The 144,179-nt window shown below is 40.2% G+C and overlaps 1 protein-coding gene and 1 pseudogene across 10 annotated transcripts; both read right to left on the reverse strand.

The window, feature by feature from the left end:
- Positions 1-14,288: 14,288 nt before the first annotated feature.
- On the reverse strand, positions 14,289-61,848 carry ZNF43 (zinc finger protein 43). Of its 10 annotated transcripts, XM_063658849.1 has the most exons (7): positions 61,609-61,758; positions 60,648-60,733; positions 55,142-55,256; positions 52,838-53,019; positions 27,630-27,756; positions 26,413-26,511; positions 14,289-18,306 (listed from the first exon to the last, which is right to left on the reverse strand). In XM_063658849.1, exons 5-7 carry the CDS (start codon positions 27,739-27,741, stop codon positions 16,160-16,162), a joined length of 2,358 nt encoding a protein of 785 aa, XP_063514919.1. In that variant the 5' UTR covers positions 27,742-27,756; positions 52,838-53,019; positions 55,142-55,256; positions 60,648-60,733; positions 61,609-61,758; the 3' UTR covers positions 14,289-16,159. The 10 variants fall into 10 exon arrangements, with proteins under 10 accessions (XP_063514919.1, XP_063514921.1, XP_063514922.1 ...); XM_063658851.1 differs by lacking the exon at positions 52,838-53,019; XM_063658852.1 differs by lacking the exon at positions 60,648-60,733 and having other exon boundaries at positions 55,180-55,256; positions 61,609-61,754.
- Positions 61,849-139,491: 77,643 nt separating this feature from the next.
- The window catches only part of LOC129020597 (zinc finger protein 273-like), a 19,503-nt pseudogene continuing 14,815 nt past the window's right edge, over positions 139,492-144,179 (reverse strand).

Genomic DNA, 144,179 nt, shown 5'->3' on the forward strand with positions numbered 1-144,179 from the left:
CTAGAATATTGGAATTGCAATAGAAATGGGTGGGACAAGAGCCAAAAAGCAGCATTTCTGGATATTTTGGTTTTTCATCCACTGATCTACAAGGTAAGCTCAATAAACTCCTTGAAATAATTTTTTTTTTTTTTTTTGAGACAGAGTCTCGCTCTGTCGCCCAGGCTGGAGTGCAGTAGTGTGATCTCTGCTCACTGCAAGCTCCGCCTCCTGGGCTCAGGCCATTCTCCTGCCTCAGCCTCCTGAGTAGCTGGGACTACAGTTGCCCACCACCACACCCAGCTAATTTTTTGTATTTTTACTAGAGACAGGGTTTCACCGTGTTAGCCAGGATGGTCTTGATCTCCTGATGTTTGATCTGCCTGCCTCAGCCTCCTGAAGTGCTGGGATTACAAATGTGAGCCACCGCACCCAGCCTTGAAATAATTCTTGATGTATGGAACAAAGTGTTCCAGCTATGAGATAAGTTATTGGCTCCTGGTTTAGAGGATTCACCACATCTTCTGTGATAGAAACCTAAGCTCTTAGGGTATGGTCTCACAGGTGGCAACATAACTGATTCCTTTAAGGGTATGTTTTGGATGATGCGGGCAATCACAAAACCAATAAATCTTACAGGCTGCAGCCTATTGTGACACTTCTTTTTTTTGTAAAATAAGGTCTGTCATCAGTGGCAATAATATGTACAAAATCAGGACAGAGAATAAAGACTCAGCAAATGCAACTAATTTGATGCAAGGAGAAGCATAATAGAGGAATATCAGTATTCAAATGTGTGTCAATTCTAGTGATAAAAATTTTTTTACCACCTCTAGGAAAAAGTGGAAAGAATATTACTACAATTCTACCAGGAATTTGATGGGTCTAATCAAGGTAGCTCACCTTTCCAGGATTTCAGCATTGGTAATTATTGGCAATCTTGGTGCTCATTTGCATCAGTGGCCAGTATCAGTAAAGGAAAGTCCATGTTCTTGAACTCATGCAAAATCTTCTCCCTCCTACCATGTCCACATTGTCTTCCATGGACCCATTAAGCAAACATTGTGAAAGGTATGGAAAAAGCCTCATATCCAAAGCCCAGTCAGCCATTTGGCCATATAGATGTATATGTATGTATATATATACATATATACGTATATGTATATATATGTGTATATATATACATACATATACATATATATGTATATATGTATATATACACATATATTTTATACATGTATATATACATATATACATATATGTATATATACATGTATATATGTGTATATATGTATATATATGTGTATACACATATATACGTATATATACACGTATATATATATATGTGTGTGTATATATATATTTTATTTTTTGAGATGGAGTCTTGCTCTGTCACCAGGCTGGAGTGCAGTGGTGCCATCTTGGCTCACTACAACCTCCGACTCCCTGATTCAAGCAATTCTCCTGCCTCAACCTCCCAAGTAGCTGAGATTACAGGCACGCACCACCACGCCCAGATAAATTTTCTATTTTTAGTAGAGATAGAGTCTCAACATGTTGGCCAGGATTGTCTCTATCTCCTGAACTCATGATCCACCTGCTTCAGCCTCCCAAAGTGCTGGGATTACAGGCGTGAGTGACTGCACCTGGCCCTGTTAGTCCTATTATTGGTAGCTTCTCATACTCACAAAAAGCATTCATATAGGAAATAAATATTCCCATGTTCATTCCAACCGGTCAGTCATATAACTCATTGCAGACTCATTATTGCTGAATCTTTTGTTTATATCAAAGTCTTTCCAGTTCCAGACTTACGGCCATTAGCAATAAATACATGCAGATGCCTATCTTTAAATGATGTAAACAAAAACATATACGTTGTTCAAATTTCTGCCATTTGGAAGGCTATCTCTTCCCCAGGTTTTTTTTTTTTCAGGGCCAAATAACTACCAGCTTAAATTATACTGGAAATAGCATTTGTACAGAATCATCTGTGGATAGGTAAACTATTTCCCCCATTGGTTACCTGTTAATAAGAAACACCAATAGGGCTTCAGTTGTGGGTTGAGAGAAAGGTGGCAATGCATGGAGGTAGGTGCCATGGAGGTCTGAGTCACCTCTACATGCAACTTTTTTATGCCTATAGCATGTGCTTCAGCTTGATGGCCTATAGACCAGTGTTTCTTACTTGTATACAGCACCTGTGTATACCATGCTATTTTCCAGTAGATCTCATAACATGCAATTCATAATGGGTATTTCAGGTCTTGTTACATCATATCCCATGATCAGTTGTTCAATCTCTAAAGAAGTGCAGTGGCAAGCCAAGACCTATTTCCAATACATGTTTGTTGAAAATAGATTTTTTTTTTACATCCCTGGAATTCTGCACTGTGGTTGTCAGCTGGGCTTGCCAACTGTCAGTTCTGCAGCAGGTCACAGCACCGTGACCTACTGCAGATGCTCCAGCTCCATCCTGTGTCCTTTACTGCAGAGCTGCCTTCCCTCCAGCCACACCAGCTGCAGAGCTGCCTCTTGCTCTGGGCTTCAGTAAAGATAGGCAGCTTTCTGAGTCACTCTGTACATGTGTTGAAGCAGCATTCTCTAATGTGGCATATTTTGTCTCCAAAATGTAAAAAGATTAACAACGGTTGTGCCCCTTTTGCAGAAATAGGTGATTTCAGGTCCATGAGCTTTTCTTACACGTTGAATAGGCTGTCTTGACAATCTGCAGACCAGAGCCCCTAGAGATTGACCTGGTGCATTCATCTCTGCAGTGGCAAACCAAGTGAATTCAGTTGAGATATAACAGAAATTCAGATCTTTAGTCTAATGTCAGAGCAGCAGAAGTGATGTGTTCTTCACTCTGTCTGGAATGCTCTCATCTGAAATACAGACATGGCTCTTTTATTTATTTTGGGTCACTGTTCAGATTTTCTGAGCCTGAGACTTTCATTTAGAAAATGACACACCACTATCACTCTCCAAGTCTTTTACCTTGATTTTTGCTTTTCTTATATAATCATATGGGTGGATGGTGTATATGTAGATATTTATTGTGTGTATATATATTTATATATAAATTTATATATAAATATCTACATATACACACACACATATCAATTTGCTGTGGTTATTTATTTATATTCTTGTCACCCCAAAATAAAAATTCTTTTTACATAGAAACCCAAGTTTATTTTAATTTTGTTCTACCTATTCTGAAATCCTCAGCTCCCAAAATAATGCATGGTACACAATAGGAGCTCAATAGACAAAAAAATCCAGTTTTGAATAAAATTATCATAATCATTACAGAAGGTGAAGAGGCAGCAGGCATGCTTCACTTGGCTAGAGCAGGAGGAAGAGAGTTGGGGGAGGAGGGAGGTGCCACACACTTTCTAACAACTAGATCTTGAGATAACTCTATCTTGAGAACCGCACCAGAAGGAGAAATTCACCTCCATGGTTCATTTACCTCCTACCAGGCCCCACCTTAAACATTGGGGATTACAATTTGGCAAGAGATTTTGGCAGGGACACATATCCAAACCATATTACCATCAAATATAAAAGCTAGAATACACTTATTTTTAGACATCCAAGGTCTTTAAAAATGTACCTAACATGCACACTCTCTGGATACCAGGATGCAAACTGTCTGTGGAATCAGCAAGCAAAACAAGAGCAGAACCAAACAGAAGGAGACTCAGAGACAGGGAAGCCATTTGAGGGAGTAAGGAGGGGAGGCTTAGGTCACAGCTTTACACTCTTAAGAGAGAAATCAAATCAGAGGAGGAAGAAGTCAGGCTGCAGGACAGATGTCCGCAGGGAAAGAAAAAATGTAACCCAGAGATAATTTAAAGTGCTATAAACAAAAGAAAAACAATTTTGGGGCAAGTGTAAGCTAAGTGGTAGTATTTTAGCAAAACTTAGCAATAGGCAAAAAGAAAATCAAACTAATATAAAGTGAAATAACTATTTAATTCAAGAAATAAATTTGTATTAAAAATGTAATAAAAGGCTGGGTGCGGTGGCTCATTCCTATAATCCCAGCACTTTAGGAGGCCGAGGTAGGCAGATCATTTGAGGTCAGGAGTTCGAGACCAGCCTGACCAACATGGTGAAACCCCATCTTTACTAAAAATACAAAAGAATTAGCCAGGAATGGTGGCCCGCACCTGTAATCCCAGCTACTTGGGAAGCTGAGGTAGGAGAATCACTTGAATTTGGGAAGCAGAGGTTGCAGCAAGCCCAGATCGCACCTCTGTACTCTAGCCTGGGTGACAGAGCAAAACTCTGTCTCAAAAAGGAAAAAAAAAGTAATAAAATCATAGTATACTGCTTGGGTGTTTGTTAAATAATAATTAATTAATCACCTTACAGCATTCGCTGACTACAAGTATAGGTAAAAATAATGCTATTAGTATTCTGAATTGCTAGAATGGTGGGGAAGGGCAGTTAACACAAAAGTGGTTTCCAAGTATCTTTCAGTATTAAAGGGCAGTTTTTAGAGTTTATATGGTTTAAGGTCAAATAGATGAGGAAAAAATTAACTGAAAGGAGAAAAACTAAACTTTACAAAAAAAAACTCTTCATATTTATTACGTTCATTAAAATAATAATTTTCTCAAGAATAAATCTCAAGAATTAGCAAATTGAGGGTCCTAAAAGTAACAGATGCTGTGAAACTGGATGCTCTAAAACCAAGTATACAAAATCTCAGGAAACTAAGCTTCTCAATGAAAAACTTGATTTCACATGCAAGCCAACTAGAAAAAAAGAAAATACAGCTTTTACCATCAACTGAAGGTACTAATAAGGAGGGGAACAAAGAAAAACTGCTTTATATGTCTGCTAGTTTACGTACCTAAAAAGTAGAGATTAGGGATTAATTTCATCACATTGTTTACAAAAATTTGTAATTTGGCCGGGTGCAGTGGCTCGCGTCTGTAATCCCAGTACTTTGGGAGGCTGAGGTGGGCAGATCACCTGAAGTCAGGAGTTCGAGACCAGCCTGGCCAACATCATGAAACCCCATCTCTACTAAAAATACAAAAATTAGCTGGGCGTGGGGGCATATGCCTGTAATCTCAGCCACCCAGGAGGCTGAGGCAGAAGAATTGCTTGAACCCGGGAGGCAGAGGCTGTAGTGAGCTGAGATCACACCACTGGATGCCAGCCTGGGCAGCAGAGCAAGACTCCATCTCGAAAAAAATATATATAATTCATTTAACCTGATTATACCTGCTTAGCATAATACCAATATTTACTACATAATACATTTAGGCCTATTTCCACAAATATTATTTGGGACATCTCTTATTATAAAGTCTATGAACACAGTAGAAGACAATGAAAATGTTTATTCACTGAGTTTTACAGTATTTCAGGTATCTTTACCTAGAGTATTAAACCTAATATTTCTAAACCAAAATCTAACCTATAAAAAATCAACTTAAATTTTTTTTTAGATTTTGATGAAAATATAATCCTGGAATATATTGCTAGGAACATTATGCAGATGTAGCAAATATTTGTTAAGCTGAATTAAAGTCTCCAAGCCTATAATTTTAAATTTTTCTTGATGCAATTTCAAAAATTTCCTTAGGCTATAAGAACTTAGTCACACACACACAAACACACAGAAAATATTGATTTCAATAGGTAAGGTGTGGCCTCAGGCAGGCAAAGCTCAAATTATTTTTGAAAACTTTTCTAATTCTTTTTAACATTTTAATATTATTTTAAATGTTCTACTTTTTGTAATTTGTTTTTTGATTCCTTCTTTGCTACATAAATGAAAAGTAACACACAACCCATTTTTAAAGTCTTCAAAAAAGCTTTGGATAGAAAATCTGGAGATTATTCTGGCTTTTTTAGTGTAGACATCTTTGAAAGTTTTCAAATTGAAGAAATATACAAGTAGAAATATTCTATTAAATAGGATACATAATACTGTCTATAGAATAATTACCTTTGCTTTGGTTTTTGTAGTTAATAATTTTTAAGATTACTTCCCCTATATTTTATTACTTAAGCTAGAAATCTTGTTTATTTAAGTTATTGTTAGCTTAGTCAAATTTCAAACTGTAATATTGGAATTAATGGAGCATTATTAGAATTCTGCAAAAAGTCATCTGTATATTCACAAGTTTTTATATCATAGAAAGGCCTTTGCCAGGTGTGGTGGCTCACGCCTGTAATTTCAGCACTTTGGGAGGCCGAGATGGGCAGATCATGAGGTCAGGCGATCAAGACCATCCTGGCCAACATGGTGAAACCCAGTTTCTACTAAAAATACAAAAATTAGCTGGGTGTGGTGGCACATGCTTGTAATCCCAGCTACTCGGGAGGCTGAGGCAGGAGAATAGTGTGAACCACGGAGTCGGAGGTTGCAGTGAGCAGACATCGCGCCATTGCACTCCAGCCTGGTGACAGAGCGAGACTCTGTCTCAAAAAAAAAAAACAAAAGGCCTTTAAGGCCTTTAACTGGGTTCAAATCCTGTTAAATTCTTATTTGATCTAAACAGCTGCTATCTTCTTTGTTTGTACATGTTTGCAATCTAAATTTGCATATCAATTGGACCCCATACTTAGAACTTTCTAGGTGTTTCTAGCCAAATTCAGATTAAATTGGCTAATAATGTTCTTCAAATTGTTGTACTTTGCTCCAATATTGGAGTATAATTTCTAGAAACAAATGAAAAACAAGTTGTTTTCAAATTATATGTTCTTAATGTTACATTATAACACAGTATGAAGCCTTGAAAATATCCGAAGAAAATGGAATCAGCAATGATCCAGCTGTGACCTCACTACCTAGTAATTGTGCTTTTAGCCAACTTATTTACTTATTTCTGAACTGAGCACATTTCTGGCAAGGTGGTACTAATCATTGATCAAAACTACCTTAAAAAAAATTCAGAAATCTCAGGGTATCCAGAGAAAATAGAGCAGGTGCTCTGAATATTCACCACTAACATTTCACTTTGTTTCAGTATCTATTTACTATCACTTAATTACATACAAAGAATACAAGAAAATTGCCCATTCCTCATTTTTAATGCTAACCCTAAAACAATAAGGCTTTTGCAGCTTGAAATTCACAGATTCTGGCCAGGCACGGTGGCTAACATCTGTAATCCTAGCATTTTGGGAGGCAGTGGCAGGTGGATCACAAGGTCAGGAGTTCGAGGCCAGCCTGGCCAATATGGTGAAACCCTGTCTACTAAAAACACAAAAATTAGCTGGGAATGGTGGCATGCACCTGTTCCCAGCTGCTCGGGAGGCTGAGGCAGGAGAATTACTTGAACCTGGGAAGTGGAGGTTGCAGTGAGCCGAGATCATGCAACTGCACTCCAGCCTGGGCAACAGAGTGAGATTCTGTCTCAAAAAAATAAAATAAAAAGAAAAGAAAAGAAAAAAGAAATTAACAGGTTCTCACTGGCTCTTCAACAGAAGGTTAAAGGATGATGGAGTCAGCTGCAATGGAAAACACTCGAAATTTTCCATGGCAAACAAATCTGGCCTCCATTCTTGCAGTTCCCAAATTCACAGTTCTTTTGGGATATGTTGATGCATGAGCTGCAATAGATAAAACATTCCACACCAGAAGGTTTTGTTTATAAAAACTTATTCACATCTGATAATTTTAGGAGATATATAAACACAGCAATGTTAACGACTACCTATTAATTGTTAATTCTTGGAGAAAAATTGACAGTTATTTCTGAAAACATGAAAAGCTTCATATAATAATTAGACACTTACATGTGAAATTGTATATGGAGAAGTTAATAACTAATACATTACCAGCAATAAAATATAAATCATTTCTCACTGTGTTACCAATGGCCAGTCCACACAGGTTTGCAGTGATTTTGGTTTTTGTCTTCTCAAAAGAAACTGTCTAGCCAAGAGACAAAAAGTAAATTTGAAGCAAAAGTTGGACTTTATTGAAAGAAAGCAAAGTACATTTGGAAAGGGACCAAATGGGTGACTTAGAGATCAAGTGCCCTACCTGGCCCTTGGCCCCAGTTTCTTACACATTCACTTATTTTCTAGTATTATGGACTCCTCTCCTGGTCCCTTTGGCATGATTAATGCCTCACTGTTGCTTGTGTGGTACTTGCCAGCAGTAGGGAAGTCGTCTGCATGCTTCATGAGTGTTCTGAGGTTCTATGCTTGCTCTATTGGAGATATTATTTTTACCAGTTGAGCACCTCCAAAGAAAGGCATATATTGGTTAAACTCCACTATTTTGCCTCTCACTGTCCATGCTTGGATGGTCTTGCCAAATTTTTGAGATTTTATTAAGTTGTTGCCCAAACGCTCAAAATGTTTTCTATTTGTTAGGAGGGTGCCCCTACTTGTCACCAGCTGAGACCACTTAATCAATCCTGAGATGACCACCTGATAATCACTTGACATTCCTGGGGCACATTCCCAGGGCCTCTACCTTACCCAACTCATCACTATCTGACTACCTGCTCTAACTGGGTAATTGGATATTCTATTGCCTGTGAAACTTTTGGTATCTAAAACTTTTACCAATCAATATATACAGCCCATCAACTTTCTTCACTTTAATTGTAATATGAGCTTGATTTTCTTTTGTTGATACAGTAGTTAAGATTTTATTTTATACTTACTCATTTAGTAATTTTGAAAGCATTATAATTAAAATAAAATTTATATGGCTGCCATCTAATATGTTTGTAGATGTTAGCCAAAAGTCTGGCACGGGAAAAGAAGGAGAAAAAAAAGTAGCAGGAGGGACTTTTTATCTTTCTAAATGATTATATGTGCCTCCTAAAAGGTGTTTACCTATAAATTATAGGTGGTGGCAGCAGTAGTGGACAAAGGTGTGGTATGCAGCCCTCGATCATTTCAATGCTGCTCCTGTTGAGCCCATGGCAACCCAGCCCTGTGTGTAGCCCTCACCCTGCACCATGACATCACATCCCCTCTGCTGGCGTGGGCACATGCAACTCAGGCAGACCTCAGGTGCTGGGCCTGAGCTGGCCTCTCCTGCTGCTACTACTGCTGCTGCTTGAGCTGCTGGCCTCAGGAGTGCAGGAAACATGGGGTCAATGGGGAAATGAGAACAGCCACACTGGCAGAGTCAACACCTTTTGCTGGAGCATCCATAGCCTGTTGGGAAAAGGCAGTATCTGCTGCTCAAAAGATCTTGACCTGGCTCATCAAGAGGTTTGTGTTGGGAGTACATATGTTTCTACAGACATTGTGGAGAGTCTAGTAAGAGCTTTTGGATGTTCTTGGACTTGACATCGCCAACCTGTCCCAGCATTTCAACCCAGCCTCAGTGGCCAGTGGCCTAGCCTAGACCCTTCTTTTGGTCAGTGCCATCTGCTTGGCCTACTGATTCTAGTTTCTGACCCTGGACATAACCTTCAAAGCACTGCATCTGGTGTTCAGCACTTCTGGATCATGTGGACCATCCTGTTCTCCAGGTCCTGTGAGCACATTCTGCACAAGGATAAGGGTGAGGAATGAGGTGCTCCCTGTGCTTCACAGTAAGGTCTACCTTATGACCTGGCCCATGGGCTTTTACAGGCATGGCAGCTCCACTGTAAATAAGAAGCTGGAGCACCTGAGAACAAGGTCAAACTTTTCAACATTTGCCTCAACAGGGGGCTAAAAATTCTCCACTGCTCCAAAGAAAAGTAAAAGTTAGCCAACTGTAAGTGCCATTTTCTTTTTTCTTTTTTTTTTTTTCTGAGATGGGAGTCTCACTCTGTCACCCAGGCTGGAGTGCAATGGCACGATCTTGGCCACTGCAACCTCCACCTCCTGGGCTCAAGGGATTCTCCTGCCTCAGCCTCCCGAGTAACTGGGATGACAGGCATATGTCACCACGCCCAGCTAATTTTTGTATTTTTAGTAGAGGCAGGGTTTCACGATGCTGGTCAGGTTGGTCTCAAACTCCTGACTTCAAGTGAACTGCTTGCCTTGGCCTCCCAAAGTGCTGTTACAGGCATGAGCCACCATGCCTGGCCTATCAATGCCAATTTCTACCAGTGCACTGTCTCAAAAAAAACAAAATGGAGGGAAAAGAACAAACACCAGATCCCAAACAAAAAAACATGGCTGAACAAGTAGTGGTAAATTGCAAAGATTTTTTTTTTTTTTTTTTTTTTTGAGACTGAGTCTCACTCTGTCACCAGGCTGGAGTGCAGTGGGGCAATCTCGGCTCACTGCAACCTCAGCCTCCAGGGTTCGAGCGATTCTCCTCCCTTAGCCTCCCGAGCAGCTGGGACTACAGGTGCGCACCACCACACCCAGTTAATGTTTGTATTTTTAGTAGAGACGGCATTTCACCATGTTGGTCAGGATGATCTCCATCTCTTGACCTCGTGGTCCGCCAGCCTCACCTTCCCAAAGTGCTGGGATTACAGGCATGAGCCACCGCACCCAGCCACAAAGATATTTTTATCCTTTTATTAGTTCTTGGGACAGCTCTTTTTATTCCCAGAAGAATAAAAACAGCATTTGTGTAGATATACACATGAAGTATCATTAGTAGAAAAGTGTTTTTAAACAGTGTATATAACCACATTTGTCTGTAAAGTAAGAGAAATTTGTGAGTAGAGAATAAAGTTAACTTTTCCTAGCATTTAAATATATTTTTGAAAGGGTAATTCATAAAGGCAGATTAAAGCTTCTTAAAACTTTACACTGAGGAAAGAATATGCTAATTTGACATTTTTAAAAAGTTTAAATGCAGGCCAGGAGCTGTGGCTCATGCCTGTAATCTCAGCACTTTGGGAGGCTGAGGTGGGTGGATCACGAGGTCAAGAAATCGAGACCATCCTGACCAACATGGTGAAACCCCGTCTCTACTAAAAATACAAAAAATTAGCTAGGTGTGGTGGCATGCGCCTGTAGTCCCAGCTGTCCAGGAGGCTGAGGCAGGAGAATCGCTTGAACCCGGGATGCAGAGATTGCAGTGAGCCGAGATCGTGCCATTGCATTCCAACCTGGTGACAGAGTGAGACTCTATCTCAAAAAAAAAAAAAAAAGTGTAAATGCAAGTGTTTGTTTTTGCAGCTTAGAGTTTGTTGGGTAAGATCTGTGCAAATTATATTGACTTAGTTCATGAATGTTGTCATTTCTAAATGTGGACAGTTGGGCTGGAGGATTAAACTCAACCTCTTTTGAATTCTGGTGACCCTGTGCCAACCCTCCATCATTCAGATTTCTAAATGAAATAATTATTTTTAGAAGACCTAAGATTTTTTTCCCTCTGTACTTTGATGTATTTTAACCTCAATATTTTGAATAGGAAAAGGAATGGAAGAGATGCCAAGGGGTTTGATGCCAAGAGCTATCTGTGTAAGCACTGAAGATCATTCAAGATTCAATTTAACGTCCGAATTTTACTGCTAGCCAGCTAGGCCTATCTACAAAAGCTATATCCTGGAAGGCTTTTTGTTTGTTTCATTTTGGTTTTGGTTAATGCAGGACATTAGAAGGAAAACAAACAGTAGTGGCTAATGACATTCTCAAATCTATTGCTGCTTAGAAAGCATTCTCACGAACAGTAAGCAGCAATAGACAAGCCTTGGAGAAAATCTGAATGGTTTTCTTTGAAATACTTACAGTAGGGTTGTTAGGTGCTTTTTCTGAGGTCTATTCTGCTCTCATTTTAGGTGGCCTCTATCGGCAGAGACTGAGACATACATAGTGGACAGCTGTGAGGACCCTGGGCAAGGGAGATTCAGAAGGCATGGGTCAGGGACTGGTGGAAACACTAGTCTGCTAGAACTCATTAGGAAGTGAAGACCAGCATTTGCATAATGCAGCTTTGAAGGCATCTCGTGATCATAAATGTCTCCATGGCCCTTCTCAGCCCACCAATGTGCTCCAGCAGCCACTCACACAGCCCCGCATGCAGGTTTGTAGGTAGTCCTGCCAGATCTGCTAGAACCAAGACCTTATAGTCCAGGTCTCAGTTTGAAGAAAACAGTTGTCTACCCACTCTTGTGAAAAGATTCTGTGAAATTTAATTTTGCATTGCAAGTATTTGGGAAACAGGTGTAGATTTCTTTGAGGATGCTTACAAAACTTCAGTTGTTTTTTTTGAGATGAAGCCTCACTCTGTCACCCAGGCTGGAGTGCAATGGCATGATCTCAGCTCACTGCAACTTCTCCCTCTGGGGTTCAAGCGATTCTCCTGCCTCAGCCTCCTGAGTAGCTGGGAATACAGGCACATGCCACCACGGCCAGCTAATTTTTGTATTTTTACTAAAGATGAGGAAAATGTTCTCTCCACAGGAAGAATCAATATTATTTCATCACTGATATTTTCCGTCTCTGACTTGAAGATACAAACTAACTCCAGCAGAAATGTTTTTGGCTTATTATGGACAATCTGTTACACAGCAAGCACCATCATGCTTGTTCACTATATTTATGTATAGAAACATCCTCATAAGGCCAGGCGCAGTGGCTCATGCCTGTAACCCTAGCACTTTGAGAGGCTGAGGTGGGCACATCACAAGGTCAGGAGACGGAGACCATCCTGACTAACACGGTGAAACCTTGTCTCTACTAAAAATACAAAACAGAAAATTAGCTGGGCATGGTGGTGTGTGCCTTTAGTCCCAGCTACTCAGGAGGCTGAGGCAGGAGAATTGCTTGAACCTGGGAGGTGGAGGTTGCAGTGAGCCGAGATCACACCACTGTACTCCAGTCTGGGTGACAGAGTGAGATTCTGTCTCAAAACAAAACAGAACAAAAAAACTTCAGAACTTATGAAGCCTCCCTAGTATTTACCTCAACTAATTAGCTCAATCAATTTATATGTCAATTATATAAATTGAAATGAACAATAACTAAAGTAGGTTTATATAGAAGTCTCCAATTAAATAAAATCCAATGTCCTAACTAAATATAACTTAAAACACTAATTGTGGAATTGCAGCTAATAATTATTTTGTGTGCACAACTAAATTTCATAAAAATCATTCTTATAATCCCCAGTGAGCTTACATAATACCTCATAAACTATAAAAGAAAAAATAATAAAAAAGAAAATTATGGGTCTAGCGTGAGTACCAAGCAAGTAAAAAAAAAGTTTGCATGGGGAGATTCTGAATCATAAACCGTAAGATCTTATAGTAATGAATTCAATAGAAAGCAGACAGTATAGATTTCTTTTCAGCATTTTTGAGGTTTTTAGTTTTCTAGTAAATTAGTCAGCTTATTAAAATTACTTGTTTTGCTTCAATATTGATTTTTTTCTTCCTAAAATAGGTAGAAACTCATACTCACAAGAACAGTTACTTACTCCATAATTTTCTTATACCTAAGGTTTATCTTTAGAGTAATGTATGTGTATATTTAACCCTATGTAAGTCAAAACTAAAACTCTGTATGTGTTTCAGGTAGAGTAGCCACATATTCAAAGAAAAATATATAACAATGTTTATTCATGACTCAGGAATGTATGGATTTTATTTATACTTCTATATAATTTTTATAATTAAAATGACCCCATAGTCAATAACAATTGTACATTAAAATAATGAAGTGTAGAATTGGCTTGTAATACATAGGATAAATGCTGAAGGTAATGGATACTTTATTTATCCTGATGTGACTAATACATATTATATGCCTGTATCAAAACATGTCATATATTGCCTAAATATATACACATTTGGCCAGGTGCAGAGGCTCATGCCTGTGGTCCCAGAACTCTGGGAGGCCAAGGCAGGCAGATCATGCGGTCAGAAGATCGAGACCATCCTGGCCAACATGGTGAAACTCCGTCTCTACTAAAAATACAAAAATTAGCCTGGTGTAATGGTGGACGCCTGTAATCCCAGCTATTCGGGAGGCTGAGGCAGGAGAATCACTTGAACCGGGGAGGTGGAGGTTGCAGTGAGCTGAGATCATGCCACTGTACTCCAGCCTGGGTGACAGAGTGAGACTCTGTCTCCAAAAAAAAAACCCAAACAAGTAGTGGGTGCCTGTGGTCCCAGCTACTTGGGAGGCTGAGGCAGGAGAATGGAGTGAACCTGGGAGGCGGAGCTTGCAGTGAGCCGAGATTGTGCCACTGCACTCCAGCCTGGGAGAGAGCAAGACTCCGTCTCAAAAAAAAAAACAAAAAAAAACACAACCAAACAAAAAAAAATTATGAATAGCACAAAGAATAAAATAAGGTAATTAAAATCATACTATGTACCCACAGAAATTAAGAACAGTAAGTTTAAATAAGACAAAAAGGAATATTTAACCTATAGAAAAATATTCTTTAACTTATTTGCAGTTGAAAGCCACTGGTGAAATAGATTACTAGAAATGTTAGTCCATTATGTTACCAAATAGTATATTGTTACCATCTTTTACATACACCCTTGAGTAAGGTGAAATAGGTTAAAGTTAGAAGCATAATAATGCTTCATTGAATGTACAATGGTCTTAACACATTTTTTTAAAGTTATATTTACATGTAACCTAAAAATTTAAAAATGTACTTCATTTAATTACATAAAATTACAATAATTAAAATGACTTACTACTAATTTAACCAATTTTAACTAAAATAAAAAACTTGTTTTGTCACTATAATGCAGAAGAATATTACTCTGAAAACCTATCTCCTGCATCACTCCTTTATAAGTTAACCACAAACAGCCTCTCCAGTTACATTTTCATCATGCATCTTATTTATTTATTTATTTTTTGAGATGGAGTTTGACTTCTGTTGCCCAGGTTGGAGTGCAATGGTATGATTTCGGCTCACTGAGACCTCCACTTTCCAGGTTCAAGTGATTCTCCTGCTTCAGCCTTTGAAGTAGCTGAGATTATAGGCGCCTGGTAAATTTTTGTATTTTTAGTAAAGACAGGGTTTCACCATGTTGGTCAGGTGGTCTCAAACTCCTGACCTCAGGTGATTCACCGGCCTCAGCCTCCCAAAGTGCTGGGATTATAGGCATGAGCCACCATGCCTGGCTGCATCTTACACTTTAATATCCTTACTGTTCCATAAAAAATGTTTTAAATAATGCCCACCTAATAAAAGAATCTCTCATATCTTTGGTGCAGCAACAATTGGTCACATGCTTTCACATATGAATATAGCAGGAATGAAAAAAGAGCATAAAGTTATTTGAGAGTTTAATTACATCATTATTCACTAATTTAAAAATCAGTAATTTTTCCAAGATAAAAATATACTTTAATTGTAATTATAACTCTGAAAATCTTCTACTTCTTTTAATGTTATATACAAATAATTTATCCACCAAGTTTTATTTTGTGTTGTTTTCTGTACTTAGCACTGATTTAGTGTAATGTCTGAAGTGTCCGTGCCTTAGATATTTCTACTGTGAATTCTCAGATATTTACATAAACTTAATTTCAGATTAAATTTTTTTCATTTTTACTGCATCTGCAAAAACATATTTTAGTATGAACACTCTGGTGTTTTCTATGCTGTGGTTTTTTAAAAAATGTTTTTCCAAACGGATTACATTTGTAGGGTTTTTCTCCAATATAAATTCCCTGATGTTGAACAAACTTTGTACTATCAACCAAGTATTATAGACCCTCATGTTTTATAAGCTGTAGTTTTTCAAAACTGTTTTTACAAATTTATTACATGTTCCAGGGGTTTTTTCCAATATAAATTTTCTGATGTTGAACAGTATTTGAGCAACTGCTCCAGGGTTTTCTTTAGTACAAAATGTGTACAATAAGATCTGTGATGCAAGTAATGGTACTACAACCCTCTTAATATTTGTAATGTTTGTATTCAGAATGAATTATCTTCTTCACTTTAAAGGCTTCTATTTTCTGAAAGATCTTTTGACACTAGTTGCATCTATAATGGTTTTATTAAGTACAGACTCTCTGACGTTGAGTAAGAGATGAGCACATATTAATGGCTTTTCCACATTCTTTGTGTATACACCTTTTTCTAAGTAAAAATTCTTTCCTGTGCAATAAGGTATGAGCATTAATTAAAAGTTTTGCCACATTCTTCATACTTGTAGAAGTTTACTCCAATATAAATTATCTTACCTACAATCAAGTGTGACAACCATGTAAAGCCTTTGTCACATTCTTTACATTTCTAGAATTTCTCACCAGTATAGTTTATTTTATGTTTGAAAAAGTTTGAGGTGTTGTCAAAATCACTGTCACATCTTCAGGTTTGTAGTTTCTCTCCAGTATGAATTTTGTTATGTGTAGTAAGGTTTGAATATTGGTTGAAAGCTTTGCCACATTCTTTACATTTGTAGGGTTGCTCTTTAGTATGAATTCTCTTATGTGTATTAAGGTGTGAGGAATAGTTAAATGCTTTGCCACATTCTTCACATTTGTAGGGTTGCTCTCCAGTATGAATTTTCTTATGTTCAATAAGGTTTGAGGATCGGTTAAAAGCTTTGCCACATTTTTCACATTTGTAGGGTTTCTCTCCAGTATGAATAATCTTATGTGTAGAAAGGGTTGAGGACAGTTTAAAAGCTTTGCCACATTCTTCACATTTGTAGGGTTTCTCTCCAGTATGAATTATCTTATGTTTAGTAAGGGTTGAGGACCACTTAAAGGCTTTGCCACATTTTTCACATTTGTAGGGTTTCTCCTCAGTGTGAATTATCTTATGTTTAGTAAGAGTTGAGAACTGGTTAAAAGCTTTGCCACATTCTTCACATTTGTAGGGTTTTCCTCCAGTATGAATTTTTTTATGTGTAGTAAGGTTTGAAGATTGGGTAAAAGCTTTGCCACATTCTTCACATTTGTAGAATTTCTCTCCAGTATGAATTTTCTTATGTGTAGTAAGGTTTGAGGATTGGGTAAAAGCTCTGCCACATTCTTCACACTTGTAGGGTTTCTCTCCAGTATGAATCCTCTTATGTTTGGTAAGGATTGAGAAATGGTTAAAAGCTTTGCCACATTCTTCACATTTGTAGGGTTTCTCTCCAGTATGAGTTATCTTATGTTCAGTAAGCTTTGACGACCACTTAAAAGCTTTGCCACATTCTTCACATTTGTAGGGTTTCTTTTCAATGTGAATTTTCTTATGTTTAGTAAGGTTTGAGGACCGGCTAAAAGCTTTGCCACATTCTTCACATTTGTAGGGTTTCTCTGCAGTATGAATTCTCTTATGTGTAGTAAGGTTTGAGAACTGGTTAAAGGCTTTGCCACATACTTCACATTTGTAGGGTTTCTCTCCAGTATGAATTCTCTTATGTTTAGTAAGGGTTGAGGGCCAGTTAAAGGCTTTGCCACATTCTTCACATTTGTAGGGTTTCTCTCCAGTATGAGTTAACTTATGTTCAGTAAGCTTTGAGGACCACCTAAAAGCTTTGCCACATTCTTCACATTTGTAGGGTTTCTTCTCAGTATGAATTTTCTTATGTTTAGTAAGGTTTGAGGACCGGCTAAAAGCTTCACCACATTCTGTACATTTATAGAATTTCTCTGCAGTATGGATTCTCTTATGTGTAGTAAGGTTTGAGAACTGGTTAAAGGCTTTGCCACATTCTTCACATGTGTAGGGTTTCTCTCCAGTATGAATTCTCTTATGTTTAGTAAGAGTTGAGGGCCAGTTAAAGGCTTTGCCACATTCTTCACATTTGTAAGGTTTCTCTCCAGGATGAATTTTCTTATGTTCAGTAAGGTTTGAGGATTGGTTAAAAGCTTTTGCACATTCTTTAGATTTGTAGAATTTCTCTCCAGTGTGAATTATCTTATGCATAGTAAGGACTGAGGACTTGTTAAAAGCTTTGCCACATTCCTCACGTTTGTAGAGTTTGTATCCAGTATAAATTTGTTTATGTGTAGTAAGGCATGAGGACCAGTTAAAGACTTTGCCACATTCTTCACATGTGTAGGGTTTCTCTCCAGTATTAATTCTCTTATGTTTATTGATGATTGAAGGGCAGTTAAAAGCTTTTCCATATTTTTCACATTTGCAGAAATTCACTCTGGTATGAATTATTTTATGTTGAGCTAGATGCGGAAGCATGCAAAATGATTTGCCACATTGTTTGCATTTGAAAAGTTTTTTTTCAGTATGGCTTATCTTATGTCTGTTTGAATTTGAAAATTTATGAAAGGCTTTCACACATTTATCAAATAGAAATATTTTGCTCTGGGTAGCTGGCAAACATTGGTTAAATCCATTATAACCTCCTCTGTGCACCTTACACTCATCCACACTTTTACAGTCTTTTTTTAAATGTACATTTTTATGTTCACAGTTTTTATATCTTCTCAGTGTCACTTTTTGGAAAGGATCTTTTATGTGCTGCTCTGGCCAAAAGTCTTGGGTAAAATGAGAACACATAACTGAAAAAAATAAAAATAACAAATTATTCCACTTGCTAGACTCAGAGATAAATATACTTTATGTAACATATAAAATCACACAAGCTACATAAGCAAGATGTCATAGAAAAATACCACAGGCCCTAATATAATTATAGACATACAAATGTAACAAAAACATACTGATCAAAATGCATTGGTGAAAAATTTATAAATAAGTGTGTGCAGTGCCCCAGGTGAGCCCAATGCAAAGAGCCACATAGAAGGAAAATATAAATTGGTTACATTTACCCAACACAGCTTTTTCTGCTCTCCAACATAACATAGTGCCTTTAGAAGTAAATTGCCAACTCCAATTATTTTGCATATAGTGGAATACCTGAGAGTGGATAATTTATAAAGAAAAAAGGCTTATTTTGCTCACAATTTGGCAGACTGTACAAGAAGTGTGTGCCAGCATCTGTTTCTGGTGAGGGTCTCAGGAAGCTTACTGTTATGGCAGAAGGCAAAGAGTAACTGGAAATATCACACGGTAATAGACAGAGAAAGTGTGTGGTGAAGGAGCCAGGTTGTTTTAATGAATCAGCTCTCTTTTGAATTAACAGAGTGGAAACTTTCTTATTACCAAGACGATGGTGCCAAGTCATTCATGAGGAATTCACCTCCATGACAAAAATACCTCTTTCCAGGTCCCACATCCAACACTGAAGATTACATTGCAGCATGAGGTTTGGAAACATGGACATCCAAACCATATCACAGACAAAGTAGACTTAACAGACTCATACAAACCTTTCCAGTAAAAAGCAAGAGAATATACAATATTCTTCTTTGCACCTTGTGTATTCTGCTAGGATAAATACCAAGTCTTATTAAATTTAAGAATACCAGTTGGGTGCAGTTGCTTATGCCTATAATCCTAAAATTTTGGAAACAAAAGTAGGAGGATCACTTGGGGCCACAAGTTTGAGACCAGCCAGGGCAACACAGTGAGACTCTGTCTCTACAAATAATAATAAAAAATGAGCCAGGGATGGTAGTGCATGTCTGTACACCCAGCTACCTAAGGGGCCAAGGTTGACTTGAGCCCAGGAGGTTGAGGCTGCAGTGAGCCAAAATCATGTCACTGCACTCCAGCCTGGGCAAGAGTAAGATCCTGTCTCAAAACAACAACAACAACAATGATGACGACAAATAAATTTAAGACCAAAATTATACACTGTGTTTTTCAACCAAAATTACATAAAACTAGGAATTAAAAGCAAAACTGGCAAATCCAAAAATATATCAAAATAAAACACACTCTTCAACATATTCTTGCTCAAGAACCAAAGAATTTAACTTTTCCAAAGTTGTAAATACAAGCTACAGTGGTGACTTAATTCAATATAATCTCTACATAAAATTCAATAGTACAATTTTTCACAGAAATATTCTTCACAATTTTAAAATTTGATTAAAAACTATAGCCAAGCCAGGCACGGTGGCTCACACTTGTAATCCTAGCACTTTGGGAGGCCAAGGCAGGTGGATTTCCTGCTGAGCTCAGGAGTTCGAGACCAACCTGGGCAACATGGTGAAACCGTGTCTCTACTAAAATACAAAAAATTAGCTGGGCATGGCTGTGTGTGCCTGTAATCCCAGCTACTCGGGAGGCTGAGGCAGGAGATTTGCTAGAACCTGAGAGGCAGAGCTTTCAGTGAGCCAAGATTATGCTACTGCACTCCAGCCTGGGTGACAAAGCGAGACTCTGTCTCTAAAAAAAAAAAAAAAAAAAAAAAAACTATAGCCAAGCAACTATGAAAACAATAAAGAGGCATTATACTTTCTGATTTCAAAACATATTAAAAGCTACAATAACAATGTGGTACTGACACAAAGACAGATAAGTAGATGAAAGAACAGAATAAAGAGCCCTAAAATGAACCCTTCTGTATATGATCAAATGAATTTCTACAAAGTTGTCATGAGCAAGCAATAGAAAAAAAAAATCTCTTCAAAAAATGATGTTGAAATGTGGATACCAACACTAATAAAATAAAGTCGGATAATTTTCTTGAATTGTATATACAAATATTTTAAATAAAACACATAGACAGAAAAAAGGAACTAACAAATGTTTTAAAAAGAAATATGGAAAAAAGACATGACATTCGTCTTGGCACCATTTTCTTAGATACAACCTTAAATGCATGAACAACAAAGAAAAGAATAGAAAAATTTAACTACACTATACCTCGAAATTTCTGTACATAAAAGAAAACATTTAATAGAGAGACAATGCCTCCTAGAAAATGAGTGAAAGTATTTGTAAATCACATGTGATATTCATTAATATTCATAATATATAAACAACTTTTTTTTTCTTTTTTTTTTGAGATGGAGTCTCACTCTGTCACCCAGGCTGGAGTGCAGCGGCACGTTCTCAGCTCACTGCACACTCTGTCTCCTGGATTCACACCATTCTCCTGTCTCGGCCTCCCAAGTAGCTGGGATTACAGGTGCACACAACCACACCCGGCTAATTTTTTATATTTTTAGTAGAGACAGGGTTTCACCATGGTCTCGATCTCCTGACCTCGTGATCCACCTGCCTCAGCCTCCCAAAGTGCTGGGATTATAGGTGTGAGCCACCGCGCGTGGCCTATAAACAACTCTTAAAACTAACAATAAAGTTGAATAATCTGATTTGGAAATGGACAAATAATTGAACTCAATTTTTACCAAAAATATACACAAATGGGAAGAAGCATTTAAAAAGACACAAAATTACAATTTGTAAAGAAATGCATAAAAATTACAATGAAAAACAAAACCACCTTACACTCATCTAGAATGGCTACTATAAATTTTTTTAAAATACAAAATCTGTTGATGATGCAATAAAAATAAAACCATCCAGGTAGGTACAGTGGCTCACATCTTTAATCCCAGTGCTTTGGGAGGCTGAGACAGGTGAATCTCCAAAGGTCAGGAGTTCGAGATCAGCCTGGCCAACATGGCAAAACCCCATCTCTACTAAAAACACAAAAATTAGCCAGGTATAGTGGTGGGTGCCTGTAATCTCAGCTACCCTGAGGCTGAGGCAGGACAATTGTTTGAACTTGGGACACGAGAACGAATCACTGCACTTCAGTCTAGGTGACAGAGTGAGACTCCATCTCAAAAAAAAATAATAATAAAAAATTACAAATTAAAAAAAAAAAAACCTATGTTGACTGTTGGTGGAAAACAAGGAGGCCGAGGCGGGCAGATCGCCTGAGGTCAGAAGTTCGAGACCAGCCTGACCAACATGGAATAACTCCATCTCTACTAAAAATACAAAATTAACCAGGCATGGTGGCACATGCCTGTAATCCCAGCTACTCAGGAAGCTGAGGCAGAAGAATCGCTTGAACCTGGTGGGTAGAGGTTGCAGTGAACTGAGATCACGCCATTGCACTCCAGCCTGGACGACAAGAGCGAAACTCTGTCTCAAAAAAAAAAAAGTTATAAATGTTTCTCAAATAATTAAAAATGAAATCATCAAATACAAAAATCTCATTTATGAATCTATATTCATAACAGAAAATGCAGGACCTGAATGACGTATGAACATCCATATTTTTTGTATCAGCCTTTTGGCACAAAAGCCAAAAGGCTGAAGAAACTTAGATGTGCCTTGATTTATAAATACATCAAAAAATGTAACATATACCTACAATGTAATATTATTCAGCCTTCAAATAGAAAATCTTGCTTCATTTTAAGATAAATTTTGAGAATATTATGTCACCTGAAATTAGCAAGTAACGAAATTATGGATACCATATGACTCAACTTATTTGAGATATCTTAAGTAGTCACACTCATAAAATCAGCAAGTAAAAGGGTGTTTGTCAAGGGCTGAAAAGAGGGCAAAATGAGCACTTGTTACTGAATGTGTATTTAGTTTCACAGGTGTAAAATTTCTAGAAGTTTTTTGAATAACAATGTAAATATTTTTATCATGCCTGAAATGTATTTTTTTTTTTTAAGACAGTGTCTCACTTTGTCACCCAAGCTGAAGTACAGTGGCGCAATTATGGCTCACTGTAGACTCTAACTTCAAAGCTCATGTAATCCCTCCCCCTCAATCTCCCAAAAAGCTTGTACCATGAGTGCACATCACCATGCCTGGCTATTTTCAAAAATTATTTGTAGAGAGGAAATCTCCATATATTTCCCAGACTAGTCTCAAACTTTGGCCTAAAGCAATCCATCTTTCTTGACCTCCCAAAATCCTGGGATTACAGATGTGAGTCACCACCATGCCTGAAATGTACACTTCAATAGATTTAAGATGGTAAATTTCATGTTACGTGTTTTTACAACACTAACATTAAAAAAAAAAACTTAAAAAAATACAGCATTATAAACCTTTTTAAAAATTACCCTCAAATTACAAAAGTGTTTCTCTCATACAAAGAAAATATACATTCATCATTAAACACATGGTGAAAATGGACTATTTCCATGACTACCCACTTAGAGAAGATAAAACAACAATTAAAAATTAGCTAAAAAATAATACATACAAGATAAGCTTTAACCAAAATTGGGGTCACATATTTATAAACACACACACACATATATAATATGATTGTGATAGACATTTGGTGATTGATCTCTTTTTTTTTTTTTTTTTTTTTTCTGAGATGGAGTCTTGCTCTGTCACCCAGGCTGGAGTACAATGGCATGATCTGGCTCACTGCAATCTCCACTTCCCGGGTTTGAGTGATTCTCCTGCTTCAGCCTCCTGAGTAGCTGGGACTACAGGTGGGTACCACCATGCCCGGCTAATTTTTTGTATTTTTAGTAGAGACGGGGCTTCACCATGTTAGCCAGGATGGTCTCATCTCCTGACCTTGTGATCCGCCTGCCTCAGCCTCTCAAAGTGCTGGGATTGCAGGCATGAGCCACCGTGCCCAGCCAGTGATTTATCTCTTAATTAAATCCCATATTGACTTAAAGCATACAGAATTGAAAATTGTCTGAAATTATAATACATAAGTAAAACCAAAAAACAAAATAAACTGATGTTAAGAAACCTACACTGAAGAAATATACTAATATGAAACTGGAAAACAATAATAAGGGAAATGTTTACTCATAAAATCTGGTATGCAAGGCCAGGCATAGTGGCTCACACCTGTAATCCCAAAACTTTGGGAGGCCGAGGCAGGTGGATCACCTGAGGTCAGAAATTCAAGACCAGCCTGACCAATATGATGAAACCCCATCTCTACTAAAAATACAAAAATTAGCTGGGCATGATGGCAAACGCCTATAATCCCAGCTACTCAGGAGGCTGAGACAGGAGAATCGCTGGAACCTGGAGGGGTGGAGGTTGCAGTGAGCCGAGATCATGCTATTGCACTCCAGCCTGGGCAACAAGAGCGAAACTCCGTTTCAAAAAAAAAAAAAAAAAATCTGGTATGCAACACCGATGCACCATTAAGGAAGAATTTGTTTAGATAACTACAATATTTGACTGAAACTTTGTACTTTGGCATCATTGGCATGAACTGTACAGCAGTAAAATTTTAGAGAAAATGCAGTATAATCACAAATACAAGATTCTAATGAGAAACTTTTAATAAACATTTAAAAGAAACTACAGATAATTTTTATATTTTAAGTAGATGCTATACTTACAAAAAATGAAACTGCTGTAATCCAACTTTAGAGGCAAAGAATAGCCTTACAACTAAATTACATATATATATATTTTGCAGAATACGGTTAGAGCCTCTGACATATAAAACAAATATTTGGGAATAAATTATATTATTTAGAATTAGGGTACAAAAGTAGGTACAAATCCTATCATTCTCTTTTACCTACAGCAAATTTAAATTTATATTAGTAAATATGGAGTGCTTACTAATTATCTAATTTACTTCAGACATAATATGTAAATTCTAGTATAATTGTCCTAAATGTCTGAATCCAAAATTACAGACAAATTTGGAAATAAAAAATAGAAACTTGGTCAAGCATGGTGGCTCATGCCTGTAATCCCAGCACTTTGAGAGGCTGAGATGGGTAGATCATTTAAGGTCAGAAGTTTTAGACCAACCTGACCAACATGGTGAAATCCCATCTCTACTTAAAATACAAAAAAATTAGCCAGGTGTGATGGGGGACACCTGTAACCTCAGGTACTTGGGAGGCTGAGGCAGCAGAATCAGCTGAAACTGGGAAGTGGAGGTTGCAATGAGCTGAGATTGTGCCATTGCACTCCAGCCTGGGTGACAGAGCAAGACTCTGACTCAAAAAAAAAAAAAAAGAAAGAAAAGAAAAGAAAAACTAAAACTAAAAATGTATAGGGAGAGTGACAACAGTAAGATGGAAAAATAAAAGGTGCCCTACTTGCTTATCCCTGCAGAGCAAGAAAATTTGTCAGCCATCCTAGACAAAAATGCCTTTATGAGAGCCAGGCATCATGGTTCACACTTGCAATGACAGCAAGTCATGGTACATTGAGGTAGGAGAATTGCTTCAGGCCAGGATTTTAAGATCAGGCTGGGTTATGTAGCAAGACCCCATCTCAAAAATAAATTCCTTTAAAAGAGCTTTGAGATCCAGGGAGGCAGTTGCAAAACTCTCTTAAAGCCCAAGTTTAAGGAGTTTTCTTTTTCAGAAGGCAGGCTCTCATTCAGGTGGCAAACTACGGGATCCCTGTTCTTAACTACAGACCAGAAAATGGCCCACCCAACGTGGTCCCACAGAAAATTCTGAACCTACTCTGTAACCATCCCAAACTGCTTCCAGCCACAGTCTGGGAGAGGTCCTGTTCTTCAAAAGGCCTGGAGGAAGATACTGGTTTATAGCGATGCAGGCCTTTACTGTGGACGCTGAAGCAGTTCAATGACTGTTCCAGCTCCCTGGGCCATGGTTTATGGCCAGTTCTGCCTAACTAGAAACCCACACAGTTACCTGGGGAAATCCTCTCTGGTACTCAGTGAAAGCCGCACTCATCCACAACCTGATATAAAGCCCACCATATGCAGACTTGACTGCAAAAAACTGCCCTAGTGTTCTGCCCTACAGAGGAAAGTCCAAAAATAAAATGGAAATTACAAGTACCCAAGCCCCTTGTAACAAGCCAACTAAAGGTGGACCCTAGTGCAGAACCAGCAGCCCTATGACCAAGTTACGATCCCTCTCCACTACAGGCCAGGAGTGGTGGCTCATGCCTGTAATCTCAGCAATTTGGGAGGCCGAGGCAGACAGATCACTTGAGGTCAGGAGTTTGAGACCAACCTGGCCAAACACAGCGAAACCCTGTCTCTACTAAAAATACAAAAATTAGCCAGGCATGGCATGGGCCTGTAATCCTAACTACTCGGGAGGCTGAGAGAGGAGGCAGAGGTTGCAGTGAGCTGAGATCGTGCCACTGTACTCCAGACTGGGTGACAGAGCAAGCCTCTGTCCTAAAAAAAAAAAAAAAAAAAAAAAAGCCATGGTATCCAAAGTGATCTATAAATTTAACAAACTTTCTATCAAAATTCCAGTGGGATTTTTTTCACAGTAATGGACAATGCAATTCTAAAATATACATGAAACTAGAATAAACTTTGAACAAAGCAATCTTGAGGAAAAAGAACAAAGAAACATCATAATTCATAATTTCAAATTATTTAAAGGCTATAGTAATAAAAACAGGATGAACTGTGCAGAAAATATACAAAGAAATCCAATGGAACAGAAAGCACTACTCACACATTTCAGACATGATGCAAAGAAAGAACTTAAAAAATAGTTTAATATAGAGTTTCTCAAAAGTATGCAGATATTTGTGTGTCCCCCAAAAGAATGGAAAAGCAGTCAGATTGTTCAGTCTCTTAAATGTCATGAAGAGGACTTTGGCTCTCACGGTAAACTTGAAGGAAGATCACCAAAGTGAAATGAGAATCCTGAGAGAATGTAAAAGCATAAGACAGAAGATACCCCTGTGTGAAAGCAAAATGAAAAAACTCAGGCTTCCCAGAAACTGTTTCCTTTGGAACACAGCTTCCCAAGTCACATTTTAAGGACTGGCTTTCCCCTTAACCTTTGGACTTCTCATCTGTGTTTGTTGTATTCACTTTCACTCTCACCTACCTGGGGGTTTGGCTACCATTTCATGTCTCCTCATAGGCTCCCAAGTCTCTTTTTCTTGCTCCAGACAGGTGATCAGGTCTGGCTTAGAGACAGCAATACCTGTTTCAATAAAAAATGAATTACATGACTCTTGCTCATATTCTCCGATTATTAACCTAGTAATGTGTCCAGTATGAAGGATGTGATAGAATATCCTAATCATTAATCCCAAAATACTAATTTTTTTTTTTTTTGGAGATGGAGTCTCAATCTGTCACCAAGGCTGGAGGACAGTGGTGCGATCTCGGCTCACTGCAGTCTCCACCTCCGGGGTTCAAGCAATTCCAATGCCTCAGCCTCCCAAGTAGCTGGGATGACAAGCGTGTGCCACCATGCCTGATTAATTTTTGTATTTTTAGTAGAGACAGGGTTTTGCCATGTTGGTCAGGCTGGTCTCAAACTCCTAACCTCAGGGTGATCCGCCTGCCTTGGCCTCCCAAAGTGCTGGGATTACAGGCATGAGCCACCGTACCTGGCCCCAAAATACTAATTTTTAACAAAAATTTCTTCTTGTTTGAGACAGAGTCTCACTCTGTCGCCCAAGCTGGAGTGCAGTGGCATGATCTCAGCTCACTGCAACCTCCACCTCCTGGTTTCAAGCCATTCTCCTGCCTCAGGCTCCTGAGTAGCTGGGATTACCAGCGTGAACCACCACACCTGGGTAATTTTTGCATTTTTAGTAGAGATGCGGTTTTGCCATGTTGGTCAGCTGGTTTCAAACTCCTGACCTCAGGTATCTGCCTGCCTCGGCCTCCCAGAGTACTGGGAATACAGGAGTGACCCACCATGCCTGGCCTTTAACAAAAATTTGTAAATATTTAGAAAATATCTTATTTTTTAGGTTCTTAATTTCACCACCTGGTAATACTGAATCAAAAATTAGTGTTGGCAATTAGATTTTAAGTTGTGGGCAACAATATTTTATGCCACTTAATTTCTGGAATTACTACTAATCTGGAGTGAAAGACACAGATCAGCTCAGAAATGTGGAAAGTTCGGGTCAAGATGAAACATCTTGAAAAAAATTCTTTAGTGCACCAACAAATCCCCCAAATTTTTTGAAAACAGGAATCTGAAACTCATGAATGCAAAGTATAAATTACCAAAAAACAGTCTACAGAAAACAAAAATGAAATCTTTAGGGTATATTAGGAATTGAGTATTGAAGTTATGCTCACCCAGGAAGACCAGGTTTCTGTAGTTCTCTAACATCACATTCCTATATAAATTTTGCTGTGCAGTGTCCAGGCATTGCCACTCCTCCAGACAGAATTCTATGGCCACATCCATAAATGTCAATGGTCCCTAAAAAACACACAGACACACATGCAAACACACACATTTACCAAGTGGCCACAGGCAGAATTTATAATTTGACTCAAGGTAAAATGAGAGAGTAAAGAGAACAGGTACTGACTTATAGAAGAGACTGAAATTATCCAATAAAATAATTCTTTACATGGAAATATTCTCCAATGTATTTTCTACCCCTGAGAAAAGAAAGTGGTGTAAGATCCACAACATCAGTGTGTATATAATACTTTTCTGGATGATAAACTGTAAAATTAAGGGCATGAACACAAACATGTAAATTTTTGAGTTCTCTATTTGCATCATACAAAATCAGTTGCAAATATTTTTCAGATAAAGACATGCTGTGTTAGAAGGGACCTTTAAAATATTAAGGTGTACAATAAACTGAGGATCCTGTTAATGAAGATTATTTTTTCAGAAGATCTGGAATAAAGTCTGAGTTTCTAAGTTTCTAACAAGCTTACCAGTAATGCCAATGATTTTGCCCCAAAAAGACTATTTTGTCAAACATCCGTAAATGGAAAAGTCTGTGTTTTTTTTCTAGTTTTTCTGGCCAGTAAACAAAGATAAGAGCTTTCATTTTCAAAAGACAGATAAATGCAAAGAAAACCTAAGAAAGAAGAGCAGCTGCCAGATTAAATGTTATGGTTTACGTACATCAGTTGCATGAAGATTCTTAATAATATGGCCAGGTGTGGTGGCTCACACCTCTAATCCCAGCACTTTGGGAGGCTGAGGCAGGTGGATCGCCTGAGGTCAGGAGTTTGAGACCAGCCTGGCCAACGTGGAGAAAACCTATCTCTACTAAATATACAAAAATTAGCCAGGCGTGGTGGCACATGCCTGTAGTCCCAGTTACTCAAGAGGCTGAGGCAAGAGAGTCGCTTGAACCTGAGAGGTGGAGGTTGCAGTGAGCTGAGATCACATCATTGCATTCCAGCCTGGGTCAAAGAGCAAGACTCCATCTCAAAAAAAAAAAAAAAAAAAAAAAATATATATATATATATATATACACACACACACACATACATACATATACATAAAATAAAAAGACAAATGGCCAGGCATGGTGGATCACACCTATAATCCCAGCACTTTGGGAGGTCAAGGTGGGTGGATCACGAGGTTAGGAGTTCGAGACAAGCCTGGCCAAGATGGTGAAACCCTGTCTGGACTAAAAATACAAAAATTAGCCGGGTACGGTGGCAGGCGCCTGTAATCCCAGCTACTCAGGTGGCTGAGGCAGGAGATTTGCTTGAACCCAGGAGGCAGAGGTTGCAGTGAGCCAAGATGGCACCACTGCACTATAGCCTGGGTGACAGAGAAAGACTCTGTCTCAGAAAAAAAAAAAAGAAAGAAAAAAGGAAAATAACTATTTAGGGAAAGAGTCTGTCAGAGAGCCCTTGATAATCAAGTGAATAATTAACATAAAATGCACTAGAACAAATTTTAAGATGTGCTGATGCACGCAAAAAGACACAGCATCACTGCTGTGATATTGCTCCCAAAAAGTAAATTATAATCTAAATTTAACCATAAAGAAATATCAGTTTTATGCAAAGTTCAAGATACAGATGTCTCCCATATTTTGTAATTTTTTTTTTTTTTTTTTTTTGAGATGAAGTTTCACTTCTGTTGCCCAGGCTGGAGTGCAATGGTGTGATCTCGGCTCACTGTAACCTCTGTCTCCCAGGTTCAAACAATTCTCCTGCCTCAGCCTCCTGAGTAGCTAGGATTACAGGCATGTGCCACCACACCTGACTAATTTTCTTGTGTTTTTAGTAGAGATGGGTTTCACTATGTTGGTCAGGCTGGTCTCAAACTCCTGACCTCCAGTGATCCACCCACCTCAGCCTCTCAAAGTCATGGGATTACAGGCATGAGCCACCACACCTGGCTGTAATTTTTTTTTTTTTTTTTTTTAAGATGGAGTCTCGCTCAGTCACCCAGGCTGGAGTGCAGTGGCGCGAATCTCAGCTCACTGCAAGATCCGCCTCCTGGGTTCCTGTCATTCTCCTGCCTCAGCCTCCTGAGTAGCTGGGACTACAGGCACCCAGCACTATGCCCGGCTAATTTTTTTGTATTCTTTTTAGTAGAGACGGGGTTTCACCGTCCCAGCCCGCACCTGGCCAACCAGGCTGTAATTTTTAATAGTAATTTTTAGTAGTCTATCTTTAGCACCCATAAAGCAAGTATATCCTGATAATATTTTTCAGAACTTTCTGCTTTATAAATGTCTTCTTGTTTAAACAAGCATTTTCTGAATCCTATTTTGCATAGAGCTAATAAAAAACAGACTGAAACTCAACATTACATGTTCTCCATTTTTAGTAAGGACCCGTTTTCCCCAATAGAAATCTTGAGTATCCACACCTTCCCATGTTCAACAATCATGAAAGGATCATTTTTAATATTGCAGTTCATAAAGTCATGGTGAGAATTCTGCATGGCATATTAGAAGCCGTGATGTAGAGAATGTAGAGAAGGCTCTGTTATATAGGAAAGAAATATTTTGCAGAGACCCTTGACTATCATAAAAATTTAAAAAGCGGTTAAAACAAACTCATTAGGGAGGAAAAACACAAGTAGCAAAGTACAGGTTTACAAGTACTAAACACATGGCATTCCAGGAAGCAGAGTGGACACAGCTCTTGATCTGAGACATGTTTAGCTGAAAAAAAGCCATTTTTTTCTCTATCTCCGGGAATCCTTTCCAGATGAGATTCTCTGGACAAATTACCCCTGCATCTTGAGAATATGCCTTTAAAGCTGTCAGCACTACCTATTTGCCTACTACCACCACACCCACAAGCAGAAGGACTGAGACCTGCAGAAAAAGTTCACCTATTTTTGTCCTTTATAACCAAAGAGATTCAGCAAGAATGAACTGCTCCATGGAGATACTAATATGAGTTTCACCTTTTCTATCCTCAGGTGCCCTCCTCTGCCATGGACACCAGCAATTTTTGCTACAGTAATGGAAATATGGGCCACACTGTCCTGTCCCTACCAAACCCAAACAGAACAGGCCCTGTAACCACCCTTTAGTGCAAAAGTCAAACTTAACTCTTGTGTATGTATCTTGAACCTTTTATACTTGATTCTAGCCTCATTTTAGAGTCACATGAGGCACTTAATTAAAACAACATGGATGCTTCCACCCAGAATGTGAACCAAACTATAAACAGAACAATAAGCAGACCTGACCTAAATAAGGCCTTCAAAAGGGGTGAATCTGAACAGAAAAAAAGCAGAGATGAACCTATGTAGAATTCTGCTCCCTGGCTGGGCACAGTGGCTCATGCCTGTAATCCCAGCACTTTGGGAGGCCGAGGTGGATGGATCACAAGTCAGGAGATTGAGACTATCCTGGCTAACACAGTGAAACCCGGTCTCTACTAAAAATACAAAAAATTAGCCGGGCACGGTGGCGGGCACCTGTAGTCCCAGCTACTGGGGAGGCTGAGGCGGGAGAATGACGTGAACCCAGGAGGCGGAGCTTGCAGTGAGACGAGATCGCGCCACTGCACTCCAGCCTGGGCGACAGAGCAAGACTCCGTCTCAGAAAAAAAAAAAAAAAAAAAAAGAATTGTGTTCCCTATGCCACTGGAATATTTCCTGTTCAGTTTTTCCTAAGCTTACCTAAGACAAAATTAAATTCCAGAGTTCGTGTAATTTTAATCTTATTTAGCCACTGCCCTGTCAATTTCATAACATATACCAATAAGCAATTTAAACAAATCCCTTAAAGTTTTCTAGGGGAATTTATTATTGTTAAGATAAATATGTATTCTTAGCAAGGTAAGATGAATAGAAACAGTAATATTTTTTCAATAAACATTCCTTCAAGTGATGATATCAGAAGTCAGAACAATAAAAAGAAAGTGGACAAATAAAGCCAAAGTTTTTTTTGCACACATCTACTCGTTGTACCAACAATATAATGCTAAATTCAACCATGTACCCAGTTGCTAGCCTAGACTAAAAATTCCTGGATGATAGGGATGACTGCTTCATCTATTTTTTTAATGGCCATATGAAATGGTAGAAATTAGTTTTTCTGTTTGAGTCTCCAGATCTCCTCTCTGTTTTTCACCCAACTACAAGAAAACTGGAAAAACTCTCATCTGGGTACCAACTTATACAAGATGAGAAACAAGAAGAGCATGACTAATTTATCTTAGACTGGGACAGAGCAGAATTAACCATTCTAGTCAGCCTGACACAATTCTGTTCTGGACATTTTGAAATGTCACAAAGATGTCTAGTTGATTGTGAGAGGATTCCCAGTGACCCAGAGCTGACTGCCCAATGATAAGCCAGGCAAGAAAGAATCAGGCCTTTTTTTTTTTTCTCGTGAGATGGAGTTTCGCTCCTGTTGCCCAGGCTGGAGTGCAATGGCACAATCTCAGCTCACTGCAACCTCCAAGCGATTCTCCTGCCTTAGCCTCAAAAGCAGCTGGAATTATAGGCATGTGCCACACCTGGCTAATTTTTTTTTTTTTTGTATTTAGTAGAGATGGGGTTACACCATGTTGGTCAGGCTGATCTCAAACTCCTAACCTCAGGTGATCCATCCATTTCGGCCTCCCAAAGTGCTGGGATTACAGGTGTCAACCACCACATCCAGCCTCAGGCTGATTCTAAATAGAAACTGCCCAGCCAGGCGCAGTGGCTCACGAATGTAATCCCAGCATTTGGGGAGGCTGAGGCGGGTGGATCACGAGGTCAGGAAATCGAGACCATCCTGGCTAACACGGTGAAATCCCATCTCTACTAAAAAAAAAAAAAAAAAAAAAAAAAAAAATTAGCCAGGCGTGGTGGCGGGTGCCTCTAGTCCCAGCTACTCGGGGGGCTGAGGGAGAATGACATGAACCCGGGAGGCGGAGCTTGCAGTGCGCCGAGATCGTGCCACTGTGCTCCAGCCCAGGGCAACAGTGAGACTCTGTCTCAATAAAAGAAAATAGAACTGCCCTGGTAGAGCTCCAGAACCTGCATCACCTGTCCTGATTAGCTAGCTCTTAGATAAGAAAAGACAAAAATACTCTACTCCAGTATCATATTTTATGGGAAGGTAGAGCTATGGTCATAGCTCTGGACATTTTGTGGTCTTGATCTCTCACTCCTAAGATGCTTGTTCACACTTACAGGTTCTGCCATTAGATTCTATTTACACCTGGAGCCTCTCACATACGTGTTAGCAGGTCACTGAACAAAATCTGAAAAGTTCAAAAAGCCACACTCTCAAAGAGGTCTTTAAGATGTCTATGTTGATTTCTCACAATGCAGAAAATGTCTCTTGCTGATTTTCTGTACATTCTCAATCCAAAACCTGGCCCTGTCTTGTGAATCCCAGGCAGAGGCCAAACTATATATGCAGATTCTATGTTGGATCAACCTGGCTCTGCATTCTTGGGTGTTAAAGCAAGCCGGGTACAATCAAAAGAGAGATCCCCTCATAGAGGCTGCTGTAGCACATTTTAAATAATGTTTACCTAAAAAAAAAAAAAAAAAAAAAAAAAGAAAGAAAAAAGAAATCTGAGGCAACATGAATATAAGTAAATAATTTATTTGGGCCAAGCTTGAGGATTATAACCTGGGAGCAATGATTCAAGTTGTCTGGAATGTAAACTTTAGCAGCAGTTACAAGTAGATTTGTAAAGGCAAAAAAGAGTGGCAGAGAGTGGGCTGGTACAAAGTTGTTTGTCAGGTCCACTTAGGCTGGGCACGGTGGCTCATGCCTGTAATCCTAGCACTTTGGGAGGCCAAGGCAGCTGGATCACCTGAGGTCAGGAGTTTGACACCAGCCTGGCCAACACGGTAAAATCCTGTTTCTACTAATACAAAAAATTAGCCGGGCATGTTGGCATATGCTTGTAATCCCAGCTACTTGGGAGGCTAAGGCAGGAGAACTGCTTGAACCCGGGAAGTGGAGGTTGCAATGAGCCTAGATTGCACCATTGTACTCCAGCCTGGGCAACAAGAGTGAAACTGTCTCAAAAATCAAACAACCCAACCAACCAAAAAAAAAAGTTGTCAGGAAGTCTTATTTATTTACAGAAATAACACTGATTATTGATTGAACATATACTGTTAAGGTTTAAGGTATGGGTTATAGTGTCCAATGTGGCATTATTAGTTTAGTTTATAGCTACTTGTGGCAATAGCAAATAGTTTCAAGAGATAAATACATAGTTCAAAGGGAGGAGAAAGAAATAATTGTGTTCTCATTTTAATGTCTCTGAGTTTGAAAAAAGGACTTGCATTCCTCAGATTAAAGTTTTTTTTTATTTCTCAAATCTCAAAACCCAGAATCAGAATTTGGGGCTGCAGATTTAGTGGAGCTAAATCTGGTGGAGTGGCAGCAGGTTTCACCTACACAGTTTAGGGCATTTTTAGCAAGAAGAAGAAAGTGAAAGTGAAGATCCTCATGTCCGCATGTCTACTCAATGCACATGTTACTTTGATTGGGTTTCTGGGCCCCATGGTCTGTGAATCACTTTCAGGTCTGAGGATACAAGTCATTGAAAAAGGTAAAATAACCTGGTACAGTGGCTCACGCCTGGAATCCCAGCACTGTGGGAGGCCAGGGCAGGTGGATCAGGAGGTCAAGAGATCAAGACCAATCTGGCCAATATGGTGAAACTTCATCTACTAAAAATACAAAAATTAGCTGGGCATGGTGGAACTCACCTGTAGTCCCAGCTACTTGGGAGGCTGAGGCAGAAGAATCGCTGAAACCTGAGAGGCAGAGGTTGCAGTGGGCCGAGATGGTGCCACTGCACTCCAGCCTGGGCAACAGAGCAAGACTCCATCTCAAAAAAATAAAAAACAATAAAAAATAACAAATAAAGAGGTAAAATGGTTGGTTTCTTCTCTGTGAAGTTTGTAGAAATCTTGTCTATCCTTTCTAGAAGTGACTACAGTTAATTACATATACCAAATAGGCAAAAAAACAATTCCACCTGCATATTTAGGGGACATCATACACTTTGCAGCACAATTGTGAATAGACGTGAAGCCTGAAAGGAAAAGTTTCCTCTAGATTAAAGCTTAGTTGGCACCTTATGTGTTTATATTATGTCTGGTAATTCAAGACAGTGTTTGGAAATGGAATTTAAAAAAAATTTCTGCAGCCCCAGAGAAACTCCAAAATGATAGAACAGAAATAAAATTGTTTATTACACGATTAAACCAGAATGTGAGTGGCATCACAGTAAATCTGCTTAAGAGATTGCAAAGACAGAAAGACAGTTCAGCAGGCTCACTAAGCCTGAGCAGTGATTCAGGCTCAGTTTCTACTTACAATGGTGACATGGAAAAAATACTGCTGGGTTTGGCTGAGTGCAGTGGCTCACACCTGTAATCCCAGCACTTTGGGAAGGAGGCAGGCAGATCACCAGGTCAAGATATTGAGACCATCCTGGCCAACATGGTGAAACCCCATCTATACTAAAAATACATAAATTAGCTGGGTGTGGTGGTGCATGCCTGTACTCCAAGCTGCTAAGGAGGCTGAGGCAGGGGAATCACTTGAAACCAGGAGGCGGAGGTTGCAGTGAGCTGAGATCATGCCACTGCACTCCAGCCTGGCGACAGAGTGAGACTCTGTCTTCAAAAAAAAAAAAAAAAAGCTGTTGGGTTTTCAGCATGAGTTCAGATGATGATAACTCCAAGAGTTTTCATCGTGCATTCACAGGCACCATGGGACACTAACAGAGCTTCTGAAACAGACACCCAAAGCATTAGAAAGAAAAACAGCTCTCCATTTGAGTAACACTGTATTGAGAAAAAAAAAGTTCAAAGCATCTTAAGAAAAAACTTAGATTAAAGATTGATCAAGTCAGCCAAAAATATTCCCCTTAAACAAATTTCTCTCTAAACGAAGTGCACAGCTACTCTCAGCACAAGAAACATGAGCATTATGAAAAAAATATACATATTATCAGCAGAATTTTCTAAGGTTTCTCTTCCATGTCTGCCGCTGTCTCATCTCCTAGCCATTGGATGGGAGTTCCATATTGGAATACATCTCACAATTTCCACATGCACCTTTTTATGAAGAATTGAAATCTTGAGTTTATTCATATAGTGTAATATATTCAAGCTTGCAACACTGCTAACTGAAGAGCTACTATGTGGTTTTTTTTTTGAGATGGAGTTTCCCTCTTGTTGCCTAGGCTGGAGTGCAATGGCGCGATCTTGGCTCATTGTAACCTCCGCCTCCCAGGTTTAAGCAATTCTCCTGCCTCAGCCTCCCGTGTAGCCGGGATTACAGGCATGCGCCACCATACCCAGCTAATTTTTCTATTTTTGGCAGAGACAGGGTTTCTCCATGTTGGTCAAGCAGGTCTTGAACTCCCAACCTCAGGTGATCCACCCGCCTTGGTCTCCCAAAGTGCTGGGATTACAGGTGTGAGCTACTGTGCCTGGCCTTTTTTTTTTTTTTTGAGATGGAGTTTCGCTTTTGTTGCCCAGGCTGGAGTGCAATGGCACGATCTCGGCTCACTGCAACCTCCGTCTCCCAGGTTCAAGCAATTCTCCTGTCTCAGCCTCCCAAGTAGCTGGGATTACAGGCATGCACCACCATGTCTGGCTAATTTTGTATTTTTAGTAGAGATGGAGTTTCTCCATGTTGGTCAGACTGGCCTTGAAATCCCAACCTCAGGTGATCCACCTGCCTCAGCCTTCCAAAGTGCTGGGATTACAGGCGTAAGGCACCGTACCCAGCCACTGAAGAGCTACTATATTTTTTGAGTGGTCACCTGACCTGTTTTTATTTGTCCTGTAATAGCAGCATCCCAATTTAGTTAAATGAAAGACACTAAAATTAAGCTTCCCTGTAATTATCCATATTGGATAAATTAATAAGCATGTCAGACTAATATCTATTGTAACAATTTGGTAGTGACTTTTCTTTGGATATTAGATATAAATATCTAAGTATAACCAACTTTAATGTACTAGTCATAATGTATGTAGTATTTTAAACATTGTCTGTAACTGTATTTCAGTTAAAACTACTTTATATTTCAAAGTATGAGTAAGAATATTAAAATAACTATTTAGGCCAGGCATGGTGGCTCATTGGTGTAATCCCAGCACTTTGGGAGGCCAAGGCAGGCATGCAGGCATACCACAAGGTCAGGAGATTGAGACCATCCTGGCTAACATGGTGAAACCCCATTTCTCATAAAAATAAAAAAATTAGGCCAGGCATGGTGGCTCATGCCTGTAATCCCAATACTTTGGGAGGCTGAGGTGGGTGGATCACCTGAGGTCAGGAGTTCGAGACCAGCCTGACCAACATGGAGAAACCCTGTCTCTACTCTAAAAGTACAAAATTTAGCCAGGCATGGTGGTGCATGCCTGTAATCCCAGCTACTCAGGAGGCTGAGTCAGGAGAATTGCTTGAACCCAGTAGGTGGAGGTTGCAGTAAGCTGAGATCATGCCATTGTACTCCAGCCTGGGCAACAGGAGTGAAACTCCGTCTCAGAAAAAGTAAATTTAAGGAAAAAAAAAAAAAAATACAGCCGGACGCGGTGGCTCACGCCTGTAATCCCAGGACTTTGGGAGGCTGCGACAGGCAGATCACGAGGTCAGGAGATCGAGACCATCCTGGCTAACACGGTGAAACCCCGTCTCTACTAAAAATACAAAAAATTAGCCAGGCGCCGTGGCGGGCACCTATAGTCCCAGCTACTTGGGAGGCTGAGCCAGGAAAATGGCGTGAACCCAGGAGGCGGAGATCGCAGTGAGCCAAGATAGTACCACTGTACTCCAGCCTGGGCGAAAGAGACTGTCTCAAAAAAAAAAAAAATTAGCCGGACATGGTGGCACATGCCTGTATTCCCAGCTACTCCAGCTACTCAGGAGGTGAAGGCAGGAGAATCACTTGAACCCATGAGGCAGAGGTCACAGTGAACCGAGATCGTGCCACTGCACTCCAGCCTGGGTGACAGAGTGAGACTCCATCTCAAAGAAAGAAAAAAAAAACACCACACACAAAAAAAACTACACAGACTCCAAAGTTGAGTTTACACACTGAACTGTTCTTGCTTTTGCAGTGTAAGTACTTCAGCCTGCAAATATTAGATAATTATCTTGGATTATCAGTTTTCTGTCAAAGAAATTTATTCAGTATTTTTTAGTTTTTATCATTCTGTATTTCTAAATTTAATTCATTCTTCGTACTAAACTTGTGTGCTCTTAAAATGAGCTTTAATCTAAAGAAATCTGTGTCTACTTTAAAAGACTAAAAAAAAAATTAAATTTTCCCAAATCAAGGATAAGCAATGAATCTGAGGTCTTAAATAAAGACAATCTTGAGTCAAAAGAATGCCAAAAGGTTTATTTGGCTGTTAATATGATTTAAATATATTTCAAAAAAGCAACAAAAATATCTCCATATAATCTAAATGCTTTAAGATAAAAGAGTTGAACAAGATATTCTCTCTTATTTTCAGGTAGGATAATAAAGCCTCTGATTTATAACTTATATTTTCTTTTACAACAGCCAGGTCTCTGGACATATTGAACTCTTGAACATCTGAATTTCAGTAGACATTGGATTCATTGAGCTCTGTCTCAAAAAACAAAAAAACACAAAACCTGACATCAAAAAACAAGAGAAGAAAAAGCAAACTGACCTCTAAGCTAACAGAGGACAAGAAATAATGAAAATCAGATCTGAACTGGAGAGTTAGACAAAAAAGTGATAAAAACATGGAGAAGGCTGGGCGCGGTGGCTCACCCCTGTAATCCCAGCACTTTGGGAGGCCGAGGTGGGCAGATCACTTGAGGTCCGGAGTTCGAGACCAGCCTGGCCAAATAGTGAAACTCAGTCTCTACTAAAAATACAAAAATTGGCCTTGTGTATTGGTGGGCACCTGTAATCCCAGCTACTTGGGAGGCTGAGGCAGGAGAATTGCTTGAACCAGGGAGGTGGAGGTTGCAGTGAGGCAGAGGTTGCAGTGAGGCAAGGTTGTGCCACTGCACTCCAGCCTGGGCAATAGAGCGAGATTCTGCTTCAAAAACAAAATGAAACAAAACAAAACAAAAAGGAGAAATCCAGGAGTAAAATCTTTGAAAGAATTAATAAGATGAATAGCGCTCTAGAGAGATTAATGAAGAAAGAGAAGATCCAAATAAACACGATTAGAAATGACAAAATGGCTATTAACACTGACCCAAAAACAACAAAATAATTATTCAAGTATGTAATGAATACCTCTATGTAAACAAACTGGAAAATCTAGAATAGACCGATTCCTAGACACGTACATCCTCCAAAGACTGAAAAAAAAAAAAAAAGTATCCTTGAAGAGACCAACAAGATTCAAAATTGAAGTATAATAAATAGCCTAGAAACCAATAAAAAACCAGGATCAGACATATTCACAGAAGAATTCTACCAGATGTACAAAAAAAAGCTGATACCCTTCTTACTAGAGCCATTCCAAAAAACTGAGAAGGAACTCTTCCCCAACTCATTATATAGCAGCATTATTCTGATACCAAAACCTGGTATAAAACAAAAAAAGAAAACTTCATGCCAATGATCTTAATAAAAAATGATGGAAAAATGCTCAACAAAATACTGGCAAACCGAATCCAGCAGCACATCAAAAAGCTAATCTACTATGATCAAGTAGCCTATATCCCTGGGATGCAAGGTTATTTCAACATACACAAATCAATAAATGTGATTAATCACATAAACAGAACTAAAGACCAAAACCACAAGATTATCTCAATAGATGCAGAAAAATCTTTCAAGAAAATTTAACATTCTTCATGTTAAAACCCTCAACGAACTAGGCATTGAAGGTACATACTTCAAAATAATGAGTTCTCTGTCACAAACTCAAAGCCAATACACTGAATGGACACACAGAAGTTGGAAGCATTTCTCTTTGAAAACTGGCACAAGACAAAGATGCCTTCTCTCATCACTCCTATTCAACACAGCATTGGAAGTACTGGCCAGAGCAATCAGGCAAGAGAAAGAGAAAGAAAGTCAGACTACTCTTGTTTGCAGGTAGCATGATTCTACACCTAGAAAACCCTATAGCCTCAACAGAAATTTTTTTTTTTTTTAATTTTTATTTTATTTTTTGAGACGTTGTCTTGCTCTGTCACCCAGGCTGGAGTGCACTGGCACAATCTCGGCTCACTGAAACCTCCACCTCCCAGTTTCAAGCAATTCTCCAGCCTCAGCCTCCTGAATAGCTGGGATTACAAGCCACACAACTACGCCCAGCTAATTTTTGTAATTTTAGTAGAGACAGTGTTTCATCATGTTGGCCAGGCTGACCTCGAACTCCTGACCTTGTGATTCACCCACCTCAGCCTCCCAAAACTGCTGGGATTACAGGCATGAACCACCATGCCCGGCTCCAGAAAAGCTTTTAAACTGACAGACAACTTCAGCAAAGTTTTAGAATACAAAATAAATGCACAACAATTAGTAACATCTCCGTACATCAATGATATTGAAGCCAAAAGCCAAATCAAAAACACAATCCTATTTGCCACAAAAACAATCAAATATCCAGAAATATAGCTAACCAGGGAGGTGAAAGATCTCTATGACAAGAATTTTAAAACTGCTTCAAAAAGTAAGAGATGACACAAACAAATAGAAAAACCTTTTATGCTCATGAATAGAAAAGGTATCATTAAAATGGCCTAACTGCCCAAAGAAATGTACAGACTTAATTCTGTTTCTGCCAAACAACCAAAAACATTCTTAACGGGACTAAAAATAACTATTTTAAAATAAATGTGGAACTAAAAAAGAGCCTAAATACCCAAGGCATTCCTAAACAAAAAGAACAAAACTGGAAGCATTACATTACCTTACTTCAAACTATACCACAGGGCTACAGTAACCAAAGCAGCATGGTACTGTTATAGAAACAAACTCATAGACCAATACAACAGAATAGAGAGCCCAGCAATAATGCCACACACCTACAACCATCTGATCTTCAACAAAGCTTACAAGAGAAATGTAAAAAAAAATTTCTATTTAATAAATTTGCTAAAATAACTAGCTACTACTATGTAGAAAACTGAAACTGGACCCTTTTCTTACACCATAAAAATCAACTCAAAGTGAATTAAAGTCTTAAACTTAAAATGTAAAATTATTTTTAAAAAAAACTTTGGAAGGTAACCTAGGAAATCATTCTAGACTTAAGAACCAGAAGATTTCATGATGGAGATACCAAAAGCAATTGCAACAAAAGGAAAAATTGACCAATGGGACCTAATTAAACTACAGAGCTTCTGCACAGCAAAGAAAACTATGAACAGACTAACTAAACAAGACAACCAGCCAGGCGCGGTGGCTCATGCCTGTAATCCCAGCACTTTAGGAGGCCAAGGCGGGCAGATAACAAGGTCAGGAGTTCAAGACCAGCCGGGCCAATATGGTGAAACACCATCTCTACTAAAAATACAAAAATTAGCTGGGCGTGGTGGCACATGCCTGTAATCCCAGCTACTTGGGAGGCTGAGGCAGGAGAACTGCTTGAACCTGGGAGATGGAGGGTACAGTGAGCCAGGATTGTGCCACTGCACTCTAGCAGGGCAACAGAGTGAGACTCCGTCTCAATTAAAAAAAAAAAATTATGTGGTAAACAATCATATGAAAACACTTCTAGGAGGTACAAAGTTTCATCTCATAAAATCTAGCATTAAACTCAGAAATCAAGATGACAGGATATAGAATACAGATAATCACCTTTACAAATTTACCCTGCAAAGAGAGTAACTGATGTTTTTATGAATCTGTGTAACTCACCACTTATATACCACATTTTCTTATAAAAATGTATTAACTTTGTACAGCCAAATAAAATAGATTTTCCCTATTCTTTTCCTTGGTAGCATTCTAAAAGCTAAGCCTTGGAATTCTGTTGAAAATCACCCAGCCATAAAATAAAAGACACCTGAGAAGATTCCTAAACTCACTCTGGGAAAGAGAAAGGTAAATGATAATTTTTATTGTATTTTATTTATTTATTTTTTAAACAGAGTTTCCCTCTTGTCGCCCAGGCTGAGTACAATGGCGTGATCTCAGCTCACTGCAACCTCCGCCTCCCAGGTTCAAGCGATTCTCCTGCCTCAGCCTCCCGAAGTAGCTGGGATTACAGGCGCCTGCCCCTGCACCCAGCTAATTTTTTTTCATTTTTAGTTGAGACAGGATTTCACCATGTTGCCCAGGCTGGTCTTGAACTCCTGACCTCAGGTGATTCACCCACCTCGGCCTCCCAAAGTGTTGGGATTACAGGCATGAGCCACTGCACCCAGCCTATGACACTGTAGCACACAGAGCCATGGTGGTTATCTTGGTTTATCCCTGGACAGTACTGAAACCCAGGACCAGAAAAAAACAACAAAAACAACAAAATGAAGTGTGGCTGAGGAAAAATCACCCATATTTTTTGAAAGGAAAAACTTGACCTAAAAACACTCTGAAAAAGTCTCTGGCTGGGCATGGTGGCTCATGCCTATAATCTCAGCACTTTGGGAAACTGAGGCGGGTGGATCACCTGAAGTCTGCAGTTTGAGAACTGTGTGACCAACATGGAGAAACCGTCTCTACTAAAAATACAAAATTAGCCAGGCGTGGTGGTGCATCCCTGTAGTCCCAGCTACTTGGGAGGCTGAGTCAGCAGAATCGCTTGAACCCAGGAGGCAGAGGTTGCAGTGAGCTGAGATGGCTCCACTGCAGTCAAGCCTAGGCAACAAGAACTAAACTCCATCTTAAGGGGGTCGGGGGGGGAAGAGTCCTGTGCCTAGGGAAAACAAAAGGAAAAAAGAGGCCAGGCATGGTGGCGGAGGCAGGTGGATCACCTGAGGTTAGGAGTTCGAGACCAGCCTGGTCAACATGGAAAAACCTTGTCTCTAACAAAAATACAAAAATTAGCTGGGAATGGTGGTAGGTGCCGGTAGTTCCAGCTACTGGAGTGGTTGAAGCAAAAGAATCACTTGAACCAGGGAGGCAGAGGTTGCAGTGAGCAGAGATCACATCACTGCATTCCAGACCGGGCAGCAAAGCAACACTGTCTCAAAAAAAAAAAAAAAAGTAAAGAAAAGGAAAAGAGGCACAGAGATTTTTATTTTTTACAAACAGTATAAGCGGATTATTTTTTGCTTTCTTTTCAATATGGAAAATATTTTCAAATAGAAAACAAAATTTAGGCCAGACTTGATGGCTCACGCCTGTAATCCTTGCACTTTGGCAGGCCAAGGCGGGTGGATCACGAGGTCAGGAGTTCAAAACCAGCTTGGCCAACAAGGTGAAACCCTGTCTCAACTAAAAATACAAAAAAATTAGCCAGGTGCGGTGGCAGGTGCCTGTAATTCCAGCTACTTGGGAGGCTGAGGCAGGAGAATCGGTTGAACCCGGGAGGTTGCAATGAGCTGAGATTGCACCATTGCACTCCAGCCTGGGAAACAAAGCGAGAGGAAGGATGGAAGGATGGAAGGATGGAAGGAAGGAAAGAAAGAAAGAAGGAAAGAAGGAAGGAAAATTTAAGTCTATCCAATGATTTTTCAAAAAATAATTAAAATATCTATCAAAAATGTACAGATATCTAAAATATCTTTGTCTAAAATGTATCTCTGTATCTAAAATATACACCAAAAAAAAAAAAAAAATAGCCCGGCGTGCTGGCTATTTTTAAGTACTGTAATCCTAGCATTTTGGGAGGCTGAGGTGGGTGGATCATCTGAGCTCAGGAGTTCGAAACCACCTGGCCAATATAGTGAAATCCCGTCTTTACTAAAAATATAAAAAAATTAGCTGGGTGTGGTGGCAGGCGCCTGTAATCTCAGCTACTAAGGAGGCTGAGGCAGGAAAAATCGCTTGAATCTGGGAGACAGAGGTTGCAGGGAGCCGAGATAGCACCATTGCACTCCAGCCTGGGCAGCAAAAGTGAAACTCCATCTCAAAAAAAAACCAAAAAGAAAAAAGAAAAAATAGTTGATAACATGAATTGCGGAGAAGGTGGCATATGGGAATGTCAGAAATAAAGGAAAATTTAGTTTAGTTTTTTTTTTTTCCAGAGGGAGTTTCACTCTGTGGCCCAGGCTGGAGTGTAGGCGCGATCTCGACTCACTGCAACTTCCGCGTCCCGAGATCAAGCGATTCTCCTGCCTCTCAAGTAGCTGGGATTACAGGCACCCGCCACCACACCTCGCTAATTCTTGTTTCTGTTTTTGGAGACGGAGTCTTGCTCTGTTGCCCAGGCTGGAGGGCAGTGGCGCAATCTTGGCTCACTGCAACTTCTGCCTCCTAGGTTCAAGAGATTCTCCTGCCTCAGCCTCCCGAGCAGCTAGGACTACAGGCACGCACCACCATGCCCAGCTAATTTTTATATTTTTAGTAGAGACAGGGTTTCACTATGTTGGCCAGGCTGGTCTCGAACTCCTCACCTCGTGATCTGCTTGCCTCGGCCTCTCAAAGTGCTGGGATTACAGGCATGAGCCACCCTGCCTGGACTGAAAATTTAGTATTTTACTCAAATCCATTAGGCTGGAGGAATGGGGAGTACGGTGTAGACTTCAGACCCTGCTTGAAACATATGAGAAAAATGCAGAGGAAAATCACTCTTCTGTGGAGTGTGAAAATAAGTGGCAGGCAATTAGACTGACCTCGCTCTAATGTCAGGGTTTCTACCTTATAAAAATCTAACTCAAACGTATATTTTGTAAATTACTACACTGAGGAAAAAAAAATTCAGCCTTAAACAACTATAAACTGCCAATTAACCCGATTATATAACCAGGAAATTTCCATCTTAATCGTACAAATTAAAAAACTATGACTCTACCTAACAAAGTACTGAATTTTGTTTTCTTCATCATGCGCGTTCTAAAAGTCCTTCCTGGCCGGGCGCAGTGACTCACGCCTGTAATCCTAGCACTTCGGGAGACCGAGGCAGGCAGACTGCCGGAGCTCAGGAGTTGGAGGTCAGCCTGGGCAACACGGTGAAATCCGGTTTCTACTAAAACAGAAAAAATTAGCCAGGCGTGGTGGTGCGCGCCTGTAGTTCCAAGCTACTCAGGAGGCTGAAGCAGGAGAATCGCTTGAACCCGGTAGAGGGAGGCTGCAGTGACCCCAGATTGCACCACTGTACTCTAGCCTGGAGGACAGAGAGAGACTCCGTCTCAAAAAAAAAAAAAAATTCCTTCATTTCCCATGGACCCCAAACTACAAACCTCAATGTCTTAAATTACTCTTTGATTAATATTTTTGTGGTGACCCTCACATTTTTTTTTTTTTTTGAGACAGTCTCACTATGATGCTCAGGCTGGAGTGCAATGGCGCGATCTCGGCTCACTGCATCCTCCGCCTCCTGGGTTCAAGCGATTCTCCTGTCTCAGCCTCCAGAGTAGCTGGGATTACAGGCGCGAGCCACCACGCCCAGCTAATTTTTGTATTTTTAGTACAGACGGGGTTTACCATATTAGCCAGGCTGCTCTCGAACTCCTGACCTCGTCATCCGCCCGCCTCGACCTCCCAAAAGTGCTGGGATTAAAGGCGCGACCCACCGCGCCCGGCCGACTCTCCTAAGTTTCCAATAGACCAAAAGAGGGACTAAAAATGCCACGGACCAAAGCTCTTTCTATTCATGAAACTGCATCAGGAGTCACGATTCTCCCCTGACGACCCTCCTGTGGCCCCTGCACAATTTAGGAGAGACGCCGCGTTGCGGCTGCAGAGCTGCCCAGAGAAGAGACAGGGCGCCGGGGCCGGCTGCCAGCCCAGCCGCCATCTTATGTCTGAAGGGGACTGAGGCCGAGCTGGGCAAGAACTCCGGCACGCGCAGATTGTGGAGCTGACTGCGGGAAGGCCTGAGTCACGCCACAGCCCCTTCCCCCTCTCCGGATGTCGGACCGGCACTCTCACCATTTCTAGGCTTCCGGGGGGTCCTGGCGTCTTAGCTGTGGATCCCCCAATACCTGCAGGTCACAGAGCCACAGAGGCTGAACCTCTAGCAGCAGAGGACACAGAAGAATGAAGACGAGACGCGGAGCTCAAACTGCAGCCAGAAACAAAGGCCCCGCCACATCCCGGAAGCCGCCCTGTCCTCTCCTGCCCCGTGCCTGATTGGACGGTTTCCAGCCCAGCGTCCCTGATTGGATATCTTCTAAGGTCCTGCCCCCACAAGCCCTGAATGAAAGAAGATGTCATCAGACGCTGGGCTGAATGAAGAGAGTGACAGCCTAGGCTGCCGCCTTTTCAGGCAGGGCTTCCTCCCTGAGCTGAGCAGGCCCAACCCAGAGGGTATTTGCCTGATTTGCCTTTAACCTTGTGTATAAGGTCATCCGCACTTATATTATATGGCTACTAAAAAATTAAAATAATTGTTTTTTAATTTCAGCTTTTATGACCTTCCTGGCTTCTGGTCCTTTGAGTAGGAGGTATTACAAACATTGAATATTTTATTATTTATCCTCTGTGGGGTTTGTTTTTCTTATTCTTGAGAGGGATTCTCTCTGTTACCCAGGCTGGAGTGCAGTGTCATGACTGCAGCTCACTGCAGCCTCAGCAATCTAGGCTCGAGCAATTTACCTGTCTCAGCCTTCTGAGTAGCTGGGACCACTGGCATGTGCCCCCATGCTCAGCTAATTTGTTATCATATTTTTATTTGTAGAGATGAAGCCTCACTAGATAGCCCAGAATGGTCTCAAACTCTAGGGGTCAATGAATCCTACAAAGTCAGCCTCCCAAAGTACTGGGATTATAGGCATGAACCATCACATTCAGACTGAGTTTTTATTTTATCAAAAAATTTTTTTAAAGCATTGAGGTCCATTAATAGAATTCAAGGACATGTTATGCACATTTTTTAAAAGTAAATTAAAAAGCATATACAGAAAGAGAGAGAAATTTTTTAAAAAACTAAATATTATATAGGTAATGTTACCAGAAAAAGTTTAGATCTCCCGACTTTAAGTTGCAGTATGCTAATGGAACATTCTTAGTGAACAGTATTCTATTTTCATAAGAAATTCAAAACAAGATAATTTCCAGGTTTTAGAAACTGATGCAAAACAAAAATATAGAAAATCTCTAACGTGTTCCCGTGATATAGTATTACTTGAAATATAAACTGGGCAAACTCAGCAAAAGACAATTTAATCTCAAGTTTCAAAATAGGTACAGAAGTTCTAATAGAATAATAAATGGAATCCAGAATTTTATTCATAAAAAGGCTAAAAAGTGACCATTCTCTGTGATTTTGAAAGTAGGAATTTGTCTAAACAGATGTGTATTTGCATCTACAATTGCCTACACTTACTTTTATATTTCTTTTTTTTTTTTTTTTGAGATGGAGTCTTGCTCTGTCGACCAGACTGGAGTGCAGTGGCACAATCTCGGCTCACTGCAACCTCCGCCTCCTGGGTTCAAGTGATTCTCCTGACTCAACCTACTGAGTAGCTGGAAATACAGGCGCATGCCCCCATGCCCAGCCAATTTTTTTTTTATGATATATCCATTTATTCAGATTACTCAATAATTAAAAATTATATTTTCTATGAATACCAGCTAATGTTTTTGTATTTTTAGTAGAGACAGGGTTTCACCCTGTTAGCCAGGATGTCTCCTGACCTGGTGAACTGCCTGCCTTGGTCTCCCAAAGTGCTGGGATTACAGGTGTGAGCCACCGTGCCCAGCAGCTTTTAAACATTTTAGGAAAGCATGAGACATCAATCAATATGTATAAGATCTTCCTTCCCTCCCTTTTTCCTCCTCCTCCTCCTTCTTCCTCTCTCTCTCTCTCTCTTTCTTGGTTTGATCCAGTAATGCAGGACAACTTGAAGTGAGGGCATCCAGGTCATAAGTAAATAGGAGATAAAAGTCTGGATTCCTTTGAGTCCTTGATAAGCATTTAACTGAATACACAATTTAGTCTGGCTCAGTGAATCTGCATATCTAAATTAACAGCAGTGCAGAGGAAGCAATCAGATGTGCATTTGTCTCAGGCAAGGCTCAGAGAAATGACTCTGAGTTCTGTCTGTCTTTGGTTCTCAAGGAATTTCCTTGTTGGCTAATTGTAAAAAAAGTATGTAGCTTTTTTATCTTTGTAGTTATCTTATTTAGAAATAAAATGGGAGGCAGGTTTGCCTGACATAGTTCTCAACTTGACTTTTCTAGTGACTTAGTAATTTTGGCATCAACAGATTTATTTTCCTTTAACAGTGGAAACCTCTTTCATTATCAAGTGTAGAGGTTAACAAAAAAACTCGTAAACACAAATATAATTATTGCTGCATCTTTCAGAATAGCCCATTCTAAATTTTTTTTTTTTTTTTTTTGGAGATACAGTCTTGCTCTATTACCCAGGCTGGAGTGCAGTGGTGCAATCTCAGCTCACTGCAACCTCCTCCTCCTGGGTTCAAGCAATTCCCCTGCCTCAGCCTCCCGAGTAGCTGGGATTACAGATGTGCGCTACCACGCCTGGCTAAGTTTTGTATTTTTAGTAGAGACGGGGTTTCCCCATGTTGGCCAGGCTGGTCTCAAACTCCTGACCTCAGGTGATTTGCCTGCCTTGGCCTCCCAACGTGCTGGGATTACAGGATTGTAAGTCACTGCACCCAGACTAGAATAGCCCACCCTAATTTAATTCTCATTTACTATAGACTTTTTTCATAATTTTATAGTGGATCTTAATGTTGGAGGCATTCAAACCAGAGCAACTCAATCTTGAATAGCAGCTGTGTGAAATATGCTGAAACCTACTTGGCTGCCTCCCCAGGTTAGGCATTCTTAGTCACAGGATGAGACAGCAGGTCAGCACAAGATAAACAAGATACATTGCACTTAGCAATTTGTCATAATCTTCTGTTAGCAGGGTGCAAGCAGAAACATAGAATCACATATTTAGGTCATGGATGCAGAGATATGTCACAAAGCTCCTGTGGTTAGGGTCAAGAAAGGAGCTTCCCATCCCCTAAATGTTGGGTCTCAGCAATATATCACAATACTCAAATTATGTGAGACCCAGGAAAAAAGGAGAGTCACATCACCTAGGTGCTGGGTTCAGTGATATTTCACAATTATCCTTTGTAGCAGGTTATAGTCAAAAAAGGAGAGTCACAACACTTAAGTGATGAAGAAAAAAGAATATGTCCTAATACCTTTCTGAACAGAGCCCATTCAGGAGACTCATAATACCTAGGTGTTGGACCCAGCCATATCTATCACAATACAAAATGTATGCAGAGATCAGGCAAAAAAAAAAAGGAGATCACATAACCTAAGAGCTGGGCCCAGCTACATATTACAAGCACCCCAGTGGACAAGGCCAAAGAATGAGAAAAGAGTCACATCACATAAGTGCTTGACTAAGCGATATGTTACAATCCAAACTGTGAACACATCCCAGGAATAAGAGGAGTCACATCATCTAAGTAATGGGCCGAGAGATATGTCAAAGTAACTCCTGTGGAGAGGAACCAGGCAGAAGAATCACATAGCCTGTGTGCTAATCGCAGTGATAAGTCACTCTCTTTTATGGGAGCATGGCCATAGCAGGAAAGAACGGTCAAATTATTTGGGTTCTGGGCTCAAATATATGTCACAATCTCTCCTATAGGGAAAAGCCAAGTAAGAAAGTCACATTATATGGATGATGGGTTCACAAATATGTCACTATGCCCACTATGGACAGGGTTCAGGCAGGAGACTCACATTACCTTAGTTCTGGGCCAAACAATATGTCACAATGCCTGATAAGGAAAGTGCTGAGGAAAAACATAACTTCATTTTTGATGTTTAGCCCAGCAGTATGTCAAAATCTAAGTTGTGAGCAGAATGTAAGTAGAAAAAAAGCATCACAACAGCTAGGTGCTGGCCCAGTGATAGGTAACAATTATTTCTCTAAGCAGCAACCTGGTAGAAAGAGAGTCACATTACTTGGGTGATGGATGCAGATAGATTATAATGCTTCCTGCAAGCAGGACCCAGCAAGGAAAGTTACATCACCTGGATGTTGCACATAGCAATGTCACAACGGCCCATGAAGACAGGGCACAGGCAGGAGAGTCACATAACCAGGGTGTGGGGTCCAGTGATATGTCACAATGCCCCCCTGTTGGCAGCACTGAGGCAAAAGTACAGAGCCACACCACCTAGGTGTTGGATTCAGCAATGTGTCACAATCCGATCTGTGTACTAGGCACCAGGTGGGAGAGTCAAATCACTCAGATGCTGGGCAAAGGTGTATGTTACAATCACAGTCACAAAAAAATGTAGGAATGAACAATCCCACACATTCCATTTCTAAGTATTAGAGTCAACACATGTTGTATGTTGAGTCCAAGTGCACGAGTCACAATCTCAACGGTAGACTGGATACATCCATGAGAGCCTCAATCTTTGCTGTGGACTGTGTCCCCTTAGTGGAGTCACAGCCTCACAGGTATGCTGAATCTTGGTTTGAGTCACCAGCCCACGTGTGAACCGAATGCACATTTGAGAGTCAATTTTCCAACCACCTCCAGGTGTGAGACTCAGAACTTCAACAATGAGCTGTGTTCATGTGGAAAGCTGTCAATTTTTACTGTTGGCTGGGTTTGCATACGAGTGTCACAATGTCATCTGTGTGCTAGGCCCTGTTATAGAACTCTCTGTACTACCTGAGGGCTTTATACAATATCCATGGTAGTCACAATTTGCTCTGAGACTTTTTTTCTAATACAAACTCATAATCATACCTGTGGACCTAGGTTCATGCATTAGAGTCAACATCTCTCCAGTTGGCTGGGTCTAGAGAAAAGAGTTCTCACCTGCCTATGAGCTGGGTTTAGAAATGAGTCACCATCTTAACTGTTGTCACATGATTACACATGACAGTCACAATTTTTACTGTGGACTCCATTCACGTGTGAAATTCAAGATCTCTCCAGTGGGGTCTGTCCATGTGAGGGTGACAATGCTAACATTTGGTAGGTTGTGCATTTGAGAAACAGTCTCACCTGTGTGCTTGGCCCTATGATAACACTCTCTGTACCGTCCAAAGACTTTATACAAAATGTGAAAGAATGGTAATCCAGGACTTTACCCATTTCTCTAAGTCTAGCTACCAGCACCAGTATCTCTGCTATGGACTGGTTTATGGTGTGAGTATCATCATTGCAACTGTGAACTGGGCTGAAGTGTATGTCACAATCTAACCTGTGAGTAGAAAGCAAACGGGAGAGTAACATCACCTGCTGCTGAGTCAGAAATATGTCACAATTTTTCAGGGCAAGGACCAGGCAGGAGAGTCATATCACCTGGTTGCCTGTCCACGGTTATGTTACAATTCCTTCTCGAAAGCAAGGCACAGACAACAAAGTCATGTTACTTGGATACTGGACCCAACTATGTCACAATTCTCTCTGCAGGCAAGGCCTGGGCACAAGAAACACAGCACCTGGTTGCTGAAGCCAGATATGCGACACAGTCTTTCTGTGGGCATGGTGCAGATGGAAGAGGAGAGTCACACCTCCAAAATAATGGATGCACAGATATGTCACAAGGTGCTTCCCACAGACAGGGCCCAGGCAAGAGCTCTTTACCCATTTGGTTTGACCCAGTGATGTGTCATAATACCCACAATACAAGGGGCCCAGGTTAAAGAGAGTGATATCACCTAGATGCAGAGTCCAGTGATATGTCACAATCCTCCCCTTTTACAGGGTTCAGGTAGAAGAATTACATCACTTAGGTGATAAACAAATGACATGTCATAATTCCTCTATTAGCAGGTACAGAGAGTCCCATCACCTAGGTATTGGACTAGCCATATTTTAATATATACAATACACAATTCACCAACACCCAGGTGAAACAAACTGTGTATATTGAAATATGGCAGGGTCCAACGACTAGGTGATGTGACTTTTCTGCATGGGCCCTGCTAATAGGAGAATTATGACATTATCTTTCTGACATTATGATAATTATGACATTATCTTTCTGAAACCTGTAGTAGGAGAGGAGAGTCACATCACCAAGGTGCTAGGCCCAGTGATAAATCACAATCCCTGGCCAGGCGCGGTGGCTCACACCTGTAACCTCAGCACTTTGGGAGGCAGAGGCTGGCGGTTCACCAGGTCAAGAGAACGAGAGCATCCTGGACAACATGGTGAAATCCCATCTCTACTAAAAATACAAAAATTAGCTGGGTATGGTGGTGCGTGCCTGTAGCCCCAGCTACTTGGGAGGCTGAGGCAGAAGAATCGCTTGAACCTGGGAGGTAGAGGTTGCAGTGAGCTGAGATCGTGCCACTGCACTCCAGCCTGGCAACAGAGTGAGATTCCATCTCAAAAAAAAATAATAATAATAAAATTAAAAAAAATTACAATCCCACCTTGGGCAGAAACTAAGCAGTAGATGAGGGTCACATCACCTTGTTACTAGGTCAAAAAATATGGCACAATATTTTCTGAAAAAAAGGGGCCCATGCAGCCGAGTCACCTCATCTGAGAGGGCTCCAGAGATATGTCAAAATGCCCTATGTGGGTAAGGCTCATAAAGAAGAGTCACATAACCTAGGAATTGAGACTAGTTATATGGCATAATCACCCAGTGGGCAGGACTGAGGCATGGAACAAAATTCACATTATGTAGATCCTGAGACAAGTGATATGTCAAAATCTCCACTGTGGACAAGTTTCAGAGACAAAAGGAGAGTCATATAATCTAGTTTATGGGCCCAGGCAAATGTCATAATGTCCTCTCTGGACAGGGACCAGGCAGAAAAATCACATAACCTGTGGTGAGGGCCTAGTGATATGTCACCCCCTCTTCTGTGGTCAGGGCCCAGGCAGGAGAGAAGAGTGAGATCATGTAGGTGCTTGGCACAGATATGTTACAACGTCTCCTAGGGAAAAGCCCATGTAAAGGTGGAGAGTAACATCAAATAGATGGGTCCAGAAATATGGCATAATGTCCCCTGAAGCCAGGGTCTAGGTAGGAGATTCATATCATCTGGTTGTTAGACCCAGTAATATGTTACAATAGCCCATTTGGGCAGGGCACAGAAAGGAGAAACACATTACCTGGGTGCAGGGACCAGTGATATGTCACAATGCCCTCTGTGACAGCACCAAGGCAAGAGTATAGGGTCACACGATCTACATACTGGGTCCAGCGATATGTCACAATCCCATCTGTGTACTGGGCCCAGGCAGGAGAGTCAAATCGCTCACATTCTGAGCAGAGGTATGTGTCACAATCACACCTGCAGAAAGACCCAGAAATGAGATAAAACAATTCTTCACATGTCTTCATTCTAGGTATGAGTCAATACCATTTGGATATTGGGTCTAAGTACACAAGTCACCATCTCAATGTAGATGAGATGAATCCATGCATAACAGCCTCAATCTCTTCTGCAGACTGTGTCTCTTAGTAAAATCATAGCCTCAGCCAGGCACGGTGCCTCACACCTGTAACCCCAGCACTTTGGGAGGCCAAGGCAGGTGGATCACCTGAGGTCAGGAGTAGAGACCAGCCTGGCCAACATGGCAAAATCTCATCTCTACTCAAAATGCAAAAATTAGCCGGATATGGTGGCGGGCGCCTGTAATCCCAGCTACGCGGGAGGCTGAGGCAGGAGAATCACTCGAACCCAGGAGGCGGAGTGAGCCGAGATCATGCCATTGCACTCTGGCACGGGCAACAAAAGTGAAACTCAGTCTCAAAAAAAAAAAACAGCCTCACAGGTGTGCTGAATCTTGACCTGAGAGTCACCAATCCATCTGTGGACCAGATTCACCTATAAGAGTCAATTTTGCAATTTTCCACTGCCTCCAGGTGTGACATTCAGAACTTCAGAAGTAGGTTATGTTTATGTTAAGGGATGACAATATTTACTATTGGCTGGTTGTGCATATGAGTATAACAATGTCACCTGTGTGCTGGGCCACGTAAGGGCACTCAGTGCATTACCCGAGGGCTTTATACAATATACAGGAGAGTCAAATCCACTCTGAGATCTTTGTGATTGTATAAACCCATGATCGTACCTGTGGCCCTAGACCCAGACTGGGGCAGGTGGATCATGAGGTCAGTAGTTCGAGACCAGCCTGACCAACATGGTAAAACCTCATCTCTACTAAAAATACAAAAAAGCCAGGCGTATCCCAGCTGCTCAGAAGGCTGAGGCAGGAGAATCACTTGAACCTGGGAGGTGGAGGTTGCAGTAAGCTGAGATCGTGCCACTGTACTCCAGCCTGGGTGACAAAGGGAGACTCTGTCTCAAAAAAAAAAAAAAAAAGATACACAAAACACAATCTCATCTGTGTTTTTGGCTTGTGATGACACTCTCTGTGCCACCTGAGAGCTTTTTATAATATCTGAGAGAGTGATAATTCTCCATGACCTTTGCAAAAAAAAAGGAAACTTAGAATGTTTGTTTTCCCAAGCCTAGCTAGGCAAGGTGTATCTCTTTTATTGCCTGGTCCAAGGTATGAGAATCATCATAGTAATTCATAAGCTCAGGCAAAATATATATGACAAGGGCCGGGAAGGTGGCTTATACCTGTAATCCCAGCACTTTGGGAGACTGAGGCAGGCGGATCATGAGGTCAGGAGATCGAGACCATCCTGGCTAACATGGTGAAACCCCGTCTCTACTAAAAATACAAAAAACTAGCCGGGCATGGTGGCAGACACCTGTAGTCCCACCTACTTGGGAGGCTGAGGCAGGAAAATGGCATGAACCCGGCAGGCGGAGCTTGCAGTGAGCCGAGATTGCTCCACTGCACTCCAGCCTGGGCGACAGAGCAAGATTCTGTCTCAAAAAAATATATATGTATGTTATATGTATGTTACATACATGTTGTATATAACATGTTATATGTTACATGTTATATATGTGCATATATAACATATATATGTGTGTTTTATATATATATGTTACAATGTTACAATTACACCTATGGGTAAGGAGTGAGCAGGAGAGTCACATCACCTGGGGCTGGTCTAGAGATATGTCACTATCTTTTTTGAGGGCAAGGACGAGACAGGAGAGTCACATCACCTAGGTGCTTGGCCAGGGATGCCTTAACATCTCTTCCTGTAAGATGGGCACAGGCAGCAAGTTACACAACCTGGGTGCAGGGCCCAACAATATGTTACAGTGCTCTCTATGAGCAATACCCTGAGAGGTGAGACACATTATCTGGTTGCTGATCCCAGTGGTGTGTTACAATGTTTTTCAGGGGCATGGTGCATGTAGGTGAGAAAAGTCACATATTATAATTGATGGATGTCAAAATATGTCACAACGCCCCCTGTGGGCAGGCCCAGGCAGGGACCTCTCATCCCCTAATGTCAGACCCAGTAATATGTAACAATACCCAAAATATGCAAGGTCCAGGGAAAAGATGAGAGTTACATCATCTAGGTGCTGGGTCCAATGATACATCACAATCCTCTTTTGGCAGGGTGCAGGCTGAAGAAGAGTCATATCACCTAGGTGATGAATGAAAAGATATGTCATAATACTCTCATAGCCAGGGCTTATGTAGGAGACTCCTTGGTGATAGACCCAGCTACATGTCACAATATGTATGCAGGGGCCAGGCGCGGTGGCTCACGCCTGTAATCTCAGCACTTTGGGAGGCTGAGGCGCGCAGATCACCTAAGATCGGGAGCTTGTGACCAGCCTGCCCAACATGGAGAAACCCTGTCTGTACTAAAAATACAAAATTAGCCGGGTGTGGTGGTGCATCCTGTAATCCCAGCTACTCGGGAGGCTGAGGCAGGAGAGTTGCTTGAACCTGGGAGGCAGAGGTTGAGATGAGCCGAGATTGTGCCAATGAACTCCAGCCTGGGCAACGAGTGAAACTCCATCTCAAAAAAAAAAAAAAAAAAATGTATACAGGGCCCGGACAAGAGAAGAGTCCCATCATGTAGGTGCTGGGCCCAGTGATACATCTAAATCTTTTTTTTTGTTCAGAGTCCAAGCAGTAGAGAAGAAGTCACATTACCTAAATGCTGCATCCAGCAACATGTTATAATACCTGGATAAGGAGAGTCCAGGCAGAAAAGTCACATCACCTAGGTGAAAGGCCCAGGGATATTTCCTAGTGCTACCTGTTTGCAGGGCTCGGGAAGAAGACAAGAGTCAGATAATATAGGAGCTGGTAGCACAATCACTACAGTGGGCAGGGCCTAGGCGTGAGAGGAGTCACATCACATGAGTGCTGGGCCAAGCGATATCTCACATTTCCTACTGTGGACAGATTCAGAAATAAAAAGGAGAGACCTATTATTTAGGTGATTGGCCCAGAGTTATGTTACAATGACCACTTGAAACAGGGACCAAGCATAAGAATCACATCACCTGTGTGCTGGGCCAAACAATAAGTCACTCTCTTTTCTGTTAGCACAACCCAGGCTCAAAGATATATTACAATCTGATCTATGGACAAAGCCCAGATAAAAGAGGAGAGTCATATAAAATAGTTGATGAGCTTAGATATGTGTTAAAATGTTTTCTGTAAGCATGGTCCAGGCAGGAAACTCACATGACTTGGGTATAAAACCCAGCAACATGTCACAATGTCTTATGTGAGCAGGGCTAAGAAAAAAATAGAGTAACACCACTTTGGTGCTGGGTTCACCAATATTTCACAATCTTCCCTGGAGGAAAAACTAAGGAAAAAAAAATCAAATCAGCTATGTGCTGCAAAATGTCACAAAACTTCCTGTGAGCAGAAGCCAGGTAAGACAAGAGAGTCAAATCACCTGTGTGACTGGTGCACAGACATTTCAAAATGCCACCCATAGGCAGGGTCCAGGCATAAAAGTTGTATCACCTGGCTGTTGGACCCAGCAATATGTCACAATGGCCCAAGTGGCCAAATCCTAGGCAGAAGACTCACATGTCAGTGCAGGGCCTAGCAATATTTCACAATGTCTGCTGCAGGCAAAACCTAAAACCAGGGAAAAATCCCATCAGCTAGGTGCTGGGCGTAGCAATATGCTACAATGTTCCTGTATGCAGGGACCAGACAGAAGAAGACTGTCACATCACCTGGATGCTGGGCTCAGCCATGTCAACCATCATTTCTGTAATAAAGACCCCATGCAGAAAAGACACAGCATCTGGTTGCTGGCCACAGCAATGTGCCTCAATTGTCCCTGTAGGCAGGGTGCAGGCAGAAGAGGAGAGTCACATCTCCTAGATGATGAAGGCAGGGACATGTCACAGTGCTCCCTATAGGAAGGGCCCAGGTAGGAGACTCCCAACCTTTAGGTGTTCAGCTGAGCAATATGTCACAATACACAAATATGAAGGGCCTAAGAAAAATAAGAGTCACATCACCTTGATGCTAGGTCTCTGTAAGCAGAGACCAGGCAGGAGAAGAAAGTAACATTACTGGTAGGGCGCGGTGGCTCACACCTATAATCCCAACACTTTGGGAGGCTGAGGAGGGTGGATCACTTGAGGCCAGGAGTTCGAGACCAGCCTGGCCAACATGCTGAAACCCCATCTCTACTAAAAATACAAAAATTAGCTGGGTGTGGTGGCACATGCCTGTAGTCCCAACTACTCAGGAGGCTAACGCAGAAGAATCGCTTGAACCTGGGAGGCAGAGGTTGCAGTGAGCCAAGATCACACCATTGCACTCCAGCCTGTGCAACAGAGCGAGACTCTGTCTCCGAAAAAAAAAAAAAAAAAAAGTAACATCACCATGGTGATGGGCATCATTGAGTTACGTCACAAAGCTCCATGTAGGCAGGGTCCAGAGAAAAGGTGTTACATCCCCTGGGTGTTGGACCCAACAATATGTAACCATTTCTTTATTTTTATTTTTACTTTTTGAGACAGAGTCTTGCTCTGTCTCCCAGGCTGGAGTGCAGTGGCGCATCTTGGCTCTGCAACCTCCATGTCCCGCAATTCTCCTGTCTCAGCCTCCCGAGTCACTGGGACTATAGGCGCACACCCCCATGCCCGACTAATTTTTGTATTTTTAGTAGAGACGTTTCACCATATTGATCAGACTGGTCTTGAACTCCTGACCTCAGGTGATGTACCCGCCTCAGCCTTCCAAACTGATGGCATTACAGGCCTGAGGCCACTGTGCCCCGCCTTATATGTAACAATTTGTTGTTGTTGTTGTTGTTTTGAGACAGAGTCTTGCTCTGTTGCCCAGGCTGGAGTGCAGTGGTGTGATGTTGGCTCACTGCAACCATCGCCTCCCGGATTCAAGTGATTCTCTTGCCTCAGCCTCCCAAGTAGCTGGGATTACAGGCATGCGCCACCACAGGCGGCTAATTTTTGTACTGTTTTAGTAGAGATGGGGTTTCACCATGTTGGCCAGGCTGGTCTTGAACTCCTGACCTCAAGTGATCCGCTCATCTCAGCCTCCCAGAGTGCTGGGATTACAGGCATAAGCCACCATCCCCGGCCATATGTAACAATTTCTAATGTGACATATTGTGCCATAATATGGCACAACATGTAGGGCACAGGTGGGAGAGTCACATAACATGGGTGCAGGATTCAGTAATATTTTACAATACCCAAAATTTGTGGGGTCCCATAAAAAGAGGAGAGTCATATCACCTAGGTGCTGGGATCAGTGATATATTACAATTTTACCTTTGGGCTGGGACCAGACAGGAAACTGAAATCACTCAGGTGCTGGCCAATGTCACAACCACACCTGCAGGAAGGTCCAGTGATGAATTAATCCCGTACAGGTCCCAGTTCTAGGTATGAGAGTCACCACGTTCTCTATGTTGGGTCTAAGTACGCTAGTGACAATTTCACCAATGAACTGAACCTGTGCATAAGAGCCTCCGTCTCTCTTCTGAGCTACGTTTGCTCTGGCCCTCAGCCCAGGTATGAGAGTCAACATGTCCTCAGGAAGATAGACTTCTCATTGGTTCAGATTGAAAAATTCTCACCTATGAACTAGATTTAGAAATGAGTCATTATTCAAACTCCTGCAGAATGTTCACATATAACAGCCACAATTTTAACTGTGGACTGTGTCTGTGCATGGGATTCAGGACCTCACCAGTGGGCTCCATCACTGTGTGAGGGTGACAATTCTAATGGTTGGTGGGGTGGGTAAAGAAGAAACACAATCTCACCTGCTTGCTGAACTCTATAATGACACTCTCTGTACCACGACAGATTTATATAGTATTCAAAACAGTGGTAATTTGGCTGGGCACGGTGGCTGGCGCCTGTAACCCCAGCACTTTGGGAGGCTGAGGCGGGCAGATTACCTGAGGTTAGGAGTTCTAGACTAGCCTGACCAACACTGAGAAACCCCGTATCTACTCAAAATACAAAATTAGCCAGGCGTGGTGGCACACGCCTGTAATCCCAGCTACTCAGGAGACTGAGGCAGGAGAATCGCTTGAACCCAGGAGGCGGAGGTTGCAGTGAGCCAAGATCTCTCCATTGTACTCCAGCCTGGGCAACAAGGGCAAAACCCTGTCTCAAAAAAAAAAAAAAAAGTAATTCTCAGCTGGGCATGGTAGCTCATGCCTGTAATCCCAACACCTTGGGAGGCTGAGGTGGGTGGATCACCTAAGGTCAGGAGTTCAAGAGCATCCTGGCCAACATGGCAAAATCCTATCTCTACTAAAAATATAAAAATTACCCAGGAGGCAGAGGTTGCAGTGAGCCGAGATTGCACCACTACACTCCAGCCTGGGCAACATGAACAAAACTCCGTCTCAAAAAAAAAAAAAAAAAAAAGTAATTCTCTATGACATTTGTACAAGAAAGAGACCCAGGATAATACTCATAACCCTAAGCCTAGCTATAAGAGGCAGCATCTCTTACTGGCTGGTCGAAGGTAGAAGAGTCATAATTGCACCTGCGAACTGGGCCAAGCTATAATTCACAATCCCACCTGTGAATAGGGAGAGAGGAGTCGCATCACATGGGTTTTGGGCCAGGAATATGTCACAGTCTTTTCTGAGGGCAGAGACCAGACAGGAGTATCACATCACCTGAATATTTAGCCAGGAATATGTTACAAACTTCCCCTGAAAGCAGGACACAGGCAGCAGAGTCACATCACCTGGGTGCTGAGCCCAGCAATGGATAACAATGCTCTCTGTGGTCCAGGCCCAGGCAGGAGAGACATATTACCTGAGTTTAGTGATAAGTCACAATTTTTCCTGTAGGCAGAGTGCAGGCAAAAATGGAGAGTCACTCTCCTAAGTGATTGATGCAGAGATATGTCACAAGACCCTCTGTAGAAAGGGCCTGGCAGGGCCAGACACGGTGGCTCACGAGGTCAGGAGTTCAGACCAGCCTGGCCAACATGGTGAAACCCTGTCTCCACTAAAAATACAAAAATTAGCCGGGCGTGGTGGCAGGCACCTGTAATCCCAGCACCTCAGGAGGCTGAGGCAGGAGAATCATTTGAACCCGGGAGGCGGAAGTTGCAGTGAGCCGAGATAGCACCACTGCACTCCAGCCTGGGAGACAGGGCGAGACTCTGTCTCAAACAAACAAAAACAAGAAAAAGAAAGGGCCTGGGCGGGAGCCTCTTATTTTATAGGTGTTAGATCTAGTAACATGTCCTAACGTCCAAAATATTCAGGGACTAGGGAAAAAAGGAGAGTCACATAACCTGAGTGCAGGACTTAGCAATATGTAACAATGCACCTTGTGGACAGTGCCAAGGCAAGAAAAAAGACTCCTGTCACCTCAGTGAAAGGCCCAGCTATGTGTCACAATGCCATCTGTGGGCATCACCAAAGCTGGAAAAAAGTCACATCTTCAAGGTGCAAAGTCAAGCGGTATGTAACAATCTCCATCTGTGGGCTGGGCCAAGGCAGGAGAGTCAAATCACTAAGGTGCTTAGTGGACGCATACAATCTTACCTGCAGGAAAGTCCAGGAATGAGATTAGAAATTCCACACATGTCCAGGTTCCAGGTATGAGGGTCAACACCTCCTGTATGTTGGGTCTAAGTACGTGAGTCACAATCTCAATGGTTGACAGTATTGCAAGAGAGCCACAGTTTTGTCTGTGGGCTGTGCTTTTCAGTGCAGTCACAGCCTCACATGTGTACTGAATCTTGGTCTGAGAGTAACCAACCCACCTGTGGACCAGGCCCACATATGAGAGTCAATTATCCAACTTTTGACAGCCTCCGAGTGTGAGATTCAGAAATGATCCTAAGAGGCCGGGCGCGGTGGCTCACGCCTGTAATCCCAGGACTTTTGGGAGGCCGAGGCGGGCGGATCACCTGAGGTCTGGAGTTCGAGATCAGCCTGGCCAACATGGTGAAACCCCATCTCTAGTAAAAATAAATAAATAAATAAAAATTAGCCAGGCCTGGCGGTGCGCACCTGTAATCCCAGCTACTCAGAAGGCTGAGGCAGGAGAATCGCTTGAACCTGGAGGCGAGGTTGCAGTGAGCCGAGATCGCGCCACTACACTCCAGCCTGGGCGACATAGCAAGATTCCCTCTCAAAAAAAAAAAAAAAAAAAAAAAAAATTAACAACAGAAACTGAAGACCCCAGGGCCGCAGCCCCTCCTGCGCACACACCGAGTCGGGATTCTGCCCCGATCATTCGCCGGTCATCCCTGAACAATCTGGGAAATACTCGGGGCTGCCGGTGCAGAGCTGACCAGAGAGCTCCAGACAGGGTACCGCGCAGGAATGGGGAGGGACGCGGGAGTCTCGGCTGCGGGACCAGCCGCCATCTTGCAGCCAGAGGGGCCTGGGGCGGAGCTGCGCCAGCGACCAGGGATCAGGAGCGGACTGTGAGGAGGCGGGTCCCTCGACTTTCACAGCCTGCTCTCCCCTCTCGGGATGCCTGACCCCGCACACTCACCATTTCCCAGCTTCCAGGATGTCCGGGCATCTTAGCTGTGCGTCTCCCAGGACCTGCAGATCACAGGGTAACGGAGGCTGCGACAAAGTCACCAGGGGTTCCCGAGGTGGAGGACGCGGAAAAGCAGAGGCCGGTCCCAAGCTCTGGCGGGAGCTGGAGACAAAGGCCCCGCCAAAAGCCGGAAGCCACGGCCCCCTCTCCAACTGCGCGTCTGATTGGGTGGGTCCCACGACAGCGCCACTGATTGGATAACGCTCCAGGACCCACCCTCCCCAGTATTTGCGCATTTTATGGACAGGGAACCAGGCTCAAGTAGGCGGGGTCACATGCCCAGGGAATTACAGCTAATCAACAAGTGAGCTGAGCCTTGAAATGTACTTGCTCTTTTCCTTACCTGGGTCAACTTGTATAGTGCATCTTAGTAGCTACTTAAGAGGAAGAAACAGAACATTTGGATACCCTTTTAACAACTTTTTAATTATTTTGACAATGCAGCAAAGACCCTCATCACATCCCTGAGGCTCTCTCTCACCGTGCTGTACCACACTGCTGTACACATCTTGGGATGACCATTAGGAATGGGGAAGCACCTGGGGCTGGGGATAAACATGAATTATGTTGCCTAAATTTGCTCATTTTAGAAAAACATCTAAACCAATCTGTGTGAAGTGGCTATTATCAGGGTAATTGTGCCCTGAGTGTGCTACATCTCAATCTGACTTCTCTTTTTAAAAATTACTGCATTACTCTCATTAACGGGGTTATTTCACTTTCTATTGGAAAATCACCAATTGTCCTCTGTAGGTGTCCTGATGTGATTTGCTAGTTTAGACCTTGGAGGTAGGGATAAGAAAATACTTGAGCTACATCAGAACACCTAACTCAACTGGAGGATATATAGGAATTCCTTAATAATATCTAACAGTTTTCTCAATACCCATTATATTTAACAGTGATAGCTTGGAGGGCAGAGAGGGGAAACAGATGACACAACCTTAGAAGTTCACTTTTGTTGCCGGCGTAGTGACTCACACCTGTAATCCCAGCACTTTGGGAGGCCGAGGCGGACGGATCACGAGGTCAGGAGATCCAGACCATCCTGGACAACATGGTGAAACCCCGTGTCTACTAAAAGTACAAAAAAATTAGCCGGGCATGGTGGAGCATGCCTGTAATCCCAGCTACTCGGGAGGCAGAGGCAGGAGAATCCCTTGAATCAGGGAGCTGGAGGTTGCAGTGAGCTGAGATCGCGCCACAGCACTCTAGCCTGGCGACAGAAAGAGACTCCGTCTGAAAAAAAAAAAGATTGTCTTCACCCAACCCAGCTTCCATTTTTTGGACACACATTGCTGGTCAGCCAATCAGATGCTGGTATTGAGGTGAAAACAGAAATGATTTCTGTCTCTAGATTCTCTGAGATTCGTCGGAAAAATGGTATCCCTAAAAAACAAAGCAAAATACAAAAACCTGACCCCGGTGAGATGGTGCAAGAACTTGCAAAGTAAAATGCACTTGGGAACTCCCTGGGACATAGTGCAGTGTCTCCTGAGAGGTCATAAAAGAGGTGGGTTTCAGAAAATAAATCTAATCACACATTCCATTTGTTTAAAATTCTCATTTACCTTTTTTTTTTTTTCTGTAAGGTGTGTTTTTTATGGCTGAGTGAATTTCAAACAGAATTCCAAGGCTTATTTTTTAAAATGCTACCAAAGAAAAGAATAGGTAAAATATATTTTCCGTTTTGGCTATAGAAAATGCATACATTAAAAAAAAAGTGGTAGATAATGGGTAAGTTACAAGATTCACAAAAACATCAGTTCCTCTTTGTGCAGGGTAAATTTGTGACATTGACTATACCTGTTCTATATCCTGTTATCTTGATTTCTGAGTTTAATGCCAAATTTTGTAAGATGAAACTTGGAACCTACTAAAAGTGTTCCCATATGACTAATTACTTACTACATGATTTTTAATGGAAATAATATAATAACACACTTATTGTCTGAAAGGAATAGATACTTTTGCTTTTCTTACTGAGGTATGAAATGTAAGCACCTTAAAATTTCCTTTTTTTTTTTTTTTGTGGTGGAGTCTCGCTCTGTCGCCCAGGCTGGAGTGCAGTGGCACAATCTCAGCTCACTGCAACCTTTGCCTCCTGGGTTCAGGCAATTCTCCTGCCTCAGCCTCCCGAGTAGCTGGGATTACAGGTGCCTGCCATCATGCCTGGCTAATTTTTGTATTTTTAGTAGAGATGGGGTTTTGCCATGTTGTCCAGGCTGGTCTCGAACTCCTGACCTCACGTGATCCGCCCTCCTTGGCCTCCCAAAGTGCTGGGATTACAGGCGTGAGCCACAGCACTTGGTCTCCTTTTTTTTATATAAACACTGTTTGGGTAATTTCACTGGATTTTTCAAACACTTAAACTTTCAAAAACCAAGTGAATAACTCTGATATGGAAATTAAAGCTTGCACCCAGTGACTACAAGCTAAAGCTAATATCGATCCTGCGATAGGAGGTTATTAAAGGCCCAGTTTGTTCTTCCTTGGGAGCTTCCCGGGCAGATGTCCAAGTCATGAAAGAAGACTATATACTGAGAGAAGCTACAGAGCCCAGGAAAGCTGGAGACCCACAGGCAGATGCAGTTAAGGTTAAGATGGAAGGGGACTGACATATTCTTTTTTTTTTTTTTTTTTTTGAGACAGAGTTTTGCTCTTGTTGCCTAGGCTGGAGTGCAATGGCGCCATCTTGGCTCACTGCTGCCTCCTGGGTTCAAGTGATTTTCATGCCTCCTGAATAGCTGGGATTATAGGCATGCACCACCATGCCCAGCTAATTTTCTATTTTTAGTAGAGACGGAGTTTCTCCATGTGGGTCAGGCTGGTCTCGAACTTCTGACCTCATGATCCACCTGCCTCGGCCTCCCAAAGTGCTGGGATTACTGGCATGAGCCACCGTGCCCAGCCTGAAAGATTTTTTTTTGAGACAGAGTCTCGCTCTGTCACCCAGGCTGGAGTACAGTGGTGCGATCTCGGCTCACTGCAACCTCCACCTCCCGGGTTCAAGTGATTTCATGCCTCCTGAATAGCTGGGATTACAGGCATGCACCACCGTGCACAGGTAATTTTCTATTTTTAGTAGAGATGGAGTTTCGAACTTCTGACCTCATGATCCACCTGCCTTGGCCTCCCAAAGTGCTGGGATTATAGGCATGAGCCACCGCGCCAGGCCTGAAAGATTTTTTTTTTTTTTTTTTTTGAGAGGGAGTCTTGCTCTGTCACCCAGGCTGGAGTGCAGTGGTGCAATCTCGGCTCACTGCAACCTCTGCCTCCCAGGTTCAAGTGATTCTCCTGCCTCAGGCTCCTGAGTAGCTGGGACTACAGGCGTGCACCACCACGCCCAGCTAATTCTTTGTATTTTTAGTAGAGATGGTGTTTCACAGTGTTAGCCAGGATGGTCTCGATCTCTTGACCTTGTGATCCACCCACCTCGGCCTCCCAAAGTGCTGGGATTACAGGTGAGAGCCACCGTGCCCGGCCCCCTGAAAGATTCTTCCTGAAGATAATATTGTTCTTGTTTTGAGGCCGTTTCTAAAAGTTGTAAAATAAAACAGATTTATGTAAGAATAATTTAAAATCCAAAGAAGTATTGAAACAGGAAGAAGTACTAATTATAAGAGAATTAAGGATTGCAAAGGATAGGCAGACCAGGGCTTTCTTTCATAGGGAGCAGCAAAGAAGATTTAAAAATAAGGTAGGAGGAGAATGGCAAATGGAGAGTGAAAAAAATCAGATTCTGGTTCAGGAGAATCTTAGAAGGGACATAAAATGGGGTTATATGTTGGCTCACACTGAGGGTAGCTTAAAGTTCAGGAGTCTGTGGGAAAGAAATAAACTTAAGTGAGGTTTGATTTAGAAGTAGTTTATTTTGACTGCTGAAGACAAATTTAGCTGATTTTTTAATGAGAGCAAGGAGCAAATGTGCAGAACCTATTTCTGGCTATGTGATAGCACCCTGTAATTCATAATTGGAAAGGAATTTATGTTCTTCATCTTTCTCCACCTTTTTTTTATTCTGTACATTTTTTCCATTTCAGTTTTCCTGAGTTGTATCTTATGTAATAAACTGGTCACCATAACTGCAGTGTTTTGCTGAGTTCTTTGAGTAGCTCTATCAAATTATTTAACTTGAGGGAGGTTATGGAGGTCCTCAATTTTTCAAAAGTACCTCAGAAGCATAGATAGCCCCATGGGGTTTGTGACTGGCATCTGCACTAAGGAAAATCTTATGGAACTGAACCCTGAATCAGGGTCTGTGTTGATTCTGGGTGGTATCAGAATTCAAATGTTAGATGATAGGTTGGTGTTGGAGAATTGCTTGGTGTTCAGCAAACTCTACAGATTTGCCAGAAAAACAATATAATAGAGACCTGGCCTGGACTAAAACTCTGGGTGTCTGGAAATGGGAAGCTCTGCTCTCCTGTGCACAGGCTGTCACACTGCTCATTGTCCTGTGATTCCAGGTCTCCTCCCAGTATGAGAGAAGACTGAAAACTTAGAAGAAAGCTGCTTTGGCCAGGCACAGTGGCTCATGCCTGTAATCATAGCACTTTGGGAGGCAGAGGCAGGCGGATCACCTGAGGTCTGGGGTTCAAGACCAGCCTGGCCAACAACATGGTGAAACTCATCTCTAGAAAAATACAAAAATTAGCCCGGCATGGTGGCGGGTGCCTGTAATCCCAGCTACTCCAGAGGCTGAGGCAGGAGCATCACTTGAACCTGGGAGGTGGAGGTTGCAGTGAGCCGAGATTGTTGTACCCGAGTGAGTTAGAAAAACGCCATACTTTGAGATGAATTAAGAGTCCTTTATTCAGCCAGCGGCCAAAGAGACGGCTAACGCTCAAAATTCTCTCAGCCCCAAAGAAAAGGCTTGATTAACTTTTATACTTTGGTTTAGGAAAGGGAGGGGAGCTTAAATGCAACAATTCTTCAGAAGTAAAAACATGCAAAAAATTAAAAGGACAAATGGTTACAGAGAAACAAACAATTTAAAAGACAAATGGTTACAAAAAAAGTAAGGTACCAGGTGCGGGGATCTAAATCCTTCATAAGAGTTAGATATGGGCACTACTCCAGACACAAACTCAAGGCTTTATTGTGTTATCTTTTGAGCAAAATCCTGAGAACTTCATACATGGTTTGTTCCAGTACCTTATCAGTTAATTGGACTCCTTTGATATGTTGAGAATCTGCTTACACAACTTAACTCCTTGAGGAAAAGGGGGTTGGGTAAGGAGTCCTTAATGTCTTGTAAATCAAGGGGGCCAGATGGAGCTCTTCTGGCTTTCCCAGCTAAGGGAGAGTCTGTTCATGTGGAAATGAGGCTAGGTGATTAAGAGAGCAAAAGGGAGTGTCTAAAAACAGGGTTAGTGAAAACAAGGTTGGGCATTACAAGATTGTGTCATTGCACTCCAGCCTGGGTGACAGAGCAAGACTCCATCTCAAAAAAAAAAGAAGAAAGCAGCTTTGGCTGGGCGTGATGGCTCAAGCCTGTAAACCTAGCACTTTGGGACGCTGAGGTAGGTGGATCACGAGGTCAGGAGTTTAAGACCAGCCTGGCAAAGATGGTGAAACCCCGTCTCTACTAAAAATACAAAAAAGTAACAGGGCATGGTGGCAACTGCCTGTAATCCCAGGTACTCAGGAGGCTGAGGGAGAGAATTGCTTGAACCTGGGAGGCAGAGGTTGGAATAAGCTGAGATCATGCCACTACTCTCCAGCCTGGGTGACAGAGCCAGGCTCTGCCTCAAAAAAAACGCAGCTTTGATGACAGACCCCCTTTTACCACTGCCACCACAGGATCCCCACCCACTCACAAACACAACCACTAGACATTGATGTGTCCACACCTCTCCCAGGACTAGGCACCACCCTCAGTTAACTTTCCTACAGTATTTTTGATCCTAGTGTTTCTTGCCAAAAATTCACAAAAGTGTCTACAAGTCTCCTGGCCTATCCCCCCCGCCCCCCACCAAACACTGAATCTGCAGCAGCAAACTATTTTCTCCACCAACCTAGGGTTCTGGGCCACCTGTCTGTAATCTCTTCTGCCTGCATGGACCCAGAAATAAATTCAGAGCACAGCCCCACCTGGGCTCCTATTTGTAGCACAAACCAGTCCTGCCACTTGGATTGCACTCTCCCCCACCCAGAGAGTTTTTTCCTTTTAACTTTTATTTTTGGTTCAGAGGTACACATGCAGGTTTATTATGTAGGTAAAATTGTGTCATGGAAGTTTGGTGTAGATTATTTTGTCACTGAGGTACTAAGCATAGCACCAAACAGGTATTGTTGCTGATCCTCTTTGTCCTCCCACTGTGCACCCTCAACTAGGCCTCAGTGTCTGTTGTTCCCCTCTTTGTGTCCATGTGTTTTTGTTATTCAGCTCTTACTTAAAAATGAGAACATGCACTTGGTTTTCTGTTTCTACATTAGCTTTCTAAGGATAATGGGCTTCAACTCCATCCATGTTGCTACAAAGAATATAATCTTGTTCTTTTTTTTAATGGTCACAGAGTATTCCATGATGTTTAAGTACCATATTTTTGTTTCTAAAATACTTTTATTTTATTTTATTTCATTTTTTGGGAGACAGGCTCTCACTTTGTCACCCAGGCTGGAGTTACAGTGATGCAATCTTGGCTTACTGCAACTCAACATCCTGGGTTAAAGCAACCCTCCTACCTTAGCTCTTCAAGTAGCTGTGATGACAGGTGCACATCACCATGCCTGGCTAATTTTTCTTTTTGTACTGTTTGTAGAAATGGGGTCTCCCCATGTTGCCTTGGCTGGTCTCAAACTTCTGAGCTCAGGAAATCCACTTGTCTTGGCCTCCCAAAGTGCTGGGATTATAGGCATGAGCCACCATGCCTGACCGTACCATATTTTCTTTATGCAGTCTACCACTGATAGGCATTTAGTGCTTTTGTGACTAGTGCTGCAATGAACCTGAATGTGCATATGTCTTTATGACAGAAAAATTTATATTTTTCTTTTTTTTTTTTTTGGAGACAGAGTTTTGCTGCTGTCGCCCAGGCTGGAGTGCAGTGGTGGGATCTCAGCTCACTGCAACCTCTGCCTCCTGGGTTCAAGTGATTCTCCTGCCTCATCCTCCCGAATAGCTGGGATTACAGGTGCCCGCCACCACGCCCAGCTAATTTTTTGTATTTTTAGTAAAGACAGGGTTTTGCCATATCGGGCAGGCTGGTCTTGAACTCCTGACCTCAGGTGCTCCACCCACCTTGGCCTCCAAAAGTGCTGGGATTACAGGCATCAGCCACCACTCCCTGCTGAAAAATTTATATTTCTTTGGGTATATGCCCAATTATGAGTTTGCTGGGTAAAATGGTAATTCTGTTTTTATTTCTGTGAGGAATCACCATGAAGTGGTGGGTGCCCCCCCACACCTGTGGGCGTTTCTCATCAGGTGGAACAAGAGACTTGGAAAAGAAAGAGACACAGAGACAAAGTATACAGAAAGAAAGATGGGCCCAGGGGACCAGCATTCAGCATATGGAAGACCCGCGCCAGCACCGGCCTCTGAGTTTCCTTAGTATTTATTGATCATTATCGAGCATTTCCTGGAGAGGGAGATGTGGCAGGACAATAGGATAATAGTGGAGAGAAGGTCAGCAGGTAAACACGTGAACAAATGTCTCTGCAACATAAACAAGGTAAAGAAAAAAGTGCTGTGCTTTTGATGTGCATATACGTAAACATCTCAACATCTCGATGCCTTAAAGAGCAGTATTGCTGCCAGCATGTCCCACCTCCAGTCCTAAGGCAGTTTTCCCCTATCTCAGATGGAATATACAATCGGCTTTACACCGAGAATTTCCATTACCCAGAGACGAGCAGGAGACAGATGCCTTACTCTTATTTCAACTGCAAAGAGGCCTTCCTCTTTTACTAATTCCTCCTCAGCACAGACCGTTTATGGGTGTCGGGCTGGGGGATGGTCAGGTCTTTCCCTTCCCTTGAGGCCATATTTCAGGCTATCACATGGGGAGAAACCTTGGACAATACCTGGCTTTCCTAGGCAGAGGTCCCTGTGGCCTTCCGCAGTGTATTGTGTCTCTGGGTACTTGAGATTAGGGAGTGGTGTTGACTCTTAACAAGCATGCTGCCTTCAAGCATTTGTTTAACAAAGCAGATCCTGCACAGCCCTTAATCCATTTAACCCTGAGTTGACGAAGCACATGTCTTAGGGAGCACAGGGTTGGGGATAGGGTTACAGATTAACAGCATCTCAAGGCAGAAGAATTTTTCTTAGTACGGAACAAAATGGAGTCTCTTATGTCTACTTTCTACACAGACACAGTTACAATCTGATCTCTTTCTTTTCCCCACATCGCCACACTGCTTTTCACAATGGTTGAACTAATTTACACTCCCATCAGCAGCGTATAAGCATTCCCATTTCTCCACAACCTTTCCAGCATCTGTCATTTTTTAACTTTTTATTAATAGTCATTCTGACTCCTATATGATGGTATCACATTGTGGTTTCTTTTTGCATTTCTCTAATGATTAGTAATGAGTATATTTTCCATATGCTTGTTAGTCACATGTATGTCTTCTTTTGAAAAGCATCTGTTCATCTTCTTTGCCTACTTTTTAATAAAATTATTTGCTTTTTCTTATAAATTTATTTAAGCTTTTTATGGATTCTGGATGTTAGACCTTTGTCAGAAGCATGGCTTGCAAATATTTTCTTCCATTCTCTGGGTTGTCTGTTTACTCTGTTAATAGTTTCCCTTGCTGTGAAGAAGCTCTTTAGTTTAATTAGGTCCCATATGTCAATTTTTGCTTTTGTTGCGGTTGCTTTTCATATCTTCATCATAAAATCTTTTCCTGTTCCTATGTCTAGAATGGTATTTCCTAGGTTATTTTCTAGTTTTTTATTTTTATTTTTATTTATTTATTTTTATTTCTTTTGAGACGGAGTCCCACTCTGTCACCCAGGCTGGAGTGCAATGGCACGATCTCGGCTCACTGCAACCTCCGCCTCCCGATTTCAAGCGATTCTCCTGCCTCAGCCTTCTGAATAGCTGGGATTACAGGCACACGCTACCATGCCCGGCTTTCTAGTTTTTTTTTTAATTTAAAATTTTACATCTAAGTCTTTAATTCATCTTGAGTTGATTTTTGTATATGGTGTAAGGAAGGGGTCCAGTTTCCATCTTCTACATAGTGCTTGCTAGTTATTCCAGCAGCATTGATTAAATAGGGAATTGTTCCCACACTCCTCTTAGCTTTGCCAAAATTCAGATGGTTGTGGGTGTGTGGCATTATTTCTGGTGTCTCCATTCTGTTGCATTTGTCTGTGAGTCTGCTTTTGTACTAGTACCATGCTGCTTTAGCTTCTATACCCCTATAAAATAGTAATGTGATACATTGCCTCCAGCTTTGTTCTTTTTGCTTAGGATTGCCTTGGCTATTTGGGCTCTTTTTTGTTCCATATGAATTTCAACATAGTGCTTTTTAGTTGTGTTAAGAATGTTTTTGGAACCAGGCATGGTGGCTCATGCCTGTAATCTCAGCAGTTTGGGAGGCCAAGGCAGGCAGATCACCTGAGGTCGGGAGTTTGAGACCAGCCTGAACAACATGGAGAAACCCATCTCTACTAAAATACAAAATCAGCTGGGCGTGGTTGCGCATGCCTGTAATCCCAGCTACTTGGGAGGCTGAGGCAGGAGAATTGCTTGAACCTGCGAGGTGGAGGTTGTGGTGGGCCGAGATTGCACCATTGCACTCCAGCCTGGGCGACAAGAGTGAAACTCCATTTCAAAAAAATAAAAAATAAAAATAATGTTTTTGGTGGTTTGATATAAACAGCAATTAAATCTGTAAATTTCTTTGGACAGAAATTATGGCCATTTTGATGACATTGATCTTCTCTGTCCATGAGCATAAAATAGTTTTGCATTTGTTCGTGTAATCTCTGACTTCCTTAAGAAGTGTTTTGTAGTTCTTGTTGTAGAGATCTTTCACCTCCCTGGTTAGCCATATCTCTAATATTTTATTCTTTCTGTTGCAATTGGGAATGTGATTGTGTTTTTGATTTGGCTTTTGGCTTGGATGTTGTTAATGTACAAGGTTGTCACAGATTTTTGTACATTTATTTTGTACCCTGAAACTTTGCGGAAGTTGTCAGTTTAAAAAGCTTTTCTGCCATTACTATAGGGTTTGCTAGATATTTTTGATTCAAGGGTACACATGCAGGCTTGTTATGTAGATAAAATTGTGTCATGGGGGTTTGTTGTGCAAATTATTTAATCATGGAGGTACTAAGTATAGTACAAAACAGGTATTCTTTCTGATCCTCTTTGTCCTCTACCCTCCACTCTCAACTAGGCCTAAGTGTCTGTTGTTCCCCTCTTTGTGTCCATGTGTTCTTATTGTTTAGCTCTTACTGTAAATAATAACATGCATTTGGTTTTCTGTTTCTACATTAGTTTTCTAAGGGTAATGGTCTCCACCTCCATTTATGTTGCTGCAAAAAAAAATGATCTTGCTCTTATTTGATGGGTACACAGTGTTCCATCATGTTTATATATAATATTTTGTTTTTCTTCTTTTTTTTTTTTTTTTGAGATGGAGTCTAGCTCTGTTGCCCAGGCTGGAGTACAAAAGCGTGATCACGGCTCACTGCAAGCTCTGCCTCCCAGGTTCACGCCGTTCTCCTGCCTCAGCCTCCCGAGTAGCTGGGACCACAGGTCCCCACCACCGTGCCCAGCTAATTTTTTGTATTTTTATTACAGACAGGGTTTCACCATGTTAGCCAGGATGGTCTTGATCTCCTGACCTCATGATCCACCCAACTCAACCTCTGAAAGTGCTGAGATTACAGGCGTGAGCCACCACCAATATTTTGTTTTTCTTAAATCTTTTTTTTTTTTTGAGACAGAGTCTTGTTCTGTCACCCAGGCTGGAGTGCAATGGTGTGCTCTTGGCTCACTGCAACCTCCACCTCCCGGATTCAGGCCATTCTCCTGCCTCAGCCTCCTGTGTAGCTGGGATCATAGGTGTGCACCACCATGCTTAGCTAATTTTGTATGTTTAGTAGAGATGGGGTTTCACCATGTTAGCCAGGCTGGTCTTGAACTCCTGACCTTGTAATCTGCCTGCCTCAGCCTCCCAAAGTGCTGGGATCACAGGTGCGAGTCACAGTGCCTGACCCAAATCTTTTATTTTATTTTATTTATTTTTGGAAATGGTCTCATTGTGTCACCCAGGCTGGAGTGCAGTGGTGTGATTGCAGCTCACTGCAGCCTCAACTCTTGGGCTCAAGCAATCCTCTCCTACTTCAGCCCCCTTAGTAGCTGGGACCACAGGCATGCACCACCATACCTAGTTAATTTTTCTTTTCCTTTCTTTTTTTTTTTTTCAGACGTAATTTCACTCTTTTCCCCAGGCTGGAGTGAAGTGGTGCATTCTTGGCTCATGGCAACCTCTGCCCCTCTGCTGGGTTCAAGTGATTCTCCTGCCTCAGACTCCCAAGTAGCTGGGATTATAGATGCCTGCCACCATGCCTGGCTAATTTTTGTATTTTTAGTAGAGACAGGGTTTCGCCATGTTGGCCAGGCTGGTCTTGAACTCCTGATGTCAAGTGATCCACCTGCCTCAGACTCCCAGAGTACTGGGATTACAGGTGTGAGCCACCGCACCTGGCCCCTCTTTTTGTATTTTTTGTAGAAACAGGGTTTTGCCATGTTGCCTAGGCTGGTCTCCAACCCCTGAGCTCAGGCAGTCCACTTGCCTCAGCCTCCCAAAGTGCTGAGATTACAGGTACAAGCCACTGTGCATGACCATACCCTATTTTCTTTATCCAGTTGCCATTGATAGGCATTTAGGCTGATTCCCTGTCTTTGCTATTATGAATAGTACTGCTGTGAACATGCCTGTGGATGTGTCTTTATGATAGAATAATCTTTGGGTATATACCCAACTAGGAGGTTGCTAGGTCAAATGGTAATTCTGTTTTTAGTTCTGTGAGGAATTGCCACACTGTTTTTCACAATGCTTGAACTAATTTACACTCCCACCAGCACTGTATAAGCATTCTCTTTACTGTGCAACTTTGTCAGCCTCTGTTATTTTTTGACTTTTTTTTTTGAGATGGAGTCTCACTCTGTCACCCAGGCTGGAGTACAGTGGCGCAACCTCAGTTCACTGCAACCTCCACCTCCCGGGTTCACAGCATTCTCCTGCCTCAGCCTCCCGAGTAGCTGGGACTACAGGTGCCCGCCACCACGTCTGGCTTATTTTTTGTATTTTTAGTAGAGATGGGGTTTCACCATGTTAGCCTGGATGTTCTCAATCTCCTGACCTGGTGATCCACCTGCCTTGGCCTCCAAAAGTGCTGCAATTACAGGCATAAGCCACCGCACCTGGCCATTTTTTGACTTTTTAGTAATAGCCCTTCTGACTGGTGTGATATGCTATCTCATTTTGGTTTTTCTTTGCACTTCTGTAACGATTAGTAATGAGCTTTTTTTTAAAATATATATATGCCTGTTAATTACACGCATAGCTTCTTTTGATCTGTTCATGTCCTTTGCCTACTTTTTAATGAGGTTGTTTTTTTCTTGTAAAATGTGTTTAAGTTCCTTATGGATTCTGGATGTTAGACCTTTGTCGGAAGCATAGTTTGCAAATATTTTATTTTATTCTGTAGGTTGTCTGTTTACTGTTTTTTGTTTTGTTTTTTTTTTTTGCTGTGAAGAAGCTTTTTAGTTCAATTAGGTCCCATCAGTTTTTGCTTTTGTTGCAATTGTTTTTGGTATCTTCATCATGAAATATTTGCTGTTCCTCTTTCTAAAATTGTATTTTCTAGGTTATCTTCCAGGGTTTTTCATAATTGTAAATTTTACCTTTAAGTCTTTAATTTATATTATGTTGATTTTTGTAAGGTGTAAGAAAGGAGTCCAGTTTTAATCTTCTACATAGTGCTAGCTAGTTATTCCAGAACCACTAATTAAGTAGGAAAATTTTCCCACACTCCTCTCATCAGCTTTGTCAAATACCAAATGATTGTAGGTGTGCAGTATTACTTCTGGGCTCTCTATTCTGTTGCATTGACCTATGAGTCTGTTTTTGTACCAGAACCATGCTGCTTTGGTTACTGCAGCCCTATAGTACAGTTTAAAGTCTGGTAATATGATGCCTCCAGCTTTGTTCTTTTTCTTAGTATTGCCTTAGCTATTTAGGCTCTTTTTTGGCTCTGTATGAATTTTAAAAATTGTTTTTTCTTTTTGTTCTGTTAAGAATGTTTTTGGTAGTTTGATAGGTGTAGCATTAGATCTGTAAATTTCTTTGGGCAGTATGACCATTTTAATAATATTGATCTTTTCTATACATCTCTTTCTATTAGATTTTCTAGTTTCTGTGCATAGAGATGTTCATAGTAGACTTCAAGTGTTATTTGTACTTTTGTGGGGGTCAGTGGTAATGTCCCTTTTGTCATTTTTTTTTTCTTGAGACAGAGTTTTGCTCTGTCACCAGGCTGGAGTGCAGCGGTACGATATCAGCTCACTGCAACCTCTGCCTCCTGGGTTCAAGCGATTCTTCTGCCTCAGTCTCCCAAGTAGCTGGGACTACAGGCACGCACTACCACGCCCAGCTAATTTTTGTATTTTTAGTAGAGAAAAGGTTTCACAATGTTGGCCAGGATGGTCTCAATTTCTTGCCCTTTTGTCATTTCTAATTGTGTTTATTTGGTTATTCTCTGCTTTCTTCATGAATCTAGCTAGTAGTTTGTTTATCTTATTTAGTTTTTTAAAGATTTAACTTCTAGATTTCTTGATCTATTGTATAGTTTATCATGTCTAAATCTCCTTCATTTCAGATCTGATTTTGGTTATTTCTTGCCTTTTGCTATCTTAAAGATTGGCTTCCTTTTGCTTGTCTTGTTCTTTTATTTATAATTTAGGTTGTTAAATTGAGATCTTTCTAATTTTCTGATGTAAGCATTTAGTGCTGTAATTTTACTTTTAACACTGCCTTAACTGTGTTGCAGAGATTCAGTACGTTGTATTTTTGTTCTTATTTGTTTCAAAGAACTCTTTGATTTCTGCATTTTGTTGTTTCCCAAAAGTCATTCAGGTGCATGTTGTTTAATTTCCATGTAAGTATATGTTGTCAGGTTATTTTCTTCGTTTGAATTATATTTTTATCAAGCTGTGGTCTGAGTGTGATTGGGATAATTTGGAGATTTTTGAATTTGTTGAGTATTGTTTGATTTCTGATTGTGTGGTCAATTTTAGAATATTTGCCATGTGGTGATGAGAAGAGTGTATATTATGTTGTTTTTAGATGGAGAATCCTGTAGATGTCTGTTAGGACTATTTGGTCAAGTGTTGAGTTTAGTTTCTGATATCTTGTTAATTTTCAGCCTCAGTGATATAATAGTGTCTGTGGAATGTTGTAGTCACCCACTCTTATTGTGTTAGAATCTAACTATTTTTTTTTTTTTTTGAGACATAGTCTCATCTCTGTCACCCAGGTTTGAGTGCGGTGGCACGACCTCAGCTAACTGCAATCTCTGCCTCCCAGGTTCAAGTGATTGTTTTGCCTCAGCTTCTAAAGTAGCTAGGATTACAGGTGCATGCCACCAGGCCTGGCTAATTTTTTTTTTTTTTTTTTTGAGATGTCTTGCTCTGTCCCCCAGGCTGGAGTACAGTGGAACAATCTTGGCTCACTGCAACCTCCACCTCCCAAGTTCAAGCGATTCTCTTGCCCTCAGCTTCTTGAGCAGCTGGGACTACAGGTGTGCACTACCACACCTGGCTAATTTTTGTATTTTTAGTAGAGGTGAGGTTTCACCAGGTTGGCCCCGCTGGTCTCAAACTCCTGACCTCAAATGATCTGCCTGCCTTGACATCCCAAAGTGCATGAGCCACCAAGTCTGGCCTAATTTTTGTATTTTTATTGGAGACAGGATTTCACTATGTTGGCCAGGCTGGTCTTGATCTCCTGACCTTAAGTGAACTGCCCACCCTGGCCTCCCAAAGTTTTGAAATTATAGGTGTGAGCCACTGTGAGTGGTGAGAATCTAAGTTTCTTCATTGGTCTCTAAGAACTTGCTTTATTCATGTGCACCATGGATTTTTATAACATCTTTCTGTCTTCTTTGTTGTTGTTTTATTTTTCTATTTATTTATTTTGAGTTGGAGTCTCACTCTGTCACCCAGGCTGAAGTGCAATTGCATGATCTTTGGCTCATTGCAAACTTTGCCTCCCGGGTTCAAGCAATTCTCCTCCCTCAGCCTCCTGAGTAGCTGGAATTACAGGTGCCTGCCACCACACCTGGCCAATTTTTTTTTTTTTTTTGTATTTTTAGTAGAGTATTTTTTTTGTATTTTTAGTTTCACCATATTGGTCAGGCTGGCCTCTTGGCCAGGCTGGTCTTGAACTCTTGACCTTGTGATCCACCTGCCTCAGCCTCCCAAAATGGTGGGATTACAGGTGTGAGCCACCACACCCAGCCTTTGACTTTTAGTCTTTTAAAGTAGAAACAGATTTGATTAGATTTAAGCTCATTTTGAGAGCACATAAACGTTGAGGACAAAAGTGGGATTAAATTTCACAATACAGAATGATGAAGACTAGAAAATACTGAGTATTTTTTTTTGACAGAAAACTGATTATCCAAGGTAATTATCTAACATTTGCAGGCCAAAGTACTTACACTGCAAAAGCAAGGTTCAGTGTATAAACTGAACGAGGGGGTCTAACTGAACCACGGGGTCTGTAGTTGTATTTTGGTTTCTATTTATTAGTTCAGAACAATTAACATAGTTATCTGTAGTGTTTCATAGACAACCCATATTCATATAAGTTAAACAGTATTTTTTACAATAGTATAAATATAAGGCCACAATATTTATATTAAATTAATCTCAAATCATTTTAATATTGTTATTCATACTTTTGTAATATAAAGTATTTTAGGCTGGGTACGGTGGCTTATGCCTGTAATCCCAGCACTTTGGGGGCTGTAATCCCAGCACTTTGAGGTCAGGCATTGGAGAACAGCCTGGCCAACATGGCAAAACCCTGTCTCTACTAAAACTACAAAAAAAAAATTAGCCAGGCATGATGGTGGGCGGTTATAGTCCCAGCTACTCAGGACACTCAGGCAGGAGAATTGCTTGAACCCGGGAGGTGGAGGTTGCAGTGAGCCAAGATTGTGCCACTGCACTCCAGCCTGGGCAACAGAGTGAGACTCTTTCTCAAAATAAATAAATAAATAAATAAAGTATTTTAACTGAATTATGGTTACAGACTTTTTTAAATCCTATGTGCTTTACGACTAGTAAATTGAAATTGTTTATACTTAGATATTTCCAGCTAACATAAAAAAGACTACTAAATTTTTACAATAGATATTAGTCTGATATGTTTATTAATTAATCCAATAGGGAAAATTATATGTAAGCATGATTTGTGTCTTTCATGTCACTAAATTGGAATGCTGCTATTACAGGACAGATAAACAAAGGTGATGTGGCCACCCCAAAACCATAATAGTTTTTATGTTAGCTATGTTGCAAACTCAAATATATTTCACTATATGAACAAAGTCAGATTCCAATACTTTATCAGAAAGTGCTGGTGAAAGTTTTCAGATGTATTTCAACATAGATTTCCCATTCAATGGCTAGGAGATGAGAGAGCAAAAGAGATGGAGGAGAAACCTAAAATTCTGCACTTTCTTCATAACGTTCATGTTTCTCATGCTGAGTGTAGGTTTGCTGTTTGAGTGTTTCCAGAGGAAACTTTATTTCTTTTTTTGAGGCGAAGTTTTGCTCTCGTTGCCCACGCTGTTGCCCAGGCTGGAGTGCAATGACGTGATCTTGGCTCACTGAAACCTCTGCCTCCCAGGTTCAAGCAATTCTCCTGCCTCAGCCTCCAGAGTAGCTGGGATTACAGGCATGAGCCACCATGCCAGGCTAATTTTGTATTTTTAGTAGAGTTGGGGTTTCTCCATGTGGGTCAGGCTGATCTCGAACTCCTGGCCTCAGGTGATCCACCCACCTTGGCCTCCCAAAGTGCTGAGATTACAGATGTGAGCCACTGCGCCCGGGCCAGATAAATTTTTTTTATTTTTATTTTTTTGAGATAGAGTCTCGCTCTGTCGCCCAGGCTGGAGTGCAGTGGCGCGATCTCTGCTCACTGCAAGCTCGACCTCCCGGGTTCACGCCATTCTCCTGCCTCATCCTCCTGAGTAGCTGGGATTACAGGAGTCCACCACCACACCTAGCTAATTTTGTTTTTGTATTTTTAGTAGAGATGGAGTTTCACCGTGTTAGCCAGGATGGTCTCGATCTCCTGACCTCGTGATCCACCCGCCTTCGCATCCCAAAATGCTGGGATTACAGGCCTGAGCCATGGTGCCAGGACACTTTTTTTCTTTTTTTTTGAGACGGAGTTTCACTCTTGTCACCCAGGCTAGAGTGCAGTGGTGAGATCTTGGCTCACTGCAACCTCCGCCTCCCAGTTCAAGCAATTCTCCTGTCTCAGCTTCCTCAGTAGCTAGGATTACAGGCGCCCACCACCACATCTGGCTAACTTTTTGTATTTTTAGTAGAGACGGGGTTTCTCCATGTTGGGCAGGCTGGTCTCGAACTCCTGACCTCAGGTGATCTGCCCGCCTCAGCCTCCCAAAGTGCTGGGATTACAGGCGTGAGCCACCGTGCCCGGCCGAGAAATTCTTTTAAGGGGAATATTTATTTTGCTGACTTGATCAATCTTTATCTGAGTTTTTTCTTAAGATGCTTTTAACTTCTTTTTTTCTCTCAATATAATCTTGCTCAGACAGAGCTATTTTTCTTTTTAAAGCTTTATGTGTCTGTTTCAGAAGCCTTATTAGTATCCCATGGTTTGTGTAAATGAGCTGGACTGACACAACGATAACTACTAGAGCCATGTCTATCTGGAATCATGCTAGAAATTCAGCAGTATATTTTAATGTTACTATTAAAAATAGAAACTGAGGCTGAAACACTGCTCCCAGTCCCATTATTGTGAAGGTACAATTCTACCCAGGAGGCCTGCAGGCTCTCGTCCTGCAGCTCAGGCCTCACTCTGATGTGGCACTCAAGTGCTGCTGTGGCAATTGTGGTTCATGTAAGATGTGAGCTGCCAGCTGTGAGCTAGCTGTGTGATGTGGGCTATTATTCAGTGGCATGTAGTAGGAGTCAAGAGAAGACACTAGCCATCAGGAGAGGGCAAGCAGGAGTTCTTTATCTGTAGATCAGTGCTCAGGGAGTACAGAGCCATTACTTTATTTATTTATTTGAGATGGAGTTTTGTTCTTGTCACCCAGGCTGGAGTGGAATGGCGTGATCTCAGCTCACTGCAACCTCCCCCTCCTGGGTTCAAGCTATTCTCCTATCTCAGCTTCCCAAGTAGCTGGGATTACAGGCGCATGCCACCACACCTGGTAATTTTTGTATTTTTAGTAAAGATGGGTTTTCATCATATTGGTCAGGCTGGTCTTGAACTTCTGACTTCAGGTGATCCACCTGCCTCTGCCTCAGAAGTGCTAGGATTACAGGTGTGAACAACCACGCCCCGCCAGAGCCATTACTTTAAAATGTAAATAGACAAAAAGATAGTACCCTATTTAACTATTTATGTAGGAGATTGAAAGCCTACCTTCAGCAGGCACCTAGCTTCAAGTTGCAAAACTACCTCCTGTCATGAAAATGTGAAGTTTATTTTGGCATTGACTAGAACAAATTAGCATACACGAATGGCTTCCCCAATTACTAGGTGAATTTAGGGTGAACTACATATGATATGATGTAAATTCTTTGACTTCTGGATGAATTATGGTGACTACCTTTCTGTCTTTGCAATCTCTTAAGTGGCTTGAATGTGATACATGTCACATTCTGGATTACAAATGTTCAGAAAACCAACAGGAGATATTTTATGCATTGTGAGATGTCAGCATAGACATCTTAAAGCCCCCCTCTTTGAGAGTGTGGCTCTTTGAGATTTTCATATCTTGTTTAATGACCTGCTACAGTTATGGGAGAGACTCCAGGTATAAATAGAATCTAATGGCAGGATCTACAAGTTTAAACAAACATTTTTGGAGTGAGTAACAAAGTATCCAGAGCCATGACCACAACTATCCCTACCTGTAAAAAAGTGTAATACTTGAGTAGAGTATTCTTGTCCTTCCTTTTACCCAGGAGCTAGCTAGTCAGGACAGGTGATGCAGGTTCTGGAGCTTCACCAGGGAAGTTTCATTTTCTATTTAGAATGAGCCTGAGTCTCTCCTGCCTAGCTTATCATTGGGCATCAGTTCCAAGTCACTGGAAACCCTCTCAAAATCACCTAGGCATTCTTGAGACATTTAAGGATGTCCAGAACAGAATTGTTTCAGGCTGACAAGAGTGGTATATTCTGCTTCTGTCTTGTTTTAAGAGAAATGAGTTATCCTGTGTTTGTTCCTCCTCTCATTCAAGAGATATCTTTGGTTGGTACCTAGATGACAGTTTCTTCAGTTTCCTGATACTTCAGTTAGAAACATGGAGAAGGTCTGGAGACTCAAAGAGAGAAACTAATTACTTTCACTTCATATGGCTATTCAAAGACAGATGAAGCAGTTGTGGTCCCAACCATCTAGGAACTTTTAGTCTAGAGTAGCAACTGGATACATGGTTGAATTAAGCAACATATGGTTGGTACAATGAATAGATGTGTGCAGAAAAACTTGGACTTTATTTGGTACATGTTCTTTATATTGTTGTGACTTCAGATGTCATCACCTGAAGGGATGTTTATGGACAGAAAAGTTGTTATTATTTCTATTTTTTTACCTTGCTAAATATATTATTTATCTTCTAATAAAATTACCCTAGAAAACCTTAAAAGATCTGTTTGTTTATGAATATATGTTATAAAATTGACAGGGCAGTGACTGAAACAAAATTACACAAATCTTAAGATTTAAGTTTCTCTTTGGTAAGCTCAGGAAAAACAAAACTGAAAATACCCCAGTAGCACAGAGAACAGAATTCTATATAAGGTCCACTTCCTGCCCCGGTTCTGTTCAGATTCACCCTTAATGGGGGCCTTATTTAGGTCTGGCCCCACCCTGGAATCTTACTTCACATAACTTATTAGAAGAGATTAGAGTTTTGGGTGATGTATTCTACTGCCTTTCTAGAGCTAGTGCTCACAATTTTCTGAAATCTAAAAGCAGATAAATGGAAAAAAAGTATACATTTTAGGGCCTAATCTTTTAAATTTTTTTTATGTACTTAAAGTTCTAGGGTAAATGTGCACAATGTGCAGGCTTGTTATATAGGCACACATGTGCCATGTTGGCTTGCTGCACCCATCAAACCGTCATTTACATTAGGTATTTCTCCCATTGCTATCCCTCCCCCAGCCCCACACCCCACGACAGCCCACAGTGTGCGATGCTCTCCACCCTGTGTCTAAATGTTCCCATTGTTCAACTTCCACCCATGAGTGAGAACATGTGGTGTTTGGTTTTCTGTCCTTGTGATTTATAATCCTTTGGTTATATGCCCAGTATTGGGATCACTGGGTCAAATGGTATTTCTAGTTCTAGATCCTTGAGGAATTGCCACACTGTCTTCCACAATGGTTGAGCTAGTTTACACTCCCACCAACAGTGTAAAAGTGTTCCTATTTCTCTACATCCTCTCCAGCATCTGTTGTTTCCTGACTTTTTAATGATCACCATTCTAACTGGTGTGAGATGGTATATCTCATTGTGGTTTTTATTTGCATTTCTCTAATGACTAGTGATAATGAGCATTTTTTCATGTGTCTGTTGGTTGATTAATGTCTTCTTTCGAGAAATGCCCGTTAATATCCTTTGCCCACTTTTGGATGGGATTTTTTTTTCTTGTAAATTTGTTTCAGTTCTTTGTAGATTCTGGATATTAGCCCTTTGTCAGATGGGTAGATTGCAAAATTTTTCTCCCATTCTGTAGGTTGCCTGTTCACTCTGATGGTAGTTTCTTTTGCTGTGCAGAAGCCCTTTAGTTTAATTAGATCCCATTTGTCAATTTTGGCTTTTGCTGCCATTGCTTTTGGTGTTTTAGTCATGAACTCCTTGCCCATGTATATGTCCTGAAAGGTATTGCCTAGGTTTTCTTCTAGGGTTTTTATGGTTTTAGGTCTAACATACAAGTCTTTAATCCATCTTGAATTAATTATTGTATAAGGTGTAAGGAAAGAATCCAATTTCAGCTTTCTACATATGGCTAGCCAGTTTTCCCAGCACCATTTATTAAATAGGGAATCCTTTCCCCATTTCTTGTTTTTGTCAGGTTTGTCAAAGATCAGATGGTTGTACATGTGTGGTATTATTTCTGAGGTCTCTGTTCTGTTCCATTGGTCTGTACATCTGTTTTGGTACCAGTACCATGCTGTTTTTGTTACTGTAACCTTGTAGTATATTTTGAAGTCAGGTAGCATGATGCCTCCATCTTTGTTCTTTTTGCTTAGGATTGTCTTGGCAATGCAGGCTCTTTTTTGGTTCCATATGAGCTTTAAAGTATTTTTTTCCAATTCTGTGAAGAAAGTTATTGGTAGTTTGATGGGGATGGCATTGAATCTACAAATTACCTTGGGCAGTATGGCCATTTTCATGATATTGATTCTTCCTATGCATGAGCATGGAATGTTCTTCCATTTGTTTGTGTCCTTTTTTATTTCGTTGAGCAGTGGTTTGTAGTACTCCTTGAAGAGGTCCTTCACATCCCTTGTGAGGTGCATTCCTAGGTATTTTATTCTCTTTGTAGCAATTGTGAATGGGAGTTCACTTATGATTTGGCTCTCTGTTTGTCTGTTATTGATGTATAAGAATGTGTCTGATTTTTGCACACTGATTTTGTATTCTGAGACTTTGCTGAAGTTGCTTATCAGGTTAAGGAGACTTTGGGCTGAGATGACCGGGTTTTCTAGATATACAATCATGTCATCTGCAAACAGGGACAATTTGACTTTCTCTTTTCCTAATTGAATACCCTTTATTTCTTTCTCCTTCCTGATTGCCCTGGCCAGAACTTCCAATACTATGTTGAATAGGAGTGGTGAGAGAGGGCATCCCTGTCTTGTGCCAGTTTTCAAAGGGAATGCTTCCAGTTTTTGCCCATTAGGTATGATATTAGCTGTGGGTTTGTCATAAATAGCTCTTATTATTTTGAGATACATTCCATCAATACCTAGTTTATTGAGAGTTTTCACCATGAAGGGCTGTTGAATTTTGTTGAAAGCCTTTTCTGCATCTATTGAGATAATCATGTGGTTTTTGTCTTTGTTTCTGTTTATGTGATGGATTACATTTATTGATTTGTGTATGTTGAACCAGCCCTGCATCCCAGGGATGAAGCCAACTTGATCTTGGTGAATAAGCTTTTTGATGTGCTGCTGGATTCGGTTTGCAAGTATTTTATTGAGGATTTTCACATCAATGTTCATCAGGGATATTGGTCTAAAATGCTCTTTGTTGTGTCTCTGCCTGGCTTTGGTATCAAGATGATGCTGGCCTCATAAAATGAGTTAGGGAGGATTCCATTTTTTTCTCTTGATTGGAATAGTTTCAGAAGGAATGGTACCAGCTCCTCTTTGTACCTCTGGTAGAATTCAGCTGTGAATCCGTCTGGTCCTGGACTTTTTTTGGTTGGTAGGCTCAATTTCAGACCCCGTTATTGGTCTATTCAGAGATTCAACTTCTTCCTGGTTTAGTCTTGGGAGGGTGTATGTGTCCAGGAATTTATCCATTTTTTCTAGATTTTCTAGTTTATTTGTGTAGAGGTGTTTATAGTATTCTTTGATGGTAGTTTGTATTCCTGTGGGATTGGTGGTGATATCCCCTTTATCATTTTTTATTGTGTCTATTTGATTCTTCTCTCTTTTCTTCTTTATTAGTCTTGCTAGCAGTCTATCAATTTTGTTGATCTTTTCAAAAAACGAGCTCCTGGATTCATTGATTTTTTGAAGGGTTTTTTTTTGTGTCTCTATCTCCTTCAGTTCTGCTCTGATCTTAGTTATTTCTTGCCTTCTGCTAGCTTTTGAATTTGTTTGCTCTTGCTTCTCTAGTTCTTTTAATTGTGATGTTAGGGTGTTGATTTTAGATCTTTCCTGCTTTCTTTTGTGGGCATTTAGTGCTATAAATTTCCTTCTACACACTGCTTTAAATGTGTCCCAGAGATTCTGGTATGTTGTGTCTTTGTTCTCATTGGTTTCAAAGAACTTTTTAAATTCTGTCTTCATTTTGTTATTTACCCAGTAGTCATTCAGGAGCAGGTTGTTCAGTTTCCATGTAGTTGCATGGTTTTGAGTGAGTTTCTTGATCTTGAGTTCTAATTTGATTGCACTCTGGCCTGAGAGACAGTTTCTTGTGATTTCTGTTCTTTTATATTTGCTGAGCAGTGCTTTACTTCCAACTATGTGGTCAATTTTGAAATAATTTCGATGTGGTGCTGAGAAGAATGTATATTCTGTTGATTTAGGGCAGAGAGTTCTGTTGATATCTATTAAGTCTGCTTGGTGCAGAGCTGAGTTCAAGTTGTGGATATCCTTGTTATAACACTTCTGTCTTGTTGATCTGTCTGATATTGACAGTGGGGTGATAAAGTCTCCCATGATTATCGTGTGGGAGTCTAAGTCTTTTTGTACATCTCTGAGGACTTGCTTTATGGATATGCGTGCTCCTGTATTGGGTGCATATATATTTAGCATACTTAGCTCTTCTTGTTGAATTGATCCCTTTAGCATTATGTAATGGCCTTCTTTGTCTCTTTTAATCTTTGTTAGTTTAAAGTCTGTTTTATCAGAGACTAGGATTGCAACCCCTGCCTTTTTTTTTTGCTTTCCATTTGCTTAGTATATCCTCCTCCATCCCTTTATTTTGAGCCTATGTGTGTGTCTGCACGTGAGATGGGTGTCCTGAATACAGCACACTGATGGGTCTTGACTCTTTATCCAATTTGCCATTCTGTGTCTTTTAATTGGGGCATTTAGCCTATTTACATTTAAGGTTAATATTGTTATGTGTGAATTTGATTCTGTCATGATGTTAGCTGGTTATTTTGCCCATTAGTTGATGTAGTTTCTTCCTAGCATTGATGGTCTTTACAATTTGGCATGTTTTTGCAGTGGCTGGTACTGGTTGATCCTTTCCATGTTTATTGCTTCCTTCAGGAGCTCTTGTAAGGCAGGCCTGGTGGTGAATTTCTCCTTCACTTATGAAGCTTAGTTTGGCTGGATATGAAATTCTGGGTTGAATGTGGCTGGGTGCGGTGGCTCATGCCTGTAATCCCAGCATGTTGGGAAGCTGAGGTGGGCAGATCATAAAGTCAGAAGATGGAGACCATCCTGGCTAACATGGTGAAACCCCGTCTCTACTAAAAATACAAAAAAAATTATCCGGGCTTGGTGGCGGGCGCCTGTAGTCCCACTTACTCGGGAGGCTGAGGCAGGAGAATGGCATGAACCCAGGAGGCAGAGCTCACAGTAAGCCTAGATCGCATCACTGCACTCCAGCCTGGGAGACAGAGCAAGACTCCATCTCAAAAAAAAAAAAAAGAAAAAAGAAATTGTGGGTTGAAAATTATTTTCTTCAAGAATGTTGAATATTGACCCCCACTCTCTTCTGGCTCGTAGAGTTTCTGCCAAGAGATCCGCAGTAAGTCTGATGGGCTTTCCTTTGTGGGTAACCTGACCTTTCTCTCTCACTGCCCTTAACGTTATTTCCTTCATTTCAACCTTGGTGAATCTGACAATTATGTGACTTGGAGTTGCTCTTCTCGAGGAGTATCTTTGTGGTGTTCTCTGTATTTCCTGAATTTGAATGTTGGCATGGCCTGCTAGGTTGGGGAAGTTCTCCTGGATAATATCCTGAAGAGTGTTTTCCGACTTGATTCCATTCTCCCCTTCACTTTCAGGTGCACCAATCAAATATAGATTTGGTCTTTTCACATAGTCCCATATTTCTTGGAGGCATTGTTTGTTTCTTTTTACTCTTTTTTCTCTAAACTTCTCTTCTTGCTTTATTTCATTAATTTGATCTTCAATCACTGATACCCTTTTTTCCACTTGATTGAATCAACTACTGAAGTTTGTGCATGCATCATGTAGTTCATGGTGTTTTCAGATCCATCAGGTCATTTAAGGTCTTCTCTACACTGTTTATTCTAGTTAGCCATTCGTCTAATCTTTTTTCAAGGTTTTTTAGCTTCCTTGCGATGGGTTTGAACATCCTCCTTTAGTTTGGAGAAGTTTGTTGTTACCGACCTTCTGAAGCCTACTTCTGTCAACTCATCTAAGTCATTCTCCATCCAGCTTTGTTCCATTGTTGGCGAGGAGCTGCGATTCTTTGGAGGAGAAGAGGCGCTCTGGTTTTTAGAATTTTCAGCTTTTCTGCTCTGGTTTCTCCCCATCTTTGTGGTTGTATCTACTTTTGGTCTTTGATGTTGGTGACTTACTTGAGGAGACAGTCTGCCCTGCCCCCAGAGGTGGAGTCTACAGAGGCAGCAGGCCTTGCTGAGCTTCGGTTGGCTCCACCCATTTTGAGCTTCCCCTGCCACTTTGTTTATGTACTCAAGCCTCAGCAATGGCGGACACCCATCCCCCTGCCAGGCTGCTGCCACGCAGGTTGATCTCAGACTGCTACCCTAGCAGTGAGCAAGGTTCTGTGGGCATGGGACCCACTGAGCCAGCCTGGTGTGCTGTTTGCTAAGACCATTGGAAAAGCACAGTATTTGGGCGGGGCAGTGTCCTGATTTTACAGGTACAGTCTGTCACGGCTTCCCAGTTGATGCCCTGCCCTGCTTCGGCTCACCCTCCATGGGATGCACCCACTACCAACTAGTCCCAATGAAATGAACCAGGTACCTCAGTTGAAAATGCAGAAATCACCTATCTTCCACATTGATCATGCTGGGAGCTGCAGACCAGAGCTCTTCCTATTTGGCCATCTTGGAACGGCTTAATTTTTTAATATTTATTTATTTATTTTTGAGAAGGAGTCTTGCTCTGTCACCCAGGCTGGAGTGCAGTGGTGCGATCTCTGCTCACTGCAAGCTCCGCTTGCCAGTTCACCCCATTCTCCTGCCTCAGCCTCTGGAGTAGCTGGGACTACAGGCGCCCACCACCACGCCTGGCTAATTTTTTTGTTTTTTTAGTGGAGATGGGGTTTCACTGTGTTAGCCAGGATGGTCTCGATCGCCTGACCTCATGATCTGTCCGCCTTGGCCTCCCAAAGTGCTGGGATTACAGGCATGAGCCACTGTGCCCGGTAATTTTTTAATTAAAACCAGTGTCTGCAGAGACATTACATTTGGCAACTTAATATTCCTGCAAACCCAGTAGTTGCCTCACAAGTCACCAAACAAGTAAATATAAACACAATACAAATTTATTACTTAATGAACATTGCATTAGTACATGTGTAAATGTTGTTTTCCAAATACAGACTTCTTCAGACATCACTGCCTTCTGTTTTCTCTGTAAACTTTAAAAAACCAGCAAAAAATGTGATACTTTAGGATAGAGATTGGTTGTCTTCATTTGTACCAAAAATATTTGTGTTGTGACAAAAGTGCTGAGTGTAAGGGACTCTGTGCTGTGCCTGCTTTCTCTAAGTAAGGCTGATAATAAGTCCAGGAGAACAACATCAGCATTAGCATTGTCAATAAACTTGTTTAAAACACCCATTCATGGACCCTTTCCAGACCTGCAGATTCATATTACATACAGTAGGGCCAAAATCACCAAGTGATTTAGAAGCTCATTAAAGCTTCAGAGGCAGTGCTTAGCTAAGTGGTTATCAGCTCTGGTTTCTAATTAGGATTACATAGCCAATTTGCAGAAATCTCTAATTCTGCCCTCCCCACAGGCTCTATTTATTGCTCTGGAAGTATTCTTTTTTTTTTTTTTAATTAAAGGCTTCATGTTACTCTAAGGTGATGTCAGAATGAAGTATGAGGGGTTCAAGATACATTTTAAGTGTTAAGTTTCATCTTTGCACTAAAGGGTGGTGACAGAGTTTATTCTGTTTGGATTAGGTAGGGACAGGTCAGGGTGGCTCATATTACCATTATTGTAGCAGAAATTGCTGGTAGGAGGCAGGTGGATCACCTGTGGTCAGGAGTTCTTCTTTCCCTTCAATGATCTTTTCAACTTTACAGTAACAGCCAAAGACGTCTTCATGGCATAGAAGCAGCTGCACAATCTGACTGCTTTTCCATTGTTATTGGGGACACATAAATATCTGCACAGTTTTGAGAAACTCTATGTTAAAAAAAAAAACTGGCTTCTTTACCTTTCAATTGCTGTCTTAACATGTGATATGTTCAGTTCTTCTTGCCTTCCACCATGATTGTAAGCCTCCTGAGACCCTCTCCAAAAGCAGATAATGGCACACACTTGTACAGTCTGCCAAACTGTGAGCAAAATAAACATTTTTTCTTTATAAATTATCCAGTCTCACATATTTCTCTATATGCAAAATAATTATTAAAGTCTATAATGTCCACATTTTCTGTTTTATTAATCTTTTATCTGAATTTTCTATTTGTTGAAAATGGTGTCTTGATGTCTACAACTTTTATCTTGCAATTTATTTCTTGCTTCACCTTTGTCAATATTTATATATTTTGGAGCCCCGTTTTTATATGTAGATATACATATAAATAGATATAATAGCCGGGCGTGGTGGCTCATGCCTGTAATCCCAGCACTTTGGGAGGCCGAGGTGGGTGGATCATGAGGTCAGGAGATTGAGACCATCCTGGCTAAAGCAGTGAAACCCCGTCTCTACTAAAAATACAAAAAAATTAGCTGGGCGTGGTGGCGGGCACCTGTAGTCCCAGCTACTCAGAAGGCTGAGGCAGGAGAATGGTGTGAACCTGGAAGGTGGAGGTTGCAGTGAGCCGAGATCACGCCACTGCACTCCAGCCTGGGTGACACAGTAGGACTCCGTCTCAAAAAAAAAAAAAAAATATATATATATATATATATAGAAAGAGATATATCTAGATACATATAGATATAATAGTTATAAATTCCTGGTAAACTGACCCATTTCACCATTATATAATATCAATCTTTGATTCATACTAGTACTGGACTTAAAGCTTATAGTGTCCAACATAATTATGACGACCTCACCAAATTGTGGCTATTTGCATGAAGTATAGATTTTTTTATTCCGTTACTTACAGCCTATTTGACTAAGTGCTAAAATGGGTCTGTTGTAGAGAACATATTGTATGGTTTTATTCTTAAGCCACTCAAGCATCTTATTTCTTTTCCTTTTAATTAATTAATTTATAAAATAGGGTTTCACTCTGTCAACCAGGCTGGTTTCAATAGTGTGAACATGGCTGTGAGCTGCAGCCTCAACCTCTGAAACTCAGATTATCCTCTCATTTCAGCCTCTCAAGTAGCTGAGTTACAGGCATGTGCCACCATGCCCAACTACTTTTCTGTAGAGACTGAGTTTTTTCATGTTGCCCAGGTTGGTCTTAAATTCCTGGGATCAAGTGATCAGCCCACCTTGGCCTCCCAAAGTCCTGTGATTACATTTCATTTTATTAACTAGTTTAATTAATTTATATTTAAAATGATTGCTTAAAAAAATGAAGTTACTATTTCCAGTTTTATTGTTATTGTTTTATGTGTTTTTTGTAGATAAGTTTTTTCTCATTTCCTGCTATACTGCTTTATTTTTGTTTGATTTTGTAGTGACATGCTTTGCTTGTTCCTTCATTTTATTTTGCATAGTTTCTATAAAATGTTTGTAATTAGCAGGGCACAGTGGCTCATGCCTGTAACCCTAGCACTTTGGGAGGCAGAGGCAGGCAGGTTGCCTGAGCTCAGGAGTTTGAGATCAAGCCTGGGCAACAGGGTGAAACCCCGTCTCTACTAAAATACAAAAAATTATCCGGTAGTTGCGGCGTGTGCTTGTAGTCTCAGCTACTCGGGAGGCTGAGGAGAATTGCTTGAACCCAGGAGGGGGAGGTTGCAGTGAGCAGTGAGCTGAGATCTCATCACTGCAGTCCAGCCCAGGCAACAGAGTGAGACTTCATCTCAAAAACAAAACAAAACAAAACAAACAAACAAGTTTGTAAACATCTTGAAAAATGGACATTGTGTAAAACATCTTAAAAAATATGTTTTAATCTCATAACTTCAATTGAATATAAAAACTATACCTCTATATTTTCTAGTTGTATTAATATTTTAATATTACAAAGCATACTATTTTATATTGTGTATCCACAGATTTATGTAGATTTATATTTTGTTTTTTATATTCTATAGAAAAATTTTAGGTGTTTTATGCACCATCATTATGATAGTAAAGAATTCTATAAGTCTCTGTATGTTTACATTTAATAGGCCTGGCACAGTGGCTCATGCGTGTAATCCCAGCACTTTGGGAGGCCGAGGTGGGTGGATCACGAGGTCAGGAGATGAAGACCATCCTGGCTAAGAAGGTGAAAACCCATCTCTACTAAAAATATAAAAAATTAGCCGGGCTTGGTGGTACCGGCCTGTAGTCGTGCTACTCGAAAGGGTGAGGCAGGAGAATTGCTTGAACCTGGGAGGTGGAGGTTGCAGTGAGCTGAGATTGTGCTACTGCACTGCAACCTGGGCGACAGAGCGAGACTCCATCTCAAAATAAATAAATAGGTAAAATATTTACATTTAATAGAGGGCTTTATATTTATATATGGTCTTATGATGCTGTCCAGCATCATTTTATTTTTCAATTTAAAGGCTGACTGTCTTGGTCTCCTAAAGGTGTAGGGTTACAGGCATGAGCCACTGTGCCTCGGTACCATGTAGCTTTTTTTTTTTTTTTTTTGATATGGAGTCTCGCTTTTTCTTCCAGGCTGGAGTGCAGTGGTGCAGTCTCAGCTCACCGCAGCCTCCGCCTCCCAAGTTCAAGTGATTCTCCTGCCTCAGCATCCCGAGTATCTGGGACTACAGGTGCGTGCCACCACACCTGGCTAATTTTTTGTATTTTTAGTAGAGACGGGGTTTCACCGTGTTGGCCAGGCTGGTCTTGAACTCCTGACCTCAAGTGATCCACCCTCCTTGGCCTCCCAAAGTGCTGGGATTACAGGCATGGGCCACTGCGCCCAGCCAGCATTTCTTTTAGAACTGTGCTAGTGCTGATGAACACTGTTACCTTTGATTGTGGAAAGTCTTTATTTTGTTTGTTTTAAAATATAATAATTCCTAATCAGGTATTATTGGTTAAGAATATTTTTTATTTTATTACATCAAAATTTGGGAAGTTCTCAGCTTTTTTTTTCTTTTTTGAGATAGAGTCTTGCTCTGTCTCCCAGGCTGGAGTGCAGTGGCACAATCTCGGCTCACTTCAACCTCCACCCTCTGAGTTCAAGAGATTCTCCTGCCTCAGCCTCCCGAGTAGCTGGGATTATAGGCGCCGGCCACTGTGCCTGACTAATTTTTTTGTATTTTTAATAGAGACGAGGCTTCACCATCTTGGCCAGGCTGGTCTTGAACTCCTGACCTCGTGATCCACTCGCCTCGGCCTCCCAAAGTGCTGGGATTACAGGCGTGAGCCACCATGACCGGCCTATAACTTGTACATTTGTGGTGTAGGTTTGTTGTGAATGGTTGTTTAATCCTCTGTAGGTGAGTAGTCATAAAAATTATTCTAATTTCAACATCCTATTTATTTGTGAATCTGTATTATTTTTGTGTGAGAGACATGCTATTGTATTTGAAGGTAATTTTAAAACTACCATAACTCTGTATCTCTTTTAAGTATTATTCATTTTTACTTGCCAAAATCACATAACAAAATTTACAATAAAATATTTTTAAATATTCAGTTTATTTATATTAATTATATTGATATTGTTATGCAGCATATCACTAGAATCTTTTTGTCTTGCAAAGCTAAATCTCAATACACATTAAACAACTAACTTTTTTTATTTTCTGGCACTTCAAACATCACTGTTTTCTGTTTCTAAGAGCATAATTGCTTTATATATCTCATACATTATCATTTTGTGGCTGGTTTATTTCATTTTGCATAATGTCATCAAGACTTATCTTTTTATTTGTTAGAATATTTCCTTATTTTTGAAAACAGTGAATTTTCAATATATTTATATTTAGAATTATATCTACTGAATGATTTGATGACAGAAATTTGCATTGCTCTCTCCTATTGGCTTACAATAACAATGCTGCAATAATTATGGGTATGCAAATAACTCTTTATATTACCACATATGTGAAAGTTTATGTATGTGTTTCATTTTATTTTATTAGTCTACTTTTTAACCTTTACATTCATACCAAATTATTTTAATTCTTTAGCTTTATGTGTTTTGAAATCAGGAACTGTAATGCCTCCAACTTGTTCTTTTTTTTGAATATTTTTGTTACATTATTGTTTCTTGCAATTTCATATACTTTTGCATTTACTGTTTTTATGTTTTTAAAAATGCAATGAGAAATTTTTAAAACATTGCATTAAATCTGTAGATTACATTGAGCGGTATAAACATCTTCACAGTATTAATTATTTCAACTTTTCACCAGGAGCATGCTCAAGAGTATTGTTTAATTTGTAGATAATAGTGAATTTTTCAGGTTTCTTCTATTGTTTATATATTCTTATTCAATTTTGGTTATAAAAAGTAATCCATGCAATTTTAGTTTTAAATATTTGTTAAGACTTCTTTTTTGGCCTAATAGGTGGTCTATCAAAGAGAATGTTATGAGCTACTGCAAAGGATGTGTCCTTATGTTGTTAAGGAGTATTCTCTATACCTTTCTTAGTAATGATTGTTTTATACTGCCTGCAAATCTTATGTTCCCTTACTAATATTCTGCTTTGTTTTATTTTTATCACTGATCATAGGGTATTGAAATATCTTACTGTAATTATATTGCTCTCTACTTGTTTCTTCAGTTCTTTCAATTTTTTTTATATTTGGAAGCATAATGTGAGATACACACACACACACAGATACAAACAAACTTATGTAAAAATCTGTCATAGGTTCCCAGTGCATAAATCTATTATTGTTGGCTGGGCACGGTGGCTCACACCTGTAATCTCAGCACTTTGGGAGGCAGAGGCGGGCAGATCACAATGTCAGGAGATCGAGACCATCCTGGCTAACATGGTGAAAACCCGTCTCTACTAAAAATACAAAAAAAAAAATTAGCTGGGCATGGTGGTGTGCGCCTGTAGTCCCAGCTACTCGGGAGGCTGAGGCAGGAGAATGGCGTGAACCTGGGAGGTGGAGCTTGCAGTGAGCTGAGATTGTGCCACTGCACTCCAGCCTGGGTGATGGAGCGAGACTCTGTCTCAAATAAAAAAGAAAAGAAAAAAATGTATTTTTGTCACTATGTTTTTATTACATTTATATGTCTAGGAAAAAATTAGTACCTGTGTTATTTTGCTATGCCATCTTGCTTATGTAGTTTGTATAATTTATAGGTTAGATTTGTAAAGTATATTCATCTGAGTCTAGCAAGTAGAGTAATTTTTTATTTATATTTCTTTCAGTTATGTGTTCTCATTTTACTCAAGACCTTTGGCCAAAGCACAGCATAAAAGATTCTTTCCAAAAAATAATACTAAGAATATTTGCAAAATGGGGACATGAGAATTTACAATTAAGAAAAGACTATAAAGGGGTGAATGGTGATACGATACACAAAGAAGGTTATAATGGACTTAACCAATGTTTGAAAACCACCCAGAGCAAAATATTTCAGTGTAATAAATATGTGAAAGTCTTTCATAAATATTCAAATTTATGTAGAAATAACATAAGAGACACTAAAAAGAACTCTTTCAAATGTAAAAAATATGGGAAATCATTTTGCATGCTTTCACACCTAACTCAACATAAGATAATTCATACTAGAGAGAATTCCTACAAATGTGAAGAATGTGACAAGGATTTTAAATGTTCCTAAACTTTCACTAATCATAAGATAATTTATACTGGAGACAAACTCTACAAATGTGATAAATTTCACAAAGGCTTTATCTGGTCTTCAACCTTTACAAAACATAAAAGAATACATACTGGGGAGACACTCTTCATATATAAAGAATGTGACAAAGCTTTCAAGCAGTCCTCAAACCTTGCTGAACATAAAAGAATCCATATTGGAGAGAAACCCTACAAATGTAAAGAATGTGACAAAACCTTTAACCATTTCTCACACCTTACTACACAAAAGATAATTCATACTGAGAAGAAACATTACAAATGCAAAAAAAAAAAAAAAAAGACAAAACTTTTAAGTGGTCCTCAAAACTTCCTGAACATAAGATAATTTGTATTGGAGAGAAACCCCACAAATTTGAAGAATGTGGCAAAGCTTTTAACCATTCTTCAACCTCAACCCTTACTAAACATAAATTAATTCATACTGGAGAGAAACCCTGCAAATGTGAAAAATGTGGCAAAGATTATAACCATTCCTCGACTCTTACTAAACAGAGTTCATACTGAAGAGAAACCCTATGAATGTGAAGCATGTGGCAAAGCTTTTAATCATTCCTCAAACCTTACTAAACATAAAAAAAAATTCATACTGGAGAGAAACCTTACACATGTAAAGAATGTGGCAAAGCCTTTAAGCAGTCCTCACACCTTAACACACATAAGGTAATTCATACTGTGGAGAAATTCTACAAATGTGAAGAATGTGACAAAGACTTTAGCCGGTTCTCAAATCTTACTACACATAGGAGAATTCATTCTGGAGAGAAACCCTACAAATGTGAAGTATGTGGCAAAGCTTTTAGCCAATCCTCAACCCTTATTACACATAAGATAATTCATGTTAGAGAGAAATTCTAGAAATGTGAAGAATGTGGCAAAGCCTTTAGATGATTCTCAAACTTTGCTGCACATAAGAGAATTCATATTGGAGAGAAACCGTACAAATGTGAAAAATGTGGCAAAACTTTCCTCAACCCTTACTAAACATAAATTAATTCATACTACAGAGAAACCCTACATATGTATAGAATGTGACAAAGCAGTCCTTGCATCTTAATACACATAAGAAAATTCATACTGCAGAGAAACCGTACAAATGTGAAGACTGTGGCAAAGCCTTTAGCCGTTTCTCAAACCTTACTACACATAAGAGAATTCATTCTGGAGAGAAACCCTGCAAGTGTGAAATATGTGGCAAAGCTTTTAAACAATCCTCAACCCTTACTACAGATAAGCAAATTCATGCTGGGGAGAAATTCTACAAATGTGAAGAATGTGGCAGGGCTTTTAACCAATCCACAAACCTTACTAAACATAGGAAAATTCATACTGGAGAGAAACCCTACAAATGTGAAGAATGTGGCAAAGCTTTTCACCAGTCCTCTCACCTTACTACACACAAGATAATTCATACTGGAGAGAAACCTTAAAAATGCAAAGAATTTGGCAAAGCTTTTAACTCTTCCTCAACTCTTACTAAACATGAGAGAATTCATACAGAAGATAAACCTTACTAATGTGAAGAATGTGCAAAGCTTTTAACTGGTCCTGAAACCTTACTGAACATAAGATAATTCATACTGGAGAGAAACCCTACAAATGTGAAGAATGTGGCATTGCTTTTATCTGGTCCTTGAACCTTACTAAACATAAGATAATTCATACAGGAGAAAAATCCTACAAATGCGAAGAATGTGGCAAATCTTTTAACTATTTCTTATTTCTTATTAAGCATAAGGTAATTTATATGAAGAATGGGGCAAAACTTATAAGTGGTCCTCAAAACTTACTGAAAATGAGATAATTCATACTGGAGAGAAATCCTACAAATGAAAAAAAAATTGGGAAGCTTTTTACTGGTCCTCAAACCTTACTGAAATAAGATAATTTATACTAGAGAGAAAACCTAGAAATGTGAAGAATGTGTCAAAGCTTTTAACCAATTCTCAAACCTTACTAGACATAAGAAAATTTTTGCTGGAGCTAAACCCTACAAATGTGGCAAAGCTTTTAAGTGGTCCTCAAAACTTACTGAACAAAAGATAATTCACAGTGGAGAGACATCCTACAATGTAAAGAATGTGGCAAAGCTTTTAAGTAGACCTCAGAACTTAATAAGAATCATTCTTACAGGAGAGAAACTACAAATTTTAAGAATGTGCCAAAGCTTTTAACTGGTCTTGAGAACTAACTAGACACAAGAAAATTTATACTGGAGAAAAACCCTACAAATGTGAGGAATGTGGCAAAGCTTTTAACCAGTCCTCAAACCGTATTGAATGTAAAATAATTCATACTGGAGACAAACCCTACAAATACTAAAAATGTAACAAGGTCTTTAACTGGTCTTCAACTCTTACTGAACATCAGAACATTTTTACAGAAGATAAAGCCTACAGATATGAAGAATGTGACAAAGGCTTTAACTTCTAAACCCTCATTACACAAAGGATACTTCATACTGGAGAGAAATTCTAGAAATGTGAAGAATATGGCAAAGCTTTTAATAAGTTCTCAAATCATACTGGAGAGAAACTCTACAAACATGAAAGATGTGACAATGTTTTTTAGAACACCTCAAACTTTTCTAAACATGAAAGAAATCATACTGGTAAGAAACAGTAGAAGCGTGAGTAATGTGACAAAGCCTTTAAATTTTTGTCACACTTGATTGTAAGATAATTTATACTGGAGAAAACTTCTTCAAGTGTGAATAATATGACAAAAGGTTTAACCAATGCTCACATCTTTTTTTTTTTTCTTGAGATAAAGTTTCACTCTTGTTGCCCATACTGGAGTGCAATGGCGCAATCTTGGCTCACTGCAACCTCTGTCTCCTGGGCCCAAGCAATTTTCCTGCCTCAGCCTCCTGAGTAGCTGGGACTAAAGGCATGCACCACCATGCCCAACTAATTTTGTATTTTTAATAGAGATGGGGTTTCTCCATGTTGGTCAGGCTGGTCTCGAACTCCTGACCTCAGGAGATCCACCTGCCTTGGCCTCCCAAAGTGCTAGGATTATAGGTGTGTGCCACCACACCTGGCTCAATGCTCACATCTTATTGCACAGGAAAGCATTTATACTTGAGAAAAATTATACGAATATAAGAAATGTGGAAAAGCCATTCATATCTGCTCACATCTTACTCAACATCATGGAGTTCATACTTAATAAAAGCATTAAAAATGCAATTACTATCAAAAGATCTATCAGATAAACCTTTAAGAGTATTTATTTTGGGCCGGGCACAGTGGCTCACGCCTGTAATCCCAGCACTTTGGGAGGCTGAGGAGGCGGATCACCTGAGGTTGGGAGTTCAAGACCAGCCTGACCAACATGGAGTAACCCCATCTCTACTTAAAAAAAATACAAAATTAGCCATTCGTGGTGGTGCGTGCTTGTAATCCCAGCTACTCACGAGGCTGAGGCACGAGAATCGCTTGAACCCGGGAGGCAGAGGTTGCAGCGAGCCGAGATCACACCACTGCACTCCAGCCTGGACAAGAGTAAAACTCTGCCTCAAAAAAAAAAAAGAGTATTTATTTTGAAGATGAACATTACAAATATAAAGAGGGTTTTAGTGCCTTTACTTGTATTACATTGTGATCTTGTTGTATACATTTTGTGCTAGAGGAAAACCTTAAAGCAGTTTCTCAAACATTGTTGAACACCAGGAAATTTCTATTGGAGAAATACCCTGCAAATTTAATGAATTTGGAAAAACATTTTTTAAAAAAACTACAGCTTAGAAAACATCAGAGTGTAAGGCCTGATGCAGTGGCTCACATCTTTAATCCCAGCATTTTGGGAGGCCGAGGCGGGCAGATCACCTGAGGTTGGGAGTTCGAGATCAGCCTGACCAACATGGAGAAACCTCCGTCTCTACTAAAAAAAAATACAAAATTAGCCAGGTGTGGTGGTGCACGCCTGCAATCCCAGCTACTCGGGAGGCTGAGGCAGGAGAACTGCTTGAACTTAGGAGGTGGAGGTTGCGGTGAGCCGAGATCATGCCATTGCACTCCAACTTGGGCAACAAGAGCGAAACTCCATCTCAAAAAAAAAAAAAAAAAAAAAGAAAGAAAACATCGGAACATCGGGGAGTATACTAAGATATATTTTTTGTAAATGCACTAAATATAAAGAATATTTTATCCAAAATGAAGTCTATGTCCATGTCAGAGAATACACAGTAGAACTAATAAGGCACTGGCATGTCAGATATTACACTAAATCAGGGTGTTGAGTATAGAAAATAATCTCAAACTAAAATTGTTAGATGTTTTTTGTATATAACTTTTTTTAAAGTTAAAATCCTTTTGGAGTAGATTTTTTGTAGTTATAATTACATTGGAAGTATACTTTTTATTCAAAAAAGTTACAGACTTTTTGAACAGCAAATAATGATGTAATTGAACCCTCAAATTATTTTATGCTCCTCATTTCTGTTGTATTCACATGTGAAAGCCTGTGATCATCTGTTGCCATATCAGACATATGAGTGATTATTTTTTATTAGATAGGCATTATTTATGAACTTTTCCATAAAAGAACAAAGATATTAAAATAGAAGGTGCATGATTAAAATCTAAGTGGTTTTTTGTGGTTAACTTATAATATTGAGTAGTGTATGAGATAGGTTTCTAAGTAATATTCTTGTGCATTATAGTGAGAGAAACTTTATTTTAGTTAAAATTAAAATTAATAAAATTAGTAGTATATCATTTCAATTGTTCTTATATGTAATAGAATGTGGTACATTTAAAATTTTTAGATTTTATGTGAACTTAATTTTTTAAACATTTTTAAACATGTTAAGTTTACTGTGCATTCAATGAAGTGCTATTATGCCAGTAACTTTAACCTATACCACCTTACTCAAGGGTGTAGGTAAAAGACGGTAACAGTATATTATTTGGTAACATAGTGGAATAACATCTCTAGTCATCTATTTTTTCAGTGGCTTTAACCTGCAACTAAATTAGAGACTATTGTTCTCATAGGTTAAATTTTTGTTTTTTTCTTATTTAAACTTTTAAAAAAAATGTTGTGGGTACATAGTGTATATATATATATTTATGGCATATATGGCATATATTGATACAAGCATACAATTTGTAATAATTACATCAGAGTAAATGAGGGATTCATCACCTCCAGCATTTATTCTTTAAGTTACAAATAATTCAGTTTTATGCTTCTAGTTATTTTAAAATATACTATTAAATGGTTACTGACTACAGGGTCATTTTATGGTAATAATAAAGATTATATACAAATATACATAAAATCCATACATATCTGGGACCTCAATATTTTTAAAAACACTTTACATATTTTTCTTTGAACATGTGGACACTCTGCCTGCAAAAATATACAGACTTTTAGTTTTGATTTAAGTTGGATTAGATATGCACACATATTACTCTGAAGACAAATGTGAGGTGTAAAAACATTATGCAGTGTGTTTCTGTAACTATGAGTTTGTATCTGTTTTCAGAAGAACACAACAATATTAGAACAAAAATAATTATTTTTATAATATGACTAATTTACTAGAAAACTAAAAACCTCAGTTTGCCTAGGCAATAATCTATCATGATTAATTTCCCAGATGTTCTTTGAGCTTCTTGTATTTTGATGTCTAGGTCTCTAGCAAGGCTGAGAAAGCGTTCCTCGATTATTCCCCCAAAAATGTTTTTCAAACTTTTAATTTCTCTTCTCCAGGAAAGCCAGTTATACTTAGATTTGGTTAACATAATCCCAAACTTCTTGGAGGCTTATTTTAAAATTATCTTTTCCTTGTTTTTGTTGGATTGGGTTGATTTTAAAATATTGTCTTCGAGATCTGAAGTTCTTTGTTCTGTTTGTTTAATTTTATTGCTGAGACTTTTCAGGACATTTTGCATTTCTCTAAGTGTGTCCTTTATTTCCCAAAGTCGTGATTGTTTTTTATGTATGCTGTCTATTTCACTGAAGATTTCTCCCCTCATTTCTTGTATCTTTTCAAATTTTCTTAAATTGGACTTCACATTTCTCTGGTGCCTCCTTGATTAACTTAATAATCGACCTTCTGAATTCCTTTTCACATGAATCAGAGATTTCTTCCTGGTTCAAATTCATTCCTGGTGAGCTAGTGTAATTTTTGGAGGGTGTTAAAGAACTTTGTTTTCTCATATTATCAGAATTGTTTTTCTGGTGTCTTCTCATTTTGGTGGGCAATATCAGAGGCAAGATCTGGGGCTCAAGACTGCTGTTCAGATTTTTTTGTCCCACAGGGTGTTCCCTTGATGTAGTAATCTGCCACTTTTCCTAGGGATTTGGCTTTCTTAGAGATGAGCTGTAGTGATATTTCTTTTCTGGATCTAGCAACTTAGTACCAGGCTGAGGGCTGGTATTGGGGCTTGTCTGCCCAGAGTCCTTTGATGTGAACCATCTGCAGGTCTCTCAGCCATGGATACCAGCACCTGCTTCAGTGGAGGTGGCAGGGGAGTAAAATGGACTCTGTGATGTTTCTTAATTTTGGTTGTTTAATGTACTATTTTTGTGCTCCTGACAAGAGGTGGTGCTTTCAAGAGAGCATCAGCTGTGGTAGTAAAAGGAGGATCAGTCAGTGGGCAGGGCCCCATAACTCCCAAGAGGGTACCCTCTTTGTCTTCAGCTACCAAGGTGGGTAGGGAAGGACTATCAGGTGGGGGCAGGTTTAGGCATATCTGAGCTCAGACTCTCCTTGGGCAGGGCTTGCTGTGGCTGCTATGGGGGGTGGGGGTGTGGTTTTCAGGTCAACAAAGTTATGTTCCCAGGAGGATTATGGCTGCCTCTGCTGTGTCATTCAGGTTGTCAGAGAACTGGGGGAAAGCCAGCAGTTACAGGCCTCATCCAGCTTCTGTACAACCCAAAAGGTCTGTCTCACTCTCACCGTGCCACCCCCACAGCACCGAGTCTGTTTCCAGGCAGTGGGTAAGCAGGGCTGAGAACTTGCCACAGGCTCCCAGCCTTCCAGCTGAGAAAGTAAGCAGGACTTTCACACCTTACCACCTGTCATGTGTGCACACCGGATTCACACTCTTCCTATGTTCCGGTCAGGAGATTTCGTGTCCAGTGGAATTGTTACAAAGTTCAGCTGGAGGTTTTCTTCTCCCTGTGGTCTTTTCCCAGTGCCTCTGGCATCCCTCCCCAAGGATCCCTGTAAAATAGATCAGAACTGGGTTTTCTGGGGAACCCAGATTGCCCACAGGTCTTTTCTGGCTGCTGCTTTTACTCCTGCATTTTGCTCAGCTCTCTAAATTGATTTGGCTCCAGGTAAGGTCAAATTCTTTTTCCATGATCTAGACCATCAGGTTTTTCAGTGAGGGTGTGTGTTTGTGGGCAAACAATCCCCCTTTCTTACTTTCACAGCTTGGGAACTCACAGTATTTGGGCAGTCTCCTAGGCCCTGCAGGAGCAATCTGCTTTTTTCAGAGGGTTTTTGGATTTTCTTGGCTTTTCTGGTATGTTTCTGCAGTAGTTCTGGAGGAAAAGTTCATGATGCGAGTCTCAACATGCTGCTCTGTGTGTCTGAGTGGAAGCTGTGATCTAATTCTGCCTTTTGTTTACCATTTTTCTGTCGAGTCCTGACCTATTTTTTTCTTGGGGGCTTTTTAAATACATATAGATACAGGTATAAGATTGGTGGATAAACATACAGAATGGGTCCCCTGGGTATGTTATACACACTCCATATATACATACATCTGTTAAGCCTCAGGAAAAAAAGTAAGACTGAGATTATTTTCCTTCACAACACCTGTAAACCAGGTGAATTTGAGAAGCTGATTAGCTCAGCCCAGGTTAATTCAATCAGCCAATCCTCTCAGCTCAGATGGATATGATCAGCCAATTAGCTAAATTGGAAAAGTGAAAGCATTACATTTTGTGGTGTTATAAAGCCACATCACAACATGGCTGATGTGAATAACACAGGCATACAGTGAGTATGAGTGTGGGGTCCTAAAATGTCAAAGTGAACGTAAAGTCTTACATGGCAGTAATGAAAACTTCTCAGGCTGTGCCCCATAATGTGAAACTTTCTTGATGTTTATTCATAACATTTAATGGCTCTGTTCCAGCCTGAGATTATATAAAGCAATATAGGTGAAAATAAGTCTAAGTCTGTATCCTCCAGGCAGGTTGAGGGATTAAAAGTGCCTCTTGATGAACATCTTTTGTATACATGAATATTTACATAGACAAACTCATATAATCTCGTGTGTGTTTATCTACTTATGTATATCTATATCCGGATGTGTCTATAATTCTGTATTTATACAGAATATAAATATAGAAAGTGGAAGTATTGATAGGTATTTCTACTGAGTAATAAACTTTGATAAAGGTAAAATTTTATATGCTTTTTGAGCTATATCCACAAAAGTACACAAATGGAGGTATCTGATATACATTCTGCTACATTTAATACATATGAAGAAAGAATTGGTCTGTATTGGTCACATCTGTGAAAAGAAGATAGACTAAGGTCATGGGAGTCATTCACTGCCAATTCAATGATGACTCTTCATTCTGGTGAACTAGGATAAGAGCTACAGTAGCCTCAGCATATAGACCCTCATACAAATTTTTTAAATAATAATTTTCTTTAAACTTTAAGAAATTCAGGGGCTTTTTTTTTTTTTTTTTTTTTTGAGACGGAGTCTTGCTCTGTCACCCAGGCTGGAGTGCAGTGGTGTGATCTTGGCTCACTGCAAGCTGGATCTCCAGAGTTCATGCCATTCTTCTGCCTCAGCCTCCCCAGTAGCTGGGACTAAAGGCACCAGCCATCACACCTGGCTAATTTTTTTTTTTTTGTATTTTTAGTAGAGACAGGGTTTCCCATGTTAGCCAGGATGGTCTCCATCTTCTGACCTCGTGATCCGTCCGCCTCGGCCTCCCAAAGTGCTGGGATTACAGGCGTGAGCCACCACGCCCAGTCAGGGGCTCTTTTTTTATGGACATGTGGCTCAAGGCTAAAATCTTGGCTTTTTTGTTGGCTGGAGAAATGACTTTTTAGGTAGGGGAAAAAAAGCGTTAAGTCTGTGACTTAGATTTCTATACTGAAAGCAAATTGAAGTTTATTTTGGACAGTTTTTTTTGTTTAGATTTAGATACAGACACAAAATATGTACATGGATTAACATTTACAAATTACACAGTTGTGTAAATAATGTCTATGTAATGTCCATTTATGAGTATGTCTTATTAAGAAGCCCCAAAAGTAACATGTCATTTCACTATGCATCTCCTTCAACACAGTTACTCCATTCATCTAATTAGCTCAGTGGTGGTGATTTCAATAATCTAATTAGCTAAGCCTAGGTGATTCCAATTAGTCAATTATCTCAGCCAAGGTGAATAAAGTCAATTAGCTCAGGCCAGGTGATTCCAGTCAGCCAGTTAGCTCAGAGTCCTTAGACCCAATATCATCAACTAGTAGATTCCTCAAGGCAGACTCAGAATGGTTGATGGGAGTAGCACATTCACACATTGAAAATGAAAGCATAGCCCTAAAATGCTAACCTGAAAATGAAGTAGTACATTAGTACCCAGCACTAATATCCAGAATCTACAAAGAACTTAAACAAATTTACAAGAAAAATCAACCCCATCAAAAAGTGGGTGAAGGATATGAACAGACACTTCTCAAAAGAAGACATTTATGCAGCCAACAGACATGAAAAAATGCTCAACATCACTGGCCATCAGAGAAATGCAAATCAAAACCACAATGAGATACCATCTCACACCAGTTAGAATGGCAACCATTAAAAAGTCAGGAAACAACAGGAGCTGGAGAGGATGTGGAGAAATAGGAACACTTTTACACTGTTGGTGGGACTGTAAACTAGTGCAACCATTGTGGAAAACAGTGTGGTGATTCCTCAAGGATCTAGAACTAGAAATATCATTTGACCCAGCCATCCCATTACTGGGTATATACGCAAAGGATTACAAATCATGCTGCTATAAAGACCCATGCACATGTATGCTTATTGTGGCACTATTCACAATAGTGAAGACTTGGAAGCAACCCAAATGTCCATCAATGATAGACTGGATTAAGACAATGTGGCACATATACACCACAGAATAGTATACAGCCATAAAAAAGGATAAGTTCATATCCTTTGCAGGGACATGGATGAAGCTGGAAACCATCATTCTGAGCAAACTATCACAAGGACAGAAAACCAAACAGTGAATGTTCTCACTCATAGGTGGGAATTGAACAATGAGAACACTTGGACACAGGATGGGGAACATCACACACCAGGGCCTGTCATGGGGTTGGCGTAGCGGGGAGGGATAATATTAGGAGATATACCTAATGTAAATGATGAGTTAATGGGTGCAGTACACCAACATGGCACATGTATACATATGTAACAAACTTGCATGTTGTGCACATGTACCCTAGAACTTAAAGTATAATAAAAAATAATAAAAAAAGAAACATCTCCTTAATCGGCCAAAATATTAACCAAAATAAGGCATAGAAAACGTTTAAGTCATAATTTACATTTTAAGATTAATCTAGGAATAAAAAAAGGAAGGAAAAATTATATAAAAACAAAGTAAAGATACGGATTACTCACAATAGCTAATGTATGAAGTCTACCTAAGTATCCATCGACAAGGGAATGGATAAAGAAAATGTGGTATATTTACATAATGGAATGTTATTTAGCCTTAAAAAGAAGAAAGTCTTGCTATTTGCAACAACATTAATAAACCCAGAGGACATTATGCTAAGTAAAATAAGCCAGCACAGAAAAAAATAATACCAAACGATCTGATTTTCATGTAGAGTTTTAAAATATTCAAGCTCACAGGAGCAGAGAACAGAATAATGCCTGGGACTGGAGGTGGAGATGCTGGCCAAAAGCAAGGGGTCTTCCCTAAATCACCCACCTTAACAAATGAATTGTTCTCCTTTCAGTTTTAATTCATCAAGGAATTGAATTATATCCTTAAGAATTAAAACTGGGGCCGGGCGCAATGGCTCAAGGCTGTATTCCCAGCAATTTTCCAGGCGGAGGTAGGTGGTCGGATCACCTGAGGCCAGGAATTTGAGAGCAGCCTGCCCAACATGGCAAAACCCCATCTGTACTAAAAATACAAAAATATAGCTGGGCATGATGGTGGGCACCTGTAATCCCAGCTACTCAGGAGGCTGACACAGGAGAATCACTTGAACCTGGGAGGTGGAGGTTGCAGTGAGCCAAGATTGCACCACTGCACTCCAGCCTGGGCGACAAGAGCAAAACTCCGCACAAAAAAAAAAAAAAAAAAAAAAAAAATCAAAACTGAAGAAATAATATGTTAAAGTAATGCATGTTGTATGCTGAAATTTCAGAGGCTTAGCAAAATATATTTTCTACTCACATCACTGTCCTCTTTTTTTTTTCTTTTAATGTTTTTTAAGAGCACTTCATGATCTTTCAGAGATTATATTTCTTTTTTGTTTGTTTGAGATGGAATTTCACTCTTGTTGCCCAGGCTGGAGTGCAATGGTGCCATCTTGGCTCACTGCAACCTCTGCCTCCCAGGTTCAAATGATTCTCCTTCCTCAGCCTCCTGAGTAGCCGAGATTACAGGTGCACGCCGCCATGCCTGGCTAATTTTTGTATTTTTAGCAGAGACGGGGTTTCTCCATGTTGGTCAGTCTGGTCTTGAAATCCTGACCTCAGGTAATCCACCCGCCTCGGCCTCCCAATGCTGGGATTACAGGCATTAGCCACCGCACCCGGAATACTTTCATTTTCTCTCACATCCTCCTCTTTCTTCAGCCAATGGATGAAAAAGGACATGCTGAGAAGAAACATTTGCTTTGCATCCACACATCACTTCCACTCACTATTAGTCAATGTGAGTAGAGCTGAGAATGCCAGTTTCCTGGCAGAATAGCCACTTCTCAGCAGTAAAAAACACTGAAAGTATAAATCTTTCATAAAAAGCTAACATACTTTAAGCAAAATAAGCATATGCATCAATAATAAAATACTCATTGATATTCATTTTGTTGATTTCTTTTGAGCTCAGGTAATATTGATCTAAAGCTAGCAAATATACAGCAGATAAAGGAATATTACTGGAAATCAGAATATTGTCAATGAAGTTATTCTGTCAATAGAAGTAAAAATGTGACTTCACACTAATAGTTTCACCCAGAGTTGTACAACATCAAACGCTACTTTTTATTAAAAATTGTATTTCATATAAGTATTCAATTTATATGACCCTCCACTATTTCAGTGCTTTCTGCACTTTTATCAGTAGAAAACAGGCCAGCTAGTTCTAGGAAACCACACAGTGCTATTGCTAGTTTAACACTGATGATAAAGAGCAAAGAGCACTTGTTTGGGTGGTACTCACATACCAAACACTGTTTTGGGCCCAAAGTACTGGTTTTCTATTTTTCTCTTAATGTACTAATGAAATAGAATTCTTAGCTGAGAAGACTTTATCTCATTCAAGAATGTACTATAGAATTTGATTGACATGTGTTTCTGACTTACCTGGAAGAATAAATTTTTCTATGAATCCAAATTGAGTACTATACCTAAACTGTTCTTTTATTAAAAGCCTTTCAGAGGTAGAGTAAGATTTACAAAATTTTATTATAATATGAAAAAACTGTGTTAACCATGTTCTCAGTAATCACTCTGAACAAAGCATTCTTAGTTCTCAGTATTCACCGGAAGTCACTCAGGGGAAATTGTTATCTCTGTAAAGAGGCAGAAGGAGGTGCTAAGTGGAGATGAAGCACCTTGCACATGCTTTCCACATGCACCTATCAGGGTCTTAATTTAATTGGGCTTTCATTTTTATAGCTAATTACTGAATCTAGTCATGCTATTTTTCGCATATGATGGCATCTGTTACTCATTAATTTTATACAATTATTTGCTTGGCTGAAAAATAAACCTTTTAACATACTCTAAATTTAGAGTTTATATTTGCAATTTTTAATCTTTTAATGTTAAAGCAAATCAGAGAAGAGCAACGTGTGTATTTAGTGTGTTTTTTTTCCTGTCTATCAGAATTCTTATATTGCCTCAGAAATCCTAGGAAGTTACCTAAAAAATATTTTCTTCTAATTTTTTAGCCAGAATTTTAGATTTCTAAAGGTCAATCATGTAATGATTGAGCAAAGCTAAAATCTTGTCTTTGCTTCTTGGTAGTAATCTGGCCATTTAAAAAAGCATGGCAATTATGCCAAGACATTGAAAAATGTGGCTTTAATTTTATTCCATTTCAAATGTTTTCTTTTACCTTTATCATGTTAATCTAAGAGAAACTATCTACATAACTGTTTATGCATTCAAGAAATATTCATATTAAGGTGTTTAAAGTTCAATGTTGTATTACAATATAGTAAAATCTTCTAGTATTAGCAGTTCATTATTAATAAATTCATTGTTTTCAAAGCTTTTCAATTGAGAAAACAAATAATTAGGTATGCTTTTAAATTATAATTTCAATTTTAGGAGGGTACCCACTAGTCTCCATGGTATTTCTGAAATGGATATTATAAAACTGGGCTACCAGAATGGTGGAGACACGCTGATTTATTAGAACGAGTTTAACCTTCTTGGTAGACTACCAGTATCCCAGAGGCTGATCATTCACTATGGCTTATTAAATGTTTCTCCATAATGTCAGTGAGCACTTTTGACCATGTTGTCTTTTTCCTCTCATTGATGTGTTCATGTTTTGGTCTTTTCTGTTCATCTTAACACTATCTCAAACGAGAAGTGATTATTTCTTGCATCAATGAGACCCCCCCCCCCTTTTTTTTTTCATGGAGTTCTTCTGTCTTCCTATGGGAAGCAATATGTGGGAAGCAGAAATGATGACAATATACAAACATTTCCTGCCATTTGACTACCATAAGCAGCTTACAGCATGGCCCACCTAGAAGTCACTTACTTCCAGGCAAGCAGGGGTGTTTTTCTATGATGTGTCTCTTCCTCTTAAAAGCACCTCTAATTAAGTTTAGCCAAATTGGGATAATCTCCCTTTTGATTGTCAGGCCTCTGAGCCTAAGCCAAGCCATCGCATCCCCTGTGACTTGCACGTATATGCCCAGATGGCCTGCAGTAACTGAAGAATCACAAAAGAAGTGAATATGCCCTGCCCTGCCTTAACTGATGACATTCCACCACAAAAGAAGTGTAAATGGCTGGTCCTTGCCTTAACTGATGATATTCCACCACAAAAGAAGTGAAAATGGCCAGTCCTTGCCTTAAGTGATGACATTACCTTGTGAAAGTCCTTTTCCTTGCCCATTCTGGCTCAAAAATCTCCCTCACTGATCACCTTGTGACTCCCACTCTGCCCACCAAACTACAAGTCCCCTTTGACTGTAATTTTCCTTTATCTACCCAAATCCTATAAAACAGCCCCACCTTTATCTCCCTTCACTGACTCTCTTTTCAGACTCAGCCCACTTGCACCCAGGTGATTAAAAGCTTTTATTGCTCACACAAAGCCTGTTTAGTAGTCTCTTCACATGGATGCACATGAAATTTGGTGCTGTGACTCAGATCAGGGGACCTCCCTTAGGAGATCAATCCCCTGTCCTCCTGTTCTTTGCTCCATGAGAAAGATCCACCTCAGATCCTCAGACTGACCAGCCCAAGAAACGTCTCACCAATTTCATATCTGGTAAGTGGCCTCTTTTTACTCTCTTCGCCAACCTCCCTCACTATCCCTCAACTTCTTTCTCCTTTCAATCTTGGCGCCACACTTCAATCTCTCCCTTCTCTTAATTTCAATTCCTTTCATTTTCTGGTAGAGACAAAGGAGACACATTTTATCCATGGACCCAAAACTCCAGCAACAGTCACGGACTGGGAAGGCAGCCTTTCCTTGGTGTTTAATCATTGCAGGGATGCCTCTCTGATTATTCACCCATGTTTCAGAGGTGTCAGACCATGCAGGGATTCCTGCCTTGGTCCTTCACCCTTAGCGGCAAGTCCTGCTTTTCTGGGGGAGGGGCAAGTTCCCCAACCCCTTCTCTCTGTGTCTCTACCCCTTCTCTGCTTTTCTGGGGGGCAAGAAACCCTCAATCCTTTCTCCTTCACCCTTAGTGTCAAGTCCTGCTTGTCTGGGGGAGGGGCAAGTACCCCAACCTCGTATCTCTGCATCCCGATCCCTTATTTCTCTGCCCCGACCTCATATCTCTGTACCCCAATCCCTTATTTCCATGCCCCAACCTCTTATATCTCTGTGCCCCGATCCCTTATTTCCATGCGCAACCTCATATCTCTGTGCCCTGACCCCTTTCCCACTTTTCTGGAGGGTAAGAACCCCTGAACCACTTCCCTCCGTGTCTCTACTCTTTTCTCTGGGCTTTCTTCCTTCACTATGGGCAACTTTCCACCCTCTATTCCTCCTTCTTCTCCCTTAGCCCGTGTCCTCAAAAACTTAAAACCTCTTCAACTAACACCTGACCTATAACCTAAATGCCTTATTTTCTTCTGCAACACCGCTTGGCCTCAATACAAACTTGGCAATGGCTCTAAATGGCCAGAAAATGGCACTTTTGATTTCTCCATCCTACAAGACCTAAATAATTTTTGTCAAAAGATAGGCAAATGGTCTGAGGTGCCTTATGTCCAGGCATTTTTCACACTTCATTCCCTCCCTAGTCTCTGTTTCCAATGCGATTCCTCCCAAATCCTCCTTCTTTCCCTCCCGCCTGTCCCCTCAGTCCCAATCCCAAGTGTCGCTGAGTCTTTCCAGTCTTCCTTTTCTACAGATCCATCTGACCTTTCCCCTCTTCCCCAGGCTGCTGGTCACCAGGCCAACCTAAGTCCCAATTCCTCCTCAGCCTCTGCTCCTCCACCCTATAATCCTACCACCTCCCCTCCTCACTTCTGGTCCGACTTACAGTTTAGTTCTGTGACTAATTCTTCCCCACCTGCCCAACAATTTCCTCTTAGAGAGGTGACTGGAGCTGAAGGCATAGTCAGGGTACGTGTACCTTTTTCTCTATCAGACCTCTCTCAGATCAGTCAGCATTTATGCTCTTTCTCATCAGACCCCACTAAATATATACAGGAATTCCAATATCTAACTCTGTCCTACAATTTAACCTGGAGTGACTTAAATGTCATCCTGACTTCTACCCTCTCCTCAGATGAACAGGAAAGAGTTCTTTCTCTAGCCCAATATCACACTGATAACCACTGGCTTCATGAGCCAGACCTCCAGGAAGGCACTAGAGCAGTTCCCCAAGAGGATCCCCAATAGAACTACCAGGCAAATTCCCCAGGTATAGCTAGGGAAGATTACATGATTTCCTGCCTAGTTGAAGGGCTTAAAAAGGCAGCTTATAAAGCTGTTAATTATGACAAGCTTAAAGAAACTACCCAAGATAAAGATGAAAACCCAGCCCAGTTCATGGCCCACTTAGAAGCAACCCTTAGATGCTATACCGCCCTAGACCCAGAAAGGCCAGAAGGCCACCTTATTCTTAATACGCATTTTATCACCCAATCCACTCCTGACATTAAGAAAAAAACTTCAAAAATTAGAATCTGGCCCTCAAACCCCACAACAAGAATTAATCAACCTTGCCTTCAAGGTGTACAATAATAGAGAGGAAGCAGCCAGACGGCATTGCATTTCTGTTACAATTACTTGCCTCTGCTGTGAGACAAAACCCAGCCACATCTCCAGCATACAAGAACTTCAAAATGCCTAAGCCACACATGCCTAAGCTGCAGCAGACAAGCATTCCTACAAGACTTCCTCCATCAGGATCTTGCTTCAAGTGCCAAAAATCTGGCCACTGGGCCAAGGAATGCCCACAGCCCAGGATTCTTCCCAAGCCATGTCCCATCTGTGCAGGGACCCACTGGAAGGCAGACTGCCCAGCTCACCCAGCAGCCACTCCTAGAGCCCCTAAAGCTCTAGCCCAATGCTCTCTGACTGACTCCTTCCCAGATCTGCTCGGCTTAGTGACTGAAGATTGATGCTGCCTGATTGCCTCGGAAGCCCCCTGGACCACCACAGATGCCAAGCTTCAGGTAACTCTCACAGTGGAAGGTAAGTCCATCCCCTGTTTAATCGATACAGAGGCTACCCACTCCACATTGCCTTCTTCTCAAAGGCCTGTTTCCCTCACCCCAATAACTGTTGTAGGTACTGACGGCCAAGCTTCAAAACCCCTGAAAACTCCCCTACTCTTGTGCCAACTTGGACAACACTCTTTTATGCACTCTTTTTTAGTTATCCCCACCTGCCCAGTTCCCCTATTAGGCCAAGATATTTTAACCAAATTATCTGCTTCCCTGACTATTCCTGGACTACAGCCGCATCTCATTGCTGCCCTTCTCCCCAACCCAAAGCCTCCTTTTTGACTTCCTCTCATATCCCCCTACCTTAACCCACAAATATGGGACATCTCTACTCCTTCCCTGGCAACCAATCACATGCCCATTACCATCCCATTAAAACCTAACCACCCTTACCCCACTCAATGCCAATATCCCATGCCACAGCATGCTTTAAAAGGATTAAAGCCTGTTATCACTCTCCTGCTACAGCATGGGCTTCTAAAACCTATAAACTTTCCTTACAATTCCATTTTACCTGTCCAAAAACCAGACAAGTCTTACAGATTAGCTCAGTATCTGCACCTTATCAACCAAATTGTTTTGCCTATCCATCCTGTGGTGCCCAACCCGCACACTCTTTTGTCCTCAATACCTTCCTCCACAACCCACTATTCCGTTCTCCATCTTAAAGATGCTTTTTTCACTATTCCCCTGCACCCCTCATCCCAGCCTCTCTTTGCTTTCACCTGGACTGACCCTGACACCCATCAGTCCCAGCAGCTTACCTAGGCTGTACTGCCACAAAGTTTCAAGGACAGCCCTCATTACTTCAGCCAAGCTCTTTCTCATGACTTACTCTTTCCACCCCTCTGCTTCTCACCTTATTCAATATATTGATGACCTTCTTCTTTGCAGCCCCTCCTTTGAATCTTCTCAACAAGACACACTTTTGCTCCTTCAGCATTTATTCTCCAAAAGATATCAGGTATCCCCCTCCATAGCTCAAATTTCTTCTCCATCCGTTACCTACCTCGGCATAATTCTTCATAAAAACACATATGCTCTCCCTGCCAATCATGTCTGACTGATCTCTCAAACCCCAACCCCTTCTACAAAACAACAACTCCTTTCCTTCCTAGGCATAGTTAGATACTTTCACCTTTAGATACCTGGTTTTGCCATCCTAACAAAACCATTATATAAATTCACAAAAGGAAACCTAGCTGACCCCATAGATCCTAAATCCTTTCCTCACTCCTCTTTCCATTCCTTGAAGACAGCTTTAGAGACTGCCCCCACTCTAGCTCTCCCTGACTCATCCCAACCCTTTTCATTACACGCAGCCAAAGTGCAGGACAGTGCAGTCAGAATTCTTACACAAGGACCAGGATCGCGTCCTGTAGTCTTTCTGTCCAAACAACTTGACCTTACTGTTTTAGGCCGGCCATCATGTCTCCGTGCAGTGGTTGCTGCCACCCTAATACTTTTAGAGGCCCTCAAAATCACAAACAATGCTCAACTTACTCTCTACAGCTCTCATAATTTCCAAAATCTATTTTCTTCCTCACACCTGACACATATATTTTCTGCTCCCTGGCTCCTTCAGCTATACTCACTCTTTGTTAAGTCTCCCACAATTACCAATGTTCCTGGCCTGGACTTCAATCTGGCCTCCCACATTATTCCGGATGCCACACCTGACACTCATGACTGCATCTCTCTGATCCACCTGACGTTCACCCCATTTCCCCACATTTCCTTCCTCCCTGTTTGTCACCCTGATCACACTTAGTTTATTGATGGCAGTTCCACCAGGCCTAATTGCCACTCATCAGCAAAGGCAGGCTGTGCTATAGTACCCTCCACATCTATCATTGAGGCTACTGCTCTGCCCCCCTCCACTACCTCTCAGCAAGCCGAACTAGTTGCCTTAATTCAAGCCCTCACTCTTGCAAAAGGACTATGCGTCAATATCTATACTGATTCTAAATATGCCTTTCATATTCTGCACCACCATGTGGTCATATAGATTGAAAGAAGCTTCCTCACAAGGGTCCTCCATCATTAATGCCTCTTTAATAAAAACTCTGCTCAAGGCCACTTTACTTCCAAAGGAAGCTGAAGTCATTCACTGCAAAGTCATCAAAAGGCCTCAGATCCCATTGCTCTAGGCAACGCTTATGCTGATAAGGTGGCTAGACAAGCAGCTAGCTTTCCAACTTCTGTCTCTCACAGCTATGCTTATGCTGATAAGGTGGCTAGACAAGCAGCTAGCTCTCCAACTTCTGTCCCTCATGGCCAGTTTTTATCCTTCACATCAGTTACTCCCACCTACTCCCCCACTGAAACTTCCACCTATCAATCTCTTCCCACACAAGGCAAATAGTTCTTAGACCAAGGAAAATATCTCCTTCCAGCCTCACAGGCCCATTCTATTCTGTCATCATTTCATAACCACTTCCATGTAGGTTACAAGCCACTAGCCCATCTCTTAGGACCTCTCATTTCCTTTCCATCATAGAAATCTATCCTCAAGGAGATCACTTCTCAGTGTTCCATATGCTATTCTACTACCTCTCAAGGATTGTTCAGGCCTCCTCCCTTTCCTACACATCAAGCTCGAGGATTTGCCCCTGCCTAGGACTGGAAAATTGACTTTACTCGCATGTCTCAAGTCAGACAACTAAAATATCTCTTAGTCTAGGTAGACACTTTCACTGGATAGGTAAAGGCCTTTCCCACAAGGTCTAAGAAGGCCACTTTGGTCATTTCTTCCCTTCTATCAGACATAATTCCTCAGTTTGGCCTTCTCATCTCTGTACAGTCTGATAATGGACCAGCCTTTACTAGTGAAATCACCCAAGCAGTTTCTCAGACTCTTGGTATTCAGTGGAACCTTCATATCCCTTATCATCCTCAATCTTCAGGAATGGTAGAACGGACTAATGGTCTTTTAAAGACACACCTCACCAAGCTCAGCCTCCAACTTAAAAAAAAATGGACAGTACTTTACCTCTTGCCCTTCTCAGAGCCTGTCCTTGAGATGCTGTACAGGGTACAGTCCATTTGAACTTTTATATGGACACACTTTCTTGCTTGGCCCCAACATCATCCCAGACACCAGCCCTCTAGGTGACTATCTTCCAGTCCTCCAACAGGCTAGACAGGAAATTCACCAAGCTGCTAATCTTCTCTTGCCTACTCCAGATCCCCAGCCATATGAAGACACCCTAGCTAGACAATCAGTTCTTGTTAAGAATCTGACCCCTCAAACTCTACAACCTCGATGGACCAGACCCTACTTAGTCATCTATAGCACCCCAACTTCTGTCCGCCTGCAGGATCTTCCCCACTGGGTTCACCATTCCAGAATAAAGCTGTGCCCATCGGACAGCCAGCCTAATCCCTCCTCTTCCTCCTGGAAGTCACAAGTACTCTCCCCTACTTCCCTTAAACTCACTCGTATTTCTGAAGAACAGTAATAACCCTTATGAGCCTAATACATCCCTTCATTCTATTAGGTCTGTTCGTCTTTACCCTACTTTTTGCAACAAGGCTTTATGAAGTCACCCCCACCACTTTGGTCGAGCCCCAAAAAACTTGTCATCCCTACTATTTTCTGTCTAGTCATACTCCTATTCTCTGTTCTCAACTACTCATACATGCCCTACTCTTGTTTACACTGCTGGTTTACACTGTTTCTTCAAGCCATCACAGCTGATATCTCTTGGTGCTATCCCCAAACCCCCACTCTTAATTCCCTCTTAGAGTGGGTAGATGATCTTTGCTGGCAGGGCACCCTCCAATACTTCCACCCTGATGAAGTTCTATTCTTTACTTTTATACTCACTCTTATTCTCATTCCCATTCTTATGTCACCCTTTACCTCTCCCCAGCTATCTCCACCACACTATCAACCTTACCCATTCACTCCTAGCCACTTCTAATCCCTCCTTAGTGAACAACTGCTGGCTTTGCATTTCCCTTTCTTCCAGTGCCTACATAGCTGTCCCCGCCTTACAGACAGACTGGGCAACATCTCCTGTCTCCTTACACCTCCGAACTTCCTTTAACAGCCCTTACCTTTACCCTCCTAAAGAACTCATTTACTTTCTAGACAAGTCCAGTAAGACCTCCCCAGACATTTCACATCAGCAAGCTGCCGCCCTCCTCTGCACTTATTTAAAAAACCTTTCTCCTTATATTAACGCTACTCCCCCCATATTTAGACCTCTCACAATACAAACTACTATTCCTGTGGCCGGTCCTTTATGTATTTCTTGGCAAAGACCCACTGGAATTCCCCTAAGTAATATTCCACCTTCTCGATGTTCCTTTACTCTTCATCTCCAAAGCCCAACCACACACATCACTGAAACAGTTGGAGACTTCCAGCTCCATATTACAGACAAGCCCTCTATCAATACTGACAAACTCAAAAATGTTAGCAGTAATTATTGCTTAAGAAGACATTTACCCTGTATTTCACTCCATCCTTGGCTACCTTCCCCCTGCTCATCAGACTCTCCTCCCAGGCCTTCTTGTTTACTTATACCCAGCCCCAAAATAACAGTGAAAAGTTGCTCATAGATACTCAATGTTTTCTCATACACCATGAAAATCAAACTTCCTCCTCTAAGCAGTTACCCCATCAGTCCCCATTACAACCTCTGACAGCTGCCGCCCTAGTTGGATCCCTAGCAGCCTAGGTACAAGACACCCCTTGCAGCACTCCTTCTCACCTTTTTACATCTCCAGTTTTGCCTCGCACAAAGTCTCTTCTTCCTCTGTAGATCCTCTACCTACATGTGTCTACCTGCTAATTGGACAGGCACATGCACACTAGTTTTCCTTACCCCCAAAATTCAATTTGCAAATAGGACTGAAGAGCTCCCTGTTCCCCTCATGACACCGACACGACAAAAAGGAGTTATTCCACTAATTCCCTTGATAGTAAGTTTAAGACTTTCTGCCTCCACTATTGCTCTCAGTACTAGAATAGCAGGCATTTCAACCTCTGTCACAACCTTCTGTAGCCTGTCTAATGACTTCTCTGCTAGCATCACAGACATATCACAAACTTTATCAGTCCTCCAGGCCCAAGTTGACTCTTTAGCTGTAGTTGTCCTCCAAAACTGCTGAGGCCTTGACTTACTCACTGCTGAAAAAGGAGGACTCTGTATATTCTTAAATGAAGATTGTTGTTTTTACCTAAATCAATCTGGCCTGGTGTATGACAACATAAAAAAACTCAAGGGTAGAGCCCAAAAACTTGCCAACCAAGCAAGTAATTATGCTGAATCCCCTTGGGCACTCTCTAATTAGATGTCCTAGGTCCTCCCAATTCTCAGTCCTTTAATACCCATTTTTCTCCTTCTTTTATTCAGACCTTGTATCTTCTGTTTAGTTTCCCAATTCATCCAAAACTGTATCCAGGACATCACCAATCATTCTATACGACAAATGTTTCTTCTAACAACCCCACAATATCACCCCTTACCACGAGATCTCCCTTCAGCTTAATCTCTGCCACTCTAGGTTCCCATGCCACCCCTAATCCTGCTTGAAGCAGCCCTAAAAAACATCGCCCATTCTCTCTCTCCATACCACTCCCCCAAAATTTTCACCTCCCCAACACTTCAACACTATTTTGTTTTATTTTTCTTATTAATATAAGGCAGGAATGTCAGGCCTCTGAGCCCAAGCCAAGCCATCGCATCCCTGTGACTTGCACTTATATGCCCAGATGGCCTGAAGTAACTGAAGAATCACAAAAGAAGTGAATATGCCCTGCCCCACCTTAACTGATGACATTCCACCACAAAAGAAGTGAAAATGGCCAGTCCTTGCCTTAAGTGATGACATTACCTTGTGAAAGTCATTTTCCTGGCTCATCCTGGCTCAAAAATCTCCCCCACTGAGAACCTTGCGACCCCCACTCTGCCCGCCAAAGAACAACTCCCCTTTGACTGTAATTTTCCTTTATCTACCCAAATCCTATAAAACGGCCCCACGCTTATCTCCCTTCGCTGACTCTCTTTTCAGACTCAGCCCGCCTGCACCCAGGTGATTAAAAGCTTTTATTGCTCACACAAAGCCTGTTTAGTAGTCTCTTCACACGGACGCACATGAAATTGATGAACACCAAGTCAACATATTAGTAACCTTATTTCATGAGTGATTTCTCACCACAGTCACACCTTTTTTACACTCAAGAGAAAAGGATTGCACAGCAGATGTGCAACAGACTGGGAATCCTTGGGATCATCTTAGAATTTTGCCTACCCACCTGAATAGACTTTTAAGAGTCTGGTAGTTTGTTATCAAAGTAAACAAAGATATCATCTGAAAATAATTAACTACTTTCAATTTATTGCAAATATTAACGTTTTTTGCTTAAATTATTTCTTAATGTACCATTTTATACATTCAAACAATCTTATAACAATATGTGATTCAATTTTTGTTAATTTTTATTAAAAATGAGTGTTTAAATGTTAAATGTTAATTTACTATGAGAATTAAAATCCATTAACACATAATGTTATGGTTAGTGCTCAGTAAAAATTAGCTATAAGATGTTTATATGCTGAATTCCATTAATACATGCTTTAACACGTTTTTACATAATACACAAGTTTATCAACCAATAAATATGTATTTAAATTAATTTTTTAAATGTGGTAAATGGAATACAATTCAGCCTTAAAAGAAGGTAAATCCAATCATTTGAAACAATACATATTTGGAAGACATTATGCTAGATGAATAAGTCTGACACAGAAAGACAAACACTGCATGATCTCATTTATATGTAGAATATAATAAAGTTTAACTCAAAAAAGTAGAAAGTGAAATAGCGGTGACCAGAAGGCAGGGGTCTGAGAGGGAAATAGGGAGTTGTTAATCAAAGGGTACAACATTTGAGATAGACAGAGAAAAATAGGGTTTGAGATCCATTGCACAGCAGCATAACTATAGTAAACAATAATGCATTGTGTATTTCAAAATAACTAGGAGTAAATTTCAAATGTCTCACCACGAACAGGTTGAGTAGATATGTAATTTTACTTATTTTATATACATATATCAAAACATCACTTTGTACCCTTTAATGTATAAAACTCTGATTTGCCAGTAAAAATACTATTAATACTTTTTTGCCAGTAAAAATACTATTAATACTTTTTTGAGATGGAGTCTCGCTCTGTCTCCCAGGCTGGAGTGCAGTGGCACGATCTCAGCTCACTGCAACCCCCATCTCCCAGGTTCAAGCCTCAGCCTCCTGCGTAGCTGAGACTACAGGTGTACGCCACCACGCCCAGGTAGTTTTTGTATTTTTTAGTAGTGACAGAGTTTCACTATATGTTGGCCAGCCTGGCCTCGAACACCTGACCTCAGGTGATCCACCTGCCTCGGCCTCCCAAAGTTATGAAATTACAGCATGAACCACCATGCCCGGCCAAATACATTTTTTTTTTTGAGACGGAGCCTCCTTCTATCCCCCAAGCTGGAGAGCAATGGTGCGATCTTATCTCACTGCAACCTCACCTCCTGGGTTAAAGCAATTCTCCCACCTCAGCCTCCCCAGTAGCTGGGATTACAGGTGTGAGCCACCATGGCTGGCTGGCTGGCTGGCAGGCTGGCTGGGCAATCTATCTTATCTATCTATCTACCTATTCTATCTAATCTATCTACCTATTTGATGGAGTTTCACTATTGTTGCCCAGGCTGGAGTGCAGTGGTGCGATCTGGCTTACTGCAAACTCTGCCTCCTGAGTTCAAGCGAATCTCCTGCTTCAGCCCCCAGAGTAGCTGGGATTACAGGCACCCACCACCATGCCCAGCTGATTTTTGGATTTTTGGTAGAGACAGGGTTTCACCATGTTGGCCAGGCTGGTCTTGAACTCCTGACCTCAGGTGATCCGCCTGCCTCAGCCTCCCAAAGTGCTGGGATTCCAGGCATGAACCACCGTGTCCGGCCTAATTTTTGTCTTTTTAGTAGAGATGGGGTTTCACCACATTGGCCAGATGGCTCTCATACTCCTGACCTCAAGTGATCTGCCCATCTTGGCCTCCCAAAGTGCTGGGATTACATGTGTGAACCACTGCACCCAGCCAATATTTTAAAAAAGAGGTAAACCTTACGAAATTGGGTCAGAGAAAAAGTGTTTCTTCATCTAAAAATTCCAGGAAACATACACACACACACTCATACACACACATAGATATATAAATTAAGACATATATATATGTTTCTGGAATTTTAAGATGAATATATATATTTCAAATGCCTTTCTCATTTAGTAATGTAGGAAGGTAAACTTTTAATATTATGAATAGTCTGAACCCAAAATTCAGAAAATATCTTGATTTGAATGTTCAACATAATGTAATACTTTAAGAAACAACAGATTCTAAAGCAACTGTTTAAAGTTTTCTCTAAATGTGTAAGTAGATGTTTTCCTTCACTTGTTAGAGAAAAAATATTTGAACACATATTTGTAAACTACATTTAAATTTAACAAATGAACATAAATACTTGGCAATAAGAAATTTATTAAACAAGCAGATGAAGAAACAATTTGCCTCTTTAATTTTAAAACTGACAAACTCTAGGCATTTAAGTGCTTATTTAGTGTTAATGGAGTGCTAAGGAGCAGTACTCAACAAGAAATATTTCCACAGATATTTGTAACTGTGCTGTATGTGAATATATGGGAATTTGCCAAAGACAGTATTAAAAACATCCAACTACTACTATAGCCACAGACTGATTAGAATAAACATGGGTTACAAACCACTGATTCAGCCACGTTCTTTTTAGGCTCAACATTGATCATGAGCTAACAGAATTAACAAGAGCTAATACATTTCCTGTACACTCACTATGTGCTGGGAACTCTTCTCGTACCTTTATCAGTATTAATTGCTTTAATTTTACCAAAGCCTTAAGATTTAAGCACTATTATCCTCACTGTACAGCTGAAGAGTTAAGCACATGGAGGTTAACAAACTGTGTTCAGGCCATATAGCTCGTAAGTGGCAGAACTGGGATGCAAACAGGAACCACCTGATACTGAAAGTATCAATCTTAATCATTATGCCCAGCACCCTCTCACCTAATGCTTTTTTCCATTTCTGATGTAACATTTTGGCTTTGAATTTTTGAATTTAGTAGAATCTAAAAGGAATTTAAAACTCACTATTTACACCCGTAGATAGTATGTAGAACTTGATTTTTGGTTTAAAGTACTCATTACTAAGCCAAAAAAGTACTTTGGTAAATGAATACTAACAATGATATTTCTCCCATGATTTAAAAGAACCACTAATTTTAAGTATATCAAATTTTTATATTAAAAGCTTGAATGAACCTATAATTAAATATAAAATTTATGGTCTGCATATACATGATCATTTTTTGACTGGTCTACACTTTCTGAAAGTTTCAGAAACACTAATATCAGAATACTTTTTCCTGTTTAATAATTAAAGAATATTCAGTTTTTACAGTGACTAAAATAAAATAGTTTGGAATTACTTTTTTTAAAAAAATTATTTTTTTGAGATGGTGTTTCACTTGTTGCCCAGGCTGGAGTGCAGTGGCACAATCTCGGCTCACTGCAACCTCCGCCTCCCAGATGCAAGTGATTCTCCTTCCTCCACCTGCCAAGTAGCTGGGATTACAGGCACCTGCCACCACACCCAGCTAATTTTTGTATTTTTGGTAGAGACAGGGTTTCACCATGTTGGCCAGTCTGGTCTCGATCTCCTGGCCTCAGGAAATCCGCCCACCTCGGCCTTCCAAAAGTGTTGGGATTACAGGCATGAGCCACTGCATCTGGACAATAGTTTGGAATTACTAATCAGTAATTTACCAGTGATCAAGGAGTTGGCTACAGTTAGGTGACTAAAAATCTGTAGATTAAACTTTACCTAACAAAAAAAAAATTATATAAGAATATGGGCCAAGCGTGCTGATTCATGCCTGTAATTCCAGCACTTTGGGGGGCCGAGGTGGGCAGATCATGAGGTCAGGAGTTTGAGACCAGCCTGGCCAACATGGTGAAACCCAATATCTACTAAAAATACAAAAATTAGCCGGACATGGTGGTGTGCACCTGTAATTCCTAACTACTCAGGAGGCAGAGGCAGGAGAATCGCTTGAACCTGGGAGGCAGAGGGTGCAGTGAGCTGAGATCATGCCACTACTCTCCAGCCCTGGCAATGGAGTGAGACTCCATATCAAAAAAGAAATTATGGAATTTCTTCAAATTGTTTTATCAAGATGTATTTTGATACATATTGATAAATTATTCCAAATTTCAAATCCACAGGTCATTGTATTGTTTTGCCACATTCAACATTCACACTTAAAAATAGAAGATTCTGCCAGGTGTGATGGATCATGCCTATAATCCCAGCACTTTTGGAAGCCAATGCGGGTGGATCACCTGAGGTCAGGAGTTTGAGACTAGCCTGGCCAACATGGCAAAGCCGCATCTCTACTAAAAATACAAAAATTTGCTGGGTGTGGTGTAATCCCAGCTACCTGGGAGGCTGAAGTAGGAGAATCACTCGAACCTGGGGGGTGGTGGTCACAGTGATCTGAGAGTGGGCCACTTCACTTCAGCCTGAGAGAGCAAAACTCTGTCTCAAAAAAAAAAAAAAAAGGATTCTGCATAGAAACATAAGTTGTGATATAAATATATCATACAAAATTAAATTTAAAATTGTTCATTTACCATTAACTCTAGAATCTAATTTCTAAAATACATGTTATTTTACAAATTTTATATTTGCCATGCTTTTTGTAAGAATAAATATTTTTTTACAAAGAAAAAACGAAGTGATGTAATCTTTTCACTTGTTAACAGTGTATGTCTATTCTTTTAACTAATCTGAAAGTTTTATTGATAAGCAAATTCTTCAGTTAAAACCAATTTTTCAGTGCATTAAAGAATACCAACTTTCTCATGAGAACCTGCAAAACTACCATGTAAAATGACAAGGCATGAAGACAACAATGAGAAAACTGTAGTCATAACACAGTAAACGAAGAAACGCTGTGATGCATATATAGTTGGAATACACATAAGACAAACAAAACTGAAGATCATTAGGAGATAAAAGCAGCAGAATTTGTGTTTAAATTCAGCAAGTCAGCTTTGCAGCCTGAAAATGTCCTCTCCACATGATGAATCAATGTTATTTCTTCAAAATTGCTATTTTACACCTCTGACTTGAAGTTAAAAACTCCAGCAAAAATATTTATGACTTATTATAAAGCATGTTTTACTCAGAAGTCATATTTGTTTGCTACATATGTAAAAACATCCTCACGACTTATGAAGTCTCCCTAGTACTTACCAAAGCAAATTAGCTCACTCAATAGATTTACTTATGTCAATTATGAAAAGTGAAAGAAACAATAAAGAAAATTAGGCTTATACAGGTTTCTCCAATAAAACAAAATTAAACGTTAAAATATAACAATACAGTAATTTTGTAATCACATCTAAAAATTATTTTGTGTGCACTCTTAAATTTCATAAAAATCAGTCTTATAATCCCTGACCAGATTACATAATGAGTACTTCATAACTACAAAACAAGAAAATTATGGGTCTAGCATGAGTACCAGACAAGTAAAAACAGAGAATGTGCATAGGGAGATTCTGAACCACAAGCCCTAACATTTTACAGCAATGAATTCAATACAATGCAGAATATAGATTTGCTTTCAACATTTTTGAGGTTTTTAGTTTTCTAATAAGTCACCGTATTAATTTGTTTTGTTTAATATTGCTTTCTCCTTCTGAAAATGTGTACAAACTCATACTCACACACACTTCATAATTTTCTTACACCTAAGGTTTATCTTTAGAGTAATATATGTATATATTTAACTCTATATAAATCAAAACTAAAAGCCTGTATGTGTTTGCAGGCAAAGAGAAAACATGTTCAAAGAAAAATATGTAACAAATTCTTTAAATATTTATTCAGGACTTAGAGATGTATCAATTTTATTTATACTTCTATATAAATTTTATTATGACAATAAAAATGACCCTGTAGCCAAGAACAACTGTAAAATTTAAAATAAAGTACTTTTAATACTTTAAAATAACAAAGTATTTTTGTTATTTTACTAATCAAATTGTTTGTAATAAAAAGGATAAATGCTAGAGGTGATGGATGCCTCATTTATCCTGGTGTAATTATTATATATTATATGCCTGTACCAAAAAATGCCATATATGGCATAAATATATACACATACTGTGTAACCACAAAACTAAAAAGAATAAATAAGAAAGGATAAAAATGGGGCCAGGCGTGGTGGCTCATGCCGGTAATCCCAGCACTTTGGGAGACCGAGGCGGGTGAATCACGAGGTCAGGAGATCGAGACCATCCTGGCTAACACGGTGAAACCCAGCCTCCACTAAAAATGCAAAAAATTACCTGGGCGTGGTGATGAGTGCCTGTATTCTCAGCTACTTGGGAGGCTGAGGCAGGAGAATGGCGTGAACCCAGGAGGCGGAGCTTGCAGTGAGCCGAGATCGCGTCACTGCACTGCAGCCTGGGTGACAGAGCGAGACTCCATCTGAAAAAAAAAAAGGATAAAAATGTAACCTGTGTGAAAAATATTTTTTAACTTATTTGCAATTTGAAGCCACTGGCAGAACAGAGTACTAGAGGTGTTATTCCACTATGTTGTCAAATAGTATATTGTTACCATATTTTACCTACACCCTTGAGTAAGGTATGTTAAAGTTAGTGGAATAATAATGCTCTATTGAATGCACAAGGCTTTTTTTTTTTTGAGATGGGATCTTGCTCTTCTTATCCAGGCTAGAGTGCAATGGTGTGATCTTGGCTCTCTGCAATCTCTGCCTCCGGGGCTCAAGTGATTCTTCTGTCTCAATCTCCCAAGTAACTGGGATTCCAGGCACCTACCACCATGCCCATCTAATTTTTGTATTTTTAGTAGAGACAGGGTTTCACCATGTTGGCCGGGCTGGTCTCGAACTCCTGATCTCAAGTGATCAGTCCACCTCAGTCTCCCAAAGTGTTGGGATTACAGGCGTGAGCCACTGTGCCCAACCAGAATGTACAAAAGTCTTAACGTGGTAAAAGAAAACATTTAATTAAAAATTAAGTCCACACATAATCTAAAAATTTTAAAATGTATTGCATTTTATTAAATAAAAGTACAATCAGTAACATTATATGGTACTATTTTCATTTACATTTAACTAAAATATGTTTTTCTCTCATAACATGAAAGAATATTACTCTGAACAACTACCTCATACATCACTGAGTAAGTTAACCACAAAGAGCCTCTTCACTTAGATTCTTATCATGCATCTTACATTTCAATGTCCTTATTCTTTTATAGAAGAGGTCATATATAATTCCCACCTAATAAAGTATCTCTCATATCTCTGGTGCAGCAATAGTTGATCACATGCTTTCACAGGTGAATAGAAATGAAGAAACAGCATGAAGTAATTTGAGAGTTAGCTTACATCATTATTTACTTTTAAAAAGTTTTATAATTTTACCAAAAAATTATGCTTGAATGCAACTATGAGTTTTCAAAGAGATGTCTACTCATTTTAAAGTTATATAAAATTAATTTACTCACCAACTGTAATTTTGGATTTTCTTTTTTTTAATTATACTTTAAGTTTTAGTGTAAATGTGCACAACGTGCAGGTTAGTTACATATGTATACATGTCCCATGTTGGTGTGCTGCACCCAGTAACTTGTCATTTAACATTAGGTATATCTCCTAATGCTATCCCTTCCCCCTTCCTCCCACCCCACAACAGGCCCCAGTGTGTGATGTTCCCCTTCCTGTGTCCAAGTGTTCTCATTGTTCAATTCCCACCTATGAGTGAGAACACGTGGCTTTTGGTTTTTTGTCCTTGCAATAGCTTGCTGAGAATGATGGTTTCCAGCTTCATCCATGTCCCTACAAAGGACATGAACTCATCATTTTTTATGGCTGCATAGTATTCCGTGGTGTATATGTGCCACATTTTCTTAATCCAGTCTATCATTGTTGGACATTTGGGTTGGTTCCAAGTCTTTGGGATTGTGATTAGTGCCACAATAAACATATGTGTGCATGTGTCTTTATAGCAGCATGATTTATAATCCTTTGGGTATATACCCAGTAAGGGGATTGCTGGGTCAAATGGTATTTCTAGTTCTAGATCCCCATCTACAACCATCTGATCTTTGACAAACCTGACAAAAACTAGAAATGGGGAAATGATTCCCTATTAAATAAATGGTGTTGGGAAAACTGGCTAGCCATATGTAGAAAGCTGAAACTGGATCCCTTCCTTACACTTATACAAAAATTAATTCAAGATGGATTAAAGACTTACATGTTAGACCTAAAACCATCAAAACCCTAGAAGAACACCTAGGCAATACCATTCAGGACATAGGCATGGGCAAGGTCTTCATTCTAAAACACCAAAAGCAATGGCAAGAAAAGCCAAAATTGACAAATGGGATCTAATGAAGCTAAAGAGCTTCTGCACAGCAAAAGAAACTGCCATCAGAGTGAACAGGCAACCTACAGAATGGGAGAAAGTTTTTGCAATCTACTCATCTGACAAAGGGCTAATATCCAGAATCTACAATGAACTCAAACAAATTTACAAGAAAAAAACAACCCCATCAAAAAGTGGGCGAAGGATATGAACAGACACTTCTTAAAAGAAGACATTTATGCAGCCAAAAGACACATGAAAAAATGCTCATTATCACTGCCCATCAGAGAAATGCAAATCAAAACCACAATGAGATACCATCTCACACCAGTTAGAATGGCGATCATTAAAAAGTCAGGAAACAACAGGTGCTGGAGAGGATGTGGAGAAACAGGAACACTTTTACACAGTTGGTGGGACTGTAAACTAGCTCAACCACTGTGGAAGTCAGTGTGACAATTCCTCAGGGATCTAGAACTATAAATTTTGGATTTTCTATACTCAGCAGTCTGATTTAGTGTAATGTCTGAAGTGTCAGTGCCTTAGCTATTTGTACGTTAATTCTCTGATAATTACATAAACTCAATTTAAATTAAATATTTCTTCATATTTATTTCAACTGCAAAAGTATATTTTAGTATGAGCTCTCTGGCGTTTTCTATGCCATAGTTATTGAAAAAATGTTTTCCCAAATTGATTACATTTGCTAAATTCTTCTCCAATATAAATTCCCTAATGTTGAACAAAGTTTCAGCCACTGCTTCAGGGTTATTCTCTACTACAAAATGTGTACAATAGGCTGGGCATGGTGGCTCATGCCTGTAATCCCAGCACTTCGGGAGGCCGAGGTGGGTGGATCATGAGGTCAGGAGATCGAGACCATCCTGTCTAACACAGTGAAACTCTGTCTCTATTAAAAATCCAAAAAATTAGCCAGGCATGGTGGCGGGTGCCAGTAGTCCCAGCCACTCGGGAGGCTGAGATATGAGAATGATGTGAACGCGGGAGGTGGAGCTTGCAGTGTGCAGTGAGCCGAGATCATGTCAGTGCACTCCAGCCTGGGTGACAGAGTGAGACTCCGTCTCAAAAAAATAAATACATAAAAATAAATGTGTACAATAAAATCTGTGATACAAGTATTACAACCCCCTTATATTATTTTTGTCTTCAGAATAAACTCTTCACTTTAAAGTCTTGTATTTCTGAAAAGTCATTTGACAGTGACTGTATTTATATTATTATTATTATGAACTCTCTGATGTTGTGTAATATGTGAGCAGGTATTAATGACTTTTCCACATTCTTTATATTTGTACACCATTTCTCAACTATAAATACTTTCCTGTACAATAAGTTGTGAACACTGGTTAAAAGTTATATTCTTCACACTTGGAGTTTTCTCCAGTATAAATTATTTTACTTGCAATCAAGTGTGAAAACGATTTAAAAACTTTTTCATATTCTTTCTATTTCTAGAGTTGTGTACTAGTATAATTTTTTTTTTTAATGTTTAGAAAAGTTTGAGGTGTTGTTAAAGTACTGTGAGATTCAGGATCATAGTTTCACTCCAGTATGAAACATCTTATATCTGTTAAGAATTGAGGACTTGTTAAGGGCTTTGTGACATTCCTCACACTTTAGGATTTCTGTCCAGTATAAATTATGTGTAATAAGGGTTGAGAACTTTTAAAGGCTTTGTCAACTTCTTCACATTTGTAGGTTTTATCTTCCACATGAGTTCTCATCTTTAGTATGAGTTGAGAACTGGGTAAAGGCTATGCCACATTCATCCCATTTGAAGGGTTTCTCTCCAGCATGAATTCTTTTGTGCTTAGTATACATTGAGGATTTGTTAAAAGCCAGGCCACATTCTTCACATTTGTACGGTTTTTCTATTATGAATTCCCTCACATTTAGAAAGGATTGAGGAATGGTTACAAGCTTTGCCACATTCTTCACATTTGTAGGGTTTCTCTCAAGCATGAATTCTCTTATGTACAGTAAGGTTTGAGAAATGATTAAATGGTTTGCCACATTCTTCACATTTGTAGGGTTTCTCTCCAGTAGGAATTATCTTATGTTCAGTAAGGTGTGAAGACTGGTTAAAGGCTTTGCCACACTCTTCACACGTGTAGGGTTTCCCTCTAGTATGAATTATCTTATGTGGAATAAGATATGAAGACTGGTTAAAGGTTTTGCCACACTGTTCACTTTTGTAGGGTTTCTCTCCAGTATGAATAATCTTATGTCAAATAAGAGCTGAGGACTGGTCAAAGGCTTTTCCACACTCTTCACATTTGTAGGGTTTCTCTACAGAATGAATTCTCTTTTGTTGAGTAAGGGTAGTAAGAGCTGAGGACCAGTTAAAGGCTTTGCAACATTCATCACATTTGGAGGGTTTCTCTCTAGTAAGAATTCTCTACTTACGTTCAGTAAGGTGTGAAGACCAGTTAAAGGCTTTGCCACACTCTTCACATTTGTAGGGTTTCTCTCCAGTATGAATCATCTTATGTTGAGTAAGGGCTGAGGACCAGTTAAAGGCTTTGCCACACTCGTCACATTTGTAGGGTTTCTCTCCAGTATGAATTCTCTTATGTTGAGTAAGGTGTGAAGACTGGTTAAAGGCTTTGCCACATTCCTCACATTTGTAGGGTTTCTCTCTAGTATGAATTATCTTACGTTGAGTAAGCTGTGAAGACCGGTTAAAAGCTTTGCCACACTCTTCACATTTATAGGGTTTCTCTCCAGTATGAATCATCTTATGTTTGGTAAGGGCTGAGGACTTGTTAAAGGCTTCGCCACATTCTTCACATTTGTGTGAATTCTCTGTAATATGAATTCTCTTATGTTGAGTTAGTTGTGAAAGCATGTGAAATGATTTACCACATTTTTACATTTGCAAGTTTTCTTTTCAATATGTCTTATCTTATGTCTATCTGAATTTGAAAATTTATAAAAGATTTTCACATATTCATCACATTGATATATTTTGCTCTGGGTAGTTATCAGACATTAATTAAGTCTATTATAACCTCCTTTGCACACATTATACTCATCCACACTTTTACAGCCTAATCTTAATTGTAAATTATCATGTCCACATTTATCATATCTCCTCAGTATGACTTTTTGGAAAAAATCTTTTATGTCTCACTCTGGCCAAAGGTCTTCAGCAATATGAGAACACATAACTAAAAGAAATTAAAACAACAAATTACTCCACTTACTGGACTCAGGTAAATAATTTTTACAAATCTAACCTATAAAACTGTATAAACTACATAAGAAAGATGGCATAGCAAAATACCACAGGCTCTAATTTATTCAAAAACATATTTTGGAAAATTTATAAATAAGTGTGTGAAGTGCCCCAGGTGAGAACAATGTAAAAAGCAACATGAAGAAAAAGAAAAATCTGTTATATTAACCCAACACAGTACTTCCTTCTCCCCAGTATAACATAGTGCCCTTAGAAGTAAATTGCCCACTCCTTGTTTCTATTTAAAAGACAAGAAAAATATTGGCACATACATTTCTATGTCTGGCTTTTAGGGGTCTTTCAAGACACTGGTTTCAGTCTCTCATTAAATAAAATGCTAAAAAAAAATTATACTTTGGAATGACAATTTGAGACTACTGAGACCAAAGAACAAATGTAGCAAGTGATTGATAACTAGGAAGAAGAAATACAAATAAACTTTTTAAACTAGAAAGTAAAACAATTCAGATAAGACACATTCTAAGAACATGTTTGAAAGGCTTCCAGAATGTCTAGCCATGACAACTGCTTTCAGACTATGCCAGGATAAATCTGCATTGTAAAGATTGTGACAGGTAGCTTTTTTTTTTAAATGTGCAAGTCTCAAAGATTACAATATGTACAAAATATTAGGGCAACAAGGCCCCATCAAAAAAATTATGAAAATTTCAGAAAGCAATCATTATAAAATAAAAATGTAAAAATTTTAGAAATTTAAAATAAGTTGAATAATACTCAATGAGTAAAAGGAGCACAGACAACTATCGAAAATCAGAAAAATTAGAAAAACAGCAAAAATATTAAAAGTATTTGAAAAACAGTAACTGTGGAGGTAAAAAATACAAAAAGACATAATAACCAATTCTAAAAGAAAAAATGGTATAAAAATAAAAAAGTTCCACAAACTAAAATACACAAGATATTTATAAAAAACACATCTATAAGAACAATTTAAAATGTCCGAGACAAGAGAGAATCTCAAGAGCTGCAAGATAAAAGTGATGTCTCATTTATAAGCAGAGTTACACAATAAACAGTGAGTTTTTCAAAAGAAAATTTTGCAGGCCAGAAGAAAACTGTGTGATATTGCCCTGAAGAAAAATAGCTGTCAAGTGAGAAGAATAATCATCAGCTAAAATGTCCTACCAAATAATAATAAAAAAAGACCTAAAATAACCAAATCCTAAGACAGTATATCGGCACTGTAGATGGCCTATTTATCAAAGATGCTGAAAAATGTTTCTTCCACTGAAAATAACATGATGCAAGAAAACACATCATCATATAAAAATACATACGTTGCTGGGAAACATACACACAAAAAATTGAATTTCTTAGTATTCTCATAATGGGACAGAAAACACTTATAATTATTCTCTAAAATTAGAAAAATAAAAGCACAGAAAGTATTGTAAATATCTGTTAATAAATACACAACTTAAAAAGATATAATCAGCAATATCAATAACAAAGTTGAGGGCAGATGTAATGCGGAAAAATTTTTGTATGTAACTGAAGTTCATTTTTCACCAGATTAAATATATACTGTTTTATCTTTTAGAGGTTTTAAGTAATTCCCAAGGTACCACAATGAAAATATCTGTGTAGATACCCAAAAGAAAATAAGAAAGAAGTTAAACCATATCAATACTAAAATGAAACAGACACAAAGGAAGACAGAGAGAGAGGAAATGAGGGATAAAGATACAAGAATCAAATAAAATAATTAATAAAATAACAGGAAGTCTTTTTCTTTCAGAAAATTACTTACATATATGTATAATTAACTTTCTAATCAAGAGGCATAGTTTCAATAAAGGGATTTATTAAAAAAAATAAATCTCAAGACTCGACTTGCCTTTCTACAAGAGTCAGTTTAGAACTAATAATAATAAAGCCTGAAAGTAGCAAGATTGAAGTAAGCATTTTATCCAAATATTAACCAAATTAGAGCAGAAAAGGTCAAATTAGTATTACACAAGCTACATCTTAAGTCAAAAACTCATATTATATAAAATGCATATGAAGTAAAAACTCCAAAAAGACAAAAGACGTTAAGCAATAATAGATTTATTCACTGGGAACCTATGAAAAATTTGTACATACACACGCATGTACGTGTGTATCTCACATTAGGGTTCCAAATATGTAGGGTAAATATTGACATAATTGAAGAAACACATAAAAAAACAACGCAATTATAGTAGGATATTTTGCTACCTCAATTTCTCTGATAATAATAAAATAAGAATATTAGTAAGGAAACATTGGACTTGAAGGCAGTGTAAAACAAATATTTCTAACAGAGATACAGAGAACACTTCTGAACATCAGGAAACACATCCATTGCAATAGCTCATACAACATTCTTTTTGATAGACCACCTGTTAGGTCAAAAATAAATCTTAACATATGTTGTAAAACTAAAATTTTGAGCCAGGCATGGTGGCTGACACCTGTTATCCCAGCACTTTGGGAGGTTGAGGCAGGTGGATCACCTGAGGTCAGGAGTTCAAGACCAGCCTGGCCAACATGAAAATACAAAATTAGCCGGGTATGGTGGTCTCTACTGAAAATACAAAATTAGCCGGCTGTGGTGGTACATGCCTGTGATCCTAGCTACTTGGGAGGCTGAGGCAGGAGAATTGCTTGGACCTGGGAGGTGAAAGTTGCAGTGGGCAGAGACCATGCCACTGTACTTCAGCCAGGGTGACATAGCAGGACTCTGTCTCAAAAAAAAAAAATAAAATAAAAACACCTGGCCAGCCGTGGTGGCTCACACTTGTAATCCCAGCACTTTGGGAGGCCAAGGCAGGTGGATCATGAGGTCAGGAGATTGAGACCATCCTGGCTAACACGGTGAAACCCCGTCTCTACTAACAATGAAAAAATTAGCCAGGCGTGGTGGCAAGCGCCTGTAGACCCAGCTACTCGGGAGGATGAGGCAGCAGAATGGTGTGAACCCCTGAGGCAGAGCTTGCAGTGAGCCAAGATCAAGCCACTGCATTCCAGCCTGGGTGACACAGTGAGATTCTGTCTCAAAAAGAAAGAAACAAACAAATAAAAAAACACCTAAAACTTTGGGCTCATGCCTATAATCCTAGCAGTTTGGGAGGCCAAGGTGGGTGGATCACCTGAGGTCGGGAGTTTGAGACCAGCATGGCCAATATGGCAAAACCCTGTCTCTACTAAAAATACAAAAATTAGCTGGGCCTGGTGGCATGAGCCTATATTCCCAGATACTCAGGAGGCTAAAGCCCCAGAATTGCTTGAACCCAGAAGGCAGGGGTTGCAGTGAGCCAAGATCATGCCACTGTACCACTGCACCCCAGCCTGGGCAACAGAGTGAGACTCTTGTCTACACACACACACACACACCCCCTAAAATTTTATGGATTACTTTCTATGAACAAAATGGAATAAGAATATAAAACAATAGAAAAAATTGAAAAATTCACAAATATATAGAAATTAAACAATACACTCAAGCATGCTCTTGTTCAAAGGTTAAAATAATTAATATTGTAAAGATGTTTATACCGTTTAATGTAATCTACAGATTTAATGCAATGTTTTTCAAATTTCTCATTGCATGTTTTGAAAAAACAGTAATAGCAAACCCAGGAGTGCTATTGCAAGAGACAATAAAGGACCCAAAAATCTTCAAAGAAAAGAAACAACGTTGGAGGCATTATAATTCCTCATTTCAAAACAGATTACAAAGCTAAAGAATTAAAACAATTTGGTATGAGTATCAAGCTGAAACCAAGACAAATCAAATAGAATGCAACACATAAACTTTCACATATATGGTCATATAAAGAGTCATTTGCATTCCCATAATAATCATAGCATTGTTACTGAAAGCCAATAGGTAAAAACAATGCTAGTTTCTGTCACCAAATTATTTAATACATATAATTTGAAATGTAAAAATATTGGAATATCACTCAGTTTTCAAAAAGCAGAAAATATTCTAACAACTACACAGATAAATCTTGATGACATTTTGCCAAGTGACATAAGTCAGCCACGAACAGACAGAGATTGTATGAGATATATAAAGAAGTTACACCACTAGGAACAGAAAACAGAGTGGTGTTTCAAAAGTGCCACAATAGAGGAAAGATTGGTAGTAGTATAACATGCATTGAAATTTAGCTTTGCAAGATAAAAACACTTCAGCAATGTTGCATAACAATGTAAATATAACTAAACTGAATGTTTGAAAATATTTTATTATAAATTGTTGTGTTTTTGACAAGTACAAATGAACAATAATAGCTAGAAGAGAAATGTAGTTATGAGAGTTTACTTTTTTTTTTTTTTGAGAAGTAGTTTCACGCTTGCCACCCAGCTGGAGTGCAATGGTGCAGTCTTGACTCATTGCAACTTCTGCCTCCTGAGTTCAAGTGATTCTCTTGCCTCAGCTTCCCAAGTACCTGAGATTACAGGTGCCCAACACCATGCCCGGCTAATGTTTTTGTATTTTTAGTAGAAATGGGGTTTCACCACCTTGGCCAGGCTGGTCTCAAACTGCTAACCTCAGGTGATCCACCCACCTCAGCCTACCCAAGTGCTGGGATTACAGGTGTGAGCCACCATGCCCAGCTTACAGTTTTTAAATTATCTTCAGGCCAGGCACAGTGGCTCACGCCTGTAATGTCAGCACTTTGGGAGGTTGAGGTGGGTGGATCACAAGGTCAGGAGATCGAGATCATCCTGGCTATTGAGGTGAAAGCCCATCTCTGCTAAAAATACAAAAAATTAGCCGGGTGTGGTGACAGGCACCTGTAGTCCCAGCTACTCGGGAGGCTGAGGCAGGAGAATGGCCAGAACCCAGGAGGCAGAGCTTGCAGTGAGCTGAGGTGGCATCACTGCACTCCAGCCTGGGCAAGAGTGCGAAACTCCGTCTCAAAAATAAATAATAAATAAATAAATAAACAAATATAAAAATAAATTATCTTCAAATCCCAAAATATTTCTTTCACAGAAAAAATAATATGGATTCACAAATAAACAGGATATGGAAGATTCACAAATAATAGGATGTTCAAATTAGGAGAAATTTTATTACTCACTTACACAGGATTACACAACCATTGACAATAAAACTACACAACAAATATACAAGTTATAAAGCAACATAGGGATAATATTTATAAAGGCAAACAAACATAGAGATAATTACAATTATATTGGCAATAGATGTATGGCTGATTCATATTTAATTTTGCTCCACACTGTCTTAAATTGTTCAGAATTAAATATTGTCATACACAATTGTAAACTAAAAAATCAAAACACAACTAACTGGTATGAGGTGGCATGTTCTAAAATATATAATACAAAAATACAAAATTGCAAAACAAATTTAAAATGCAGAATGTAATACTTATTGGACAGCATCAAGCAGATCAATAAATTCATGAACAAAATCTTCAAAGAAGACTATAGGGAAAAAGTAATACAGAGTTTACTTGCAAATACAAAAGACTATGTAGTTCCCAAATTTTGAGGTAATAAAATAATACCTGACCAATAATACTTGATTTGAAATTATTTTACTTCAAAAAAGGATAAAAATAAAGACTTTCCAAAATAAAAGGTGAGAGTGTTCATCACGACTAGCACTGTTCTACAAAAAATGCTATATGGTGGCGAGGCACAGTGCCTCATGCCTGTAATCCTACAGTTTTAGGAGGTCCAGGCAGTCAGATCACTTGAGACCAGGAGTTCAAGAACATCCTGAGGAACATGGTGAAACTTTGCATATAAAAGCAAAGAAATGCTACAATGAGTCCATTATGTTGAAAAATAAAATTCTGCACAGCATCATATGACTATGCGAATATAAAGCTCTCTGTTAAATGTAAACATACAGACACACATAGAATTCATTACTGTTATAATGATGTTACATAAAATGCCTAAATTTCTTCTGTAGAATATGAAAAACAAAATATAAATCTGCATAAATATGTTATCAGATATAAAATATAAAAACTATGCTAAACAAAATTAAAAAATAAAGCAAGTCACTACAAAATTAAAATTTAGGGTGGTAAAACAGAAAATGAGAAAAATATATCTATGAGAAGCACATAAAACAATAAAACTGGCTCTCTCTCTCCCTCTCCCTCTCCCTTTCTTCGGTCTCCCTCTCCTTTTTTTTGGTCTCCCTCTGTTGCCGAAGCTGGACTGTACTGCCGTGATCTCGGCTCGCTGAAACCTCCCTGCCTTGGGCTCCTGTGACTCTCCTGCCTCAGCCTGCCGAGTGCCTGGGATTGCAGGCGCGTGCCGCCACGCCTGAATGGTTTTTGTATTTTTGGTGGAGACGGGATTGCGCCGTGTTGACCGGGCTGGTCTCCAGCTCCTGGCCTCCAGTGATCTGCCTGCCTCGGCCTCCCGAGGTGCTGGGATTGCAGACGGAGTCTCGCTCACTCAATGTTCAATGGTGCTCAGGCTGGAGTGCAGTGGCGTATTCTCGGCTCGCTACAACCTCCACCTACCAGCCTCCTGCCTTGGCCTCTTAAAGTGCTAAGATTACAGCCTCTGCCTGGCCGCCACCCCGTCTAGGAAGTGAGGAACGTCTCTGCCCGGCCTCCCATCGTCTGGGATGTGAGGAGCGCCTCTGCCCAGCTGCCCCATCTGGGAAGTGAGGAGCGCCTCTGCCCAGTCGCCCAATGTCTGGGAAGTGAGGAGCGCCTCTGCCCGGCTGCCCCATCTGGGAGGTGAGGAGCGCCTCTGCCCGGCCGCCACCCCATATGGGAAGTGAGGAGCGCCTCTGCCTGGCCACCCTGTCTGGGAGGTGAGGAGTGCCTCTGCCCGGCCGCCACCCCATCTGGGAGGAAGTGAGGAGCACCTCTGTCCGGCTGCCCCGACTGGGAGATGAGGAGCACCTCTGCCCGGCTGCCCCATCTGGGAGGTGAGGAGCGCCTCTGCCTGGCCGCCACCCCGTCTGGGAGGTGAGGAGCACCTCTGCCTGGCCGCCCCGTCTGGGAGGTGAGGAGCGCCTCTGCCCAGCCGCCACCCCGTCTGGGAGGAAGTGAGGAGCACCTCTGCCCGGCCACCCCGTCTGGGAAGTGAGGCACGCCTCTGCCTGGCCACCCTGTCTGGGAAGTGAGGAGCGCCTCTGCCCGGCCACCCCGTCTGGGAAGTGAGGAGCGCCTCTGCCCGGCCACCCTGTCTGGGAGGTGAGGAGCTCCTCTGCCCGGCCACCCCATCTGGGAGGTGAGGAGCGCCTCTGCCCGGCCGCCACCCCGTCTGGGAGGAAGTGAGGAGCACCTCTGCCCGGCCACCCCGTCTGGGAAGTGAGGAGCGCCTCTGCCCGGCCACCCTGTTTGGGAAGTGAGGAGCGCCTCTGCCCAGCCGCCACACCGTCTGGGAAGTGAGAAGTGCCTCTGCCTGGCCACCCCGTCTGGGAAGTGAGGAGCGCCTCTGCCCGGCCGCCCCTTCTGGAAATTGAGGAGCGCCTCTGCCCGGCCGCCCCGTCTGGGAAGTGAGGAGCGCCTCTGCCCGGCTGCCCTGTCTGGGAAGTGAGGAGCACCTCTGCCCGGCCGCCCTGTCTGGGAGGTGTATCCAACAGCTCCGAAGAGACAGCGACCATCGGGAGCGGGCCATGAGGACGATGGCGGTCTTGTTGAAAAGAAGGGGGAGAACTGTGGGGAAAGGAAGGAGAGATCAGATTGTTGCTGTGTCTGTGTAGAAAGAGGTGGGCATAGGAGACTCCATTTTGTTCTGACTAGGAGAAATTCTTCTGCCTTGGGATGCTGTTGATCTATGGCCTTTCCCCCAGCCCCCTGCTCTCTGAAACATGTGCTGTGTCAACTCAGGGTTAAATGGATTAAGGGCGGTGCAAGATGTACTTTGTTAAACAGATGCTTGAAGGCAGCATGCTCTTTAAAAGTCATCACCACTCCCTAATCTCAAGTACCCAGGGACACAAACACTGCAGAAGGCCGCAGGGACCTCTGCCTAGAAAACCAGAGACCTTTGTTCATGTGTTTATCCCCTGACCTTCTCTCCACTATTATCCTATGACCCTGCCATATCCCCCTCTCCGAGAAACACCCAAGAATGATCAATAAATACTTCATTAAAAAAAAAATCTAAAAAAAACCAAACAATAAAACTGGGAATAGAAACATTTCTTTAAGCAATTATTTTAAATAAAAATTAATTAAACTATTTAATTTTAAAAAATGTAATCCCAGGACTTTGGGAGGCCAAGGTGGGCTGCTCAACTTGATCTCAGAAGGTCAAGACCTGAGTGGGCAACATGGCAAAATTGTGTCTCTACAAAAAATACAAAAAACCTAGCTGGGTGTGATGGCACATACTTGTAACCCAGCTACTTCAGAGGCTGAAATGAGAGAATCATCTGAATTTGGGAGGTTGAAACTGCAGTGAGTCATGATCAAACCACTGCAAACCAGCCTGGTTGACAGAGTGAGAACCTATCTCAAAAATAAAAAAAAATTATATTTAAACAATCAAATGCCTAATTGGCTTAAGAAAAATAGCATACAGTATGCTGCCTACAAGAGATTCATTGTAGCATTTAAATAGGCTGAAAGTAACAGAATGAAAAAAATCTATATTCCATGCTAGTAGTAACTACAATTGGGTGAGGTAGTCATAATTATAGTAGACATGTCTTAAGTACTAGCATGAGACAATGATTGATATTACATAATGCTAAAATGGGTCAATTTAACTGGTATCTATCCATTGTATATGTATATATATGTATACATATAGATACGTGTATATATAACACATATATACATACACACATATAGATATCTATATAGGGCTGGGCATAGTGGCTCATGCCTTTAATTCCAGAATTTTGGAAGGCCGAGGGCAGGTGGATCACGAGGTCAGGAGTTCGAGACTATCCTGGCTAACATGGTGAAACCCCATCTCTACTAAAAATACAAAATCAGCCAGGCATGGTGTCATGCATCTTTAGTCCCAGCTACTCGGGAGGCTGAGGTGGAAGAATCATTTGAACCTGGGAGACAGAGCTTGCAGTGAGCTGAGATCATGCCACTGCACTCTAGCCTGGGCAACAAAGCAAGACTCCATCTCAAAAAAAAAAAATCTATATAGATATATTATATAGTACAATAAAATACTTATTTATCTATAGGTATATCTATAAGTAACATCAGGGCTCCAAAATATATAAAGCAAATATTGACAAATTGAAGCAGGAAATACATAGCAACATAATTGTAGACATCAAGACCTCATTTTCAATAATAAATAGAAAATTCAGTTAAAATAGCAATAATAAAATAGAGAACTTAGAAAGCATTATAGACCGTATTATTTTGCATGTACAGGAAGCCCAAGAATAGATAATTTGTAAAAAAAATTTGGCTCACAGTTCAGCAGACTGTACAAGAAGTGTGTGCCAACATCTGCTTCTGGTAGGGGTCTCAAGAAGCTTACAATCATGGGGGAAGGCAAAGAGTAACTGGACATATCACATGGTAACAGACAGCAAGTGTGAGGTGAAGGAGCCAGGTTCTTTTAATGAGCCAGCTGTCTTTTGAATTAATGGAATGTAAAATTTTGATTACAAAGAGGATGGTGCCAACCCATGCACAAGGAATTTTTCCTCACAAACCAAACACCTCCCACTGGTCTTACTTCCAACATTGAAAACTGCACAGCAGCATGAAGTCATCATGCCTATAATCCCACAGTTTGGAAGACCAAAGTGAGAGGATCTCTTGGGGCCAGAAGTTTGAGACCAGGCTGGGCAACATAGTGAGACCTTTTTCCTACAAATAATCAAAAAATTAGCCAGACATGGTAGTGCATGTCTCTAGTCCCAGCTACTAGGGATGCTGAGGTGAAAGGATCACTTGAGCCCAGGAGGCTGAGGCTACAGTGAGCCAAAATCATGCCAGTGCACTCCAACCTGGATGATAGAGTAAGATCCTGTCTAGAAACAATAAATACATTTAAGTATACTAAAATTATACACTGTGTGTTTTCTGACCACCACTGAATAAAACTAGGAATTAAAAGCAAAAGTAAAACTGGCAAATCCAAAAGTATATAAAACTAAGTATATAAAACTCTTCAACATATTCTTGCTCAGGGGTCAAAATTTTAATTTTTCAAAGGTATCGATACAACCTACAGTGGTGAACAAATTTAATATAATAGCAATCTCAATAGTACAGTTTTTAACAGAAATAATATGCTTTGGCTGTGTCCCCACCCAAATCTCATCTTGTATTGTAGCTCCCATAATTCTCTTGTGTCATGAGAGAGACAGGGTAAGCCAATTAAATCACAAAAGTGGGTCTTTCCTGTGCTGTTCTTGTGATAGTGAATAAGTTCCAGGAGATCTGATGGGCTTATAGAGGGGAGTTCCTCTGCTAACGCCCTCTTGCCTTCCACCATGTAAGACATGACTTGCTCCTCCTTTGCCTTGTGCCATGATTGTGAAGCCTCTCCAGCCATGTGGAAGTGTGTACCAATTAAACCTCTTTTCTTTATAAATTACCCAGTCTTGGGTATGTTCTTATTAGTAGCATGAGAACAGACCAATCAATGCAATAAATCTTGTATAAAAGTTTAAACCTTGATTACAACTATAGCCAGAAACCCATGAAAAAGAACAAGGAGGCATTATACTTTCTGATTTCAAAACATACTAAAAGCTAAAATAAAAACAATGTGGTACTGAAACAAAGACAGATAAACAGATGAAACAACAGAATATGAGTGAAGAAATGAACCCTCCTTTAAAAGATCAAATGATCTTGCCTAAAGTTGCCATGAGCGCATAATAGAGAAAAGATAATCTCTTCAAAAGTAATGTTGAAAACTGGATATCAACAATGATAAAATAAAGCTGGATTATTTCCTTGAACCATATATAAAAAATATTTTAAATAAAATACTTAGACATAAAAAACAACCAATTTTTTAGAAATAAATATAGAAGAAAAACCTGACACTGGTCTTGGCAACATTTCTTTACATATGACATTACATGCATCAGTAACAAATAATGGAAAATTTAACTGCATTATACTTCAAAATTTTTGCACCCAAATAAAACATTCAATAGGGTGACAATGCCTCATAGAAAATGTGTGAAAATATTTGCAAATCACATGATAGGAGTTACTATTCAGAATATATAAACAAGTCTTAGAACTCAACAATACATTTCAAGTTGATTTAGAAATGGCCAAATAATTAAACAAAATTTTTATCAAAAATGTACACAAATAAGAAAAGCATTTAAAAGAACTTGTAAAATTACTATTTTGTAGAGAAATGCATAAAAACCACAATAAAAACCAAAATCATCTCACACTCATCAGAATGGCCACTATAATTTTTTTATTTTTTATTTATTTTTTTAGACAGAGTCTCACTCTGTTGCCAAGGCTGGAATGCACCGGTGAGATCTCAGCTCACTGCAACCTCCGCCTCCTGGGTACAAGCGATTCTCCTGCCTCAGCCTCCTGAGTACCTGGGAATACAGGCACCTGCCACCACGCACAGATAATTTTTTTTTTATTATTTTTTTTTAGTAGAGATGGGGTTTCACCATATTGGCCAGGCTGGTCTTGAACTCCTTGCCCTTGTGATCTGCCTGCCTCAGCCTCTCAAAGTGCTAAGATTACAGGCATGAGTGACAGTGCCTGGTCTAGAATGGCCACTATAATTTTTTTAGAAAACACCAAATCTGGCTGGGTGTGGTGGCTCACACCTGTAATCCTGGCATATTGGGAGGCTGAGGTGGGTGGCTCACCTGAGGTCAGGAGATAGAGACCATCCTGGCTAACATGGTAAAACCCCATCTCTACTAAAAATACAAAAATTAGCCAGGCGTGGTGGCAGGCGCCTGTAGTCCCAGCTACTTGGGAGGCTGAGGCAGCAGAATGGTGTGAAGCCAGGAGGCAGAGCTTACAGTGAGCCAAGATCGTGCCACTGCACTTCAGCCTGGGTGACAGAGCAAGACTGTCTCAAAAAAAAAACAAAAAACAAAAAAAACTCACTAAATCTGAATCTGTTGAAGATGCAATGAACATGAAACCCATGTTGATTGTTGGTGAAAATCAGGAGTGTAGCCATTATTTTAAAGTGTTATAAATGTACTTCAAATAATTAAAAATAAAATTATAAAATACAGCAATCTCATTTATGAATCTGTATCTATAACATGCAACACAGGACCTGGAAGACAAATTTGAACAATCATGTTTATTGTATTAGTATTCACAAAAGTCAAAAGGCTGAAGTAACCCAAATGTCTTTTTATTTGGAAATACATTGAAAAATGTAATACATAAATACAATGAAATATTATTCAGCCTTACAAAATCTTGTCATGTTTGAAGATTGAGAATATTATGTCCCCTGAAATAAGCCAGTAACAAAATAATGAATAGTATATAATTCCACTAGCATGAGATATTTTAAGTAGTCACACTCATAAAAACAGAAAGTGAAATGGTGTTTGTCTAGGGCTAGAGAGAGGGTAAAATGGGTTGTTGTTATTTAATGGGTATTGAGTTTTAGTTTTACAAGATGGAAAATTTCGAGAAGTCTCTTGTATGTTAAGTACAATGTGAAAGTACTTAACATGCCGGAAATATATGCCATTTTTTTGAAACAGGGTTTACTCTGTCACCCAAGCTGGATTGCAGTGGTACAACTATGGCTCACTTCAGCCTCAAACTCACAGGTTCAAGTAATCCTCCCCGCTCAATCTCCCAAATAGCTACAACCACAGGTGCACACCCCCATGGCTGCCTGTTAAATTTTTTTGTTTGTTTTTTTTTGCAGAGAGCGGGTCTTTATATGTTGCCCAGGCTGGTCTCAACATTTTGGGCTCAAGCGATCCTTCTGACTTGGTCTCCCAAAATCCTGTTATTATAGATGTGAGCCACCACCATGCCTAGCCCTGAAATGTACACATAGATAGATTAAAGATAAATTTTAGGCCAGGCACGGTGGCTCAACCCTATAATCCCAGCACATTGGGAGCCTGAGGTGGGCAGATCACTTGAGGTCAGGAGTTCGAGACCAGCCTGGCCAACGTGGTGAAACCCCATCTCTTTTAAAAATACAAAAATTAGCTGGGTGTTGTTGCCTATGGCTATAATCCCAGCTACTCAGGAGGCTGAGGCAGGAGAATTGCTTGAACTCAGCAGGCCAAGGTTGCAGGGAGGCAAAGGTTGCAATGAGCCAAGATTATGCCACTGCAGTCCAGTCTGGGCAACAGAGCAAGACTCCATCTCAAAAAAAGATGGTAAATTTTATGTTATCTGTTTTTTCAACAATAAATGTTTTAAGGGAAAAACTGAAAAAAATACAGAATTATAAATCCATTCAAAAATTACCTTCAAATCACAAAAGTTTTTAACACAAAAAAAAATATATTCAATATTAAACACATGGTGAAAATAAGACTATTTCCATGACTACTCAGACAAAACCACTAAAAATCAGCTAAAAAATATATACATGATAAGCGATAACCAAAATTGGGGTATAGATAAAAACACACAACTATATAATCTGATCATGATAGAAATATGAATGAATGAATGGTTTATCTCTTTTTTTTCCCATGAGATGAAGTCTTGCTCTGTCACCCAAGCCGGAGTGCAATGGCATGATCTTGGCTCACTGAAAACTCTGCCTCCTGGGTTCAAGCAATTCTCCTGCTCAGCCTCCCGAGTAGCTGGGATTACAGGTACAGGTGCATGCCACCGTGCCCAGCTAACTTTTTGTATTTTTAGTAGAGACGGGGTTTCACCATATTGGTTAGGCTGGTCTCAGACTCCTGACCTCAGGTGATCCGCCCGCCTCAGCCTCCCAAAGTGGTGGGATTAAAGGTGAGAGCCACTGCACCCGGCCTGGATGGTTTATCTCTTAATTCAAGCCCATACTGACTTAAAGTGTAAAAACAGATTTGCAAATCGTCTAAAATTATAGTATGTAAGTAAAACAAAAAAATCACAATGAACTGATGTTAAGAAACCTACACTGAAAAAAACACTGACATGGAACTGCAAAACAATAATAAGTAAAATGTTTACTCATATAATCTGGCATGCAACATTGATGTACCATAAAAAAATTGTCTAGATAACAACAATAAGTAACTGTGTATTTATGGAAGGCAGGTATTTTGAATCATTGATAGGCACTGTGTGGCAGTAAAATTTTAGAGAAAATGCAGTATAATCATAAATAGAAGATACCAATGAGAAACATTAAATAAATAAGCATTTAAACTAGAGATCATTTTTATGTTTTAATTGTATGTTATTCTTTCATGAAACAAAACTGCTGTAATCCAACTTTAGAAGCAAGGAATAGCCTTTCATTGCTAAATTATATATATGTAATTTAATATAGATATTATTAAATATATTTTATATACATGTAATACATAGCAATATGGTTAGAGTCTCTTATATAAAACAAATATTTATAAATAAATTATGTTATTATTTAGACATAGGCTAGAGAATGTGTGTGAAAAGCTTATAATTCCTGTTTGCCTGCAGCAAACGTACATTTATAAGTAACTATATTAGTAAATATGGAG

The sequence above is a fragment of the Pongo pygmaeus genome, chromosome 20 (genome assembly GCF_028885625.2).
Source record: "Pongo pygmaeus isolate AG05252 chromosome 20, NHGRI_mPonPyg2-v2.0_pri, whole genome shotgun sequence".
Taxonomy (NCBI): domain Eukaryota; kingdom Metazoa; phylum Chordata; class Mammalia; order Primates; family Hominidae; genus Pongo; species Pongo pygmaeus.

What these genes read in the sequence shown, in the direction of transcription:
- ZNF43 (XM_054465147.2), bottom strand. Translation starts at nt 61,638, where the DNA reads ATGCCCGGACATCCTGGAAGCTGGGAAATG. An exon ending in CAGAAACCTGGTCTTCCTGG is followed by an intron (nt 26,512 to 27,629) that starts GTGAGCATAACT and finishes TTATTGAAACAG; the next exon opens with GTATTGCTGTCTCTAAGCCA. An exon ending in AATGGTAGCCAAACCCCCAG is followed by an intron (nt 18,307 to 26,412) that starts GTAGGTGAGAGT and finishes TATTTTTTTCAG; the next exon opens with TTATGTGTTCTCATTTTACC.